Raw genomic sequence first — 143,670 nt, 5'->3', positions numbered from 1 at the left:
ATGTCCACCCTCAGAAGGAGACAGACTTGCAGGCAGTGTAAATGATTGCTGCTCCACCCAAGGCAGTCCCCCAGAAATGAGAGCAGCTGCGGACCCTCCTCTCACCTCTCCCTCTTTCCTTTTTCTCCCGATCTCTTCACTTCTTTGTCTCCCTCCTCCCCACTTTTTCTGTCTTTGTTTTTTTTACCCTGTTCCCTCATGATCTCCCTCTGCCTGTGTCTCAGTCCCTCTCCCCAGCTCGCTCTCTCTGGAGACAGGTCTAGTGGCCTGGTTGCCATCTGCTGCCTGGGTTGTTTTTTGTGTGAGTGCGTGCGCGTATGCGCGCGCGCGGGTGCACGTGGGGCTTTTTTTATGAGGTTGAGATCAGATGGCATCTAATCGATCGTCATGGTCTCCATGGTTACCTGGGTGACAGAGTAGTTGGGAGAGACACATACTCCAGCCTGGGGCTGTCAGACCATTCCTGAGAGAAATAATAAAAAAAAAAAAAAAAAAAAAAAAGAAAGGGAAAAAAAAAAAAGAAAAAAGAAAAAAAGAAAGAATAAAAATCAAAGCTCTTCCATCACATTTTACGCATTTACATCTTCCTCAGATCCAGGAAAATGTAGCCTGCACTTCTGTTTTACATCATCACCCTTTGACTTGGCTCGAGGAGGAACAAAGCAGACTTGTTTTTCTTTCTGCGTGGCACAGGCACAAAAGTGAACCACATCTTTGGGAGAAGCTTCCCTTTCCCCTTCTGCTTCTCTGAAAGGTTTGATTTTTTTACCCTTTTTTAACCCCCCCCCCAGTCACTGTTGTAACCATAATGATTATTTTTATTCTTCTAAATTAGTTAGTCTCTTGAATTGACTAAAGGCAATTTCCCAGGTATTCTGGGAAAAGAATTACAGTTTCTTAGTATATGAGCAGTATCTATTTCTCCCTGGCCTCAGCCCCTAACACTAGACCATCTTCAGCACTTGTAAAAGATCAATCAATCTGTATATTATTTTTTGTTTGGAAGCAAGTGGAGTGTGATCCTAAGGATGAATTATGGAATTAGGTGAGTTTCTTGTCTTTAAAAGCAGACTGAGTTGGGCATGGCAACGTCCTGGACCATGGCAATTAGTGTGTCAGGAGCATGGGAACAAAAACTACACAGTGCAGAATATGAACCTGCATGAATCAGGGGAGGAGAAGGATACTGCAGCCTTTCAAACAATCCCATTGTGGCAGACAGCCCTCAGTAATCCAAGAATTTCACAAAGTTTGCCTATAGTGCACCACCCAGGTACACCCTGTCTGGTTCTCTGATAGCCATATTCTGCCTAGTCCAACAGAAATTGTGCTTGATTTGACCTCAGCATGGCCCCCAAAAGGCAATCACATTACATCTTCTGTTGTCTGGCTGCAGCCAAGGCGTTAGTGCTCATCAAAGCTCACCCATTGCAGTGCTGGGGCAGCTGCTGCCTGGCCATGTTCCTGCTCATGGTAGCACACAGGGCTTTGGAAATGGCAAATGTAAACACAGCCAAAGGGAGATAATAGCAGCAATGAGCATGGCGGTGATGGGCTGAGAGGCTGGTGACCCATCAGCGTTCTCCAGAGATCCAGAAGTGCTGACTTAATGCTGCTAACTATGAAATGCATCTGACCAGAGCACCTCTGGACAAACAAAGATTTGAGAACTGGATATGCCTTTACTTTTCTCTCTCCCAGTTCTGAATTAAACTGACTTTTAGTTGGAGCCTGTGGTCTTGCTTTGCTTTTTTGCCTTCCTGGTAGAAGCAGAAGGTGCCCAAGTTGGGTCACTCAGTTCAGGCTGCAGATAGGCACTGAGGATGGTATTAAGTTGTCTAAGGGATGTCATTGCAGGTGACATGCTATCCAGTGTGCATGCACCACCCCTAAAAGGCACAGGTCTTAAACTGTGCTTATGTGTGATTTGCCAAACTCCTTTGTTTAAAAAAAAAATCCATGATCACACCTATTGAATTCTGATTCTGCTCCCTCCCAACAGCATAACATCCCTGCTTATAACCAGCAGGGTGGGAAATCCTCTGCTCTTCAATATTCCCTAATGTTAAATAACATGGGCCTCCTAGATTTTCATACTGTACAAACACAAACTAATTAAAGTCGTACAAATACATCCTAGGCAGAGAATGAGAATCTGCTCACTTGAGGGAAGACCGCTGGCTTCCACATCCCAGGGAAAGCTCCCTCACAGTTTACATTGTTCTTTTTGCAAGGGATAATTTATGGTAAAGCCAGTTTCCACTGAAACAGCAGACGTGCACAGAGAGGGGAAAAAAATGTAAACACAACAGCATCTTTGTGAATGCAGCAAGGTGCTGGTGCCTGCCTCTGCATGCTCCATAATATATTAATACACACGGGCTGGCCAATCCCACTGGAGCATTCAATCATGCCACATTATAATAGAATTTAATGGAGTTGACAGCTAAGACCTAGTTGCTGGAGACATGTGAAAGACCTTTGCAATGAGGATAACAATTAATAAAGGAAAGCGCCATAGATTTTTGGAGAACCTCATAAAAAAGTATCGACATTGATCACGGCATGCAAGGATATTAGACACGTAAATCGAGCTATTGCCTTTATTTATTTATTTGCACATCTTTAATATTATAGGCGCAGGTTTCCCCAAGGCCAAAACGCAATTTCTCTCTCCATTTCTCAGCAGGAGCTTTTCATCTCCCTATTCACCAGGTTTTGAATTGCACATTTAATAAGCGATAAAGAATTCCTGTCTCTTTTCCTTGGGCTTTCAGCCTACAGTTTTTCCCTCCCTTCTGTCTTGTGATGGAAACAACAATCCCCTTTACCTGGCAGTAGGTTGCTTGGGGATGTGGGGGCGGTGTAAAAGGGGACCTGGAGCCCAAAGGGAGTGTCTGGACTTCAGTGCCTGCTGATGTGCTTTGTATGCCAGGTTGCACTGGGTATGGTAAAGAGTGCATGGGATCAACATAAAAAGAGGGAGAAAGAGTCTACAACACTGTCTGTAAATCAACATTTCCCCATGTGCCTCACCAGAAATTTTTGGTAGGAGGAATAGCTTATGTCTTCACTGCCCTCATCCCTGTTTGGGAAGAGACATTCTTCACCCTTCATGGGATATTGTGGTAATTTTAAAGAATCAGTCCTGTGGGTAAACTGCACCTAGCTCAATCCTCTCACTGATGGAGGTGGCAAAAATTTCATCAGCCTGCAGCTGGGAGCATTGCTGGGGTCCCACAGGCTCAAATCTCTCTGGATTTCCTTGGCTGTGCTCAGTTAACACACTCATGAATCAGGGCTGGCTCCTCACCTCAGAGAAGTCCTGAACAGCATTTCCAAGAGTATTTAGGTGTGAATTGGTACCTGGTGGGATATTTAGAAACACACAGGCTCCCCCCTGCCCAGAGGGGCTGCCCAAGCCCCTGATGCTCACAGTCCCTGCATCTGTAAATGCCCATGTAGCACTGGAGAGCTGCCCTCACAGAATGACAGGCTTCAGCTCCTCCTGGCTTCAACTTTACACCCACTCATCTCACTGGGCTTCCTCTTAACCTCCCCTGATGAACACCAAGGACAGGATCAGCCCCAAATGAACCCAAGCTTCTGCTAATGTAAAGGTAAAGCTTTCTTAAGTTAGACTTAGTGGGATCCTTGTGGGATCCTTCCAACTCACGATTGCTTCATATGATTCTATGAGTCCAGCTGTGCAACCTCAGCTGCCCGGCAGCTTGGGGCATCAACCTCACATCAAAGCCCTTTGGAGCAATCAGGAAAAAAACTGAGGGGTCAAATCCATCCCTGGTTTAGGACTGTGGAGGCTGATGGTATTACAAAGGGAAGACTTTAGCATCATCTTAAGAAATTTAAAACAACTGAACAGGTACTTGAATAGGTATGGTGCAATTGTAAAAAAGGGACTAAATAATTAGATACTTCCATTTTACAAACAGCTGCAGTAGGTTAATTTCTTGTCAGGTAAATCAACCTTGTTTCTCTTTCACAGATGCACTTCCTCAGGACAGGTGATGTCTTGCTTGGAACAAAAGAGGCCATTTGTCCATATCACAGCAGAAGCGACTGCACTGTGTCATCTCATGCTCTCCTCCAGCAAATTGAGTTTGTCAGTGCTCAGCCACGCAGCTGAGTGGAGTGCTGCATGATGCCTCACCTCTCCTGGGAGAGCGAAGTTGGCATAAGCCATATCGTAATGGGATCCAGAAACAAAGAAGCGTGAATGAAGTGCTAATTGCATTCATAAAGACATTAACAAAGGAATTAAAATGGCAGAAGCTTCCTTTCCCCCTCAAGGTTCATATAAACAACCAAAATTATATTAATAATCACTGAGGTTTACACTACTTTGAAGGGATTATACCCAGATAGGGCATCAGGGCTTGGAAAGACCATTTCAGGAGTCTTTTTTGTGGGATTCTGTATCAGAGATGAGACACTCCACTGCTTCTGTTTATCCAAATTTGTTCTTTTCTTTCTGTCTTTTCTCTTGTCCTTATGCTCCCTTTAAAGAATAGGAAGACTGCTTATTTTCCTCTGAAACTTTTAATATGCTGTAAAAATAATGACATCATACTAAAAACTGTAAATTTTCCTTAAAACTCCCCAAAATAAAATGACCCCAGAATTTTGGCCAATGGCACAATGGAAGCTTCTTGTATAAACAGCCTGAAACATCCTACCTAGGTTTTTAATCTCATTCAGTTCTGCTTACTTTTCCATGGAAAAAGGAAAGAAAAAAGTCATGCTTTCTGCTTTTTTCTCAGTGACTTTCTACGTGATTTAATCCTTCCATTGCCAAACTCTAGCACTCTGTTCTTATTTGCATTACTACTACTGAGAAAAAACATTTCCTGTTAGAATTCTCTCCAATCAATGGGGTCTTTTTCCCCCCATGAGAATAGTACTATTAGCCTTAAACATGGAAAGAGCTCATTTCACAGATCCTAAATTCTGAGGCTACTTTAAATCGCTTGTATCAGCAAAATGATAGCTCTTGCTTTTTCAACTACTTAGCTGTATGTATCACACCTCTCCAACTCCTGCACTCACCTCCTTTCCACCTGCTGATGTGGGTGTTGTGCTAGTGACAGCTACAGCTAAAGTCAGAAAAACAGTTTGTTCTGTTCACTAATCTTCAGTCACTCATAACTTTCTAAAATGTTTGCTCTGGAGGCTGCAGTCTGCCCATTTCTCATGACCACTCAAAGGTGCATTTCTCTAGGAAAGATGACTCCAAGCCATTCAGCAGTTCTGTAGAAGGAAACACTTCTATCACCTCAGTACTGAGGCTGAAGTGCCTGAAGAGGCACCATGCATGGAGAAGAGGACCCTGAACCAACACAGGGAGGTTGCCAGCCCTGTGTCTCTATGTTTGTTCCATCCCCAGCTGAGACTCAGGACGTGTGAGTGCCAGGATTGGTATTACCAGTTCTGGAGGGCAGAAGGCAGGGAGAATTAGGGAGCACGTCAAGGGAGATGGGATGGGATATGCCACAAACACCTGAAGGAACGAAGCTCAGACCTGCATGCATGTGGGAGGTGTGTGGGAGCATGGGGATGGGGTCCAGGATGGGGTTATGCACCTGGCTAATACCCCAGCCCCTTTAAAGGATCTGAACCATTCAGGGAAGCGTCCTTGTTTCATGAGCATTCCTCTTTCCATGGTGTGCACAGTTCTTTCCATGAAAGCCAGATTTGGGGTTGTTAGGACAATGAGAACTATTGGAGCTCAAGCAGAAACAATGGTGGGGTAGTTGGTATTAAATCCTAATTCTGAGGTGGATTTAAACCCTCCCACACTAACATGACATCTCCCACTCCTCACTTCCCCCTCTTTGCTTCCCTTCTTTACTCCCTCAGAAATAGATTCACAGCCCATCCTTTCCCCTTTGCCCCTGTCCTGTCCCCCACAAGGTCCTGCCTTTTGGAACCTCCATTTGTGGGGCTCTCCTGGCACCTACTGCACTGCATCAAGAGCTCCTGAGGTCATGTGCTAAAAGCATCATGGAAGGAGTGATAAAAAGAGCTGGTGCTAGGATGAAGAATAAACAATGCTCCCACATTAAATGCAAAAACTGAAATTAAAGCAATTTTCCATGTTTCAGACAGCTACAGAAAAACTGGCTACCAGTTAGCAGCAGCAGGAATTTTCAGGAGATGCTGGGAGTCAGGATGGGGCTCAGCTATTCTCATCTCAGTATCCCCAGCTCAGGAAGGAAATATACCCCTGGCTTTGATTTCAGTGCAAGTGAATGGAGTGCAAGGGCAGCCTCAGCCCCAGTCTTGTTTCTGAATAAATGAAATTTGTATCTTCCACATTTTCAGCTGGGAGGGAGAAGGCTATCTCAGGAGTGATGGCAGGTGCTGCTGAGCTATTTCCATTTTCCAGCTCTGCAACCTCAGGAACCTCTTTAATCCAAACCACCCGCCAAGCTCCATTCACTGGCCCTGAAGATCAGCCAGTGGATTTGGATTCATTTTTAGGACTCTCTTTAATTTTTTTTTAAGTATCTTGCTGGCGGATTTTTGGTCTCACCTGTAACTCAAGAAGAGATTTGCAAATCTCATTCTCACATTTTCAGCCACTTAAAGGGGCACATCACACCAAGAATTTAGGTTCTGCTTTCAATATAGGAAACACAGGGGTAAAGGTATATGAAAAGAAAACCAGGAGGTACAGAAATACTTTGACAGATTTGTTAGAGATGAAAACATTCTTTATTTGATTTCTGCATTCCCTGGGGCAGTGAGGGGAACCCATATGCAATTGCATTGAACTAAAGTATGAAAATCAGAGAGCGAATTTGACAAGAAGCTCCACCAAACCCACCCAGAAGCTCAGTGAAGTGCAAAATGTAAAGCTAACAGAGGAAAGAGTGGTGTAGCTCAGGGGCAGGATTTCAGTTACCGTGTTCTAAGTCATTGGTAACAGGAGCAGAGATAGGAAAATACACAGAAAGTACAACCCAGTGTGATCTTACCTGGGGGTTATGCTCCACAGGGTTGACAGCTATTGAGAGATGTCAAAGGTAGACAGCAATCTTTTAGTCACTCATGCAATTTTTTTAGAAAATAATGCAATTTTTTAGTGAATTCTCAGAAGGAAATATGCACACATGGACATGTGTGTGCTGCTACTGTCCAAGTGCCTTTTGGTGTCTCGCTTACTGAAATGCTTTCAATTAGGGTTTGGAAGCAGTTGACTCAGTCAGCCTATGTGACACTTGCCAAAGACAAAATTAGTTTAAGTCATTGATGTTTTCCTTCCAAAAAACCAAAGCATCACTCTCCCCTTCTCTCTTTCCCTTTTATTGCGGGAGACTATTTCTCACGTAGGTATTTAGCTGATTTTTAATGTCATGGAAACTTCATCTGCAAATTCGTTAGAAACTCTTTAGTAAAGCAGCCTAGTAAAACAGATGATTAATATTGGTAAGCTCCTCATTTGCATATTAATTAGTCTCTGTACTCAACTAATTAAAACAGGCCTGCCTGTTTGTAGACTTTCTGAATTCCAGATTGTTGCTATTGCTCCCATGTAAGTGCATTTAGTGCAGCTAAGGCAGGACATTGATACTACAAACAAGGCACCCCAAGCAGCAGCAGCAATATTTAAGGCAGTTAAGTCTATAAGGGAAGTACTTGCAGTGTTTTCTTAAAAAAAAACCAAAACAAAACCCAAGACTGATGCTTGAAATGGCAGGATATCATGACTAAGCAGTGCTTCTACTTCCTTGTTATGCTCTTGCAGAGCAGGACAATTCCAGAAACCAGACAAATCCAAGGCCAGAGGGAGAACAGCACTGCAGGGCACAAAGAAGTACAGGCTGAGCTGCCCTTAAGCCTTGCAATACTCACTTTTCTCCAGAGACGCAGCCTAAAATTAAGCTCAGGCTGATGACTCAAGACATGGAAATTTGAGGTTAATTCTGACCTGCGTTGCTCTGGCAGAATTCTATACAGTCCTCCAAGGCCAGGGATGGAACTGGGGCTTGGAGTCCTTGCATGTCAGCTGGATTTGCCCTTGCAAGCCTAGTTCATGGCCCCACATGCTCTGCAGAGATGCTGCAGGGGCCAGGCACTGGCTGAACTTTTATAGGTAAAGAGCTGCATTTTCCCCATCCCACATTTCACTGCTGGCTGTGTGGGTGGAACAGTAAATAAATTCCCCTGTCGATTCCTTGCCTTCAAGCTTTAACACACAAAATGCAGCCCTCCCATCAGCCACAAAGTCCTCCTGCAACCTAGAGCCAGACAGTGCTGCCCTCTCCAACAGGATCCTGCCTCCTCCTCCCTTTGCCTGCCTTGAGTACACACCATTTCCTCCTCTGCCATCCGGGCCAACAGGCAGCCCCCTCGTGTTTCCCAGCCAACACACCTGCTGGTGCCATGACACTCCTCTGTCTTCCTACTACCCCTTCTAACTCCTCCTGCTGTTCTTGCTTCTGGACTTTGGCTCTTCATCTTCTTCACCTTCTCGTGCACCTGCTTTTTGTTCCTTCCAGCTGTTAGCATTCCCCTCTTTGCTATCACCACAGTTGTGCTGGACTCCTGTAGAACTTCAGAGACTGAGGATAAAACACGCGGGGCTGAGAGGCACTTTATGATGTGTATTTACTGCCATAAAATATTTTGCATGGCAGTGACAAGTAGGTTTTCTCAAACTGTCTGTGCACTGAGACTTTTCCTCACCCTAGCTGCCAATAGCAGTTTGACAGGTTTTATTATACTCCATTATTCACAACAAGCCAGGTCGCTGTGCCATATGCTGTCCAGTCCTGCTAAAGCTAACCATGTGCCCATGTTGGCTGCAGACCAAGGCTGGTTAAAACCTGCTCCTTTTTTGCATGCTATTTGTTTTGAAAGAATTGGAGACAGGCTTCATGTCAGATGTTCCAGTGTGTCTTATCACAAACTTTGCTCACTCTCAGCAGCCTAAACATCAAAACAATTGGAAAGTCAGGGATCCTGGTATGGTTTGGACCTGGGGTTCTTCTAGACACATGCACTGTTCTGGAGCTGATGGAGTATAAGACAAGAAAAGAGCCTTAAATGTCTCTGGGGGCACTTCCAGTGTGTTCAGCTTGGACTGTAGCTTTAGATATGGCTTCATGCACTGCTTAGTAGGACCCACAGCAAAGAAAAGTGCAATGTTTTTAAGAGTAAACCTGTGCTTCACCAACACAAGCTGTTTTAGAGGCATTGCAGCAACAGCAGCCATTGTGTCTGCATGTGGCTGGACAGACTTCCTAGTGCATTCTTCAAAGCCCAGGCTGCTCCACGCCTGCACTCACAGCTCCATGGCCCACACAACTTGCTGTTTCTTGCTTTTTAGCTGCTTTTGTTGGTCTGTTTTGTTTGAATGTTTGCTGCCTTGCCAAACCTGCAGTTACCAACACACAGACCCATCTAGAAGAACATTTATTGCTGCCTTTCAAATCTGCCAGACTTTGGATCCCTCTCCTACTCATTGTTTGCACTGTTCCTGTTTTCAGATGGATGTTTTCCTTCCTCTTGCTGCATCCATTTAGCTGATTCTTCTTGCTGTTCCCACAGCTTTTTCTTCCTAACTCCCCATCAAGTAAGCTGATGGCAGAGGCTACTTACAAGTGCACCCATTTCTGGACATGGCTCTTGTCTCTCTGGGTGTGCTGTCTGCTGGTTCTCTTGCATTGCCTTTGATAGTGTTTCTTGTTTTGGGAATTGAGAAAAAAAACTGAAAGGTTTTGCAAAGTGGTGCATTCCTTTCACCCTGCTCCATGTCCATCACCAGCCTATGATTTCTCTGATCACAATTACCAGAGCCCTTGTGGTATGTGGCACTGTGAGGATCAAACAGAGGTCTCTTCTGCCCAACACTGTTCATGCAGTGTCACTGTGATGGTACATGTGAATCATGGTGGCAGCCTCAGGCTGGAAACTGTGCCTCCCATTGCCCCCAGTGAAGGCAGACTTAGGTCTGTACTGATGACATGAAGTATGTTTGATTTAATTATATACCCAGATTTGCACGTGAAACATAGAGTGAGGCCTGATTCTTGCATCTTCTCATAAGGTCCTTGATTTCCATCACATCCTTAACATATCTCAGTTTCTAAGAGCCCAGCCATTTGCAGAAATTATAATTTTAATGCTGTATATGTACATGAATTAACAGACTGCATACTTCATTTTTGTCATAGAGCCAGGAGTCTTCTTGCCACTGTCTTTTTCTCTTCATGTTGTCAGAAAACATCTGTAGATGTTCTTCATTGTTTTCTGGCTTTGTAGTCAAGGCCAGCCTAAACTCTCAGCTTCATTAGTCTCACAGATGGCACAAAGGGGTTACTATCTAACTTTATCTTAGTGTTGAAGGGTTTGCACCTTCTTGAAGTATTTTGGTACAGAGCTGGATAAGACCTACAATAACCTCTTCATCCTCACGTATGACAAGGACGTTCTGGCATTCCCCCATGATCCCATACAATAAACTGAGTACCAGCATCTCACAAAGCCTTTGTTAGGCTGTCTGCCACAGACCCAAGGTAAGCTCAGGGCACAGATGCCCAGATCTAGACTGAGCTGTACCTCTGCCTTATCCTGCCTTACTGGCTGGTTTTCCAGACCTGTGTTGTAACCAGCTTTGCCCTAGCTCTGACCCCATCTCCTGCAGCTTCTGATTGAGCTCTCTGACCTCTTCATCTTGTCTAGGACAGTCAGTGGACTCTCATTGCTCTGTCCTGCTCCAGAACTGTGAGACCATGTGGGTGAAGGTGCTGTTCAGCCTATGCTGAGGTCACCCTCAGCTTCCTGCCTGTCCTCCTTAGCAGAGCAGCCCTTATCATGCTGCTCATGGACAGGTATTGTGTTGGTGCTGTCAGGCACATCCTGTTTGGTCAACTCCATAGCAATAAAAAGCAGCCAGCTTTCCAGGAGAATGGAAGGAGCCAGCTTATCAGGAGAAATGGCCAAACGTTGTTGTGGTAGATCTAGAGAGACAATTAAGTCATTATGCCTATAACCTTCAGGGAGATGTTGGCACCCAGGTAACCTTGCTTTGGTACACTGCGCACATCAATACTGAAATTCTGCATGCTATTGCGGGTCTGCTTGACTCTTCTAAAGCATGTTGCTTTCTTTGAATCTTTCCTGAGATCACGATATTTAGCTGTTTCCAGTACACAATAGTTTGCTGTTTCTTGTACAGAATAATGCATTTTCTACTATGAATTGCATTTACCTTCCACTGGCCAATGCATAATCAGCACACGGATGTATTTCTCCAAGCTCATTTTCCTGCTTATCATTTTTCTTAGTATTGCATGGCAGCTGGGTCAGCAGTCCAGCAGAAATCACGTTGGTCATTGATCTTAGAGCAGAGTTACTACAATGGTAGATGAACGGCAGCCTTCAGAGATGTGCCTTTGCATATGTGAATCTCCGTGGCTCTGCTGTCACACTACAGAAATCCTTTGCACTGGAAGTCTGTGTCATGTACCTTACCATCCATTATACAGCTGTGCTTTCCTTCTGCAGAAGAGATCCCAATGGGAAGTGAAATGGTGCTGTCTCTCCAGCTTCTTCCACACCTGCTCATGACCTGTATGTCATCCACCTTATCTCTTGAATTGTTTCTGTGGGATGTGTCCTGGATTATGATTCATTATTTGGCTTTCCTGCTTAATGAAAACTGTTAGCTCTGGAAAATACACATGTTCTTCTACATCAGCCATGGTTTCGATGCTGCTCTTTGTTCCGTTCAGCAGCCCATGCTACGCTTTCTCTAAATTGTCTCTGACTTTGTGTCTTTGGGCAAGCTGGAGTTCTCTCAGTTCACAGGTAGGATCACTTGCAGGATCTTTAGTGAGGCTCACTGAGAGTTTTGTTGTTGATGTTTCTTCCTCTGCCTATGTTTATTCTGGGTGGTATGTTTGTATAAGCACCCATACATCGTAACTTCCCTAAAAGCAGCTCTCTCAGTTCTTATTGCACTGGGGCTACTGTACTCACCAAATATATTGCAGGCTTCCCTATATGATGGGGGTATGAGTGTGTTACTCTTGTTTACAACAAGAGTATCTCACTCACTACTTAATCTTTTACTACAGTGAGATGTGAAAGGGATAGCTTTGACTTCTGTGTCCATGTACTCCATAACCAATGATGATAAAAAAATCAAAGCAGGAACACTTCCTTGCAGGCTAGGGCACATAATTTTGAGACTTGAAGCAGACTACCCCTGCACCATTTCTGCAAGCTGCTTTCTTTCCATATAGTCTCATTCTTGCTGTAGATCTCACAGGACTGCAGGCAGTCATCCTCTTCTATATTGCCACATGCTCACTGGGTAAGAACCAGAAAGGTTCCAGCTATAAAAGAGAAGAAGTCTCCTTAGGGATGAAGACGTCTTTTTACAAATAACATTAAAATACATGCGCAAACTGACTTAGCAGTTCCTCCAATATTTCCTTCCCACTTTGACACAGACTGCTACATCAGAAAAGATGTCTTTTGCTGGATCCTCAAAATCACTCCAAATGCTGCCCAAGGAACTGTGAGCCCTCAGCCCCAAACAACAGATGGATAGGTTTCAAAGGCTGGAGTCTCCACTTTGTCTAGCAGCTATTTTATTAGTGCCAAACAGATGTGTGTGCAAATGCCTCCTGCTGGAAGCAATGCCTTTGATCCCTGATATCTAAACTACTCACTGGTGGAAGGAGTCAACAACCCAGGTTTAATAATGAGTTATTGTTACCCATTTCTTTCTTATTCCCTGGATACTCTCCAAGATGAACCAATGGCTTTGGTAGATCCCTTGATAGACAGAAATAAGATATTGGCAGCTTCTACAAAATATCCCAGGCTACAGAAACTAAAATCTTCAACCTCTGCCCTTCCACCCTCAATGAAGAATGATGTAACACACTATTGTAAAAGGATCTGAAGATGATCTTGCTTATTAACAGATCACAGAAATGTGCCCTAAACCCTATTGATTTCTGGCCTTTATCTGACTATAAATGCTGCCCCTCTTGCCCAGCCCTGGGAAACACCTCGAGGAGTGGCATGATTGACCTTCCCGGCTTATCCACCTGACATGGTGCACTTGCACGAGCTTACAGAGGATTCTCTGCACATGACACCATTTCTAGGCCAGAAAGAAAAGTCTGTTTTGTATTGTGTGACTCCAGAGTGGCAATTCAGACTTGGGAACTCCTACCTCTGTCTCGCTTTGACAAGCAATATTACAGGGTGAGCGATCCAAAGAGCTTGCTGAGTCTCACATACAGGTCAGTGCCTTTGTTTAAACATTCAACACACTTCTTCCAACTGCCTGGCAAAAGGAATGTGTTTGGAGGTGTAAATGATTTTGACAATTCAAGTGTTGTGTGTTAATACACTGATCAAAACGCTGAGAATTTTCGGGTCAGGGCACATCTGTTCATCTCTGCGATCTTGTTAAGAGGTAAACCCTTCTAGCCTGGGAGACACCGAGGAAGCATTGCAGGGTTTTTCTGTCTGGCGGGATTCCTTTCCAGTATTAACTAGTGCTGGATCTTCACCACAGAAAGATTCCTGTCAGGGCCTTAAGCACTAAACAGAGACCTCAGCAGATGAGTGTTAAACCAAATAGGACCGAAAAGGCCAGAAGCGCCTCCATGCCGTTTCCCAGCCTCAGCACTGATGAATGACGAAAGTCGACAGCCATTCATCAACATGGCTAAATGAATGCAAGGAGTTTAGACAATGCTAAAAGAAGGAGCAGAGTCATGGGGCCAATCTGTAGAGCTATTCTTGCTCATGTGAGCTCTGGGTCAGTTCCCTGCCTATGCTGCCGATTCATTAGATAAATCTGGGCATTTCTGAGGCTAACAGGAGTTTTCCTGTTGTCTGACTGGAGTTTGGCTTTAAAGTGTCATTGCCTTCCCTGCTTAGGAAATACGGATACTTCTGCTCACTAAGGAAGCTCCCTTTCGGCTTGCACCGTCTAGGATGTAACAAAAAGCTAAACCTCCCTGCCTGGGTGCAATGCAGCTTGTCTATCAAGAAATATCCCTGAGAATAAACACTTCTGTTGAGTTGCTGCACTTCATTCCTAACAAAGCAGAACAATTTGCATTACAACTCAGTTGTTTTAGAAGACAATGGGTGAAATCTGGAGCTTGACACCTGGCTTTCACTCAGTCTCTCTTCTGTGGGACTATCGCCAGCTAAAGAAAGGACGGGAGACAGTGTAAGATGCAGCAGCACCAACAGTGCATTTTTACAGTTCTGTTTGTCCAAAGCCTTCAGAGTGAGTATATTTATAAACTAAGGTAAAGCTCAAAAATCAGTTGAAATCTCTGCATTGACCTTAAGTAGCTTTTGGATCAGTGACAAAATAAGGAAATATGCGGGTTCTGGAAAATCCTAGCATGTAGGCAAGAAGAATACTCTGGTTCCTTTTGAAGGGTAAGAGGAGGAATGGAGGCACAGAGGTGAAATGGCTTGTCTGCTGCTGCTTGGATAATCTGAGACTAGATAAATGCATAGATCTTTTAAGTACTGAGCTTGGCATGAGGGTGTTTAGTTGATGTGAAAAGGGATAAACTTCAAAATGAAAATTCAAATTGCTTCAAGAAACTTTTCAATCTAAAAAAATCCCGAAGTCTCATGTGGATTTGATATAGCATGAATTAAGGAAAAACTTCTTTTAATTGAAACTAAAAAGCTCTCTTGACTATTCTCTCTTCCATTTCTACCTTTCCCCTCCTTTGCTGTCTTTGTAGCTGTTACATTTTATTTACAGATAACTGGAAATGGAACATAAATAATCCTAACTGGAACTCTAAAGAAATCAGTAATTTATGAGTGTATTTAAAATAATCTTGCTTAGAGGCATTAATGATGGATGGATGGATGGATGGATGGATGGATGGATGGATGGATGGATGGACGGAATGGGCGGCAAAAGCTACGTTCTGACTTGTGGGATGAAAATATCTTAGATTATCTAGATCTGACCCCAGATTTTCCTGGTCTAGAGAAAAAGTAAATCCCCAGACCTAAAATCAAGGAACAGACTTGCTCAAGTGTTTTGTAGAAGATTGACCTGCTCTGATCACAGCACTCAATTGATTCAATTGACAAGTCTTTATTGACTTTAAAATAACTGAAAATATGGATCCTTGTTTCAGTTATGGAGTGTGGTTCCTTCTTTTGGTATTAGAAATATAACTTAACTGATCATATATAATGTAACTGGTAATGTAATTTAAGTGGGCATGATGGGCCAGAAAATGACAGAGGAGAACACAGAACTCTGGTCAGATGACTAAAGTTACAGCACATTTTGAGGAAGGGGGTGTTGCATTTTACCTCAAGTGTTGCCTTCCCTTTCCTGGGAGGTGTTTCATCCATGCTGGCTGATTGTTAGTTTTCCTGTCCTCCCCATGGGCAGATCTGTGGTTCTCACCTCTTGACTATTTGCTTGTATGTTTAGCAGTGCATCTCTGCCAAAAAAAGCTTCTGAATTTCCATTTTCGCTTTTTCTCTTTCAGTCTACATAGACATAGATGTAACTTTTCTCACTTAGCTTCTTTCTGTTGATTTCTTTATTAGCAAGTATTAAACTATAGAGAAGTTTGTATTGAAGTCCATATGGCACATATGATAAAGTTGTTTCAAGTGGCACTGTGGACTAATCACTTTCCAACTGTTCTCCACTCACGAAGAGCAAAATCAGCTCTGCCTGTATTCTTAGCAAATCTCTCCTTGCTTTTATTGGCAATGCTTCTGTTTTGGCAGCAACCTGTCAAGTTTAGAGCTGGCAGCCACAGTTTTTTCGCATTCTCAGATGGAACGTAGGCAACATGTTTTCTATGAAAACACCCTTCCTTCTCTTCATTAGTGCTTCCAACATTATTGTTCTCAGTACAGAAAGCAAACATTGGTAGCTTTCTCTCAACACTGTAACTTGAATGGAACAGGGCTGAACTGACGTTAAGTTTTTGACTGAGAAAAACATGTTCAGTGAAGAAACAACAGTCAAAGTCCTGCTTAGCAAGGCCAGAATGGCTGAGTCTGGTATGCAAGTGCATATCAAGTCTAAGAGTCGTAAGCTGGCTTTGAATGAACTGCCAGGTCCACACTGTGCCATGCAGAGAAACTCGATTCAGAGTACTGGAAATGTTATGGTGTGTTAGCTTCACCGCACCATGTTCCATTCATGTCCCATGCATCTCTTTCAGCTCCACAAACTGATCCTTAGAAACATATTTCACAGGAGGCAAAGCAAGTCAAGTCTAAGAAGTTGGGTTTCTTTTTCCACTTGGTATAAAAAATGTGGCATACATCTGAAGCATCAACAGGATCAGGTTACTCTTTGACTGAGAAGTGAGCTTGTCCCTACAATCTTTGTTTAAAACCCATCTGGCTCCCTGTGCATCTCACAAATTATTTAAAATCAAAATCCCAACAGGGACTTTATTTTATCCTCCTAGATATCTGTTGTCCTAATGTGTCTATCCTGTGAGTTTTCTACCTTTGGTCCCCTCCTTGCAGGAAGGTTGCCAGCCCAGTCTTTGCAAAAAGACCTGGGATGGTAGCAGTCCACTTCACAACTGGCAAAAGATCTGAAAAAAGATCTCATAACATCTTCCAGCACTGTTGCTGACTCTCTGTGTATCTCACAGAGCTTACAAAAATCAGCTTTGCTTATGGCCTCCATCTCCCTAAGACTCTTAAAACTGACTTTTGAATTCTTGCTCCACCCTAGCCCCTAGGACATTTGGTATTTTAGGGTGGAATTCAGTTCCCCATACTCACACGTGGTTTGAAAAATAAACTGGGAGGCAGTGAGGAAGTTTATCTCTGCTGTGAAGCTCGGAGCCCTTTCTCTTGCCCACCCTGGGGTTAGGATGGATATCCCAGCCTCACTGAAGAGTAACGCAGCTGTTCACACTTGTGCTTCCTTTATCCCTCCAACTGGAGCCTTTGCCCCCTCGACACAAAGCACTTCAGTGACTGCAATCATTAAAGGCGTTGGAAATAGGGTTTGGGACTTATGCAAACTCCTGCCTCAGGTGTCATGACCAACGAACCGATCAAAAATGCCAGATCCTCTTAGAATGCCATCCCTGAATTCATACCCCACGGCAGATCTGTCACACAGTAGCCAAACATGTTAATACAGCTGAAGCCTTTAGCTACACTTGTACCCTCAAAACTCAGTGGAGTTGCTGTCATTCTCCAACTGTTCAGTGGCCTAGATGAAATTAGTTAGAAGTCTAAATGCAGCAGCTAATAAAGACACTGTATTTCCATCTCAGAAAAAGCACCACCTCCCTTTGCTACCAGATGTCCTCCTTGGCAGTTTGAGTCAATGAGGAGCTAAGTGATGGAGAATGAACTCAGTCTCCAAGAGGAGGCCTCAGGCCCTGAATGCCAGCAGTGGAAACTGAAGAAGGGAAGTTCTCTATTGCTGCTCCCTACTGGAGCTTGGAGTTGATGTCAGTTCCTACTGATGGCTGTTTGTCACCAGAATCTAATATAGTTGCTTGTGTGAACTGTCCCGTGCTCAGGAAACTTCTTTCCTTGGCTCCACACAGGTCTCCTGGAGATCAGTCTGAGGGTGGATCAGCAGAGCAATCCCATCAAGAATTGCAGGCTCTGAGGCCAACTGATAAGTACAGCTTGTGGCTAACCAGATTTTGGGGAGAAGAAATGCATGCTTGTTACTACCAGAAAGAATTAGACTGGGAGACCAAACTCAGCTGGATGGATTATTCTCACAGTCCAGAGCTCCCACAGAAGGAGGAAATCAAGCAGGAACATTGTCTGCAACCTCTTCTAGAAGTCTGTAGATACGAAAGCTTGCATAGCTTGAATTCATCACCACTTTTGACAGCAAAAGTGCTCTCCTTCACTTTTACTCATATAAAGTGCTTTTACTTCATTTATACCAACAGCCCTAAATCAGATTGCTCCAAATGGTCAGCTCTGGACTGAAAGAAGTACTTTGGGAGCTCGTTACAGAAAATCACACATCTGAGAACCTTTTATGCACTTCTCCCCTGCACTTCCAGCTGAGGAGCTTTCCCAGGTAATCCTTTCTCTGTGCACTGTCCCAAAACAATAGCAGATGTAACAAAGTAGACAATCTCAGAGAGCTGGGGCTGTTCAGCCTGGAGAGGAAAACACCTTGGGGAGACCTTAGAGCACTTCTAGTACCTGATGAAGGGGGCCTAAAAGAGAGCTGGAGAGGGACTTTTCACAAGGGCATGTAGTGAAAAGCCAAGGGAGAATAGCTTTAGACTGAAAGAAAGGAGATTTAGATTGGATATTAGGAAGAAATTCTTTACTCTCAGGATGGTGAGGCACAGGAACAGCTTGCCCAGAGAAGCCGTGGATGCCGCATCCCTGGAAGTTTTCAAGGCCAGGTTGGGTGAAGCTCTGAGCACCCTGGTGTAGTGGAAGACCATGGTGAGGGGGTTTGGAACTAGGTAGTCTCTAAGGTCCTTTTCAACCCAAACCATTCTATAATTCTGGGAAAGTTTACAGAACTCTAAGTGGCATGGAAGATGCAAAATCTCCTCCAATTTCACCAAATGAAGAACATGGCATTGGCAGGTGGCGGGTGTCAGGATAGCAACAGGAAGTCCTCTTTCAAAGAATATGCAGTGACATGGTGGAAATCCTTGCTACAAGACACACTGAACAAAAGAGTGGGCAGGACATCCAAAGGGGACTGGACAATGGAAGAGAACCTATCCAGACCTACTAGGCCTGAAGGCATCAGCTGTGGTTGAACCAGACACACATTGCAAGAAGACTGGGAAAGGGGCCTGGGAAATGTTGTGGTAAACTTTCCACCTTTCCTATAGTCTTCCCTTGGGATCTGCAACTTGTCAGTGGTAGAGACAGGACTGATTGTTGTTGAGACACTCTACAGCTACTTCTATATGAGGTGCATACTAATGACACTGGCAAGGGTCAATGGGATTCATTGGATCTTTGAAGGAGCTCATTTCCAAGTCAGACAGCCCGCCCCTGGCCAGCATAGGTGGAGTGGGCTTTTCCCTCTGGCCATAAGACACAGGAACTGAAGTGGCCTTTGACTCTGGATTGAGGAAGACATCCAAACCCACCCCTACAGAGCTGTGTAACAACTTTTACTGAAATCCACCCAGAACAGCAACATGATGTTTTGGAGAGGCATTCACATTTCCAGCAGAGCTACACACTACAGAAACTGTCCTGGAATTAATGCAGCAAAGTCACCATGTTTGTTCAGGAAATCACCCACAATTTTACACAATAGAAATACCAGCGGAAATAAGATCTCCCTTTCCTTTATCATACAAATCCAGAAAGACCAGAACTGTGGTTGCCTCTTTCTGAATGTATTTTGAATTCCTCTAGAACATGTTGATTCAGAAGATATTGTATTTTTAATGTGGAGAAATCCTTCTTTATTTGGAGGACAAGAATGATTCTCAGATTTTAGCATCATCCAGATTTTCTAAAAAGTCTTTGAGTTTGCTGCATAACACTTGGATTCTACCATTTCAGTTTTCTAAAAGGATTTCTCCCATTCAGCCTACACTAACTCAAGATAAAATTGCTTCTGTGCAGTAGCCCAGAGACTTAAAAATGTATAAAACTGCCAAATGCATTTACCTTCAGGAATTCAGCTATGTGATTTAGAGTTGGGAAGGGCCTCATTCTGCCCTTCTCCTAGGTTTTGCCAACATAAACAAATTTTGCAGCTACTCTGTACCTGTTACGACAATTTAAAACACCCCAGCAGTCTGAAAAACATGACCATCATGGCCAAGAGACAATATACTGGTAAGACTGGTACTTATCATTGTCACGTTGTGGAAGTCAACCCTTTGCAGAGCAGCTGCTGCTCTCACCTCTGGTAGAAAAATGTTCTTTGGCTTTTGTTGTATATCACAGCTCCATGCTGGAATAGCGTGATGTAGTGATGGGCACAGTGACTAATAGTCATAGCAATTAAGAACTAGATCTTTACAAGTCTGAATGGCAAATTTGCATATCTTTTGCCAGAAACATCCGACGAGACCGCTTTCATATTCTGTCAAAGATTAATCCAGGGTACAGCATCCAAGCCCAGATTTCAGCCGTGCCTTATTTAAATAGCACATTTAAGCAGCAAGATGTGCAAGTTGCTGTCATGCCCTATGCTTCAGGAGACACGCCAAGAGGGCTGATGCTCGAGTGCCGCCCTGCATAAGCGGCTTGCAGGGCACTAATTAGCGGCGCTGCAGAGCCCCGCGCAGCGCTCCGCGGCCCCTCCGCGGCTCCGCCCGGCGCGGCAGCGCTCGGCCGCCCCCTGCGGGCCCCCGCCGGCGCCGCAGCCGCTCTTTGTTCGCGGCGCGCAGGGAACCTCCGCCAGCTGGTCATTTATTGATGGGTTTTGTCCCGAACTTAAAAGAGATTTAGGCATCTTCCTCGGCTCCTGCCTTCTGTTGGGTGGAAGGGTTCCGCCCTCCCGTTTGTTCCACCCGCGTCGGGCCAGAGATGGGGGCTGGGAGGGAGTCTCTGACCACAGAGGGGCTCGCTTTTTGCCTCCTTCCCACCCTGCTCTTTTACCCTAAGAGCCAGTTGCTGAGGGTGCCGAGCAGAAACATGAGAAACGTGGCACCAGGGTAGGTTTAGATTGGATATTAGGAAAAATTTCTTTGCTGGAAGGGTGGTCAGGCATTGCAACTGACTGTGCAGGGACCTGGAAATGTTCAAAACCATCCAGAAGTGGCACTTGGGGACATGGTCTTGTGGTGAAGATGGCGGTGCTGCGCTAATGGTTGGAATCAATGATCTCAGAGGTCTTTTCCAACCTTAATATGATGCTATGAAACTGTGCCCTGTGTGTCTTTTTTTAACCCATAAATGAACTGCGATGTCAGAATACAAGGATGACTTGAAACCTCCTTTTTCCTTGGGTAGCAAGGGAAGCACCTGGGATCATCTTCTTCCACTGCCTAGATGCATAAATTTCAAAAGAGTTCTTTGCTGCAAAACCCAGATTGTGTTACTGTCCCTTCCTGGTATTATTGAGTGAGGGTCTTCTCTTGCCGACATCTTTTTTAGATGCTCTACAACATCACTTTCAGAACTACAGTTCTTTGGAGAAACAAATTCCACAAGACCTTTGTGATTTTGGAACTCTCCCAAGGTGCAAATCTGTTTGCTGGAGAAACGCCCTATCACTACCTATAAAAAACCTCTTTGTGGAATTCTGTTTATTCACATAATGGGTATCCCCCACCTCCCATGTTTAGAGCTAAATATACAGAATCCCATCATCCATGCATGCTTCCCCTGTTTTGTGCAGAAGCCTAAGGTACATCTACATGGTTCCTTAGATCATACTTTGGATAGCCCTGAGCTAGTTCCAGCCAAAGCCTGGCAGTCCATATAACACAGTCTGTGCCTGCCCATCAGGTTCAACAAGCAGGTCCTCATCAGACTTTCCATGGTGCTGTTACAGTGCTCCTAGGTCTCCAAACTTCTGATAATTTTGACTATGAGCTTCTACCTTATACTCAGCAACACTTGCCTGGTGTCTGGCTGTCTTTATACCTTCCTTTTTGAGGAGTGCTCCTAAATTATCACACTTCTTTTGTAAGAGCAGGACAGGAACAAAATTTTTTCAGTTTGGAGTTGCTGTTGAAAGTAAATTACTCCTGTGATAACCTGCAGCAGAGACGATTAAGAAATTTAATGGGGGGGTAAAACATACTGAGCAGAATACCAGTACTGCACTACATGGCACACCTGGGATAGAAATAGCTGCTGAAATCCATGAGGTTATCCTTACTTTTTGCATTTTGAGGGAATTGTGAAAAAGCTATCACTTGCCGAATGCCCTCTCTGCCTCCAAATCCGGAGTGCTGTTGCCTCTGCCAGACAAACCACCTGTAAGTGCTTCTGCTTGGTTCTCTGGGATCTTCATCAATCTCCAGAGCGAGGCATGGTCCAAACAAGTCTTTTGCATGCTGGTGATATGGCAGAGAATGAATGGTGTAAATGTCAAGATTATAAGCAGTACTGCAGCCAAATGATGACTGCTTGGAAATAAAAGAACCTACAGAGAACACATGGGTTCTCCCAAAGACAGTGTGGCTCAAGTGTTCAAGAGAGGCATTTAGAGGTACAAGCATTCACCTTTATGTTCAGCATTGCCATCTCTGTCCCAGTCAGTGCTGGAAGGCCACAGAGGCCAATCCTGCTTCTTAAGACTACCCTGTTATTTTTTTTTTTTTTAATGTCTAAGATTTTACTATTTTTAAGCACAGAGGTGGGCTTCATAAAAGCCTTTGCTCAACCTGAAACCCCTCTCAAACCTGAAACCCCCTTTTGTGATGAAAGCAGAGCTCCTACCCCAGGACGGACACTGGGCAATGTCTAAGTGATGGGAAACTGAGCAGGATTGAGAGTTACAGCAGCTTTGGGCCAAGAAGGTGTTGGTCACAGATGTGCACTTTGGGGCATGACCAGGGGAGACATCCTAAGAGCAACTATCCCCTGCCAGAGATACATGATATGTGAGCAAGCTCAGATTTCTCAGGAACCTGAACTGCATCTGTTTTGCAACAGACAACTGTCCATCTAGGAAGGGACAGGGAATCAGCTTTTAACATCATTCGCAGTTCAGACAGAAATTCAGTATCCCCAAGCCTCATCTAAAATTGAAAAGTGCCTCCAAAGGAATTGTTTGTTGCTTTGTTTGCAAAAAGTGCAAACAACACATCAGAGAAGCAAAAATGCCTTGGTGGATTGTTTGGCTGCACACTTAGTCAGGGTATATTGTAATGAGCCATATGCTAGCTTTGCATAGTATTATGGGGTAAGCCAGCTGCAACGAGCAGCTGATTAGTCTGGTTGGAAAAAATCTTCATTTTCTGTAACAAGGGGCCAGCAAAGGCAAGCATTCTGGCAGATACTGTCAACCCTCTGACTGCTCCTGTCATCGTGCTGTGGACCAGATGAAGTTAAGAGATCAAGAGAACCTCTGCTTTATTTTCATCCTAAAGGAGGGATACCTTCTTAGCTCTGGACTTGTTTAATAGTAACAGGTTTTATGAACCACAACCCTTTAATATTCTTGTGGAAGAGATTTCCACTCTTCCCACAGCTGCAGTCAGAGCTCAGTCTTTTGCCCTTTCAGTGTTCACCATCAGCACAGCTGATGTGGTGGAAACCTCCTGTGAGGTGCGGGGGGGAGGCCATGAGGAGATGGGAACCCGATGAAGAGCAAGATTGCAAAAATGGCAACAGGACTGCAAATGTCCTTTCTGGCCAAAATGCTGTCTCTTGCTATGGCAAAAGCTAATGCTTACACAGGAGTATCACAAGAGAAGGTAAATATTTCCTTCAGATATCTGCTTTGAACAGTTTGTCTCCTGAGGACTTTTCAGAGTCAGAGATGTTTCCTTTTCTAGATAAACCTCAGAGGAATTCTGTACTGTTTAGTACTTGTTGATCCTTCACTTGAACCCACTTATCTTCTGTCATCTACAGCAGCCTGGCTACAGAGTTTTGTATCTAACTCAGACTATCCACTCATGGATGACCTGAAACTTCCTCCATCAGGAACAGAACTTCTTTAGATCTCATCTGTGCCAAATGCTGAATGAACAATTTGTGTGGACACCTTTGAATGGGTAAGCAATCCCCAGCCAGAAGGTAGGAACATCAGAAGTTCTTTTAAGGTCTTTTTTAAAACTACTACTGCTTGTGTTTCCAAAGAAAAATTACTGGCCATTATCAGAATCTACTACAAATGAATATAGCAAATCTGGAAACATATCAGTGAACTAGAATGAGTTTTTAGCTCTAAAACGCTGATTTTACTTTTTTTTTTACTATTATTTTAAATTTTTGTTTGTTTGTTTCCCAGAGAGGAGAATAGCTTAGGGTTATCCCTTTGCATTTACATATATCTACTACTTTGAATGCTCTGGGTCATCATTACATACAGACAGAAAAGGGCAGAACATATCTGGAACAATTATTTCAGAAATGCTGAAAAAGAAGCCATGCAGCTGTCTCAGTTTTGGGTTGCCCAGATGAATTTGATGTGTAAGCCTCTAATGGAACAAACCCATGAAGCAGTAGTAACAGAGAGAGGGTTGGGAGCAATGTGGAAAAACCTAGAGGGCACCACATTTATGGCTGAGTAAGAAGCCTGATTTGCTCTCATTAAAAGAAAAATTCCCCACAGACAGGATTATTAAGAGTATTCTTATTTGACATGGTTATTAATGAGGAGGAGGAGGGAGCAAATTGTACATTAATGAACTTCACAGACAATAATTCTCTGGGAAGATCTGAGGGCTCCAGCAAGGGCAGATCATTGGCTAAGTGGAGTGCAGTACTATTGTTGACTGAAACCTCTAAATATTGCATCCAATCCTCTCCAAAACCACTGGCCTTATGGGACACTGGCCTTTCATTGCCAGTGAGTTTTTTTTAACTTGTCCCCATTGGCTCTTGTCCTGTTGGAAGGCAGCACTGAGAAGAGCCTGGGCTCCTCCTCTTCATTCCTTTCCATCAGTTATTTACACACATTGTGAAGTTCTTCCTTGAGCCTTCTTAGGTTTAGGCTAGACAGTCCCAGCTCTTGGCCTTTCTTCTCATGACAGATGCTCCAGTCCCTTAATCCCCCTTCATGGCTCTCTGCTGGACTCAGTTTGGGAAGCAGCAGCACAAGAGGAGACAGCTCCCTGACAGCTGTTTTCCCCAGGCACAGGGCATTGTTGCACGGTGTTGATACCGCTAAGGCCAATGCTGTAACTTCACTATGGGACTGGAAGCTGAATCAGAGGTGTTATCTGAGCAGAGGCGTGACAGGAGCAGAGCAGAGGCATCTGCTGGAAGGCAGCACCCCATGGAGGGGAATACAGGAAGCTGGCAGTTCTTAATTGCTGCCCCTATAGCAGGCAGAGCCTGGAGCTTGGGTGGCTGTAAGCAAGCAGGGAGCATAGGGAGGAAAACCCCCAGGCAGGAGTGCTGGAGGTCCCAAGGGAGACAGAGATGAGAAGTGCCTGGGGAATGCAGGGTGCACTCAGCAATTTGGGGGGCAGTACAATCCTGACAGGGAGACATGTACCACCTCCTTCCCTAGGGTCTGTTCACCTTGGCTCGAGCCAGGGAGGAGCTGGGTGTTGATGGTAAAGCTCCCTGTTACTGGACAAGCTGGAATAAAGCTGTGGTTGCCACAAAGTGTGGCTGAGCTGGCGAGGGTGGGAAGGATGCAAGGGAGAAGAGTGCAGAGCTCCCAAACACAAGAACATGTCCTCCACATTTTAGCTGAGCAATAAAATGAGACAAGTGCAGTTGGGTGAACAGCAGAAAGGTCCTGACATTTCAGAAATCCTTTGCTGTTTTGCCTTTAATCAATCTGTACTAAGCCTCAAATATGAAAAGAAGTGCTTAGGGCAAAGGTGAATTTCATTTTAAGAGTAAATTGCTTTGATGACTGTCGATTTGCCAAGATTTTTTCAGCACAGAAATGGTATTATTTCCCAGGCTCCTGGCATGGTCCTAAAGGTCACAGCTCATGACAACTCTCTTCCTTTCTATTGTTCATACAATAAAAGCTACAAGCATAAAGATGTTGCTGCTGCTTCTCTGTACCGCTACGTTAAAAAAGTCTCAACAATGTAAGTTTTTTCATGTTCCTGGAGCTTTATTGTAAAGGTGTAATGAAAATGGACCATGAAAAGATCATTACCATTTTGCAAGATGCCTATTTCACTTGTATTTATCTCCCTTCCCTCTTCTATGCAGTAGAGTTCATGCTCCTTCCCAAACCAGTCCCATTACTTCTAAGTGAGAACTTCTACCCCATGTGGGCTCTCAAAATTTTTTTCCATAAAATACACTACAACTATAGTTTTGTGGAAACTGGTGTAATGGAGAGAGGCACGTCCTCACCAGGCATTAAATCAAAAAGAGTAAGATTTGTGTGGGTGCCGAACTGACCTCTAGTGGCACCTACACAATAGCCTTATGTCAGAATGTCAGATTCGGCTTTTTTTTTTTTTTTTTTTTCCCAACTATCGGCAGGTAGGCTATGAAGCATCATTACAGAATATTTTGGGGTCCGCTGTGAACTGACAGAACTTAACCCTGTGGGTACAGCTTCCCACGGTGCAAACCCGCTGAGCGCACACTGTGACTCCGCTGTGCCTTGCTGGATGAACCTGGACGGCGGGAGCGCAGCTGCTGCGTGGACAGTGCCATGACCGGGGAACACCTCGCCAGCAGGGACCCAGGGCAGCCTTCTCGCCCAGCCCGCAGGGCTACCCTGGTCTAACCAAGGGTGCAGACGCAACACCTCTGTGCCCTTTCCCCTTGCCAAGAGCTGTGCCCAGGTGTGACCGCAGGAGACACATCCCCCCAGTGCCGAGCTCCCTGTGAGGGCCGGCCCGAGGCCCCTCACGGCGCTGCCCCCTCACGCCCCATCCCAAACCGCTGAATCCCGGCCCGCGCGCCTGCGCTGAGGCCGCGCGCGTTTCCGCTTCCCCGCCGGGCGCCCGGGAAGGAGGGAGGCGGCGGCATCCCGGCTGCTCTCCCCGGAGCCTGCGCATGAGCGCCGCATCGCGCCTCCCGCCCTTCCCTCCTTTCCCTCCTCCTCCTCCCTCTCCTCTGCTCCAGCTCCGCGAGGGCCCGGCCGCCGCTCCGCGCCCCGCCCCGCCCCGGGAATGCGCTGCTCGGCGGCCGCTCGAAGGAGCTGCGCGGCGGGCGAGGAGCGGGATGGAGGTGGAGGAGGCGTTCCCGCTGGTGGGGCAGATGGGCCCTTACCAGGTGTACCTGTGCGTCCTGCTGGCCGTGCTCCTCCAGGTGAGAGGCCGCCCTTCCCGCCCGCTCCTGTCCCGAGGGGGAAGCAGTGCCGGGAGGGGGATGCTCTGGCTGCGGTGGACAGCTGTTCCCAGAGTGTTGGCTGGATGTCCCTGCGGGGAGTGCTGCCCGGTGCGAAGGCTGGTGTGGGAGGGCTTCTGCTGAGGGCTGCTGTGGCACTAACACGTCCTCCCCTCTGGGTCTGTCCTGCAGCAGCGTGCTGCGCTCCTGGGACGCAGGTGACCTCTGCCCAAAGGCAGCGCTCAGTTGTGCGGAGTGAATTTGGGGAAGGCAGCTGATGCTCTCTGCGCCGCATTTCCTGGGCGGTTACGCCTTGTGCCACTCTGGAGCACTTTAGGAGCTGGTCAGGGGAAGGGCTGGCTGAGGTTGAACTGAGGTTTCCGTGACCTAGACTGGAAGACGTGGAGTTCTCTAAGAGGCTCTGCTGGGAATCCTGCGCAACCTGGAGTTAATGGGCTAGGCTGGGAATTTCTAGGTTGCATGTGGCTTGATTGTCACTGATAAAGTGACAGGTGGCCACTGATACCTCTGTGTGCAGAAGCTCTTGTGTAACCAGCTGACAGGTTGTGATTGCTTATGGTGTTTTGATTTGCCTCGACTTAACTCTTAGAGTACAGGGGCAGTGTCACTCCATTAGGTACTGGATGAGGCCCTGCATTTTGGGTGGTCAGGTTTGTGAGATACAAAGCTGGAACTCTCTTAAGTTTTGTGATAAAAGTGGAGTCCAAAATAACAGTAGAGTGCTAGAAGAGAACACTCTTCTAGTGCTCTAGAAGAGACAGGCTCTCTGGAGAGAGAGTTTCAGAGCCTGCATGCACAAGTGATGTGCTCTGCCACCATGTTTGTCACCTTTCAATTTCATTTCATCTCGTGCATTTTCCTGTGAGGACAGGAAAGGAAGACAAGAATATCATGTGAACTGTCACAGTCAAGCATAGGACTGAAGTATGGTTTGAATCTGACAGAAGTCTGGTTTACCCCATGTTAGCATCAAAAACTTCGTTGTCATGAATTCAGCTAGGCTGGCAGGTGCTGGGTTACTTCCTCTGTTGCAATTTAATAGTTACAGGAAGAAAGAGGGGAACGTAAATGTCCTCCCTCCTCTGCTGACCGGTTTTGTACTAATCAAGAACTTCAGTCATGAGCTGTGAGACTGAAGAGGTCTTTTCATGGCACCCCCTACTTCCCCTAGACTGACCAAAATACTAAGAAGCTTTATGAGATGACCGAAGAAGACTAAGATGCCCAGTCCTGTTGGATGGGAGCTCTATACTTGGTTGAAAAGTTTTGGTGATAAACAGCAAAAGCTTTGTAGGTTTCTATTTCATTGTACTGTATTCTTTTTTTTTTCTTCTTTCTTTCATTTATACTGATTTAGCTGATTAATTCATTAAAATTAGACATTGCTTATTCTGCTGGCCAGCAGGCTAGAAAATGTATATGTTCACTGAAGATTAAGCATTAAGGAAGCAATAGTTACTTCTTTTTCCAGTGCTGATCATGTTCTGGAATGAACTGCAAATCATGACAAGTGCTCTGTGTTTCCAGAATTTTTAGTATGGGTCATCTGTTCGGTAATGTTTGTGTTATTTTGTTTTGGTTTTAGTGGATTAACTTGCATTTCTCACAGGAAAAGTAAATAGAAGAATCTTTGCAAATTCTGGAACTAATTCAGAATAAATAAAGGAGGATAGCAGGTTTGCAGGTCTGCTTTTTTTCTCCTCATGTTATATTTTATTCTTGAACTATACCAATGAGTATCATCCTCTGATTCGTAGGCTTTCTTTACTTCAGATCATGCAGGCACAGGAGTCTGTAAGGAGTTTAGATGTGAAGCATGGTGTCTTTCAGTTCATGAGTAGATTTGGACTTATTCATCTGGTTCCTGTTTGGGTGGTTGATTGCTCTTTGTGTTCCTTTATTGGTGCCAAGTTACATAATGTAACTTGGGAAGTCACTGGGAAGTACGGGAGCAAGACTGAAGGCAGGTTCCACGACTGGTGCTAATCTTTTGTCTGGTTTATCATCAGCCTTTGGAAGATGGACCCAAAGGTAAGTAATGTATCTTGTGTGTGTGATGTAGAATGTTGATCTAGCTAATCATGGACTCCTGTAGTGGATTAGATGCAGCATATGGCAGCAGAATGAGAATTCCTGGTAGTCTATATCACTGGCTGTGCCATGATTATTCCATTTTGTTGCTAGTTTCCCTGTCCCTTTCCATGTGCTCCCTCAGCTGGCCTACATTTTTTTTGTTGGCCTGTTGGTATAAAAAATATTTCTACATTCTTAAAGGTAAGAACACCCAATGTGTGAAAATATTTGTCCGCTGTGTCAAGTCCCTTCATCTTTGTAGCCAATATCCAGAGCTTAGACTGCTTTCCCTTCCCAGTGAGATTCCCAGCAGGTGCACTTGCTTTTCTTGTAGGCTTTTATGCTTTTTCATCTCTGCATGTTATTAATCTCTTCGAGTTTCATACTGTATAAGTATTTTCCTTCATTTTAGTGGGTTTTTTGATATAAATTTCTACAGTAAGCTACTACCACCAAGTAGCCTTAGTGATATACCAGTGTATCTGGTCTCTGAATTCTAATTACAGACATAGTTTAGTTCACAGAACTTCTTTGAGTCAGGCTCTACCAAACACTTTTGTCTACAGGGGTGAGACTTACACATGAGTGAATTTCAGGTGAGCTTGAGTGAACTGGTACTTGTTATGTGGAATGAGCTTACTGACATTCTGGCAAAAATCTCCAGGTTGCTTCTAATTAGAAAAATATTTTTCTATGTTATCAGTGTAAAACTAGATTAAGTGTGAGTCTTGTGTGCTCCTTCTTTCATCTTCCCTGATTTCTATTATCCTCTGCTACCTGCTGCTGTTACTCATTAACCTGCTGAGCTGTTATTATATCAAGGTATGTCTGGCTTATTCACTACCAAGTTAATAGGAATTTGGAAGATTTTTTGGCGTATTCTGTAGCAATAGTTGCTGACTTTATAATGGACTGACAACAGCTGACAACAGAGAAATGTTTTTCCAAATGACATGGAATTACAGAAACACCAGGCTTACCTGAAGAATGTGAAGACTGACTAATGATGTGAAATTAAGGCTGGATTAGTCTTGCATTGGTAGTATGTCTTTAAGAAAGTGAGGAAGAAACAAAGGGATCTGATAACTCTTAAAATACTTAGGACTTTATTTTGAGCTTAAAGTAAATACTTGATACCTGTTGATTACTGGAAAGGTTGTCGCAATGTTTTGAAGAAATTATACTGAAGTATTATTAAAGAACAGTCTTTTGGTGTTTAGTGTGTGTAGCAATGTGAGACAAAATCCCACACCACGATCAGATGCTTGAGAGCTCAGAAACATACTTGAAAATAAAAAGTTTCTTTGTCTCTTGTGGTTCAACATATCTGCTTGAACGAGTCTGGCCTGTGCCAGTGAATCGGAGCGACAGGATTGCCCAAGCCCAAACAGAATGGAGATGTGCTCTTACTGTGTCTCTACTAAAGGGCTTTAAAAAACATGTTAAAATTCAGAAGGGAGTTCTTGTTTGCACAGCTGGAAAAGTCTTTGCCTTGAGTAATGTGCTTTGCACAGTAATATGGATAATTACCAAGGGTGGTTGTTCCCATCCATCTTGGGAACTCCTTACTAACTGAGGGGAGGATGTAAAAAGAGTTAAGATAGTTACATCAAGTTGCTTGAATGATACCTGTGCCTTAAACTGTTTGTGATGCAGTGCAGCTGTAATGAGTGGTGTTGCTAACGTCCCTTTACTGTTGACAACAATATCATGTATGACTTATGTCATTACAATATCCCAGTGCAGAAAGATGGTCTTTAATCATCCCATCTGCACAAATGTTTTGAGGGAAAGCGCATTCTGGGGCATGTGGCTTAAGTACATTCCAAATCTCTAGAAATAATTCAGAAGAAATAGTGTCTGTCTTCAGACAGGATGCAGATGTGATCCCCTATGTAGCCTTGCTTAACTGTTTCTTGACATTTCTTATTTATGCCCTGTACATACTCTGCCTCTTTTAATGGCATGAGACATCACTCTGTAGTTGCAATGACAGTAATGAAATACTTGGTCAGTGAATCTTCTTTTAATACTTACATTTGCTTGAATCTTTTAAACTTTTCTTTGAACCAGCCAGAATTGATAGTACACTGAAGAGCTTATTCCCAGTCCTTGATGATGTATGCTATTTGGACTTTATCTGAATAGGAAGAGCAAAACAAATTGGAAATGTAATGAAAAATTTAAAATTAAGAAAGGAGAGGGGTATTTCACAAATTGCATTACAGCTCTCTATAGCATGCTGCAGTTGTTCCAGGGGCATCATGACAGGTACAGTGTTTCCCCAAAGTTCCTTGCACTGTAACTTAGACACAGTTCAAGTACAAGTGTCTGTAAGGTAAGTGAGCAAGGTGGCAGATATAAAAAGGATTTTCAGAATTTCCGTGTAATCTTTTTTGAGTTTGATTTCCTCAATGTTTGTTTTGTTTTCTGTATGTGGGAGAAGTCTGAGTTTTAAGTCTGTCTGATTCTCAATTAAGCAGTTGCAGAATGTGTGTCAGACATGTGCAGCCACTTCCGTGGAGGAGAGATTTCAAATGTGGCATGAATACAAACATAAGATGTAGGGACCCAAATGTTTTTTGAAGAAAGCTTTGTATTCTCACATCTCTTTGTGCATTGTATCCTACTCAAAACGTGCTTATGCTGAAGGATGGTGTTGCTTTCCATGTAAATGTGATGAAGGCTTTTAGAGTACTTGCATCACTGAATATAAATCCTTGTTCTGGTATAGCATACTCCTGTTTTGGAGGACAAGTAAATGAGGTGGGTGTGAGTATGTAAGCTATTGATGCATAAAGATGTGCTGCTACTCATTTAGCTAAGAATATTTCCATCTGAAAGTTGATGAACTGCTAAGTGAAGACAGATCCTACCATTTACTTCAATTGGGTGGGGCCAATCTTTCAAGAAGAAAAGGTAGTTCTTGGTTCACACGTGACATTTGATTTCAGTGGTGCTAACCAACAATCCTTGGTCTCTGTCCTTCTTTCAGATCCATAACTAATTTCCTTAAGAGAGACGATCACCTGCCTTTAATGTTATTATATTTATAACCTTAAAAATATGAATGCAGCTGATGCAGACATTGTAGTATTTTCTGCAGAAAACATGAAATAATAATTCTGGGCTGTGACATGCCTTATTAGCAGTGGGGTCCTTAACTCTCAGATAGAGTGCAGAAGTCTGGATGCTAACAGTTGCCTCCTTACTGATTAATTTTAAAAAGCTAACTTGCTTCTGTTTGTTTTTTTAAAAAAGAATCCCTAGTGGAGGGAAGTTAGGAATATGTCATCAGCTACCTACGCCTTCATCTTCCCTTAAAGTTATGTTGTGTCTTAATCAAACTAGTGCATCATTCACACACATTTATCTGCTTTACATTTATCTGCAAGAGTATGGTCAGAGCAAGCTTGAGGAGAGAAGAAATGTGAGCTGTAACTTCAAGACCTTCCCTTCTTTAGCTGTATCTGAACTGCAAAGCACATGCAATTGAGCTCATATGTAGGTGTTATTAAGTGCCAGTTGCTGGATGTTCTTGCTCTTGTAATGATTACAACATTCACTCTGACACTAAACCAGACATTCTGTGCATGTCTATCTGTATAAACACCTCTGCTGAGCTTCTGCAGTTTAACATACAAGGCTGACTTCAGCTTCTGTGCAGTTCAGTCCAAGAAGATGCCTGTTCAGTGTGCTGTTGTGAAGACTTAACAGAACTACTGCTGATGGGCGTAGCAAGAAGCATGAGTTTTGGGAGAGGCACAGAGCAGACATTCTGAAGGCTTACCTACAGAGGGAATGTAGTAGAGTATTTTGCCTGTTTAAAAAAAAAAAAAAACACAACAAAAAAGCAACCCTAACAGCAAACCAGAATCCAGCTTTCTTTTTTTAAAAAGGAAGAAAGGTGGCTGCATGGTGTGTAGAGTGAAGTTGTCAGAAGGAACTTGCTCTGGGGCTCTTTACTGGAGCCATGGCTGAATGCCTTGATTTTTGCAAAGTCTTTTTAACAATGGGGATGGAAGGTGCCTGCAGGCACAGTGTCAATAGTGATTGTCATCTTTGTATGGGCTGTGGGTACATATGGGGAGATGTTTTCAAATTATTAATAGTGAAGTTGTTATTATGTAGAATATTTGGTGCTATGGGATCATATTTGGACTTGCTGAAGCAATCCCATCTTCTGCTGTTTGCCTTTCAGTGTGGCAAACTACAATCCATCTAGCCAGTCTGTCCTCTAAGCACCCTTGGAAGAGCAGCCTGGGAGTTAACAGGCATAATTCTACTGGGTAGCAAACACTATGAGTTAAAAATATTTGTATTATGACACATTATCTCCTCTTCCTTCTTTTCTGCCCCTGTGTACACACAGTCTCTAACTTGATATGTTTTGTAGGCAATAAATTACCTGTGTTTTTCCACTAGCAATATCAAGGCACTCCTCACTGACACGTCTCCATTTTAGTGGCTCTAAATTCCTTTCCTCTTGGGTGAGAGAATTAGTAGGTGTGTAATTGAACTCAGAATAGTTGTTTGCCACTTGCATGAGATAGTTGCTCTTTATTTTTGATAAAGTTTTGTGTTCTCAAGTGTCTTTCTTATTTTAACTGGAGTAGTTAATATAACTACTTCTTTAAGACAGTGCTTCTTGTGTATTGTTTACATTAAGCAAAACCTGTTTGCTTTTTTCAAGTATTAGCCGAGTGGGACTGCAGTCCCTCTGGAGCAATAACATCTGTTTTCTAGGTCTTGTCTGTTTACAGTATGATCTCTGACTAAGTTTGCAGTTTAACCTGGTTAAACGTAGTGTTTACCTGGTCATTTTCCCAATCATGGTGGGCTCAGGGTGAAAGGGTGTTAAGAATTTGCCTTGGAAGGCTCGATGAAGGTTTTGAGATCCTCATATAAGGAAAGATGGAGCGAGTTGTGTGTATAGCTTACAAAACTTTGTGGTGTGATGTTTAGTTACTGGTGTCTTAAAAATGTATAAAGACCAGGGCCCTTTAATATCTTTCCATTTATAAACCCTTGACAGACTTCTTCCTGAAGAGGTTATGCCTTTTTACAGTAAATTTAAGAGTGCTGAAGCAGTTTTGTAATTCCTAATTATTTTTCTGAGCACTTTTAAGAAGTAATTCAGGGAATTCTGAGGCCTGTAGGCTGTAAGCTGAAAATCAATGGTTTGGCAAGTTCCACAATGAAACTGGAAAAACATATTTTTTCAGTTCTGGAGCATCATACTACTATTTCATGCTCTGAAATAGTAGTAAACAGAAGACATTTTTCAGTTTAAAAAAGCCCATAAAACACAAGTAGATCTAATTGCTTGCCCTCAGACAGGTCCTTAAAATGAATAAATAAATGAAAGTAGCTTATACAAATGTCAGCATTGTCTTTTAGTCTGGATACTTAAAGAAAAACTTTGGAAGTAATCACTAAGTTAGCAAGTTAAATGCTTTAGCCAAGAGTATGCTTTTGTTATAGTCCTAGCAGAACTGCCTCTCTGAGACCAGGATGCTCATCCAATATTCCTTGGCAGTGTCCCAAATTGTCATGCAAAGATGAGGACTTTGATCTCTTAAAATACTGCCTGTGACTCAGATAAATATATAGCCAACACAGAGAGAGAGGGGCAAACATGAAATGCAGACAAAACAATAATCGTGCTTGTGGAAGCAGCACTAAACCCTGCCTGATACTTGTCAGCCCACAGTTCCTGCTTTTTTTTTGCCAGCAGTTCCTGACTTTTTTTCATGTTACCCTATAATACCATTGGGATGGTCCACTCCTGGGCTTTGCATTGTATTCGTAAACTGGAATAGGAACTTACAGCATTTCTTTGCTTTATTCTTTTCTAAGTCCTTTTCCTTATAAGAAGAGTGGAGTGGCACTTTTGATGTGATATTGGTGAAACTATGTAGCTGGTACTTGACTGAGGAGTTGTGGCACTTGATTGCACATTAATGCAGTTTGCCTTCCTTGAATATTCCTATTGAAGCAGAGGTAGTATTGATAGTTCTTGTTGTAATTTTGGTTCATGTGTATTGCCTTGGTTCTTTAACTTACCAGTCCGTGAGCTTTCTTTTTGCCTTGTGTTTCTAAAGGCAGAAAAATAACTTCATTATTCATGTTCAGAGATGTGTCAACCTGTGATGTGAGTGAGGGTGCTGTGTTCCCGTGGCCCTGTCAGACAAAGGTGTGTACACAGGATATGTTGCAGAAAGCTTGTACAGTGAAGGTATTTGCTCTTCAGACACCAGTGTTTGCCTGTGGAAAGTAAAGCAGCTCTTGTCTGTGTATGGCAGCAGTCACCTGGCTCATGGGCACCCAGGCTGAGCAGGAGCAGCAAACCCCTGCTGCTGCCACTGCCCACCAAAATAACACTGAGAACGAAACAGAGCTGAGGGGTGTGTTTGGATATTTGGAACAGGAGGGGGAAGCTAGAGGGACATTTTCCACAAACCAGTAGGAGGTGAGGCTCTAAGAGTTATGGTCTGCTGTGCAGTGTTTGTCTCCATTGTGGATGTTAAAGAATTTCTAGGGTGAAGTCATTTAAGGTTTTGGACAGACTTTGGACTTCTTGCTGTGGATTCTGGAGGCCAGCAGTTTCAGGCTTAAAAACTCTAAACTGTGTAGGTTTTCTCCATTTGTCTGCAAAAACCCTAAGTTCTTTCAAAATATGTGTCCACTCTGTCATTGGTAAGTCACAGGTTATAACAACCAACAATGGTTACATTCTGCATGGGAAATACTTCCTGTCAAAGTGGGTCTGGCCTTGGTAAGGACTTGAGATGTCATGTTCTTCTGCACATGGTGATTCTTCGCTTTAACTACCACAGCTTTTCCTGTCTTACAGTGTTCTCCCTCTTACCATGCCACCAGGAAGGGAAGGAGACTTTCATGGAGCAATGTGTTGTCAGCAGCAAAGAATAATTTTGCGGCAAGAAGACGTTGTAGGGCTTTTCTACATAGGAGTTATTGAGGAGAAAAAATAATGTGGATTTAAAGCCAAATCACCCTTTGGAGATGATTTGGAGCAGATGAGATCATCAGATTTTCAAAAATTAGGTTGCCCTCCAGCTTTTCAGCTGCTTGCCATGGGTTTAGAAGAAATTACTCTAATCCTGAACTAGAACAATCTCTTTATCAAAAGCTTCTGCCAGAGCAAGGTCGTTCATTGTTCTTCCTTAATTTCTGTCCTTCCTCAGGGTGCAGTTTTAATGTTTCTGTATTGGAAAGGTTGGAAGTTACTGTCTTGCTCATTATTTTGTTCAGCAATGAATGCTTCCACTGATACTTGTCTAGAATGACCAGGCTAGTTGAGAATTGCTGATGAGCTGACTAAAAAACTGACTAAAGACTAGAAAGCTCCTCTTCCTAGAATCGAAGTCTCACTTTTGTTTTTTCATTTGTGCTTCATAATGGGTAAATTATGAGGTCTGAAAGAGTTTCTTAAATTATTTTTGTGCTCATTTCACTATACACAAATGAAACTTTAAATTCATTCTCCCCCTTCCTTGCTAGTCTTATTCGATGTTCTGCATCTTTCTTGGATGTAATTTATAATGAAAGCAAACATCTGGTAAGCTGGTCACTTCTATTAATATTAAGTTAATTTCAAAATCTGTTAGTGAAATAGCTTTAACTGGCTAACTAAAATCCCTTCTACTTAGCAGGGAACATGAAAGTTTACAGGTTATTAGGGCATTGCCTTTTAATAAATTCCTTTACACCACAGTCTTCTAATTTAGGCAGACTATAAAATTTTAACCTAAATAGAATATTGACAAATAGGAGAAACTTCAACTAATGGAACTCTAAGCATCTCATCATTAATGATTGGGAGCTGGTGCCTTTCCCCCTGTACTTGGTATTCATCCTGATTAATACAGATCAGTGCAGGGAATTTGGTAGGGAACTGTTAATATCCATATAGAGCCAATTAAAACATTTTATGAACAGGAACTATACACTTAAATGACATATATTTGACTTGATTTGGGTTATAGAACAAATGAAAATCAAGGGCTTTGTTTGCCACAATGCATATAATGTAGTCATTTATATTTTACACAATTGTTATATAACATTTCTATTTGATTTGTTACTGTTTTGTGTTGTTCACCAGTCCGCACAAGTATGTTACTAATACTAAATGCGAGCATTTAGAGTACTTAAGGGAGAAATCTTCAGATTCATTAACACAACTCTTACTTAAATGAAAGCTTTATTTTGTAATTAAGTCTAGAGTTTCCTTCGTCAATTTTTTAAAATCACTTCTAGAAAATGCTTCTGACCTTAAGAATTGTCAATGAGTTTTGGGGGGTGTTTTGTGGGCTTTGTTTTGTTTCCACTATGACATTAATAAGGTTTACTGTACCTCTTATCCAGAATACAAGGCAGGTGCCCAATAGGAAAGAGAGTTTTGTGTCAGCAGTGATTCAGTGAACTTGAGTATAGAACAATACTATTTGATAATATCAAAACACATCTCTGTCTTCATGTGGTTTGCTGAGTGCACAAATCAATTGAAAGTGTTTCTATCTTTGTGATATCCTTAGTTGCTGCACCCACTATGATGTCAAAGGCTGATTGTTGGTGGTTTTATATTGAAAAAGCCCTGTAGTGTTTCTGCATGTGCCTGCAATCACTTATTTTTCTATTCAGTTTTCTGTAGCTGGTTTCACCTCATGCAAAAATGAAAAATGCTGTGTTTTCCTTCTTGAAACCAAATGCCTTGAGGATTTAGCTTCTTGACCTACTTCAAAAATATGCTTATTATTTCAGGACAAAAGCAAGGATGTTATCACTTAGCCCTGGCACATAATTGTCTGAGTGAGTCAGTGTAGGGGGATGCACCACACATCATGACCTGTAATTCTCATTTCTCAGTAATTTCAAGCTGTTCTTGAGAGTACTGTATCCACACATCCCTAGCAACATGTTCACTCAGCTTTTTAAAACCTCTTTTCCCAAGTGATCTTAGTCATTGCCTTCTTTCCCAGATGAGTTCTTTTGCTTTTCATTGTTGTCGATCTAGAAGTTGTTCTTAAATAATAACAGTTAACTGGTTTTTTTTTCCAAATTTCTTCTGAAAATGGAAAATTGAAAGAGAATTATTTAAAAAAATATTTATCTACCTCCTGCCACTAAAGTAGCAGTTTATCAAGTAGAATACAAAGAGGAGCTAATGGTAAAAATTGCTTTCAGAAACTAACTCGGGGCTCTGTTTTAGTTTAGTAATAATTCTCATTTAGATTTGGGTGTAACTCCAGCTGCTCAGCTGCTCAGAGCAATATTATCTGATGTTGCTTGCATCAGGATTCCGAGGTCCTCAGGCTGCTTTTTTTGTACCCATGGTTCTCCCAGTTTAGTGAATTATTTGTGAAGCAACCTTCTGAGAGAACGCTCTTCCTGTGGGTATGTTCTCCCCAGGAACGTGGGGAGGAGATGCTGGGAGCAGAGCAAGGACTGTTCAGGAGGCACCTAAGCAGGGTTTGAAGGATGGAGAGGCATGAATGAGGGTTTTTTGGAGGAAGGGGTTTGTTTATTTGTTTTATCAGGAACCACTGTGCCGAGTATAGTTCCTCAATGAGGGCTTGAGATGAAGCAGTTTTATTTGGAGAGTGTGGGGCTGTTACTAACAATGCCTTTTGTCTCCCTGAAGACTTTATGATCCCATCTTCTCTTGGAAATTTGTGCCATTTCTATGTTCAAACAGGTCTCAAACCATGGGGTTTTGAGCTGTAGTTATAATGTGACCTATGAATATTCTTCTCAGCAAGCAGTAGCAGCCCAGCTCTGGATCAGACTTGAAATGTGTGGGTTTCCAGCAGTTCTCTTTATTCTTTCCTAACAAAAGTGACTTGATCACTATTTAGACCTTGTATATATCTGTTATTATTTAGGTATATTAAAAAAGCATGTGTGTTGTTCCTGTCTCTTCTAAAAGTAAAACAGGTCCACAGAAGTCAGAAAGCCAGCAAGGAATTCATTTTGTCAGAACTGGGAAGGATTAGATATTAAAACATGAGGAGGAGATCTAGCCCAAATACCAAATTAGAGGAGTGAACAACACAGGTGGAAGGAGAGGATAGAAGAGTAATATATTGCATTAAAGAATAGGGGTTTTCTCCTCCTTGGCACATCTAATAGCTGTAGGAATGTGCCCCCTGTTGACAGAGTGAGAAAACTATCCTTTGTCTCCTAAAAAAGGAAAAAAGCCCGGAAGTTTGTGTCCTCAGTTGGGTAAAAAGACACCCCATAGGTCCTTGGGGACTTCACCTCAAACTCAAGGACAGCCAATTGGACAGAAGCCAGAAAGTCCCACCTAAGCAATTTACTAGAAAAAGAAAAGAACAAAGGAACTAATCGCTTTTGTGAGGTGTTTTACCAGGAGCAAGAACCTCTTGCCCTGGCTTGGTTTTTCTTTGTAAAGAGCTAAAGAGCTTTGTTATTTTGCCTTTTATTAAAACTTTTCTGTTTCCAGCACCTCCACAGAAGCCATCCTGCTGATTTTATGCCACCTGAGGTGGCTGAGCTATCTTGGTGTGATATAAATCTCCAAGAGCTTATGAGACCTGGCTTGAGGAGACGCTACATCAAATAGCTTTTCCTTCATCCATGATCTGAACCTGCTGTGAGTGGGAGTTTGGGGCTGTCTGACTGAGGAAAAAGGTGTCAGGAGGGAAACTTCTCTCAAATATCCCACACATAAAAAGTGCAAGAACCACTTTGTTAGAGCTGTGGTTCTTCAGTGTGTGCTGTTTGGTAGATAAGGGCTATACATGACATCTCATAGTGGTAGAAGACAAATACAAAAGTAGGAATGTTTTTAATACTGATTCGATCTGGCTGTGAAAAATGCATATTTTATTATTGGCTTTTCACAAATATTAAAATGAATATTATATGTGTCGTGTTAGAAAGTAATGCTGTATTCTCTTAAGTAGTGTGTTAAATATAATTTTAGGTTATAACAAAATGTTAAAATAGAAACTGTGCTATGTAGGATACTTTTTTTCTAAAGAAAGGACTCGCACTGAGATAGCAGTCACAGGACACCTAAATCTTTCAGAGAAAAAGAATTTATTGCTCCATTGTCAGGAGAAATGAACATCTTCCTGCCTCACTCAGTCAGGATGACGCCGTTAGGATTATGAGGAAGAAGTTGCTGATGACCAGACAGAATCCTGTGTTTGAATGGAATTTATGCATCATGTATGAGGTGTATGAATATGCAACAGGCTATTGTTTTTAAGGATTAATCCTCTGTTAGCAGGTGCCCTTTTTCGGGCTTGTGCTGTTCAGAAAAAGGTACCCGGACGTCCGTAACTCTTTGTTGCTATTGTCTCATATTGTCCTAAATCAAATTACCCAAATTATTATTACTCTAATTGTATTACTATTTTTATAACCACTTTATTACTATTAAAATTTTAAAATTTTAAACCAAGTGATTGGCATTTTTCACACAGCTGTGGAGGAGACATTACTTGGATTCAAGCTGAGCATCTCTGATGTTTTTTGTCTTTCATGCCAGCTCTATGTGGCCACTGAAGCCATCCTCATCGCATTGGTGGGTGCAACTCCTCCCTACCAGTGGGATCTCCAAGGGCTCTCAGCTAATGAGAGCCATGGCAACCACTCAGTGAGCGAGCAGGGAGCTTTTGGGGAATGGCTTCTGACTGCCAATAGCAGCGAGGTGCGTAAGCACGTACACTTCGACAGCAGCTTCACATCCATAGTCTCTGAGGTGAGTCTGAGATGTGTTTTGCAGCCTTGTGTGTGAATAGTAAATCTTACTGAGATGGTTTTGGGGGTCTCTTTGTACTGCTTTTTTCTTGCATACTAATGCATGTTTTGATTAGCAAATTAAATATGCTAGCTCCAGTTAGAGCCCAGGTAATGTGCTCATGTCTTTACTGGCAACAAAAACTAGCTTTATATTGCTGTGCAGATCTTGATCAGTGTTCTGCTCCAAAACCTCCCACCTTTTCTGTTTGGAGGTTACATATTGCATCCTGCAGCCTGGTTCCACATTTGAGCTGGAATCATGACATTCATTTTACTAATTTGCTCAAAATCCTTTATGGACTCTGAGCTGCTTTCTGGCCATCCCCTTTCTGAGTCCAGTGCATGTAGTGCATCCATCATGCAGTTAGAAAGCACTGGAGGAACTGAAGAGAAAGTGGCTCCTGCAGGTTTTGCAGCTCGACATGCAAGAACATGGGCAGTGGGGAGTCAGGTGGACAAAGCAGCTCCATCACATTATATTCCAAGACAAGCTTTGGCTTTGTTGGCACAACCTCTGTTTTTTAGGTGATTTCTTTAGGTGATTCCCTACAGGAATGATTCCAGACTCTGCATTGCTGTGTGCAACACCTGCCCTTCCTGGGTCTGTCAGTATCTGTTAATGTCAAATTTCTCTTTACAAGAGCCCTGAGTGCATTGGTTACAAGGCCTGAATGTAGAGCTGAACTGTGGAGTCAAGTGTAGTACCACTTGATTGTTTGTGGCTATTATCCTGAGGTATTAATGCTATCCAGATTACTCCTGTAAAGCAGTTTATTGGTTAGGAGCATATTAATAAAAATGGCCAGCTTTGGAATAGTACCAAGTCTTTGTGTACAAAAGGCATTGCTACTTATTCTCTCAGTAAAGAGGATATGAGTACTTATGATACCATTTAAATTAAAATTTTAATGGATGGTGGATTTCTTAAGCATTATTTAAAACTCAGTAAGGTTTTTAAATTTTCTCTGGGGTTTTTCTTTTTTGTTTTTTTTTTTTTTTTAACTTGCCAAAGAATCCTTTGCTCTCTTAAACTTGACAAGTCAGACATGCTTGTAGAGGCTAGCATATGACATAGATTTTATACTGATCTTTTATACATTTTGGTTGCATAAATAAGAAATGCAGGTAAAGAACAAAGCCTGCTTGAGCAAGAAAAAACCCTAAAAATCTCCCCCACCAAAAAAAACCCCAAAAAACCCCAACCTCAAGGCAACTTGTGTAGAGTCTGCTTTCTAATTCTTTAGCATATGTTTCAGTAGAGGCCCATTTGAATAAAATCTTCATACCCCTTCTGTTTCCCCTATTAAAGTACAATTTTTATGAATTTGTTAGCTGAATATTTGGTGTATTTGGAGGTTATGTGCTAAGTGCAAGCATTTTGAGAGAGAACATACATAGCTGGAGAATATTTCACCACTAATTCATTATTAATCTAATTTCATGATTGATTGTAAAGAAGTTTTTTCCTACATTGAAAGAGGGCATGTCAATGCTTAACCTTGTGGCACCGTTGATAGCATGACCATTACAAATTTACACTGAAAAAGATTCTGATGTAAAAAGCTTGATTTCTGAATAAGCATATATGTAGCATGTTTTTATGTAGAAAAGCCTTGAGCTCTCTAAAGGGCTTAGACATCGAGATAAATCTTGAGAAGAAATTTTGCTTTACAACCAAATTATCCCTTAATCCCTGAATGATTCAGAAAGCGTCTCATGTCAACAATTTTCATGTTGGCAGCTTTTTAAATTTTTATACCAAAAGTTAGGGCATGATTCTTGTAGCTGTTATAAAACAAACTGACCATGTTATTCCAGGATAAAATTAATCTCATATGCAATTGTTTTACATATGCATTTTTCTGGCAATTGTTTTTGAAGTCTGCAGAAACTTCAGAAGCTGATTTATGGTCATATGGTTGGTTTCAGTTGAATTTTGTCAGTCTTGGCACTTTATGGATGCATTTCCTACTATTATCAGTAACTACCTTCCTGTTAAAGTAACAATTCAAAATGAAGCAGATACAGAAAGTAAGCAAGTTATTTTCTTGGAGCTTATGAATGATGTTTTGTTATCATCCTAATCTTTGTGAGGTTTAATTGCATGGCTCTGTTCTCATGATGAGGTAGTTTATAACTGAGCTTTGAAATAATATAAGCTTTGCTAGAGAGGATATTTAATGAGATTTTGGTAGAGGAAGAGGAGATTATGAGGAGAAGATTAGAGAGTTATTGCAGGGATAATGACATAATCACCAGCTTACCAGCACAGGAAGAAGAGTTGGTTGTCACTAAAAGGAAACATTATCTCAAGGTGCAAGAGGAATAGTAAAAGAAAAGAACAGAAGATGTGGAGTGTTTAGAATACAAAAGAAAATAACTTTTGAACATTGAGAGCATGATATATTTTCAATCTGCACTTCTGTGGGCCAAAGAATTTTGTCAGGTTCAACTTGAGACATTAAGTCTGTAAGAATCAAACATTTCAAGATGTATTTGTATTGGAATTGAAGAGAACTGGACGTGATGAAGTACACTGTAAAAAAGATGAGTGTGTGCAGAAAACCTGACTAGCCTGTCTAATGCTACCAAAGTATTGCTCAGGGACAAGACAGTTCATAAAGAGGAGCATGTGCAGGAGTACATAAACCACTTCTATTTTTTCCACAATGTGTGTTCTACACACTGCAGTGACACATGTCAATAGGTAGAGCTGAATCGGTTTAAGTAAACAGTTTTGTGTAAAAGAAGGCAAAAGAAGGAAAGCGGGAGAAAGCTGCAGAAGTTAGAGTATTGTGAGGAATCTGTTCTTGATTTCAGAACCAAAGACTGCATTTGATTTGGGAGAACTGCAATTGTTAGTATCCTGCAAGGAGTTTGGGAGACAGCAGTGGGGACTGGTGATTTACTGAATATGGTGCTTAGGAGATTTATGAAGAGTTTGATCTTCTTTAAAATTTGTAACATCCCCTCCAGCTATTAGCTGTTGGTGAACTGTTCGGATTCTGATTAATTTGCCTTTTTCCTGGTTTGTTGTTTCTGGTTTTTCTTCCCCCTCCATCCAGTGGTTTTTAATTGGCAATGCATCGTACAAAGTCAGTGCTGCCAGTTCTTTCTACTTCAGTGGTGTGTTTGTTGGAGCCATCTCCTTTGGGCAGCTGTCCGATCGCTTCGGGAGGAAGAAAGTCTATCTCACAGGTAACCCCTCGACAGAATGAATGGCACGAAGGTGTCGTGTCCCTGAAGATCAGTGGCAACAGCCCAGTTTCTGCTGAGAGCTTGATATGCAGCTGTAAATCATGTGCTGTGATTTTGTTTGTTTTGGCATTCCAATATACTTGTGCCATAGAAGTTGAGACGACAAATCAATATTTCACTGTTCAGTCACCATTTGGATTTCTGTGAGGTGTTCTGGGTTTGTGAGTCACACTGTAAAAGGCTTTCACTTGTGCAACATTGTGCTCATGGGATCTCTGCAAGTTGCAATTAGTTATGTTTAGTAGTTTTGTAACAGCATTCTTACCTGTATAACCTGTTAGGAATTTGTTGCATGTTTTATCCCCTGACTGCATGATTTAATTTTTATGTATTTGTGATCCTCATACTGTTTTGAAGCTCATAAACTTTCTAACTGTCCCTGGATGAAACAACATTTGAAACTGCATGTTTTGTGTATGTATAAATTTGTGTGTCAATGCATGAGCATGTAGAGTTTAAAGAAATGTTTTATGCTTTTTGTTTTTCTTTGAAGAAACAGCACTCGTTCAAAGCACAAAAAGGTGGGTCAGCTCTGCATGCAAACCCACCATGTATTGTCCCTTGGCAATATTTCTTCTCTGGTTTCTAGACACTGCTCTCTAAAAATGAGGAGGGATATTTGGTCATATATTTAACCTATGGCTTCTGTATCAGGGACAAATATAAAGCCATCTTTAACAGGAGTCAGACAATGGTTCTGACTGTATAAAAAAAAGCCTGCTATGAACTGAATTTAAAGATTCAAACTGAAAACTATGTAGCAGAAAACCACTCCTTCTGTGTCCCCTCCTTTTTGATACTGACTCTAGGTATTTAAATTTCTTTCCAAACCTGCGGTGGTAGTGTTTACTATGATGCCTTAGGACAGATGCCACTGGGCATCAAGTAAAGATACCAGTAACTGCTTCTGTTTCTTTAGGTACCCTTCTAAAATTAAACCTTTTGCTTTGTTTTCCAGGTTTTGCACTTGACATCTTGTTTGCCATCGCAAACGGATTCTCGCCCTCATATGAATTCTTTGCCGTTTCCCGATTCTTGGTAGGGATGATGAATGGTGGGATGTCCCTCGTAGCCTTTGTTCTACTGAATGAGTGTGTGGGTACAGCCTACTGGGCATTAGCAGGTAAACTGCCTTTATTGTCAGAATTCATAGATTTCAATCTCACACACCACTTGAGGCACACAAAGCAGTTGCAAATTTAGCTCCGCTTGAGCATATCTCTGATCACAGCCTTTGAACTCTGCTTGTTTAATATGAACCTTGGACAAGTAGGGCAGATGACTTGGGGCCATTCAGATCTCTGCATCACTCAAGTTGACAAAGATCCAGCTGAAACCTCTCCCATGAATGTTACTAGCTAAATACTCATCCAAGGTTTGTCACAACTGAGCTCTACTAATCACAATGTTGGACTCTGTTAAACACAGCCAAGTGTTCATACACTAAATATAAATTCTTTCCTTCCTGGCAGTTCTTAAAAAGAAATCAGAAGTGTTTTTATATCATAGGAGGATGAGAAAACTATTGCTTATATGTTATTAAAAAAAGTACCATGTAGTAATTGCCCTTAGAATTTAGAAGATACAGACCCCCTTAACTGTCTTGATTGCTGGTGTTGGACCTGTCCTTCAGAAATGTGTGTAACCTCTACTGCTACCGGTGCCTTGTGAAGGCTGACCTAGCAGAGAGGCTAGATGGAGTTAAAGAATAAAGTAGGTATTTATTAAAAGGCCTCAATGGATGCACCTTGGGCCCGTAAAAGAACCCAGCCAGGGCTACACTCAAGATGAACCAAAATGGTCACAAAAACGTGTGACCAGTCACAGGGTCTCTCACTTTTATAAGTTCTGATCCATTTGCATATTGGAGTTAATTGTCCAACTATAGCTTTAGGTTATAAGTCCCATCTTTCTTGTTTTTCTCTCTTCAGTCCACTGTTGTTTATGCTCTTGGGCCTGAAATTTGGATCAGTGGTCCTTGGTCCCAAGCTAGAAAAGGAATTGTTTTGTCTAGCTATTCTGTGAAGAGAGCTTACCATCCCTTAATATGAAGTTCAGAACTACACACTAAAGCAGTAGAGAATCTGAAAAATATGAAAGCTAAAACCTAAGGCACCACTAGAGCTCCAGGGCCTGACTTACAAAGCCCAAGAAGTGCTATATGCTGAGCCTGTTTTAAAATAGGATGTCTTATAAATCATGGAAGCTATAAATGAATACTACATATTCCTAAAACTACCAGTTTTTCAATGTTTTCTAGTATTTACTTTTACACATAGAAAGGTGCATACTTATGCTGCATACATACTTATATTTGGAATTAGAAGGCTTCATTTTTCACAGGGCTTTGTTGGGTGTGGAGGATGTAGAAGGGGCTTTTATTGATCTTTGCAATTAGATGTAATACTTCTGCTCTGCATGAATGAAGGACAGGGTGTTCTTTGTTCAAAGAGTTGTTGTTCTGCCTGATTTGCTGAGTGAATTTTTGCTAGTAAAGAGTTAGTTCTTGTCTGATCCCATTTGTTGAGATTTACTAGTGTTTTTTACAGAAGTGCTGATGTTTTTTGTTTTTAATTGTGTGTTAGGTTCTATTGGTGGCTTGTTCTTTGCTGTTGGAATTGCCCAATATGCTTTATTAGGGTATTTCATTCGTTCCTGGAGGACTCTGGCTGTTGTGGTTAATCTGGAAGGAGCAGTCGTCTTTCTCTTCTCTCTGTAAGTTGTCCAAACCAAGTTTCATAAAGAAAGATGTCAAAAAAAAAATTAAACTGAGTACCCAAACTATTAAGTTCAAGTTGCCTTTCTAGGATGGCATGAAATGATGTAAATAAGGTATTTCTCTCAACTTGTACACATCCCCTCCTCCCCATATGGTATGTGGTTTCTTCAAATAGTAGTGCTGCAATATCTGAGCCTGTAAGTCTGCACTGTACTGTGTGTGCAGTATTCCTGTAGATGGGAACAGTCTCTAGGGTGGAAGAGAAACACATCCTGTTCTTTAGCTGGTGTGCTGTAGATGACCTAAACTGGTGTGCTACGAGGCACTTTGAATACATGATAAAAGATACAGGAATGATCTCGTATTTATGTGATAACATGATGCTTCTCCTGTGTTTACACAGAGGGAACAGCATCAAAATTGCTTGCCTGTCCAGTCTTAAAAGTGACGTGCAAAAGAAAAAATGAGCATCTCCCTTTAATTTTTCAAATGGGATCTTTTTGGTGATAGTAGGAGCTTTGTGAATTTCAGCACTGAAAGCTCTGTGATGCAGTGTGGTCTTCTTTTCTTACTTGCTTTCTGACATCTAAATCTCAGTAACTAAAAGAGGGAAATTACTTTAGCTGCTGTTTAAACTAGAGGTCTTTTCCTTTCCAATGTCTATTTCACTCCAGTAACTCTTTGAATAAAACTTTTGCTCCTCAAAAAATCCACAAACCCTTTCAAAGAACTCAGGGAAGGGTCCTTGAGGCTGTTCATGAGGTGAAAGGCAGAGATGACACTTCAGATATTTAAAACCTTGTGGTGATAGGCACCCTTGGGAAAAAAAAAAATAACTTTCAGATTGGTATGTACAACTTTTTGAAGTGAGTTATGCTCATGACTTCAGAGCTGTGCTCAGAAACCTGTCTTTCCTGTAAGAAAAGGATTTTTTTAAATTCCAAATTTCACACTGCCTCCCTGCCACGTTGCTTAAAAATTACTCAATGTAGAAAATACTATCAGATTTTTATCCTGGGGAAGAAAGTATGTTCCTTTCTAAGCTCTTTTTTTTTTTTTTGTGAAAACACAGAATCACATTCTTTTAAACTTAGAGGAAAAATAAAATTTTTGGTCTGAGACAAAAATCTTAAAAAGCTTCCGGCCAAAGGCTGAAGTTTAAATTAGGTCTGGAAGCCTGAATATAATAAAAGATGTGTGTAGTAGATATTGTTGGAGTTACAGACCTGTCAGGTGAAGAGTGCACACAAGGAGCATGACCTTTGCACAATTTCTGCCTTCTTATCTATAGGAGAGAATTTGGTAAAAAGCTGAAAACTGGGAAGTGGAAGTTGGTCTTGTGGAAAATGAGAAATGGAACTAGTGGCTCTTAAAAAATATCCTGTGTTACTTGTAGTAATGTGTGCCTCCTTTATTATGTATTCTCCACAGACAGGATCCTAATCATACTTGCCTGTATATGTGTGTATATATATATATATATATATATGTATAAAATCATACTTGTAATGTCGTTCTATGTGTGTATATATGTATGCGCTCAGTGTAATTTTTTGGTATCTAAATTATGTACGCCTTACGTTTCCTTTCAGCATGTTTTGTTTCTGTTTCAGTACATGAATTTTATACCTGAAGGGTTGTTCGAAAACTCTTTATTATACTGAAGTGCATTTCAGTCTTATTCCTTTAGACAAGTCCAGCCTCATGGAGAAGAAAACCCCTAAAGGTGTCTGTGTGTGTGTGTGTGTTTCAGATTCATTCCCGAGTCCCCCCGCTGGCTCTATTCCCAGGGCCGTCTGAACGAGGCGGAAGATGCCCTCTACCTCATTGCAAAGAGGAACCGCAAGCAGAAATGCACTTTTTCATTAAAACTCCCAGCAGAGAGGAGCTCCAGAGAGGCTGGCAGTTTTCTGGACCTGTTCCGATACAGGATTCTCCTGGGACGCACCTTGATCATGATGTTCACCTGGTACTGGAAATGCTTTGTAGGCCCAGCTGTGCTGCTGCGACCTCTTTAAGTCTTTGAGAATGTGGTGCTGAGAATTGCCTCATCCTACAGATTGTTAGGGACACTGTACCTAAAAAGAATCCTTTATATTATTTAAGTATCTATTAGAGTATTTCCTTAGTACATTGCTAGCACAAAGCAGTTTTTACAGTCCAGTTCTGAGGTGTTTTATCTCTGCATTTCTATCTTGTGTTTTGAGTCTCAAAATAGTTGAGAACTGCCCCTTCTGTTCTGACCCACAAGGCTGCTGAGATTAGTCACAGTATCCTCCTCTTAGGCCCACAGCTGTCAGTATCTCTTCTCATGGATTATTTCTTGTTTTGTGTGTAAGGAGCCCATTAACAGGTGGGGGCCTACCTTGTCTAATGAGTAGACATTGTAGGCAACAGATCTTAAGAGAAAGTGCTTGCTGTTGCTGCAGTGAGGAGCAGGAGCCCATGATGCTCCCTCCAGTTACTAGTAGAAATTTAACTCCAAAAGTGCCTGTTTTTTTTCAGATATCTTGGTAGCTCTGAGGTCTTTTGCTGCTTCTTTAAAAAAACCTTATGTGTGACATTGTATGCAGGTTCTTGGGCATGACTGCTCATATAGTTCCTTTTATAATGCATATATTTGGGAAAGATATATCAATTAAGAATAAATCAAATGACTTTGTCAGCATACAGCACTGAGTGTTTTCATGTTGCTTTTCAAAGTACTTACTGCTGAATAAATAGTTGATTATTCTGTTCCTTAAATGAGAATTGCTGATTTGCTGCTGAATGAATTAGTGACCAGTTTCTTTCCTCTCTGTAAAGACAACTCCCTTTTATAGGGGTTAACATCACAATAGGGTTACAAAAGAAAAGTTAAACAGAGTTGGAGAATGAATGAATAAAATGGGACCAGGGTGTAGAAATTAAAAGAAGGTTGAAGTGTTGTTTGAACTGCTTGAGAAATTTGGTTTACACACAATTGGAAAAAGTGTGGATGAAAGTGTAACCTGATAAAAACAAAAGGGACAAGGACATTTTTGAAGTCAAATAATAGAGTCATGATTGTATTTTAACTTTATACTGGTTTATGCATGTTGTTTGTAAGTATAGACTTAAGTTTTACTCAGTTGTAAGTCAGGAATTGGGTCTTTGCTGGGACAAAATGGTTTATTTCCCTAGTAGGTGTCATACACTCACAGAGGAACATTTTAGACCTATCTGCTGAAACACTAGATATAGTTTATAGTGTATTGTGTCAGACCAGTGCTTTGATTTGGCAGGCAAAGTGTCAGCTCTGATTTCACTTTTTTTTTTCTCCTGTCTTTTGCAGGTTTGTGTGCAGCTTGGTTTACTACGGTCTTACCCTTAATGTGGGTGACTTAGGTGGAAATATTTATGCCAATTTAGCCCTGTCAGGCTTGATAGAAATCCCAGCGTACCCAATCTGTATTTACTTGATTAACCAAAAATGGTAAGTATGGAATTTATTAACTCATTCAGGATTTCCTTATAACTTTTCTCAAAGATAGGTTTTTTGTGTATCACACCTCCTAGCTTGTATCTGTTGTGTGGGGCTTCCCACTTCGATGTGAAAGTGCCATTATGTCTACTTCAAATAGCAGTTTATAGCTTGTTTTCAGTCGCTCGCCTCACGGTGAGCCATCCTTCTGGCTTGGGTGGGGTTGATGTAGCTCGGAGGAAGCTGCGCTGCCTGCAGGCTAACACTAGATAGCGTCCTTCCCACCGCTGCCCCGTCATCCCATCCTCACTACTGGGACAGAGCTATCCCTACTCCACTCAGCCCGGGCTGTCCTGTGGTTTCCTGCAATAGCAGTACCTCTCTGAGCTACTGTGAGAGCAGAGCAGATATTCTGCCTTTTCCTGAACCACGATACATTGAGAGCCATTGTCCAATGTCTCTCTGTTTTTGTAGAATTTCCTCCCAGTCTCTGCTCTGTGTCTCCTGAGGAGGTTTACAAATGTCACACACAGCGGGAAGCAACCCCAAATCCTAGAAATTGTCAGTCGCTGTATAAAGTTGGCGCTCGTTTTGTTAAGTGTGCAGCAGAAGCTTGTTTAAAAACGGTGTGAGAGGAGGTGTTGGTGGAAGATGGAATTCAGAATTCCCAACTGCAAAGAAAGAGTCAGTGTGAATTCAGAGGATTCATTACTCTGTAACCCACAAACCTAATGCAGAATACAAACCTTTGTTACCTTTGTGTATCAGGTTTGGTCGGAAGCGAACGTTGAGTGCATTTCTGTTCCTGGGAGGATTGGCCTGTCTTATTGTCATGTTTCTGCCTAAGAAGAGAGGTAAGTAGTTTTTTGTTTCTGGAGTATGTGATAAGATCTGGTAAAAGCAGCATCCTACAGCATAACAATTTGATGGCTGCTGGAAGATTAGGCTCATACCATATGTGAGTCTCAATTTTTGAAGCTGGAGAAGCTCATTTTTCTAATGAGCCAACTCATTAGAAGAAGAACAATAAGCATTAACCTCCCTAAGACCTTAGAGAAAACTTGTTAGTAAGGTTTGGATTTGAATTTTTGCCTTTGGATTCTGCCCTTTACTTCTGTTCACATTGGTTACTTCTTTCCAGTGTTTCTGACACAATCCCAATGAATTATATTCTTGTGGTATCTCCTATAGCTAGATGACAGGTTAGTGTAAGTAGTACCCATAAAACTTGGATATAACTCTCCAAGTGGAAGATCAGTATTAGAAGATGTGAAGAACTGAGTGCTGGAGCAAGTTCCCATCTTTCCCACACTGCTCTGTAATATTCAAAAGTAGTGTGGTTGCGGTAATAGTAATGTGGCTACACAATTTACAGCTCAGGAGAGCGTTCTGATAAACTTCTGAATTGGGGAGTCTTTAAAAAATGTGAAATTAAACATCTTTTGTGTGAAGATGCACTAATGTTAATTTTCAGATTATGTAGCAATTTTTCTTTTTAAAACCAGATAGATAAATTCACCTTGCTTGTAAGATCTGTGGATGTATATTACCTTTCATAAAGTAAGAGAATGTTTCAAATGCTTGAAGAGTGATTCAAGAAATTAAACATCTATGACAGAGTACAGAATTTGCCCTAGATGGCAGTAGGTCTAATAGGTAAAGCTTTTTTAAAGGGATGCAACTCAAGTTTTCAGAATTATTCCAGGTCCTTGAGCATGGACACTTGGAAATATTCTGGTTTGGCTGGTACCAGTAACCAAGTATTTTTTTCATGTCATTCCAAGCATAAGATGTGAAAAGAGAGGACAGAACCATGAGACCCCCCCCAGGAAATCATCTGTGTACTGAACTGCCCAAGTCAGGCAAAGGTGAAGTGCTTGGGGAAGTGAAAGGGCTCACTGGCCAGAAGCAAGCACCTGTCTTCACTGGGCATGAGCTCTGATTTGCCTATTAAAAGCAGATAAGCACTGGCTGTTCTGATAAACTAAGCTGGATAGGAAATTTAAGTGTGATTCTTCACAGCATCTTCCTTTCAAAGTAATAATGTTAGAAGAATATTGTCATACTATAGAAATGACAATGAATAGGACTCTTGTTTAAAAAAAAATTACTCACTTTTGGAAGAGATATCTGTTATACTCCTCTTGAACTTTCTGATAGAACTCATTTAGTATTTAATTAGTGGTAGACTGAAAATACTTAGTTGTAGCTTCAGCTTTTAGATTCTTCACTAGATTCCTTTTCACACCATACTATTGTGTGATTGAAATGCTTTGAGGTGTATTGGAGTGCTCAAAAACCTTACAAGGGTCACATTTTCTCTCTCAGATACTGGAGTGTTTGCAGTGGTGAACAGTCGCTCTCTGTCTTTGCTGGGAAAACTGACAATCAGTGCTGCTTTTAATATTGTCTACATCTACACATCAGAACTTTATCCCACTGTCATAAGGTAACACAAGTTAATTTTAAGTCTTCATTTTTCTGGTTCTCTTACATGATCATCTTTTATTTCTCTTTTTTTTTTCTATTAACAATACTTTTTAATTTGATTTTTTCAGTTACATATAAGGGTTAGATGTAGTTTTACATCTGAAATTTCTTCCCTTATCATCTTCTCACTCCTTCTTCCATCAAGTTTGCAGTGTTCTGTTCAGACTGACTGTATTTTTATGTAACAGTAAAATAGACCCTTAGCTGCTTGGCCTGCTTACAACTCCTTCTACTAATGAGGATAACTATAGCACTGCAGATATTTCTTTTAATGAGTGCTTTATAAAACCAGACAACTCTATCATCATACACACTTAACCAGGAACACTGAAGATGGCTGGTCAGTAAACTTTGTTGAAGTAACTTGATGCTTCACGGGCTGTGTCTGAGCAGCAGTAGGGTCAGAAGCACCCCCTGCTTCTGCTGACAGGGAAGACAGGAGCTTCTGCCATAGAGGTGCATGTGGTGGTCAGCCACCAGTGAAACCATACTGTGGTGTTTTTCATGAGTGGGTAAATCTGATGATAAGTAGGATTTGAATAAATTAATTCAGCCAGAGTTTCAGACATGGGCAAGATGTATGAACTGAAATCACACTTGTTTTGCCTATGTGTGTATGTAAAAATTCTGAATCTAAAGGGGAGTTTTGCTTCATTTTAATCACAAAAGTCACGTTTCATTCCGGTCTTGGGATGCTTTCAGTTACATTTGACTTTTCTTTGCCAGTTAATGTGCTCAGGGTCATGACTGATGAGTCTTTTTCCTTGCTCAGTAACACTTTTCAAAAGATTAATTCTTTTTGGTTTTTTTCATAGGAATGTTGGAATGGGTGCCTGCTCCATGTTTTCCCGTGTTGGTGGAATCATTGCACCTTTTGTCCCTTCATTGGTTTGTCTGAAGTTCTCTTACATATATTCTTGTTTTGTGGTTCTGGTGCACCAGAGATGGGAATGTGGGGGATAAATTTCATTTATAAATTAAGATACATAAATTGCCTATCTTAAAATATCATGGTAGGCCAAAAGCATTGCAGAATCTTCTGTGTGATTAGACAGAACCTCAGCATTATTTAATTTAGAAGATATTTTAGCTCTGTAGGAATTTTGGGACCTATCTAGTGGACCTTAAAATATAATTATTTCAAATCACCAAGATGGTGATACCAAATTTTAAACCCTGCACAAGCAATAACAAAACACCCATGTGGTTAAAAGAACTACTGCATCCAAATTAAGCATATGGGCTCAATAACTCATATTTTTGAGAAAAAGTTTGTTTTAATGTCAGTACACTTCATTAAATATCCATGGGTTATAATATCAGCAAAGCAGTTTGCCTTTCAGTAAATGAAGGTGATGTGGAGATCTGATGCACTGGCAAGGCAAAGAAAGATTTTAAAGAACAAAACATGGGAATGATACCGTTACTTTCCTGTGCTTAGTGTGTTATGTGTATGCAGGAAAAAGTGTGCCAGTTTTTCCCAGCTGTTTGCTGAGGCCCTGTGAACTATGTGACAGATTCTCAGGTAATATTCCTCTCTGCCATTTGCCATTTTACATGTAAGGCAGAAGGTTAAAAGGGCAGGTGAGCACAGAGAGTCTTTTAGTCTGCAGAACGAAGCACTGGGCAGGTGAGAGCGTGAGCACCTCTGGGGAGCAACAGGCAAAGCCAAGAGTGCTGCCCGTCTACCAGGTGGATTTAATAGGCAGCTTTTATGTAGCAGTTGGGGCATTCATTATGTTGTGTCTGCCAGACATTTGATACTGTATGAAACACAAATCTTGGATCATAATGTGTGAAGGGGTTCCATGAAAATGAAAGTAGCTCTGGTTGCATAACAAATGAACCCTGATTTGAGAAAACAATTAGTAATTTTTGTGTTTCACCATTTCTTCCAGTATTTGTAAGAATTTTCAGTGTCTTTTGCCTGGAGATCTCATAATAGTAAAAATAGGAGAAGTTAACTGTTGAGATAAGAGATGAAATGTTGGTCTTTTATTTGATCACAGCCTGTTATTTGCATCAATTTAGAATTGCTCTCTACGATGTGAGTTTTTGAAACAAACAGCTAAACTCTTTCCCTGTTTTAAAATGAGCCTTCTTTACTGTGAAAACAGGGACAGGCATCAGAAGAGAAGTATAAACATTGCTTGGGCTGTTACAGGTGATGCCAGGAATGCCAAAGCTCAGTTGAAGCTAAAACTAGCCAGGAGCATAAATAGGGGTTCTGTCAGCTAAAGAAAAATATGCCTGTGGATGAATGGGAGGGGCATCCCGTTGGTGGGTGACATGGAATAAGCTGAAGTACTTGTGCTTCAGTCTTGAGAGACAAAGCTTCTCTCCAATACTCTGCCTGTCAGCACAGCTGAGGAAGCAGAAGGCCAGCAAACAGTAGGAGGAGTAGTAGGTTCAAGAACACTTACAGCTGAAAGCTTTCCATTCCATGGGGTAAGATTCCATAAGAATGGTTGTGATAGTGGAGCAAGTGTTTTCATCATCTGTGGTAAACCAGTATTATAGTGAAGGATCACTGGTAGCTGTGGGAGGAAAAAGGCTCATCCTGTGTGTGTCTTCAATATCAGAAAGTGGAACCCAGGTGTGACAGGCTGAGCACCTCTAACTCAGTCTGTGGGAGGACTGAGACAGGACCTCCCAGAATCTGTTTATAAGCATGTGAAGGCAAGGAAGGTAATTGGGATCAGTGAACATGGATTTATTAAGAACAATTCCTTCTCAGCCAGCTTGATTTGATAGTCAGCCATTTATTTCATCATGGAAGGCAATATGGATGAGGAAAGGGAGGAGAGCAGGGAAAGCTTTTGTAAGGCTATCCCACATTGTTATCATATGTTTATCACAAATTTTGGCTTGGGGGGTTATATAAGTAATTTAGAAAATAATGTTTTTGAGAGGCATAATGCAGCCTGGAACAATCTACTGCGGGCGGGGGGGGGGGGGGGGTTGCTATTTGATTATGTGAAGCAGTGATTGACCTTATCTAATTGAGGCTGTAATTGTGCTTAGAGTAGGTGGTTGGCCTAGATGACCTCAAGAGATCTCCAAGCAGCACGTCTGTGTTTCTGGGGTATCTATTCCCTTCTATAGAGCAATGTTACATTTGTTACAAAGTACATACATTAGAGGCAAGAATTGAGTTCAAATTCAGCAGGTGTTTCTTTTATTGAAGTTCATTACAAAATCTGTGGGGTTCTAATAGTATTGACAAGATACAGTTGGCAATACTGGTAAAAAACCCAAACAAACAAACAAAAAAACCCACGACAGAAGGATTGATGACTTTTGTGCTAAATAGAAACACAAACACTGCCAGGGGAAATGGTTGTAAAGGCTAGGTCCTTTAATATGCAACTACAAGGAATCAATCTCAACCTAACTCTGTTATTTTTTCCAGAAATCTGTACAGTGGTCTCTGCCTTACATTGTGTTTGGAGCAACTGGTCTGTTGTCTGGGCTCTTAAGCTTGTTGTTGCCAGAGACCTTAAACAGCCCTTTGCTAGAAACTATTTCAGACCTGCAGGTGTGCTCCTATTGGAGGCTGGGTGATGAAGCCATGTCACTGCAAGCCCTAGATGGCTCACAGGTATACTAATTCTTTTCCTAGCACTTTTCTGTTGTGTTTATTTCAGCTGTCAGCTTGAATCTGCCACTCTAAATAGATTAGGGTAGTGATTCTTGGCCTGTGGAGATTAGGCCCCAAGGAGAAGATAGTGTAGCAGTCCTACCATCACATCTGAAATGTTTTCTGGAAATGCAGGCTGAAATATAGCTGGATTAATTCATCCCTTCAAGGCCACAAGCTTACAACATTTCCCTTTGGGATAAAGTGATGTCTGTGCATCTCTAATCTCAAAGACTGATTGCTACAGTGTGTTTCAGCCAAAGCTGGACACTGAAGCTTGAGAAGCCTTAGATGTTAACAAAACCAGAAGTCTGCTTGTGAAGGGCTGCTTTCAAAGGCAGCACACTACTTCTGACCTGCCCCAGCTATTCTGCAGTGCCAGTTAGCACGTCTGTACTAGACAGGCTCTGAATGGGTTAAAGCCAGACTAACCTCTGAGATCTCTCCCACTATTGACTTTGGGAAATGAGATTCATTGAAAACACTGGAACTACAAAACTTCCAGGTATAAGCATAAATAAATGTGGCAGCAGGATGTTTTTCAATGAGGTTTCCTTGAATTGTGATTTTCACATCACTTTATTTCATTAAACTCCTGGACACCTCTCTGGGTGTCTTCCTGGATACCTCTCTGTATCTTCTACTCACGTGGAGGTTTTTTGACATGGTTAATTCTCTGTGAATGACGTGGGATTAGAGAGAAGGGGCTAGAGAGCTGGGAGTGGATGTTTCAATCTGGGTAAAGTTTTAAAGTTTAAATCCTGGTCCTAAAACTTGAAGTATGGAGGTACTTACTTAAATCCTGGTCCTATAACTTGAAGTATGGAGGGAGAAATAGAATAAGTGGTCAGAAGACTTTAAGGGAAACTCGTAACAAACAATGTTAGTTGCCCCATTAGGCTGAGATGAGACAGGATCATTTTACCACCTTTACTTCCATTTGAATAGTTGTTGGTCAAGCACTCTGACATTCATAGGTACTCATTTTCACATTTTACTAATTTTATTTTCACAGAAGTCACATACTTCTAGAATAGGGACATTTGCTTCCTATCAGAAGCTTCAATGCGTTGCCTTGTTCACCAGGTTTATCTGTAATAGTTCTTGATAGGACAGCACAGTTTAGTGACAAAAGCACCCTTGAAGAAAGGCTGAAAAAGGCAGCCCTGTAACCATTAATTTTATAGTTTAGGTACTTTACATGCTTATTTTATAAACATTTTCAACCATACTGTATAATGTGTTATGGCACCACGTTCTTGCTGACTACACAAATCCATCATATACGTTGACATCAGCTGTTATTTTGGTAATTACATGATTATTACATCTCAATTGTGCAGATGGTTTACCAACGAAAGCAATTTTTGTAAGCAGTGCAGGTGTTCCAGCTTACAGGTGGGAAGTCCCATTTTTCATTTCTTCTTTAACCAACTGCAGTCCTTAGTTGGTTACCCTTTGAGGTGACAAGTATTGTCTGTTAGTATTCCCACAAATTGGTTAGCTTATGTCAGTCAGTCCTCTCAAGTTTAAATCTTCTTTGCTTGTCCTTCTGTAGGCGTCTTAAAAATCCCAACCTGAACAGGACCCACGAAAAGGGGGCGTTGTTCTGAATGGTTTTCAGGAACATTTTGCCCAGGATGGATTAAAATTACTGAATCTGAATGAAAATGTCATTGGTTCGGGCCTTAACTAATCCTGTAACTTCAGTGAAGTTATATCTGGAATGCATTAGGCATTTATTTTAAAGCTCACAAAGAAAGTGCTGATAAAATGGGAAGCTGTTAAACATTAACCCTATTTGACAAGGCCATGAGAGGTCTTATGAAGCTGTTGTGAGAAAGATTTAGAATTTATTTGGCATACCCTGAATTCCCCCTGTGGAATCCATTGTCCTTTTGTACCATTTTCAAGATAACATGTGTTCTGATTGCCCAGAACGGAGGTTTTGTTCTTGTTAACATACATGAATGTGATATTCAAGTTGGACAGCATCCAGTAATAGCCTCACTTTCCTCAAATAGTTTTAGAAGTCTAGAAAAAAAAAAGCCTAACACGATTCCCTTTACATCCTCTGACAGGTCGTAGTGCTCAAACTGTTTGAAATTCCTTTGCAGTTAACGCACACTGCTATAGCAAAGCTCCTCTGAAGAGAGATCTAAAGCTACAGATTTTGCTTGCATGGTACTGTCAGTCAGGAGCACTATTTCCATTTCTCTATTTTTCACCCTCTCTCTCACCCTTCTTAGCATATGACAGGCAGGCAGAGATCTTAGGATGGATGCAAGCATATTGGGGAAAAAATCCTAAATAATCAAATGAGACAGAGCTTATACTAGCAGGAGAACCTTTTTAACTGGAATCGTTTGTGTCAGTTCCATGGAAAAATGCTATACTGGCCAAATAAAAATCAATTAGCTATAATAGCTGTCTTTATTTTGGGTATGTGGTATGAATTATGTTGTGAAAAGGACTCTGACTGGAGTAGGTATGCCTATAATAGGAATTTTACCTTCTGAACATACAGCATGGTAATGATTTTCCCTTTTCCATAACACTTTCATTTAGTATTGCAGGGGAATCTTTTTAATGCAACTTGCACAGTAAAATGTCCATGCTAGCCAAGGAAAAGTATGAATTGGGGATGGAGAAGCTTTACCTAAATAAGTAATATGTAATATGTGTTCTGAGCTGTGTTACTATGTTGCCAGTAGCTCTCCACAGAGTAGGCCCTTTAGACTAAATTTAAGAAAGCTTAGTAGATTACCCCTTCAGAACCACTCTAGCCAGTTTCTCCTGCATATATTCTCTAGTGTACTGGTGGAGCAGAGAAAGTTCATCCACTACAACCCCATGTCTTTTAAAGATACTTTGAAGAACCAAGGATTTGAATCTGAATTCACATAATGTCTTTTATAAAGTTTTAATACAGTGGTTCGACCTGTGTTTTCTTACTTTTTCTATACTAGCATTCCACAGAAGTGGAATGCTAGTATAGAAAAAGCTCTTTATGTTGAGACTGATCTAGTGGCTTTAGTCTAGCTAACAACTTCCTTTTTGCTTCTAGTCTGGAGACAAAGACAGCTCTACAGGGAGTGGAAGTGAAGATGAGGAATTCTATGATGCTGATGAAGAGACTCACATGATCAAGTAATGAAAAGAAGAAACACTGGCCTATTTTATGCCTCTTCTTGCCCAGTCAGTCCAGCTGTATGACAAGTACTTGTACTGTATGACAAATATTGCTTGCCAGGCAATGTCATTGGGCAAGTGCCTGTGTTTTTCCTTGCTTGGAGAGGGATTTGAGTACTGTTCAGACTGATGACATCACTGATGCTCTCCATACGAGGCAGCCATTCCAATTCTCATGGTTCAGAATACAGTGCACGGACTGCATTTGAAGCCAGGTGAGACAGCAGGAGTGAGATGATGTATTTCAGAAGCCCAGGGTATACCCTAGGCTTAGACAGATTTGGACAGATCATCAGTACATATGTTTAGTATTTTATTTTCAAGGTGGTGGATTTTATTTCAGTGCAAATTGGTAAACTTGGAAACAACCACTGTATTTTCCATAAGATGGAAGTGAAAGTGGGTCAGAGAATGTGCTGTGTGCTACTCCAATGGGAACAAATTGCTGAAATTGTATGTTAAAATGGCTTTTGCATTTTCAGTAGAGAAGAGGCAGCTGTGAACAAAAGGTTTCTGTGTGCACACCTGTGCAGAGTTACAGGTGCAGGTGCTTAGTCATGAGCTGGGCTTTAACTGAGTGATAATGGAGGGTTGGGAGGAAGGACTACGCAAAAGAGCAGCCACAAAGCCTGCCAACATAAGGAAAGTTACTGACTTTTTTCCTTCTTTTCATACACAAAGCTTTTTCTTGGTCTTGTGCATATGTTTGCCACATGTTCCCCACGTCTCAGCATGGCTGTTTATAGCTTTGCCTACTTTTACCTTGTCCTCGCTTTGCCACAACTATTGAAGCTCAGCAACTTCTCTGTGGAGTGAAATAATTCTGTGATGGATATCATTTCCTGGGTGCAACAAAGGTGAGGCATTTATCACATACCATGTGTGTGGTGTGATAGAATGTATAGCTCACTTCTGTGGACTTGTCTGGGTCTTTATTTCTGGAACAGGTTTAACTCTGAAATGGTAAGAGGAACTGTGGAGTGCTTTTATATTTTGGGTGCTGTTATCAGGAAGCTGCTAGTGTTTATTTTAAAATCTCGTGTGTAGCTAAGGTTTTAATGTAAAAAGACAGCAAATCTCTTTGGACCTTTTTGGTTACTTGATGTTTTCTAACCAATGCTTGCTCAAGCACTTGGTTACTTGACCTTGTTAAGGAAACAACTTCACTTTCCTGTTTCACTGAACTTTCTGTAAGTGCTTCATTAGAGAGATATGGAATCCCAAAGTGTGAAACATGTGGAATATTCCAACTACAAAAATGGGGCCTTACAGAGATTCAGTTTTCTTTATGACGTTGTCATCTTCATCCTCTAACCTGTGGCTTTCTCTTTGTTAAGGTTGGTTTCCATAAAATGTTAGTCTTCCTACTTTGAGTTCCTAGCAAAGTGGCACACAATGGCAGTAAATATATTTTCAGGCTCACGAGTCATTTTTGCACATCTTAGAATTAAAAAAGGTGGGTCTAAAAATATCAGAAAGCTGTCTGCTGAATATTTCCTGGTTAAAGAGGGAAGTTCCTTTACTCTGCAAGGAAGTGAAAGTAACCAGCATCTGAAGTTTGCAGCTAGCTGCTTGAACTTTGCTCATTGGGAACTGGAATGCTGAGCAAAGTGCAACTGCCCTGGTTGGTGCAGAGAGCAGCCCAGAGTCTGCAGTTTGACACATGCAGCATTCCAGTTGGGTGTGAACTTCATCCAGGTGTTGACTGTGAGCAAAATTGGGAAGTTCAGTCCCTATGAACAGTCTGTTAGTATTGTTGTGATTTTTGCCTGTATTATTCTTCACTGGAAAAATTCTCGCTCATGGTCTTCACTTTTTTTTCCCCCCCAGACTGTAGTTGTTGTAGATGTGGCACTTTTTAACCCAGGTGGGTAGTCTTTCTGCCTTATTTGGCCCTTTTGTATATAAGGAAATTTCACCAAATAAGGTACTTAGAAATAGTTGGAAAAGTTGGAGCTATTCAAATAGTTTTAAATTTTTTACTCACACTTTAATTTCTGGACAGCTGGGAAAATGACTTTTTATTGCTGATGGCAAACAGCAGTAAGCCTGGCAGTAATAACACGTTGCCAAGGTGTTTTTAGAAGTTTGTTTTTAGGTGTTTGTTGCCTCTGTCCCTCTCTGGATGTTGGGTGGAATAAGTCAGGAGGTGCCATTATCTGCTCCTGGCAACCCTGTGTAATGCCACAAGACCCTCAACAGAATTTTCATTAACAGTAAGATGCTGTAATGGTTCAGGTGGAGAAGATTACTCTTTGCAGGACCTGAGCTAGATTTTGTGAGTCTTCAACTAAAAATTAAATGTACCTCTCCACTCATGCACTTTTATATTATTGGTATACATATGTAAAATTGCAAAAACAAGAGTGAAGACAAAATTAGCAATTTTTTTTTGCATAGGAATTGCTGCTCTTTTTTAACTTTAAAATCTGTCCCTTGTTTTCACCTTTGGAATTTTAAAGGGAATATTTAAAAAGGAATTATAAATCTTCCATTGTTACTTTCCCATATCAGTTAATTCAGAAAGTTTAGACGAAAGAATCCCTGCAGGAGGAGCTCAGCAATGTATCATCAAACTTTGTATTCCAGCTTTGTGTTCTGAAGTTCAAATCCATTAGGTGCATTAAGTTTCTTTTCTGAGGCTGTTCATTTTTAGTATGAGCTGGCCTTCTGGTACAGAAACCTATAGGATCACTTTTCTTCTTACCCATGATATGTAATGCTTTACAATATTGAGATAGTTGTATCTCAGTGTCTGGGTAGTGAGTTTGCTATAAGGAGCTACTGGAAAGTAGAACACTGGGTACGTCAGTTTACTACATGTTGTAGTGCTAGGAGTCTGAGACCAAGGTTCTTGCTATAGTTTAGTGCAGTATGATAATCTTCTGCCATGTTTTTTGCTAGAGTAACCAGTACTGTTAGCCATTTTCATGTTGTGCAGGCACTAAGATACCACTTTTCCCAAGGTGGAATTTCTTCTCTGGATTCCTTTGGCTGTGATTTTTTTTTTCCTTTTCTTTTTTTTTTTTTTTCAGGTAGCTCACTTAGTTGGGATAATGCTAGAGAGGAGAGGTTTTCCCATGGTGCTGATTAGTCAGGTCTCAGCAGAATCCCAAACACACCTCACCTTCCTGGGGAGCTCACAAGTGATGAGTGAATAGATCTAAGAGTGAAGGAGAGTGACAGATCATGTGAGGCAGCATGGAGGAGAATGAGCTGGAAGAAGTGAAAAAAAAATGGAGGATTCAACTGAAACACTTTAGGCAAGGGTAAGTGAAAACACAAAATAGCTGTGGGGTAGAAATACCCTTTAATACAATACAATTTTAAATTTTTCCTGAAAACAAAGATAGTGTTCTCTAATTAGGAATTGGGAAAGTTCAGAGACCCCTGACATACCAGAAACTTGGAAGCTGTGTGTTCAAGGAGAGCCAGAGGTGACGCTGTTCAGGTCAGGATGCTGAGCAAGGAGCCCCTCCAGAGACACCCGACTAACATGGCGCAGGTTGCAGCTTGTTTCCACCACAGTTACAGTCAAGGCTTTGAGGATGGGAGCCATGTGTTCATTAGCTCAAAGTGTGCAATCCATGCCAGCTTTTCCAAACTGTGTGGATGTTCTGAGGTTAGTAGGGTATGATTTACAGAGCCATGGGGAATGCAGTTGAGCCATACATTTTACAGCGTATTTCACCTAAGCATGTAAAAACAGTTTGCAAGAGAATGTTTTTCTTGTACTCAGGAAAAGGGGAAAGTGAGGAAATCTTCCTGGAGTGTGTTAAAGGGAATATTAGAACTAAAATTCTTGTTCTTGAGTCTTCTGAATGCAGATAATAATCACTGAATGCAGACTGGGTGAGCAGTATTTTGGTTTAGCTGAAGGTTGTGTGCTATTTATCCCTTTTCCCACCCCATGAGCACTTCTCTGGTCCAGCTCTTTGACACAGCTGAATCTGTGACTGCAGACTGTGAGCCTTGCAGTAAAGATGTCAGAAAAGCCCAAGAGCAGTGCTGTCATTTGATGGTGGAAGTTAGTCTGGCCTGACACAATGCTTGTATCAGAAATGTCTATATTCAGCTGTTTACCAAACAGGAGACTTAGGGTATAGCTGTATTTTGAGTCTCATTTTTTGTATCTCACTGCAAGATACGTGGTAGAAAGACATCTACATAAGAAAACCTCTATGTCAGATCTAAATGTGGAATTGGAGGGTGAACAAATTTATACATAATTTTTCCATGCTGTTTATTTTAAGGTATGTTAATTTTGTCTAGTCTGTTGTAGCCTTCAGATTTTCCAGGTGCTACTGTTATTTAAGGCTAGTAGAGCTGGGTAAAACTTTTACCCTGGTAGTCTGAATTTACTGAACTTTCTCATCCCAGTTTTGGTACTATTCTCTGTTTCTGTCATTCTGAATAATGCTCCTGTATTGCCTAATAGGGAACAGATTTTTTTGTTCTAATTTGAAGTGCCTGTTTTGTGAAAGTAGTCTTTAATTTCCTCCGTCAATTTTATATGGGACTATGTGTAAAGTAGCATCATAGAATTGGATTATATGTGTGCCAAAGACAGTTTTTGCTAGAGAGCAATAGTCCAAAACTAGTTCTAGCTGCCTTTATTTAGACTTCATCCATGCAGAACTGGTCTGCAGAACTGGTATTTACAAGCATCCCTGAAACTATAGGGACAGAGAGTTACCTTTGTTTGTTTGTCTTTCATTGCTTAGTTCACTTAAGTAGCTTTTGTTTCTGAGAAACCAAAGAAATTAAATGAAGGATTAAAGTGTTCTTTTTGTAGAACATTCAGAGTTTATACCATGTAGCCATTACAGAGAAATCTGCAGAACCTCTTTTGATTCTGAGTTGCAAGTGTCAAAGTTTACTCTCTAAGACTGATAAAACCTGGTTAAAAACTGCACACTGGAATTTGTTAGTTCATTCATCTATCTTACAAATTAGCATTGCTAGTAAATAGTTTGCCTGGAGCTTCATGGGATCTAGCAGGTTTTTATAAAATGCACACTCTGTTGAGGCATTGCTAAATAATAATGTATGGATATTAAATCCCTACTACAACTAATATTCACTGCAAGTCAGCCTTGTCATGGCTGCATGTTTGACAGCAAAAAAGCAGGTGGATAAAACTTTCTGCAGCAAGGGCTGATTAGGCCCAGAAGAAAGATTATCTCTTTCAAGCCATTCTCTGCTATGTGTACAGAATAAAGGGGGACCATGGGGTGTATACAGTAAGATTGTAGGATGGAATGTGTTTAAATACTTACCTGCCCTCATTCACTGAAGGTTTCTAGAGGAAATCTGTCTTTATCATGCATGCTTCTGCTTCCCACCAACACATCTGAGGTGCTCATTTTGTACCTACTTTGTCAGAAGCCAGGCAAAGTTCTGGTGGTAAGAAAACCTTTGCCAGTATTGAAAGTTGTGTTTACTGAAAAATCTCCTGGGAGAGGTATCTGGTACATCTGTTTCCAAACAAAATGCTTTTAAATTATGGAAGCCTGATTGGGAAATGTGCATTTCTGATGTTAGTCTGTAGGAAAAATCAGTTTTGCAGATACTGATGAAAACTGTTACAGAGCAGAAACTGCTAGGGAATTTGTGGTGAGAATTGTGTATGTTTTGATTTCAAATATGCCTTTAAAATACTGGTTTCTAGTATTTGATCCCTTTTGCTCCTCAAAATCCAACCCAAATTTTATTTTATTCTTGTTAAAATTTGAGGAATGTGGAAATGGGAAGTATGTTTTTCATATGGATACTTTTATTGCACTACCTTTGCTTCCTGAATCTAATAGTATTTTGATTTTTTAGGCTACCACTTTTATGTTGAGCTTTTTGTTGTCACTTATGTATTTAATTGATTTTGGGGAAACAACAAAATTTTTCCTTTTTTTTATTTGTGTGGAAATCCATGACTGAGTCCTCAAGTCATCCTTCCCTTTTAAAGGTTTTGTCAAAGGCTTTTTAAATTTAGTTAAAAGACTTAAAACCTCGGAGGAGCTTCATAATTACACAGTTAGAATATGGCTTTTCTGTATGTGTTGTTTGCCTTTAAAGGGACAGAAAGCCCTTAATTTTATACTAATGTCAGCTGAAGGCATGACTTTTCAGGAACAGTAAGTTTTGAGTTGGGGGGCTTTAATCAATTTGATTTATTGCCAATTAGAGGTTTTTTTGCTACTGCTTTGGTATTGGAATTAAAAATAATGGAAACACTTAAGCAAAATACTGCTGCTTTTCTCCAGACACTGGTCTTCCTTCTATCTACCCATGTCATCCTCCAGTTCCTTGGCTGCTTGTCATGCTCAGTCCCTTTAGCAAGGCAACAGGCAGCGCAGGAGACTGGGATCAGTCTGTTGTGCTTCTGTTTATTCACCGCTCTGTGTTTCTTGTTCTGCTGCTCTCTTGTGGGTTCCAACACCAGCCACAGTCCATTTAGAGTTGTAGCTCCTTTTGAGTCTACTCTCAGCCTCTGCTCAGGCTGATTTTCCTTTGGTGTTTCTCCTGCTCAGCTGTCTCTCTGTTTGTCTTGTGCTGTTGTAGCACTGTAATCTCTTTTTCTTGGCATTTACAGCCCTGTTTTAAACATGCTTTTATCCAAGTGCCAGCAGCTCTTCTGGCAGTGTAGGAGTGCAGTGGGTCAGTGCTCACTGGGCCTGAGTGGCAGTGGCCACTACCTGAAACACAGGAGGATCCATCTGAACATAGGGAAGCACCTTTTTAATGTCAGGGAGATGGAGCGCTGGCACAGGTTGCCTGGAGAGGTTGTGGAGTCTCCATGTGTGCAGATACTCAGGAATCACTGGGACATGGTCCTAGGCAGTCTGCTTTAGTACTTGGCTCTGCTTGAGCAGGGAGGTTGGGCTAGGTGACCTCCAGAGGAGGTGCCTGCCTTCCTCTGAGGATGGAGGGCACCGCCAGAGGTGCCACCTCCAGAGGTGCCGTCCATCCTCAGCCATTCTGTAATTCCTGTGCTGGCTGCTGCTGAGCTGTCTGGGACTAGCACAGGCAGTCCCTGGCATCTTCCCTCACAGGATACCCTGCCCAGGCCCTGACAGCCGTGCTCATACACCACTCCACAGGGTTTTCTTGCACATCAAGTCCTTGGCCTAGGCTGACAGGTGGCTGGTACTGTCTTGCCTTTCTGTGTTGCTGTTGTCTTGGGTCAAGTAACTCCTAAGGACATGAACAGACATTTATAGCCAAGCTCTGTCTGTGTGCATTTACATCCTTGCTGATTTCAGAAGACAGAACTTAGACCTCTTCTTGACCAGAGGGGTAGATTACTTTTTTTGCTGCTCCATCTTTCATCATCATGAAAACAAATCTTTGTGTATTCTCTGTATGCTGTATACTTTTGCATTGTTTTCTCATTCCTGTTTAATTTGAACTAACAATCAAAAGTCCTTGCCAGTTGAGAGCTGAGTAACAGGAAATTGGTAATGGGGGCAGGGGGAGCAGATTCAGTTAAAAAATGAAGTTGTATATAGTTGATGTGTGTACTGTTAAATATTTCATTTGGATTAATGGAATACTGAGTGTTACGAGCATTCCCATGTTAAAATGAGGACTGATACATTTCAGAAGTACTTTCTCTTCTCTAACTGTATTAATGTGCTGTTGTTAACTCAGAGCTGTACTGCTGGAAAGTCTGTTTGTAGAATACTTCATCTGAGAAGTCACAACTGAAGACAGCATAAGCTTTTCCACAGTAGACCTTTTATGGTGATATATTCATATGTTCTGTGAACAGCTGTTGGATCCATCTTTTTAAGATGTTCTTTGCCATAGTGAGGGGCCATAACAAATGTTGAAATATTCAGAATAATTGCACTTATCTATTCTGTTTTCTTAATGTATTTCCTATGCATACTGCCTTACCTGTATGTATTGTACTTCACTGGAGGTACGAAAAGTCAATACCAGGTTCTTAATTTACAATGTGTTAATGAGTTTTTAATATAATTCTGTAATACTAAATATTTTCCAGTGATCTTTGTCTACTAAGAGAGGGTGATGATGGGTAAGCCCAGGTGAATTTAGTCAAAAAGTTAATGTTGGTTGTCTTTAGTTTCTCTTTTAATTTCTGAATTATTTCAATAATTAAAAATACATATTTTCTTTTAAGAATTTTGTAGAGGCTAACCTATGTTAGTAAACCAACTTTTAGGTGATTTGTAACAGCTCTGATACTGCCTCTGACTCATACAGTTCATCCAATGTCTTTGTAACTTATTTTGTGCCTTTTCTTTCCCTGACACAAAATGTCTCAATAAAAACAAGTTCTTTTGCAACACACAAACCTATTTTATTGTACTGATTTTTTTACTTGCCTGGCCCTTTTGTTTTGTTTTATGGAGGGACATGAAGCTCTCAGAATAGAATAGATATTTCTAATGGACTCTGCAGAAGAAAATTGACAAGGTGGAAAGCAGGTCATTTTGGAAAGGCAGTGCTACAAAGCGCCTGGGAAACTGGCACTGTCAGTACTAATCAATATATTCCACCATATCTATCACAAATCATTTCTAACAAAAACTGGCACCAGTGGAATGTGAGAATCAATTTACTACTGGCTTCGGTTGTGCTGATTGATGTTGAAAGACTGGAAATACTTTGGGGGGTTTAGCATAGCCAAATGTCTGTGGTGGTGTTACTAACATGTACTGGGGGGGGTTCCCATGAGCTCTAGTTGTCTCTTAAACACCCCTCGTAAAGTGGACGCAGATGCACAAGGCCATGGTCCCTGTCTCAGTGCTCCTGCCAAAACATCTCGTCTGGGAATGGCAAAATTTGAACATTTGTCTTCATTACCTGGCAATGAGGTGATAAATAGCTTGACTGCATTTCCTGTCCCCTGTCCAGTAGCAAAGAAAATATTGTCAGAACGTGGAAAAAGTGACTGTCGGGGAATAGGGATCAGTGCTCTGTTCTAAACTGCCATTTGATTGTTTTCTCTGCCAGCCTTTGCTTTGTTAAAGAGCATGGAGTCCCTGGTAGCAGAAACTGAATAGCTCTGTGCTCCTGTGAATGCTGTTCTTCCCTCCTGCCCCAAACTGTCCCTCTCCCACCAGATGACTGGTAGCATTATTCACCCCATTTTCCATTTGAAGCACATCTGCTTGTTTCCTTCCCTCCATGAAAACCCAAGGAGCAGAGATGGCTTGCTCCTTTCTGCACTAGCCTGGCCAAGCAACTTGCTCTGGTTTTATTCCACTATTGTTTCTCCTCCCCCACTCCTGTTTTCAGTGCCCTTAATCTGCATTTAACTAGTTCTAGCCCTGAATATCAGTCCCGTGGCCTGTCACTGCCTGGAGCAGATACAGCACAAACGATTGACTCTCTCCCTTTGGCAGTTTGGCTTTGACTGCACAAACAGCCAATAAAGGGGAAAGGGCTGGGCAGCTGATGGGAATTAGCTTGTTGCTGTATAGTTTTATTGGTCTGAGATAAAGGAGGAAGTGTTTGCTTGAGAATTAAATTGCTTGCTTGCTTGCTTTCTCCTGCTACCTGCTATTCAGATGACAAATTTTCAAAGTTATAGTCTAGAAGAATAGCATATGTATTAGCCAGACATAGCTTGGACTGGAGGCTGTTAGCTCATCTTCCAGTGACTGAAGCTGGAGTGTGTAGCTATGGAGGTCATTATCTGATCTGTCTAGAAATTCTCTGAAAATACTTGACTGAAGCCTCTGTAGAGATTCTGACAAGGCTTGTTCTCACTAGTTGCTGATTATCTTGGTCTGCTTTGTGGTACATACATCATACTTCCAATAAAAGGCAAATTATTTCTCACTTCTGCCAGTGCTCTCATTGTACAGTAATTGTTCCCACATGGCAATTGTTACCCTCTGGGCCCATGCATTGCAGAGTCCCCGTGACTCCTCCTCTGCTTTCTTCCCACACAAAGCATGTAGTTGTCTGGGCCTTCCCCTGTGCTTTTCTTGAGACACTTCTACAGGAATATTGGCAAACTCTTCCTTTAATCCTGACTGCTTCTTCAGCTTCTCCTTTCTGTCCTCTCCCCAGTGCCACATTAGCCCCAGGACACAACGCAATGTCCAAGTTGACATATCCTAAGGATCACCTGGGAAGGTTGGTATCTTTGACCTTGTGTATAGGGTGGCAACTGAGGAGTTTGATCAGACAGCTTTTATAGGAGATTGGCAATACTGCTAACCAAGATCATACAAAAACACATCTGCTTTTCATGTGGTTGTCAGCTGTCTTCAGACAGAATGTGATTGTCAGCTGTCTTCACTCTGCTGGGGGCTTTTTGTGGGTTTGTTTGTTTTGGGTGGGAGAGGATGGGAGGGGTTTGCTTCATTGTTGTTGGGGTTTTTTTTGTTGTTTTATTTGTTTGGTTTAGCTTTTTATTTAATCTCACTCTCCTCCTACACAAGTATTTCTTCCAGCACTCTAAAATAGCTCCCGGGGACCAGGCTTTTTTGGGCCTGGAGACCCTCCTCAGTTTCCTTGCTCAAGCTGACCTGTTTGTTCTGCAGTAATTGTATTTTGATCAAGAGAAGGCGGTAGATCTTATGGGTGTGGAGCTGTTGTTGGTCTGTGATATATGAGACCTAGTTTCTAGCTCTGGCTCCAGTGAACTCTTGGACCTTTTTTATTAGTCAGTGACTGAATGAAGCACATAAACAGGGATGCCAGTCTGAGTCTTCTCTCTCCCAAGTGAGTTTGTGTTGGAGTGACTGTTCTCACTTAGCACTGGTAATTTACTCAATTTACTTCAAACTGCTGTGGACTCAAGCAATAAGTTCTGAATCAGGTCAATTTGGACACAACAGCAAAGTGTAAAAATAATGCAAGTGAACATTGTGCTCTGAGAGCAGTCATGAAAAAAATCACCAGCTCCTGGAAATGCAGTGATCCAGTCTCATTCAGCCCCTCTTGTTGAAAGAGCATCATTGCAAGCATGCTTCTTGGTTTGGCTCTTTTAAATCTTGGACTTGGTCTCTCTGTCCCAAGTTACTGTGCCCCTAAATTTAAAATCCTTTTTTTGACACCTGAAAATAACCAGCAACCCTATGCTGACATCAAAAGTGAGGCAGCTTTTTCTCACCTGAAAAGACTTCCAGTGCTAAAAGTTTTCCCAGTTGCACTGTGCTCTGCCAAACATGTTTTTTTCCAGATGCTGTTTTTCTAACCATGTGTTTAAATCAGTGGTATCAAGTATTTCCTTTTTGGCGTGCAGGCTATTTATGTAGGCATATAAATAAAAGTGCTGGAAGTTTCTCATTTTTGTGGATGTTGGCTGCAGGTAGGTTTTCAAGATGGTGGAACATCCTGATTGAAACAGTAGAACAGTAGTTGTAGTTTAGTGATGGACAAAACACAGAGGAAAAATATCCTTAGAAATGGTCTAGTGGAATATTTTATGTTTAGATTATGATGCACTGAAATTAAACTATTTCAGTGAACTTTCAGAGGACAGTACATGGATTCAGAACTCAAAATGCCAGTTTGCCTGTCCCACATCTCAGTAAACTCTCCTGGAAGCCTCAGAGCTGATGCACCCAGGACTCCCAGCTTGCTGTCTGTCCTGCCATCTTCTGAGCTGACCATTTTAAACTTGGAAATTTCCAGACCCTGGGCACATCACCATACTTTGTCCCAGTGATGTTGGCAATACTAGAAGCACTGCTGTGTGATTTATATTTGTTGCCCAGTGGCTTGATGCTTAACAGCAGCTGCAAAATGGACTGGATTCTGATGAATTTCCTAGTTGAGGCTGGTTGGTGGTGAGTAGCAGCATTATAATCTCAGCATTTTTCAGAATTCCCCACACCCTCAGCTGGTGATCCTGGAGTGATCACTTTCTTTGGAAATAGTAGACTGCAACCTGAAAACATTCAGGTTGTAAACAATTTGGGGTTTAAAATCTCTTCCCAGATGAAGAGAACTCATTTCTAGCAAAAGCTGTCTGCCTTTTTCTGACGTGTCTGGTATGACCACGAATGGAAAAAAGGTACCAGGTTTTATAAATGACTGGACCTGATCCAATCCTGTACTTAGTTTGGAAAGGATATAAACCTTATCTTGCCATGATATGAAGAGCAGACCCAAGGCTAATGTGAGAATGTGTGGCAGTGAGAACAAGCAGCATAAGCATTTGGAGCATTTTTGAGCCTGCCAAGTATTGATTGGTAATGGGAGGGAATGAGAGGAGAAGCATTTCAATTTGGCACCCATATGTGATTCTGGTGCTGTCACAGTGAATTAGCAGGACTTTCTTTTCCCTCTAGTCCATCCCAGGCTTTTGTCATTGAAGTATCCCCTTTGCTCATATCAACTTGTTAAAAGACAAAGTGGAAAAAAACCCAAATAAATTCCCAGAACTTTTGCCCCCAAAAAGCCTGATTATGTTATGCTGCTATCCTCTGAATGGAGGCTGAACAGTTCTAACGACTGTCACAGCATAAATGGTATAGGGGATTCAAGCTACAATTACTCATTTTGCACAGTCACTTAATCCACTAATGGGGAGAAATGGGACAACAGTTTAAGAAGGCAAGAGAACTGTCAGAGATTATTAAATCTGTTGGGATCATTTGGTCTAGTAGTCTGTCTTGACCCAAGTACATGCTTCAGCTAATGCCACAGACTTAATGCCTCCGGTAATTAGAGCAAGAAGAGATGGGTCATCATTAGCAACTAGAAATTCAGGGCTGTATTTCATCTGGAAGGCAGCATCTTCAACAGGGCTTACTTGTTGCCACTGCAGATCATCTGTGAGTCACAAGTGGTACATTGGTCTGACTCATTTGTGTGATTTAGCAGAGGCTTTTTAATACATGCTCACTGTTCCGTATGAATAGTTTTTCTAAATAGTTGCCCAACAGAAAAAGGCACAACATTGGACAACCCTGTGCAGTTAATACTGTTGCTCTTATTTACAAGATGTTGGTGATTTCTTTATTGTTGTGCAGTTCACAGTTCATATTACTTTTGATTGTAGGTTTGAAATGTCTTTGTCATATCTGTGAAACTGAAGAGTGAAGAAAGGAAAGCCAAGCAAGCATGGAAAGCATCAGTAATTGGCATCTTCAGAACGTACAAGAGCCAATCTAATACCATTCAAGGCATATATTCACAGAATACTTTCACAAGGGTTTCACAGATCCAAAATCATATTCAGTCCTGCACATTGCCAACAGCATGAATGAAAAATTATATACCACAGATTCAGTGTTTTTGCAGATACTAGGAAATTTCTAAGTCCTCTTAAAAGAGTACTGCTAAGTAAATGAAGATGCAGGTAGAAAGGAAATTAGCCACCATCTGAACTCCACTACAAGGTACTATGGAATGGGAACTGAAAGAATACAAATGGGGTGATAGCTGAGTCATTCCATGTAATCTTACACAGATCAGCAGGCAGGGAACTGTGACTTGAGAAAACCAAAGTACTGAAGTGCGGCTTGAAAATATTTGAGAGAAGCTGTATAAATCAATGGATGGTCATCAAGCAGAATTTGGGTATCTGTGGTTGGCTAATTAGATATGTGATGCTGAAAACCTCAGAGACACCACCAAAGAGGGAAGGAAGGTCGCAGTGCTTCAGCAAGATCTGTCTAGAGAAACTGTCTCTCAAAAATATGCCCAGACCCTAGCGGGGGCTTAAGACACTTCTAACAATCACTAGAAAAGAAAGGGATTTGGAGGTGTCAAAAAGATAGCCATTCTCAGTGTGGATGGGAATCTCCTTAGAAACAAGTATACTTGGGAGTTTAATTTGCCAAATTAATCAAGTTCAAAAGCTCTCAACAGTGTTCATGTCCATGATATCTGATGGATTGTGAGCTAACTAGAACTGAAGAGACCTTTTGTGGTTTTGTCTTCACATGGTTGCCTGGCTTCAGCAGAGTGCTTTTTATCTCCATGAAACTGTTGTGAGCTTTTCACAAAAGAATGGGTCATCTGGTCCAACCTCCCTGCTCAAGCAGGGTCATCCCAGAGCACATGGCATAAGGTTGCATACAGACAGTTCTGGAATATTTCCAGTGAGGGAGAATCCACAATCTCTCTGGGCAACCTGCTCCAGTGCTCAATCAGCCCCACATTCAAGAAGTTCTTTCTCATATTCTGGTGGAACTTCCTGTGCATCAGTTTCTACCCATTGTCTCTTGTGCTGATGCTTGAAACCACAGAGAAGAGCCTGGCTTCATCTTCTTGATGCTCTCCTTTTTTCCTTCTGTGCTCCTTAAAGACTGAGGAATAAGAAATAGCCATTCTTCACTCCCTCTTGCTGGTGTGCCTGGGGAATTAAGTTGTTGTAGGCTCAAAGGAAGTATTTTCTCAGGAGACTGTCTTTATCAGCCTTTGGGGCTTGGATCCATCTCAGATTTTCTCCATCTTAGTCTTACTTTATACAAGCACTGTCATGGTAGAAGGTCCTGAGAAGGACACATCTGATGGAGGTTTCTCTGCAGTACCACTACATCAGCTCAGTAGACCTCACTGAAGAAGCTTGGATTCTTCCTACTTTGTATCTACATCCTCTTTTATCTATGCAGATGTTCTGATTTCTGCTCTGTCCTTACTCTTTACCCTTTCCTTCTGATGCAGGCTTTGCCCACAGTAACATTCCCTCTTCACACATGGCCATCTGCCTCTACTTTTCTGCTGTATTCTGTGCTATCTGGTCCTCATGTGACAAACACAAGTTCTTGTGAGGTCAAGACTGGCTGCTGCCTCCCATACCACTCTAATCTGTATTTTGCTGGTGGTGTAAAGGCCTTTATCAGTTGTAGTATTTACTGTCAGCCAAATAGTAGCATAATATGTGCTACTTATAGGATGGAAATAATAGATGCATTATAATAATGATGATTATGAACATAAAGTATGTTATTATATAAAATGACCAAAACCACTTCATCTCTCTGCCAGCACCATGTCTCTGGACAGCTGTCATGAAGAGAGACCTTACAGGTGCAAGAAAGAAAGACCCTTGAATCTCTCCTTCCTTCACAATACTCATCTGAGGTTCTGAGTATTAATGTGTGGTGGTGTCAAGAGTGTTTAGGAAGTTGTCTGCTGCTCTATGTGCAGCTGACTATCTGAGGGGGCACAAGGGACTTAATGATTTAAGGGCATGCTTAATTGAATCTGACCATTTAAAAGGCTAATTCTCCTCTCTTGTACAATCTACTTGGATATAATCCCATCCAACCTGCTCCTGCAAGTTCTGTTCCAGCCTGTTATTTTCACTTACCTTCTTTTAGACCCTACCTTTTATCTGGTTTCCCTAGCAGAGCTCACATAAACTGCTTGCCCCTCAGAGGAAAGATAGCCAATAAGTGTTGAAGTGAGCAAGAATGTGGTATGAGTCACTAAACATTGGGGAGCCAAGAAAATCTTTTTCAGTGCCCAACTCTAGTGGAAGCTGGTTTGGGAGGTAAATGCCTACATGTCTTTGTGAAGGAGTCCTCGAGTCCCTCAGCAAAAAGACAGTGGCAGCTGTCTGGCATAGAAGGGTTTCCTTTGTAGGTGCTGGAGAAACAGATGTCCTGCAGATATTTGTGCTCCAATTAATTACTTAAATTAATGTACTTCATATTTGACTTAATGAAGGACATAATGAAGGATAACTAGCCACAACAGTGCCTCTCCTGAGGTAGCACCCAGTTCCCACCCAGGTGCTGCCTTTTGCCAGCTGCTGCAGAGGCAGTAAATTGATCAAGGGATGTCAAAGTTCATTTTCCAGGGGGAAATAGTGATCTTACCCAAAAGTGGAGTGTGCCTTCCTTAATGAGGAATGCTTAGCAGCATGGACTCTCGTCTCTATACTCTGTCACTCTCTTCCATGGGCTGATGTACCCTTCTTTCTAAAAGCCAGCAAGCTTCACGGGATCAATGAGGCCTGATCAATTGTTTTTGCCTCTGAATCATCCATATGGGGTTGTTAGCTGAGCTGCTGGCAGAAAACAAGAGGCAGCTTTCTGTCTGTTTACTATAAAGAAAACGAAGCAAGCCACAGGAGGGGACAGGCTGCACAATATTTACTGTCAACACAGGCAGAGAGAGAGAGGAGATATAAGGAGAGGGGAGGAGAGGGGAGCAGGGGTTGCAGGCTGCAACCCCAGTGAATGATCTGAGTGTAAAAATACCCATGCATTTTCAGATGGAAAGAGAGTGGATTAGTCAACAAGGAATAACTGAGAGCATTTAAGAAAGGGTGTAGTGAAGGTCTAGTGAGGCAGGGATGTACTAGTGGCAGGCAGAGTAATAATGCTGTGCATGAATGTACTGAAGCTGCACTGCAATCTGAAAAGCTCTTCCAGATCTGCCCTGAGACAGAGCAGTTGCTGGGGTATTTTTGTGTATGCCTGCATGCAAGATCCACCATTTAAAAGTAATAGGATGAATAATAACAATTGAACTTAGAGAATATTTGGAGATAGTTTTCTGAATGAGCTGGATGTCACCATTGTAGCTCAGACCAGAAAAAGAAAATTATTAAAAATAGGCATGCTTCCTTGCTTCTCTCTTTTACTCATCCACAGCACAGAGATATTAGGTGACTTGAGCTTCACAGGGCAAGAAGGCTCTGAGCAGCTCTCTCTGAGTGTTCCTCTACTTCCAGAGGCAGGTGAACAAATGAAGAGTGAATTCACACTTTAAAGAGCAGCGAAGACCATCTTGCCATGAAACCATTCACAGATGAAGATGTAGAAATCTACATCCAGAGCAAGGTAAGACTTTATCTGACCAGATTTTCTGTCTCCCACACTAGGTGTTGATTCTGAAGGGTGCCAAATTTGACAGTTAGTTGCTCGCCTGCTGTCTTCATTTCTGAGACAAGACTGGGTGAAGTTTCATGAGAACTGTATTTCTAATGAGATTTCTAGGTTTCTGTTGCAGAAGTCTTATCTGCTGGTAGCCTAATTTTTCAAGGTGCTTGTCCTCTTCTTCTAGGTATCCTGAATTTTTGTTCCTGATCTGGAATTCCAGATGTGAGACTAGCTGTAATTGCCAGCATTTAAATCTAAGGACATGTCCTTGTCTCTCTCCCTGTCTGATGGTCTTGACTTGACTGAAACAAGACCAACACCAGGCGTTGCCTCTAAGAAAGATTCATGTAGGAACTGCAGAGACAGACCAATATTGTTAGAATTCAGTCATCAGTCTGTCACCTCAGCTTAGGATACTTCTCTATATACCATGATTAAAATAACATGTCTCATTAGCACATGCAGACTGGAATCTCATTTTCTATTTTATAAGATATTCCAGCACTCAATTTTTCCCCCATTATGAAACGAAATAAAAGAGAATAAAATCTTCCGTGAAACAATACTGTTTAATAAGAGCTCTAAGTGAGCCATAACATTTTTTAAAGCTGACATGTTTCATGGCAGTACTTAGCTAGATCCTGTTTTATAGTCTGCTTTCCCCAACAAAATGCAAGATACCAAAATGACAAATAATTTCACAATCAGAAAGTGTAAGGCTTTATTTTCTGTAAAGGGTCACATATTCTGGTACAATGAAGGGGCTGGTAAGAAAGGTTTGTTTTCTCTATGGAAATGTTTTGGTGGCAAGTATGAAAGTTCTCCCAGAAATATACCTTCTTCAGGCAGAGGGTGTTGTGCACAGGAAAATCATTCCATGAGAATCTGTTCAGTGAGCTATAACAGTGAATGCTTCTCTGAAGATTTAAAAAGAAGAGCTACAAAGGAGGGAACAGAGGGAAGCCATGCACAGGAAAATGCTCATATGACAGCCATAAGTACAAGGAACAGAAGCAGACTGTAGTTAAGTGAGGCTCATAGTTGCCAATATTTTAGGTTATACTGGAAGTCTGTTTTCTAGCAGCCCTCCAGCTCTGATGGATTCTTAGTTTCTGCCTGCTCCTGAGTCTCTTGTCCAACTTCAGGCAGTTCAGCTTGTCAAATGCTGCCTGTTTTTGGAAACAGGTCAACCACCTGGTGCAATGAATCTCTATAATACCAGAGATTTCATCCTTAAGCCACTCATCAAAGGAACAATTCGAATGTGTATGGAGTGGATGTGGCTGGGTAAATAGGAGAAAACCCAAATGTTCTTAACAGTTCCTAATAAATCCCAATCCTGCTTCCTTCCCCCTTAATAAAACCTTAATTGACCTTGTTATTCAGGTTTTGTGCATTTTAGCACAATTCCCTGAGTTAAGACCTGGTAAGGAGAATACCAGTAGGTCACAGAAGTGACTGTCCAGCAAAGCCCTAACAATGTGTTTTCTCTCAGTGTGTCTGTGCTGGTACCTGAAGTATCTGAGATAAATGCCTTGGCTCTTCAGACTCACGTTCTGTTTTCTGATTTTCTGCCCTCCCTTCTGTAGGAAGGTTATATTTTCCAACAGGATGATTAGGGAGCTAATTATGGTTAGCTAATTATAGTGAGCAGCCTCTGTCAGTCACATGCCCATTGTTCTTTTATCCCTGCTCCAGTGATGGGGAGTACACATTGAAAGTGGAGTTTAGTGGTACTCCCTCAACTGTTTTTTTGATTGTATACTCTTATAAAGAATTCATGACAACTTCTGTAGCCTAGCCAGTAGGTGATGAAGGCAGAATTAAATGAGGCCAGGCTGGGTTGAATGGATGGATTGTCCCTGGATACTGGAGGTGGCAAAAAATGTTTCCAGCAGGTGCCCCTTAGAGAGAACAGAGCATGAGCAATGCATACAGAGGGCACTCTGGGTCTCTTTTTTAGCTAACCCACTGTATACTTTTTATACTCTTCAGTTTAAAAAAAGTCTATTTTTTGTCTAAAAGCTCTTAGAAATAGACAGCTTTCTCTGGCACTCACCATTCACTTGCTGGAAAAACCATTAGGTATCTTGTCAAGCTTATTGGACTGTTCTAAGGAGTTGTTCTGGATGAACAAAAATAAGGTGGAGAAAATAGATACAGTATAGATACAGATGGAGAAGTGCCATAAATGAAAGCTGAGATGAGGAGGTGAAAATGAATATGGGCTAAAATCTTTCAGGTTTTTTTTTTTTTTTTAAGTACATGTAAGTAGCTAAAACTGCTCTTAGAGAAAAGGATGAATTGGAATGAGGAGGAGTGAGGGGGAGGGTGAATTACTAGGGAAATTAAAGGATATTATATAAAGGACAACATGGTGTTAAGATAGCAAAGAAGCAGGATGTCAAGGGTGGATGAGAGCCCAGTCAAGGGAATATGGTGCTGTTGTCTGATGTATTTCCCGCTTCCAAAAGCTATTCAGCTTAGTAAAAATACTGTTAATTTGTTGTCTGGGGGAGGAAGGTATTCAAACTCTGCTCATCTTCAAGTTCAGTATTAGTCAATTGCTGTTCATGGTTAATGGATGTGAGGCAAGCACTAGTCTGCTTTAGTCCATTAAATGGTCCCTTTTTGTGATGAAGTGAATTTCTTTGTCCTCTTCCAGGCCCTGGGGACACATTTCAACACACTTGAGTGTTTTGGGCTGATAGTTCAACGTTTGACATAAAAGTGTCCAAAAGGACTTTTAAAGAAGTACTTGTCAGTGATATTTTTAGAAGAGAAAAGAGAGTTGTTCAGGTGCTGAAGAAAGTGCTGAGTGAACAGGACACAGGAATTTTGGAAAGCCATAGGTTCGGTTTGGGTTGGAGGGCACCTTTAAAGATCATACAGTGCAATTTCCCTGCTGTGGACTGTGACGCCTTCCACTGGACCAGGGCTCAAAGCCCTGTCCAGCCTGGCCTTGAACACTTCCAGGGATGGGGCATCCACAGCTTCTCTGGGCAGCCTATGCCAGGGCCTCACCACTCTCACAGTACAGAATTTTTAACTTATGCTTTTGCTTCCTTTTGGTCTTTGATAATAACAAATAACTGTAGTAATTATGTTTGACTGGCAATTATGCTTTATCATTCACTTCAGTCAGGTGATGAACCCCGTTTCTGATTTTTCTTTTCTTGCCTGCAAACAATAAGGTTTGGTAGAATATGGTGAGGAAAAAGAAGAATCAAGAAGAAAGCAAAGCTGCAACCAAATGAGATGAAGCAGAGGATCCAAAAAAGAGCAGTAAACAGTCTTGATATTTCACTCTGCATAAGTAATTCTTGTTGCATAAGTAATTACAAATATGTTCATGAACTTCATTAACAGTAGCTGAATTCCCTCACTTTGGTACATGTGTAAGGATATTTGGGAAATATTAAATGCCCTTTACTAACATGGTTCCTTCATGTTCCTCCTGTTGAATCTCCTTGTTCAGATTGTGACAGTCCCCTTATGCTCCCTTCGATTTTAGTCATAAGTGAAGGTTCAGGTTTATCTTATATTTTTCAGAGTTGCCCACCCCTCACCTCAGTTCTCCCAAGACTCAGACATTTCACTGAAATAATTTTCAATAATTCATTATGCTGCTACTTCTTGAAGAATTGCCCTTTAAGCCACACAAACACCTAGTTCCCAATGGGACCAGCTTTGGAAAGATGCTTTCACACTATCTAGGAGTAGAGTCTCATCTGTACTTCAGCCATAAAGACAGTGTGGATACTTTCAGTGCATAAGGTAGGCATCTAAATGATGCCACATACGTCTGCCACCTGACTAATGGACAGATCTGTAACTCTTGATGTCCTGTCAGCTCTTGGAATGGAACATTTCCTCACTTTGAGAATGGTTACCATATGCAGGGGAGTAACTGGTATTCTGCATCAAATGGATAAAGGATTGAGACTGTAGCTGTAGTTGATAACAAATTTATCTGTGTAATGAACTCCTTTCCTTCCATCCAATGGTGTTGGCATGGAAATATCAATTAATGCTCAATAGTCTTGAATATTGACCCTTTGGAGTTCACAGCTCTGTCTCACGGTAAATTGGTTCCAATACACAGGGAAACAATTTTTATTCTCAGTGCAGCACAAGCACAAATTTCAGGATGCTTTAAGCTGATTTGTCTGCTTCCCACTGGAGACAAAGACTGCAATTACCTGCAACATGAAGTGTCTTTCCTGGAACTGACAGGTGGAAAGGCGGCATTACCTGGTTTCCAAAGCAGTGGAGGAGGTGCAGAAAATCATCCAGCAGCTGACTGCAGAAATCAGCTACAAGGCCGTGCGATTCCAGGCTATCTCCAACTCTGGCATTCACAATGAGAACATTAAGGTATGAACAAGAGCTCTAATGCACTCTCTGGCAGCCTGTAGGCAACCAGAAAGTGATTTCTCCATTATGTAAGTGTTTGTATGGGCAGGTACCTCACCCAAAACACCACAGACGATGTGCTGACACTTCACTGTGGAGTTCTAGTGACTGGCTCATTGGCACTCACTCATGGACATCTCACAGCCAGAGGAGCATTGAAGAGAGATGGCTGAATCAAGCAGAGCCTCTTAGAGCTGCTGTGTTTACAAACAGCATCTATTGCCAGAGCTGTCAATCCACAAACAGAAGCCAAATCTCTTTGGGAGACAGAAAGAAAAAGTTACGCAGCAGTAACCTAAGAAAAAATGTTCATGCCTTCATGAGCTATGACCTATATTTTTCACAGGTGGAAAAGCTGTCAACTCACTAAAACAAAGGAAAGAAAAATTAGAAGTCCTTCTTCTGCTATGAACATTAGAAAGCTTCTTCTGAAAAATATATTTTTCCTTGTCATGAATTGGAATTTCTTTTTATTGGGAAGACAAAAAAGGTTATTAGTGGGAGAAGTGAAATGTCTCCCTGTTTTAGACCTTCAGACATGAAAATAATAATGCCCAATCCCAGCTTTAACAGAAGGCTGCTTATTTCTTGTGACTCCATTACACAAAAGTAACTAGAAAAGACACAAGAAACAATTACAACAATGGCAACTTCAGATGAAAACAATTTTTTTCATCTGAACTAATTGAAATACTAATGTCAACCATTATACTGAACCACAGCCATTTACAGATCAAAACACAACAAATACATAGAAGCATGAGGCAACTTTTGCAGCTCTCTGGGACTGAAAGGGAAGAAGTCTTTATATGAAGCTGCTGGAATGGTGTGGAGGTGGAGGCAAAATATAATGCCCTGGGACAAAGACACTGAGATTCATAGCTTTCCTGGGATTTTGTGTATCCCGGAGCGTGTGGTCTTGTCAGTAAATATGGCCACAGTGACGTAAAACAGTGCCACATCCTGGTCCATGAGTTCCTGAGTGCCAGACTCTGCCAGCCACCTCTTGTGCTGGAACAAACCTGCTTGGCTAATGAAGTCTGACAGGACCAGGGTCAGGGTAAAATTGTTGTTCTGGAAAGCAAAGCAGAACAAAACCACCAAGGCAATCTATTATGAGCAGTAACTTGGTATTATAGTATGCAGATCTGAACAAATTCTGCTTGAAAGAAATCCTCAAAATATGTTTCCTTAAAAGTGGCAGATCTGTTGTTCATGCTTAACTGAACCCAGTGTTACAAATCTGTGGAGGTAACACTCAGAGGACCTGACAAACTGTCCTGTATGTATGGGGCAGCAAAGAACGAGTTGATGAGAAATTATTTTGGTTTAGGCTGTCTCCCTCCAAAAACTGGAAACTTTAATACCATTGCTGACATACTTCAACATAGAGGAGACTTGTGTCCAGGGAAAGTCAATGTATTCATATATTCATTATTCCATGTTTAATTTTGCAACATCTTTTTTTCTGTTGGCTAAATCTAAAGGATTTTTCAGAACTTTCAGCTTCTGGCTAAAAGGAATCAATTTAACATGGTGAGACATCCAGATTTGTTGAGAAGCCTCAAGCTCCCTTCTAAATATGAAGGGCTGAGTGGAGAATAGTTAAGAAAAGTGTTCAGGTATTCAGTGTTTTCCTGTGACCCATGTAACAAAAAGTCATGCTTTAATGAAAAACCTGAATTAAAATTCAGAAGAACAAAATAGATTATTTAATTTTTTAAAGTTCTAAGTGTTTGTTTTTGTTGTGGCCCACTGTTTTTGGAGCTGTCAACTGTGTGAGGCTGATGCAAAAGCTGTGGAGGTTTCAGTAAAGTTATAATGAAGAGGTCCAGACTGATCACTGGTACTGCACTGCCCAGTGGCATTGCCAAGTGTTTAATCAAGGTGGGGGCAGTGGGGGGATTTTCCTTTAACAAACTCCAAGCATCCAGGGAAGCTTGCAGCTTTGCTCTGTGAATGAATGACCTAGCACATGCTTTCTCTCTGTTCTGTGTACTTGTCTTCCTTTCTGCTTCTCTCAGGATCAGCCAGCTTTACTGGCCAAGTGGTCAGCTATGCTTCGGAGGAAGCGCCCATTCCACCCATCCATCCAGGTACAAAGCCTTCCTGGTGCCTGACAATCCCTGTGCTTGCTTCCTCCGCACACACCCTCTTCTCCAGACAGCTGCACCCACCACACTGATCCTTCCATGACTGTTTTGTCCTCTGCACAAGAGCTTGCTTTTTTTTTTTCCCCCCTCAAAGCATAATTATATTCTTTCTAACCTACTGTTTCTGTCTCCCTGGAACAGCCTGGCCAGGGTCACAAGAATGAGGTTGTATTTAATTTGCCCAGCATATTCCAGACAGGATTTTAATACAGCAGAACTGGCCACACGTTACACACCCCAGAATGGAAGACTCTTGCTCGAGCCTGTGACTTTCTGGGGCCCATGGCCTGCACATGGTATGTGAGACCATTGTGTGACAGAGCATAGGTGTGGGACTGGGATTGGTTTAGGCCAAGAAGACACCAACTGCCCAGCTTTACAGTACTAATCCCAGCCTTGTGCATTCTGTTTTTTTCTGGTAAGCCCCAGGTGGAGGACCCTTGTGACTTGCATTTGTAGGCACTCACATAACATGTGCAGCTCTTCCCTTTGCAACCTGTTGGGTGCCAGTGCATACAAGACAGCATTTTGGTTGGGGGGAATGGTTGTTTACCTACAAATGTGGCTGAGGCAGTCAGAGGAGCAGTAACTGCATGACAACCATTGTATTTTTTCCTTATGGAGCCTACTGCTCTGTTTCTGAGCTGCCCACAGGATTTCTCAGCCCCACCAGACCTGATGTGTGCAGATTAGCTTGATCTTCAGTGTCATCCTTTCAGCATCCTCCTGCCTTTATGGTTTATATTTGACAAAAGAGCAGCACCCTGGTGTTTTCCTTGCTGTTTCTGTGCTTCTGGCTGGCCATCTTTTATTTTCCAAATCTCTTGCCAAGGAGCAGAGAAGACCAGCTGCTCCCTGTGAGAGAGAGGCAGGAGGTAAGCATAGCAAGGCAGCCCCTGCCCTATGGTCCCTGAGTGAGACAGACACAAGGAGGGCAGCTGGGCCAGCCAAGAGTCTGGATCATCAGGAAAGTCTGCTGGTAAGTCAGGTCTGAGGTCAAGCCACTCCCCGACTCACTGGAGCCCAGGACTAACCTGAAATAGGGGTCCCAGACCCATGGGCAGAAGGTGTGGATAGAAGTCTCAGAAAGGCTGCTTAGGGATATTAAAACTTGTTAGTGCCCTCAGGGCCCTAGCACCTCTGTGGTAAACTTTAAATCAGCTGAGCTGAGCTGAGGAAGGCTACCAGAGTGTTTTGGATTGTTACAGGAGAGTGACAAGCGTGTTTCATTTACCGTGGGTGTAACCACCTCACAGCAGTGGCTGTCACTTCACATCCTGCTCATGCAGCAGCTTCACTTTACTTATGCCAGTGTAAGTTAGGCTTGGTAGCAAGTGGACCTGAAAAGCTCCTAAGCCAACATGGTAAAAATCGAAGGAATTTGAACTCACCTTCTGGAATCACAACTGCTAGATGCTTCCAAAGTATCACTGGACATGTCTGGCTATGCCCTGGGCCAGACAGATGATGTTTTGTTGTATTTGAGGCACCTCATTCTTTCCTTGAAAATACTGTCTCAGAACTGGATTTTATTGGAAAATGGTTTTTCCCCAAGTGAGGCAAATGAACTGGCTTGCAAACAAGCCTGTTTAAGGCTTCCTTGTCCATTGGCTGCTGCCTCCATCCTTACACTGTTTCTGTCATGCTCATCAGGAGATGCAGTTCCATTATTACAGCAGGCCAGGACCTGGACTTGTTTGTGGGAGTTTCTCTGAGCCTCTGTAGGCTCAGGCATGTCACTTGCCTTATGTCTCTGTCCCTTTAAGTGTCAGTCAAACAGAGTGAAACACTTGTAAAATTAATGGGCCATAGCCTTATTTTGCTAATGTCTGTAGTGCATTTTGAAAGAGATCAGAAAGGTACACTTTTTGCCATAGTTATTACTAGCATTGGACTCTGGGCTTGTCTCAAGTAACAATTCTGAGATAATAACTAGCACTATTTGGGTTTCCCTTGGTTGGATCTCAAAACATATTCTCTCATGCCTTCCTGCTCCTTGGAAGCTGCTGGTTATTACATCTCAGGCAATTGCAGACTAGAAATAGCAAGAGAAGGGGGAAAACATGGCAGGTGTGGTGGCAAATCAGCCAGTGAGCTCTTATCTTCTAAGAGCTTCACATCAAATGCCTCCTAAGACAATTTCCTTTTAGTCTGCATGCCTCCAAGGTAACCTTAGACCGGTCCTGGCTGTGTTCAGTTAGTCCCATCATACCATGGTTTGTCCTTCTTTTCCAAGCTCCCAGTTTAACCCAGTACTTCCTCAACCCTGTTTTCCTTACTTTAGCTCATGGATCTGCCCTTGTCTCCTCTCTCAATCTCTCTGAACTCTCCCAGGTGTTAGCACCCAGCCAGTTCCTCATCACAGTTCCTCTGCGTGGCCTGACGGGTTACAGGGAATGCCAGGTACGGCACTGGCGCTATTACACCGTGCATGGAGCCAAGCTCCTCTCCTCCGTGCGGGACCCTGAGGAACTGCATCAGTGGCTGGAGGTGGAGCAGTTCTCAAAAAGCCTTCAGCAATGGCATGAAGAGGATGTGAACATCGAAGGTGATCTGGTTCCAGCCAAAGTCCTTATCGTCTTCCGGGAGCTGGTGGAGAAGTCGATTGTCTCCTGTAACCTCTCCAGTGAGTTTGGTGGGGACAGATGTGAGGGAATCCATCACACACACAGTGTTTGGCTTGCATGCTCAGAAGCTGAGAAAACTCCCAAACCACGAAAACTTCAAGCAATTGCATTGACAGACACAGGCCTGCATTGAAGATAGAATTCAGTAGTTCTTGGGCTCTTTGTACCAAGATGTTACTCCTTTCTTAGGAATTTGGGTAGAGTCTCCAGCCACATCACCCTCTTGAACTAAGAGGCAGCCCAGATTTTTAGAACATTTAGGAGTTTGGGAAAAAAAAATCTTTCTCTACTACATCACCTGCAATATATTTAAATTATTAAGGAAGGCAGTATAGCAAAATTGGATACTGGAAAGATGTGTACATCTGAGAAGAACATGTTTGAAGATATTTCTAGGGCAGATAATGCTCTGGGGAAACCTTAGCTGCCCACAGGTTTCCAGCATGGGATGGTGAGAACTAAGTAGAAGGACTTCTACTGAAGTATGTTGGATAAGTGCTCTTCTTCCCAGTGTCCAAGCTACTCCTGTGGTGCCTTTTCCCATAGCATGTTTCCAGAATGACTTTATTCATCAGTAGCTTAATGAGTCTTCTGTATTTCAGAGGAATAGAAGCTATTTCCACTCATCTGATCACACTCTGAATTGTAGTCACAGAAAAAAAAAAGTTAAAGTCAAGCTCTGCTAGACTTATTTGTTATCATAGGAAATACTTGTTATCATAGGATTGGAAAGGTGGATAGGAATGAAATTTCACCGTTGAGGCTGTAAATACCAGCTGGAACAGGCTTGCTTCTGAGGCTTTACTTATGTGAAAGCTTTTGTGTTGGGCAGCAGTCACATTTACAGTTGCATCAAGTTCTTGAGTGAAAGTTGAGTGTTGCAGGAAAGGTACTTGCAAGGACCCCAGAGAGTGGAGTTTAGGTTGATTATTCTGATGCCTTTTTTGTAAGGTCCACTGGGAGGAGATGAGCTAAGATGAAGTCAGGAGAAGCAATTACCTTTTTTTTTTTTTCTGTGAAGAATGGACTTCACTCATCCCACAGTATGGCTAAAGTTACAGAAAAACTTCACTGATTTCTTCACTTCCCTGTTTTTCCATTATTTCAGCATTAGCAAAATCAGTTTTTGAGGTGTCTCACTTTTCATTAGTGGAAAAATAGGTATAAGCATTGCAATGCTTTCGGAAAAGCCATGAACATATTTTACATGCTGACACAGTGGTTGCTCTAACACTTTTCAGCTGCTAGAGATCCTTGTTGGGAGCTTGGGAACAGAACAGTTCCTGTTTTGATGCCAGGCTTGGCTCAGCAGGGAAATAGCACATAGATTTTCTGAGGTTTATGAAGTTCTGTTTGGGATGGACTCTACTCTTTGCAAAGTAATTCACCCCATGAATTGCTCCTTAGCCCATGCCACTCAAAATGAGGTGGGATAACACTCTGCTCTTTAAACTGCTTATGTTCATCTGCTCAGGCTTTCACTTCATTGGGTTAGAGGATGAACACAGAATTAGCTCAGATCGCAGAGCTGAAGGGACAATGATCCTCCCTCAGTGACTGGAACAGAAACTTCTTCCATGAACTCAACTGGACCAACAGGAAACATCCTACAAAGTCCATTAGTTGCAGCTTGCTTTCCTTTCTGTACTCTTAGGTTGTGTTGTTCCTGGAGATGAGCCACTCTTCTTTCACACTGAGGAAACTTCTTTCCTCCAAATCACCTTGGAACTAGCTCTTCTTAAAACTCAGCACTCAAGTGATGTATAAGTTAGTCTTTTCTGGGTGACTGCTCTGCACAACAGACCATAAATTCTGGTATTGTCTTCTGTGCAAGTGCATCTCCAGAAACAAACTTTACAGATACCCCACAAAACATTCTGAATGACTGGCAGTGCTAAGTGTGATCTGGCAAGGGTCTGATCTCAGGTTCTCTGAAGGAAGAACATCTTTAGATAGGAAGTGTTCATCTGGTCCTCTCCAATCTGCAGTAATCTCCTTGTAGTGTACCATTAGAAATGTTAGGTTGCATCACTTGTCTAGCTTTATTTTTAAGAACCTGATCCTAGGGTTTAAGAGGACCCACAAAGGGGAAAAAAAAAAGCATTATAATTGAGTGTAAAGTTAAGAACTTTGGTCTTTCATCTTCCTGTTCTCATTCCCCAGGATAGACTTACATCGATTTAGGTTTTTCTTATATTCTTCATGTGTTATTGAAGAGAAAGTGTTAAGACAGACCAATAGAACTGCAAGGTCCTAGACAGCTTCTTGCTTGGCTTGTGGAAAAGGACCTTTTTATCTATATTTTTTTCTCTTGTTGTCCTTTCACAGGTAAAGTGACAGTGCTGGAAAGCTTCAGCTCAGTGGTCCGTGTGGCTGTGGAGACGTCAGAATCCCAGGTTGAGGTGGAGCTGGTCCCTGCTGTGGAGATTCCAACGTGCTGGCCCGAGAAAGCCCGGTGGCCTCGTTGCCTTAAGCGCTGGCCTTCTCAGGAAAAAGTGCAATGCATCAAGGTAAACAGTGTAAAAAACACCCTTAACTCTGGGATGGAACTTACCTCTCAGGTGTCTGACAGTGTTTTACCAAAGGAAGAACTGCATGGTGATGGCAGTAGGGTTAGAAGATGTATTCTCTAAAGAGAGAAGCAATGTTTCAAAATATTCTGTCAGAATTTATTTCGATTTTGTTTTCCCCCCCTTACAGTGGTAAATTCTGTAGAAAAATCTGAGTTAACTTTTTATTGCATGAGGCTCTAGCAAACAGTTCTGCCTGCATCACACAGCTCTGACATGCATCATTCTTGCTCTGCCTCATGTAAGACTTCAGCAAATGGCTGGTGTCTTGCAGTTTTCCTTCCAGCTCAATCCCATCTTTCCCTACAACACTTATGGCTGGATTTGGGAACTTCAGTTCAGCCCCAGCTGCCAAGTTCCTGCAGGTCCCATTTCACCTTCCAGTTCTGCTCCCCTTTTATGCACAACCTCCTGCTCCACAGCAAAATGCCTGCAGAGCTGCACCTCTGCTTTTGTGGCACTGCTGGTACTGTGCCTGATGGCTCTAGAACAGGATCTCCCTGCAGTAACTGATACCAGCACACAAGGAAACAATACAAAATGCGTGTTTATTCAACTAAGAATTAAGATGGGAGCCCTCCTCATGTTTGCTGCCTCTGCTAACCCTGTTTAGAACAGGCTTTGAAAGATGTCACACATGCTTTTATAACCTCAGTCTGCATTGCTGGGAGAAGTTTGCCTCTGATTTGCTGTCCCACTTCCCCTGTCCTTCCACAGTCGCTGGGTTTCGACCTCCTAGCCCGCTCTAATTATCACTGGCAGCTGTGCTTCTCCCGTGCTGAGCACATCCTCATGGAGGGACTTGATGAAGATGGAGGTTGTCGCAGGAAGTGCTTCAGGGTCATGAGGCAGATGAAGGAAGATGTCTGGTGTGCTGGCAGTAAGCCTGTCATCACAGCTTATCACCTTCAGGTAGGCATCACCCTGATACCTACCTACAGTAATGGGATCTGTTGCAGTGGCTTCTGTCCAGTAATGCCAGAATGTTGTGGTGTAAATCAGTGTAGGGCCTGTGTAACTTCAAAGGTAACTGTCAAAACTGCTGTACCTTTTCATTGCTTTGTGGTGGCAAGGAGTTCTCCTATTTTTCGGATATCTTGTTCACCATTTAGGCTGTGAATGTTGGAACCTGAGCATAGGAAGAGCATGGCTTTGAAGAATGCGTGGGTTGAGATGTGAAGGAAGGCTGGTTCAGGGAGCTTTAGTCTGATTGTAACTATTATTAGTCCTAGTTGGCTTGAAGTGGAGAAGGCAACTAAATATGTGTTCCAAACTTCATAAGAAACTAAAGCCTGTAGGAACATTATGATTGCAGCAACATAAATGGAGTCGAGGCCCCTGCTCTGTTTTGACTTCACACTGTACTGTTGTCTGTAATTCCACACTTATTTCCTGCTTCTTGACTATCCCAGCCATCTATACCCATCTCTCTCTCTGGTGGAAGATAGTGATTTTTTTCTTTGTGGATCTGCACCCAACAAACTCTCTTAGGTAAGCATAATTAATGAATTAGGTGCAAACTACAGTTCTGGTGGTGTTTCACTTGGGGTAGGAAGGGAAAAAAGAGTTAAAGGGGTGGTGGCATCCTCCCTGCACCTATTTCAGGGTTCAAGATGGCTTCAAACAAGATTTGTGAAGGAGAGAGAGAAGACTCTATGGGTGTGAATGTGTGCTATGAGTGTGTCCCCACATCTGACAGCTGCAGACACCAATGGGCCACAGGCAGCACCATTTGTTAGATTATAGATTAAAAATCCTGTTTTCTGGGCCTTCTTCCTCCTGGAGTTGCCAGGGAGAGGCTGTACTTTTCCCATCTTGAAGCCTCAAGCCATTACGTTCCTACAGTAGTTACTAATCTTTTGGTGTCCAAAACCAGATGCAATGCTATGGTATCTCATAAAGAAAAAGCTGGTGACCATCAAATGCTGTTATAGTCAGGGCCCTGTTCTAAGTCAAGATGGAGTAAAAAAATAATTGATGAGGCTGATTATAGCTCAGCTGAATGCAAAACTCCTCAGTGCCTGTAAGAACAATCTGGTGGGAAAACTGTCATATGTAAGACAAAGTGGAAACCCATTTAACCATTGGGAACAATGTTTTTCCCTGGCTGAAGGAGCAGATGTGCAGGAAGTGCTGTTGCATGAACTCTTGATTAAAGTAGGAAACTATTCAGAAGCTCTTCAGTTCTTTAGTGTAACTATAGTTCTGGCTTTTATGGCAAGAGAGGATTGGTTTACCAGACAGAAAGAATTTTTCAAAATTACTCACATGAAAAAGAAAAACAGGAAAAAAAGAAAAGAAAAATGAGAGAAACAGTCAGTGGTTAAACCAGCAGTTGAGCAGAGGCTTAGTGTTAGGTTTCTATGCATCCTCAGGTTCCCCTTGTCAGGGGTATCCAGCAATTAGGATTAAACAAGATCCTCTAGCACAGAGGAAATCTGTATCCCAGAAGCTCCAAAAGCCAGAGAGGACCACGTAATTGCACTTCTTTTGCTTACCTGCATAGAAACTGAGATCTGGAATTTCAAAAATATCTAGGTACATTCTGGAAGCCAACACTATGCTGTAGGTAGAGAGCTGGCAGTTAGGGACATAAATGCTGGGGATAAATCACTTGCTTGGGCACCTGACTGAAAAAGCACCACTGCTTTCCTTTGCACTCCTTGCAATGGAGTTTCCTCCAGAAACTCCATTGCAACTGCTGCCTGCTGAAGTAGTGTGTCAGAAGGTAACTGCTCTGCAAGTCTTCAAGGAGCAGCTCTCAGAGAGTTATAGCTTGAATTCCTCACTATGTCTTTATTCCCTGGTGACATTCAAGAAAAGGCTTTGTGGTTATTGCAGCTGTGAACAAAAAATTTTTCACATTTGAAAAACTGTTTGAGAAGAATTTTGTCAGCAGTACAACTATAGGTGAAATTCTACCTCTGTAGAAACAGTCAAGTTGAAGGCTGTGGTTCTGCCACTTCTCAAAATGTCTGAGTCCCTTTTTGGGTAGTGGAATTTGCAAAATAAAATTGGGATTCAGAGGATAGTTAAGGGACTTAGCAGAATTATTGAACACAGAATAGGTGATTTTGTACTTTAAAAAGTAATTTCAGGCTGACCAAGGCAGTCAGTATGGCTTTTTTGGTACAGTGAGTCTAAGTTCCTCAAGAAAATTCTTCTCAGTCATGGGAAAGTCTGAGAAAATGCAACATAGGTGGTGTAAAAATAATACTATAAGAGCAATAATCATATGCATTCTGTTATTTTAACTATGTATTTCTCAAATGTTAAATTGCATAAAATAATTTTATAGGAATAGAACATAAGACATGAAATATCACATGTCAGAAAAAAACAGGCAGCATTTGACCAGAAAGCAAGCCTTGTACCTGCAATGGCTTCTTGGAATCTCATTCTGTTTAGGATGCAGATTTTCATGTATCTTCAGCACAAATACAGCTGAAGCTAACAAATAATTATGTTGATCTCATTATGCTCTGTCCCTCCTTGCATCTACTGGCTTCTACCCTTGCATAATAGGCCATTTTCTACAGCTTAAAATGCCTGGCATTTCTACAGAGCCTCCTGCTGGAAGATGGCAAATAGGCCAAGATTATTTTAGTGAGATCATTTTCCTTGGGCTCCTGGCTCAGTTAGTGGAGAGTGGCTCCTCTGGAGAGAGATCCTAACCAGGCACCTCCAAGCTGCTCCTCCTGGTCAGTTTGGATCCCTCCATTGCAGAAACGTTAACACAGGGAGGTAGCAGCGTGAGTCTCTGTGATTTCCAAGGCTGCCAGCCACTTACCAGCACTAAAAGTGCCTTAGTAAGCTGTGTGAGCCCTCGACAGAACCTCTAACACATCTTCTCTCCCATCTGCTTCTTGCAGACAGTGCTATTCTGGACGTGTGAAAAATACCCACGCACCAAGGATTGGCGCTGCTTCCCTGAAGCCTTTCTGAGGCTGGTACAGAAGCTGCACAAGTGTGTAAGCCAGCACTTCCTCAAGCATTACTTTCTCAAGAACACCAATCTGCTCAAATATGCCAACACCAGTGACCTGGACCTGGTGGCCAGCAAGCTGGCAGTCTTCTTGGAGAACCCTGTTTTGTGCCTGGACTAAGGCAAGCAAAGGTCATGCCCCAACCCTGAGTGGATCCCCAGCTCCTCTCCCCACCTGTGGTTGCTCCCTGTGTCCCCCCAGTCGATGTTGCAGCTGGCTCTGTGAGATAGTTGGCACATGCAGCGCTAAAGAGAAGTGTCGAGCTGGCAGCGGTGGGCGGTGAAAACTGATGGGAGGTATCACTTGATGCCCAGCTGATCTAATTTGCTTTCAACAGTGACAGCCTGCCTGGAAGCTACAGCCAGTGAAACCCAACTTTGTGTGTCAGTCAGAGCAGGCAACTGCCTTGTTCTGTGTCTCCAGTCTTGTGGCACCTAGGCTGAAAGGCAGCGCAAAGGAGTCTCGCTCTGCTGCCTCTGTAACCTAGCCCATGTATTGTTGCTGCTTTCACCTTTCTCACAAGGACAACGGGTTTAATTGCCTGCCTAACTCACAGGCCAGCTCTGCAGAGGGGCAGAGGAACATTTCTGAGGTGTTCTGGAAGCTGGAAGCTTTCTCAGAGGAAATTCAATTCAGGGAGATCCTGCTCCAGTAGGAATCCAGTAGGAATTTAAACATGCTGCTAGTGTTGAAGAGCTCAATGGAAGCAAGAAGAGGAACAGTGGGTTTTGCCTCTTCATTTTTCTCTCTTCCACTAATATTTTTCTTCCAATTGCTTCAAATATGTCTTTTTCATGTTTGCCTTTGCCAGCTGTGTTAGTGCCATACAACCAGGGGGCTTTGGCAGGGCAGATTTCACTCCCATCCCTGGCTCTACCCAGCAGGCTGGACAAGGAGCAGGTCTTTCCCTACTTCTTAACACCCATGTATTTTTGGGTGCCGTGCAGAAGGAGAGTATTTTTCAAAGGTTCTTAGCTCCAAGACTCCCAGTTCTTTCAATTTTTTGGATGTTTCAAAACAAAATGGATTTTAGTATTTCAAAAGAACAGAGCTTTAGAATTAATATAAAGAATGCTGGGTTTAATATTATTAAATTGCTGAAACTAAACAAAGATAGAGGGGATTTTGGGCTTGGTTTGGTGGGGTTTTTTTGTCACATCTGTGCAGGAAAGTAAACAAGTCCTTTGCCAAGGGGGCTGGCAGAGGTGGGATTTGCATCCCGCGCTCCAGGGAGCTGCATGAGGCGCACCCGCGGCGCGGCATCTCCCCATTGTGGCAGACTCTGGTACAGCCACGGGTCTCCAGCACAGCCTCTGCCTCTGGAGCAGGCTGTCTTCTACAGTGTTCTGAGCAGAGCAGATACGGGTCAGGAAGGATCCCAGCTGTGTATTCCTGGTCTGGTCGTGGTCCTGTGTCTCCTGCATCAGATCTCACCATGTATAGACCTGATCCCACCGTGTAAACCGGCACCCGCGTTGCTCCGACCCTCGAATACCCTCCAAGCCGCCTTTCCACATGGGAAACTGCATTGTATGGAACTGTTTCCAACAGTTAACTTCTCTTGCTAAACCTTTGTTCTCCAGGCTCCCTAAATGGGACACAAGTGTCAGTTTCATGATGACACCTCCTGTTCAAGTGTGGCTTTCCTGTTTCCTGTGAACTGAGCTGTTCCAGTAACACGCAAGGAGATGCCAATCTGCCAGGCAGAGTCAGACAGCTGTGGCAATGAAGTAATGTCTCCTGTTTCATCTTGATTTTGTCTTGTAGTTGAAGGGCTGGCTTCTGAAGTTAGAGGAGGGCAAAAACAATTCAGACTGTTTGACGACAGTGCAAAACATTCAGAGCTGTTAATCCCAAATTTAATATTTTACTGCTCTGATGTATGGTTCTTGTGGGATTTAGTTGTGGCTGTTGAAGAATTTATCTCCCTTTATAGCTGTGTGAAGAAAATGTTTCAGTGGTGATACCTTAACTTGGATGCAGCTGTGTATCAGAGTCCTCAGCTGCTGGGGTTCACAGCCTGCTGTGAAGCAAAACCACGGGCATGCACCGTGTGCTGCACAGCCACGACATGGAATGTTCCACTGCTCTGCCAGAGTGGCAGCCTCTTACAGGCAGCAATGACTCAGCAAAGCCAGGAAATAACCACAGAACGATGGACCCCTGCTCTGAGCCAAGTCTGATCAGTTTTTGCTGTTTTCTTGTTTACACAAGAAAATGCATCAGGCTAGCATATGCTGGGGCAGAAAGTATCCTGAAACATGGAAGGTACATTACTACTGACCACAAAGACACAGGAACAGTCCTGCAGCTTTTTCTCCAGAACAGCAAGATGTGATACAGGTGGCCACTGGCAAAGGAAAAAGGCTTTGAGGAAAGCACAAATGTGTTCATGGAAGCAGCTGAATACAAGAATTAATTCCTTTCAGAGACATTCTTGAGATACTGTCTTACATCATCTCATGCAGGTCTGCTTGGGTGTGTGGGGTTTTGTTGTGAGGCAGTTTTTTGTGCTTGTGGGAGAGTTGTGCAGGAGGTCTCTTATTAAAAAAACCAAACTTGCCAAATATATTTATCACATTTCTTACCACAGTAAACTTTCTCCAAATAGCTTTTCACTTTATACACCAAGCCTGACTGCAAAATCATGGCCTTATCCCAAGATTTTCCTCCAAAAAGAGATACCACATTGTGTTTTGGCTACAGAATAAGTTTTATGTTTTTCATATTTATAATTTCTCTTTTTAAAAAGTGAACATCTGGACAAATACAGACTTTCTTGAAATAAGTTTAATCAAAAGTTCTTTGTTCAGAATGTCTGGAAGGAATGTGATGACCATTTTCTCTCCCTTTCTCTTTCATTGCTTTCATGAGTATTTGCTGCATTTTCAGCCCTCAGTCAGCATTGCTCCATCTGTCCGAAATTTCAATTGAATGTGTTGCTCTGACATATAAAACTGTACAAAACTCGTGATGTTTTGTCTTTTTACACAGCCTGCCTTCTAGTCACTAGAGGGCAATGTCTCTCTGAAGCACAAACACCGATCCAGGATCTTGCTCTTAAAATCAGCATCTTGTTATTATCATCGAGCTGAGACAAATGAGCTCGATTGATTTAATGCTGAATTCTGTTGCCAAAAAGGAGAGAAGAGACCATGGGGGAGCTTTCTAATAAATAGCAAGACTTGAGTAAAAAGTCTCTAAATTCTGGAAGCTCTAAGAGCCAGAATATGGATTTATTGTTTCTGATAGGCTTGCAGTAATTCCCAACAGCCTTCAGTTGGGAAAGCACCAACAAGCAAAGTGCATGCAGGGTTCTGGGAAGGAGGAACTTGCAGGAATAGCCACTGCCCTGCTCCATTAGGGTCCTGCCCTCTCTCCATTGGACTAGGCCATGACTCCCATGTGTGCCTACCCCTTAGGCTCCTCTGCCTCCCTCTTGTTTTCTCCCTCCTCCAGGAAAAAAAAAAAAATTCTCAGAACAAGTTTTCTGATGCCACCCCTTTGGCTCTGGTGGGAATAGTTATTTTTCAGTGCACATCAAAGCTCTTTTAGTTCGTGGGACCCAGGTGTACACAGAGGCCATTACAGACCATCTACTCACCCTCACTTACACTCCATCTTCAGTTTGAAATGGTGCCCAGCAATGAAGTTAGATCACCTTGCAAACTATGTTCCCAGGGGGAGTAGCCTGGCCTCTCTGAGCAAAGCTGGAACATGGACAATGATAGGCAGGATAATTTTGCCTTCACTCTAAATATTTTTCTGCTTACCAATGCTAGGATTTCTGGTTTTGAAGAGAAACATATTTTTTATTATTATATCCCACCCCCAACACTCATCTGAGGGCCTTGCAATGTCATGTGAGATAGTGACACAGCAGCCAGTGCTCAAATCATGGTAGGAGATCCCACTCACCCTTTCAGGCCAACCTGTGCCATTACTGTAGAAGGCTGTGGTGCCCTTGACCTCCTTGCCATCTGACTTCTCTGGCTGGAGTAATATACACAATTTCAAAGGAAATTAAACAGCTCCAGGTAGCAAATGTGTTTTAGTCTGTTCTGACCCAAACCATTGCAGCACAGAGAAATGGACGATGCTTTCATTAATTGTACCTTGTGTTAGTTGTACCTTGTCAGTTCTGCTTCAAGCAACATCTTTGAACTGAAAGAAAGGACAGGATCAGCACCTGGCTTTGAAAGCATCTCCTGGATGGGTGATGAAGAATGCACAGATGCCACCAGAAACCAAGCTTATGGAGAGTACAGAATATATTTTTCATAGGAAAGATTTTCTAATTTACCATTAGCATCTTCACAAATACAAATTACAAGGAAATGCATTAAGGAAAGAATTAATCAAATTGAAAGGCTTTGTAGTAATTAGAAAAAAGAATGGCATCTTCCTAGGCTCCCCTGGGTAGTGGTAATTACCAGCTGCACAACTGTGGCTTATGCTACTTAAAGATTTCTGGACTAAAAATCTTACTATCTTTTTGTTTCCATTCTTAGAAAAGCCACTCTTGGAATCAGGCAGCAACACAAGCCAGCAGCTCCGAGAAGCGTGAACTGAGCCTGCTTCAGCCTGAGAGGGCACCACTTTATGGGCAGGGTGGTCCAGAGCCTGATCCCAAGCCATCTGTGGTGCATCTGGCCCACCAAATTTTTCCTGTTGCCTTGGAGGAGATGGGCACCGTTTGTTATCCAGCAACTTGAAAAGCCAACCTCTTGTGCCACAGCTGCAGGCAGCCTTACACCCATCTGCTTCTACAGCACATCACAGCAGCAGAGGGCAGGCCATAGCCCTTCTGGTGACAGCATTGTCACCAACACAGCTGGGGGACCTGAAGGGCAAGGCTGCATGCACTGCAGCTCCAGGAGGCTAGCTAATGCATTCCAGGGAAAAAGTCTGGTTAATTCAGGAGAGCTGAAAGAAAGTCCAGTTTCAAGCTAGTAGTGAACAAAAACAAAAATGCAGTTCAGAGGAGACTTTAAAAATCCACAGTAAAAATTACTAAGGAAATGAACGTCAATTTTGAATTCCTAGGATCCCATTTTAAAAGGATGAGGACTAGGAGGAATGTCATCAGCCACCAAATCCATCTGCTGCTCTTTCTGGTCCTTTCCCCCAGATTAACCAAGAGCAAAGGTAGGTAGATACTTTCAAAGGTTGGTAGATACTTTGCCCCTGGCTCCCGAGGCAGGCAGATTATTTCAGACCCACACAGATCATTAGGAGCTTTCTTTGAACTTTCAGCCTAGATGTGCTCACAGCCAGTGCAGTCTGGTTTGTACCAGTACAGATCAAGCTGCTACTCACCCTCCATGGGGTTTGCTGTCTCTGCAACCATCACAAGGGTAATCATAAGCTCCCTTGCCTTCAGTTGAGCATGAGTAGATGTGCCAGACTCTGTAGTAGATGTGCCAGACTCTACACTCGGTAGATGTGCCAGACTCTACACTCAGCATAGAGCAAGACTGGAACAGAGGTATTATAATAATATGATAATACCTCTGTTCCAGTCTTGCTCTACACTGAGTGTTATTCCAGTCTTGCTCTACACTGAGTGTAATCCATCTCTGCACAGATAACCAGGCTGGTTTGCAACCTTCTAGATGGAGTTTCATCAGTATCTCCTGCAATGGCATGTCACATTGATAGTACTAATCCATGCAGTATAACCCCTGTGCTGAGGAGGAAAGAAAACACAGAGGTCAAGTTAAACAACTTACAATTGCAACTTCAAAGGAAGAGTGACTATCATCAATGATTTCCTTGGCAAACCAGGTTAGGCTGGTTGAAAGGCTTGCTGTGGTCTGGTTGTCTTGGAAGTGAGCCGTGTTCCCAAGGCCATGGGCCAACATCTTCATCATCTCCATAAGACCTGAGCTCAGGCCAGAATCAATGAGTTTGCTCCAAGCTGTTCCTCTCTGCCTTCCCCAGGCAACAACCAGCTCTGGCCTGTAGTTCTCCCACACTTCTTCCCCTTGAGTTAGTGGTAAACACCATTCCTCTTTGTAGCACATACCCAACTTTTATCACTAAGCTGAAGAGTTTGGCTGTTTTCTAGCTGTGTCATTAAAATGCCATAGACTGGAGAGGTAACAAATCAGTGACCAGAGCTAATAGCAGCAAAAAGGATTAAATGAACAATGGATCTTGAGCGTAATTTATGAATGCCATTAGCCACTGAAAGGGAATTATGTTTTGGCTGCAGTTCTGAGGGGGAAGGGTGGGGTCTTATCTAGGCAGGAAGAAAAAAAATGTCTGATTGCATTTGGATTAACAAACAACTATATTGATTTACCATGTGATACATCTTGGGGGTTTATGTTTGGATCAGATGTAATAACATCTGACTAAAGACAAACTGTATTTTCTCTGCCTTGTATTCAGACCCCCAGGGCCAGACAACACTGTGGTCACATCTCACAGCTGTCAGTCATGGAGCATCTGCCACCCTGCCTGATAGAGCACAGCTCTCCATCAAAACTCTTGCAGAAGGGCAGGTCTTCTCCTCTTACAGAAGAGACACATTAGTTTCATGTCCATCCTGGGGATGGGACTGAGCAAGCAATGCCTTTGTCTGTGGTGTCTCTTCTGCCTTTGGTTTGGTAACTGACACAGTATCTCATTAAACCGCTTAGCCTGGCAGCTGGGGCCATTTGTTAGAGTGTGATATGAAGGTTCATAATCAGATTAAACCTCAGGATCATATTGTGGAGACAGAGATTAGACTGGAGAATGAAGAGGAAGTTTAATTTTGTATGACAGTGCAGAGTTGCCTCTGCTTGAGGTGGTAAGGAGGATTAAAAGTGATTGTGGGGGCTCCAGCTGAGGGTATTTGTTTTGTCTGTGTCCCTGCTCAGTTTTGAGCAGAAGGGTTTCAGCACCCACTTTGAAATAGGGAGTAGCTCTGCAGCCACCAGCCCCTCACTGCTTCCCTCTATTCCCAAATGAGGGCCTGAAGAGGGGGCTTGCATGGGAAAGGAAAGCTCAGCAGGTGTAAATGATGCCAGAAGCCAAAGCTGCACATGCACTGAAGTGTGGTACTTCTGGGAGGGGCTTGCCCTGGGCAATGGCCACTTAGTTATCATCATCTCTGTGATGGAGGCCCAGGTCCTTGACTTGAACAGCTGTTCCCTGGGTCCTTCCTGTTCCAGTGCATTTAGCACAGCATCCAATGAGTCCTTCAGCAATCTGGGGACAGGAGGCACCCTCAGCAGGAGCCCCACAGTGAGAATATACATCTAGGAGGTCTTCTTGTGATCACCTCTGAGCTGGTTTGGCTAGTATTAGAAGTAGCATAGAGAAAAGTTGGCATGTTGAGAAAGGCAGCATACAGATGGATTTCTGGCATCTGTGCCACCAGAGAGAAATGACCACAGGTCAGAGCAGCTCGGTCTCTGTTGTGAGCCCCTTAAATAGACAAGTCTCAGGAAAGACTCCAGCTACCACCAGCTTTAGAATCAAACTCAGACTCTGCAGCTCTCTCCATGGACATTATATACTCACATGATCACATGTACACCCCATCATGAACAGTGAAAACAGTGGGAACATATAAATACACTCATTTTCAAAAATGGTGGCTAGGCCTAGTCCTATCCCAAATGAAGTAAACAGATGTTTAAAAAGAGGAGATAAAAATGAGTGTATAAATTTTTTACAACTGTACCTAAGACCATTGTAAGTTCTGTTCCTGCACTCCCTCTGTTACTTGTTCTGAGATATACTTAATGAATAATATATTCTCTCACTGGCTTGATCTTTTGCTCTGATATTGTACCCTCTATCTTCTCTTTTGTCTGCCCTCTAGTCCCTGGAGACTTAAGTACTTTAGGGCAGGAGCCTGGCATACAAAGATCTTCGGTTTCTTTGAGCTTTCTGAAAGTTAACACAATGCAAACCCTTAGTGAAACCTCAGAGTAACAAAGGAGACGCTGATCTCAACAGCTGGAAAGACAACAGAGCATTTCCAGCCACCCAAGAGAACTCCTGGAGTGATAAGGAAGCACTTGGGGAGGAGCAGATGGATGAGTGCTCCTTGCAGTGCCACAGCCATGCAGATCACTAATAACATGCCCTGGTTTAGGATGATGAAGTGGCAGCATTCAGGGAATGGTAGTGCCAGATGCTCCGTGTATGGCTTCGGGCAACTCACACCCGATATTAACAACCAAAAAAAGACTGCAGCAGACTGTCTTCCCCTCCTGGTGCCTGACAGAGGCTGCAGAAGGGCACTCACACAGAGGGAAAGCACACACCCAGCTGTGACACTCCTCAGCCCTGCAGCAGGGTGGAGTGACTCTCTCTGCTTCCTCCAGGCCATAGTCCTGGGCTGTTCCCGGGACTTCTGCACAGCATGGTGACTTTGGACAAGTGCCTGGACCCATGAGGAGCCAGGGAAGCTGCTCAGGAGGCAGAGCCTTTTGATGACACTTGGAGGATTTCTGCTCAGCCTACAGCCACGGTGGGAGTGGGGCAGGGGCAGAAATCCAACCCTGGCTGGCCAAGCCCACCTTGGGTGTAGTGGCAGCTTGAGACAGTGTTGTACAGGATGGCAGCAGCTGTGTGCTCCCAGAAGCTGCTCCCCTTCTGGCTCCACACAATCCCAAAAGCATCCCTGATGATGACAGAGGCTGCTTCCAGCAATGGCACCTCGAGTCTTGATGAAGATTTTAATAAGTGGTGATGATCACATGCAATATGCATACAACAGATATTCTATAATGTGTGCACCAATCTAGCCAGACCTGGGCTGTATTTTCCTTTATCACTCTCTAGAGGTGCATGGGCACCATCAGTTTGGGGCAGAGCCCAAGCTCTGTGCCACCAGCTGGAACTGAAGGCAGCTGCCTCTGTAAGTGCAGTGCAAAATAAGCTGCCCAGAGGAGCAGACTGGTCAAATGTTGTCCTCCTGTCACCCTGGTGACTCTGTCAGCCAAGGTAGCCTGTGCTCAGGCACTGTCCTTGTGCTCAAGGCTCCTAAATGCAGCAATCCTGCTCGAGCCCCATGCAGGAAGGCCCTGGTCCTTATTGTGCCTCTTGGAGCTGCTATAAGATAAGAACTGATTTGGAAGTGTTTTCAGTTAGGTTCCTCCAGGCACTGAGAGAGGGGAATCTGAAGCAGGATGGTGAGACATCAGAGCTGACAAAGTCAAACCGCATGGTACACATGGATTTGGGACCTACAGCAAGGGAACACCTGAAAACATGTGTACCAGCCCTCTGGCAAAATGAAATACCTCAAGAGCTGTTAAAGAAACCTCAAAACATAATCAAAGACCTAAGATGATCACTGTTCTTCCTGCTGCATGTGAAACAGCCACATGGCAAACTGGACTGATGAAGGCTGGGATGTGACAGAGGTCAGGATGTGGGGATGGCTGGGATTTGGAGGTGGCAGCAGCCTCATCATGCAGCCTGGGCAAAGCCCCTTAATGTGATCCCAGCACAGAGGCTGTAGCAACTGGTTGCTTCATTTGCTAGGATTTAACAAGAGGAAAGTTTTTCTATTCAAAGTGAAGGACCATTTCCCTATTTGTGTTCCAGTACTTAGCATTCCCCTTTTGCTTAGGAAACCACAGCAAATGCTACTTTTGGTGTTCTAAAATTTAATCTCTTTGAACCTTCAACCTACAGTCAAAACAAGAAAATAGAAAACGACATTTCAACAAATAGTCACTGTTTACATCCAAAATATATATAATTTATTAAAAACATGCTAGCATCCAAACCCAGTGCTTGTTTCCTGAGCTCTGTGTAGCACCTGGTTAGTAAATAGGAGGACACTGGGGGCTTGGGGTGTTTTTCTAAACAGGGAACATATTAGAAAACAAATAGAAGTCTTGGCAATACTCAGTAGTTGTTGAAACACAGCCTAAGGCAGTCTAGGAGAGCCCTAATACTCATTTCTGTTTTATCCAGGGCACTTCAAGCATAGCTGCTTGGGAGGCTGGTCAGGAATCCACAAACTTGCTGTGCTAAACCTTGGCTGAAATTTCACACAAAACTCGTGGGTGTGAGCAGGGGCATCCCTTAGTTTGCACAGAGACTGATCTGATCTGTGACCAATAATAAAGGGAAACTGTAATATGTGCCCAAGTCTAGGTTAGCAGGGAGAAGCACCAATGTCAGCCCAGCAAGCTTCTTGTAATGCTGACAGCAGAGCTGTGTGGGAACAATACAATGGTTCCTACCTATCTACACTGGACAACAGCTCAATCTAAACCTCATTTTATTAGAGGCTGCAGATCAAGCTTAGCTTTTATTGACTTTTTTTCCAGTGGTCTGCTCTTACAAGCTGGAAAAGCCTGGTCAAATGAAGTGCAAGTGCTGGGGTCTCATTTGATACCTTATGTAAGACATACACATGGTAGTGCTTTGAAAGATGACCATTAAAATCAACAGGACTCCCTCTTTTTCTTCCTTCAATTTATCCCTACAACATCCTCAAAAGTATCTTCAGACCCTCTCCCTGGCCTAGGCAGGAGAAGAACCCATATCAGCCCATCCTGAAAACCTGGAAGAACTGGGTAAAACCTGAGCTGGACTTAGCAGGATTTTTGAGGTGAGGGATCTGAGGTTTTTCCTTTCAAGTACGACATTTGGCACAGGTAGAACTGTGCACCATTTTGGGAAGAGGGAGGGAGGTGTGATTGTGATGTTGCATATTCCAGGCTTCTCCTTACTTGTTTTGGTGCATGGGCAAAAGGATGGCCTGTGACTTGTCTAAGGTGATGCAGCAGAGGGTGGTACACAGATCTGGACCCAGCTCTCCCAGCCTTCTGGCCTATACTGAGCTGGGAAAGTCATCTGTGGCTGCCTGGCTGCTCTGTAGGTGAAAAAGCTGCTGCTGCTGCTAGTGAGGGTGTGTTGTTTTTCCCTTTGTTGATATTTAATATCATTAATGGTATGGTTTCTTTTCTGTTTGTTTGCTTGTTTAAATCCCTCTTGGCGATTATAGAGCCATTTCTTGCCAAATTGCAGTGCTCCATCTGCACATTTTTTGTGCCTCGAATGTAAATATTATTTACAATTGTAAATGCAGGATTTGTCATGAGGAGAGCATTTTTTATGCCACTGCCTTGGCCTCTGTTTCAAAAATGGTCCCTGCAACAGGGCAGGACTGACTGGCAAGGCTGTATTCCTCAGAGTGCCCAGAAATAGCAGTATTTGCAGTAATTCTGTTCCTCTGACTTGGGCAGGAAGCTGTATGAGTATCTGGACTACTGTCCGTGTCTGCCCAGAAACACGGGGTGGGCTGTGAGTGGATGCTATTGCACAATCCTGCTGCAGGGAGGCAACACTTCTCCACCCTCCTTTCTGCTGCCTGATCCAGCCAGCTCAGGTAGGAGCCCTGCCATGAGTTGTCTGTGCCTCAGCTTCACAAAAACTCCAGCTGTATTTGGGAACAGTTTCTGCACTGCAGCTGCACCTCCAGGTGCAGAGGGCATTTATTTTTCCCCCAACAGGGTCAGGGCATCACCCTGCCCCCGCTGCTGGCAGCTGGGTGCTCTGGTGCCCATCAGGGTGAAGGTGGGAGCTCAGCTTCTAGCTTTGTTCACAGCCTTCCAGGGAGAGCCCTTCTTGCTCTCCTTCCTGTCAGGACCCAGGACATCCCGCTGGCTGTCCTGAGCAGCCAAGACCCCTGCCAGGGGGCTCAGAGACCCTGGCACAGAGCCCAAGACACCTGTGACTTTGATTATGACCCATGGAAAAAGTTACCAACTTTAGATGAAGATCTGCAAGCCATGACAAATTAAACAGAATGATAGTGAATTTATCACAAGGTGGAAAAGTAGATTTTGAGGTTTTTAGAATGGGGGTTCAGGGGGAAAGATGGAGGAATCTGGGTATGTCCAGCCCTTCTCCTTCTTCTTCTTGGCCTCCATCTTCTGCTGTGACGTTGGCACTTTTAGATTGGTTTAGAGTAGAAGCTCACTGTCTAACATAGGTGATAGGTATTGGAAAGTAATTGTAAACATTGTATACGTAGTTTTTAGTATAAAGACATAACACTGCCCTGGGGGCAGGCAGAATGCCTCTGACTGTCCTCTTGAGCAGACCTCAGCTGGACAGGAGAAAGAATTTTATAGATAAGGAGCAATAAAAATCTTGAGACTGAGAAATGAAGAGCCCTGACTCCTTCTTCAAGCACCAGGCTGGGAAAAGAGACTTTCCAACTTTTCTCGGGGTCACTCTGACCAGTGAGAGATCCCGAGACTTCCCTTCTCCTGAGCTTGTAGATTTGGGGTGTGTGAGCTGGCAAGGGCGCAGCTCATGCCCTACATCCAGTGCATGCCAGCTGCTCCCTTCTCGAGTGTCACAGTGCCATCCTCCTGCTTCTTCCCCTGGAGAGCTGCGAGCACAGGGGAGAAGGGCTGGGAGGCTGCAGGTTGCCTTGGTTGTGTTCTCCCTTGTGCTCCGTGCCTCTTTGGTGTGTTAGGGAAGAAGGTGCTGCCGAGGGTCCTGCTCTGTTTACTCATTTTACTCGTGTGTTCCTGAACCTGCTGCAAGCAGCCCCCTGTGCCACAGCCCTTGTGCGAGCTTTTCCTCTGGCGCTGCTGCAGGAAGACTGGGACCGAGGGGAGCCAGGATAACGGGAGGCACTAGAGTGGCCGTAATACTAAAATCGTCTTTGTGACGGCGCTGGGGAGGGCTACGAACTGTGGCAGTGAGGATGGTCTGAGGGACGCAGAGGGAGTCCGAGGGACGCCTTTCCCCACCTGGCATTCCGCTCGCGGGAGGGAGCTCGGCGGCCGCTGGAGTGCAGTGCAGCCCCGCAGCCGGCACCCGCCCGGCCCCCATCGCTCCCGCCTCGGGTCCCCGCTCTGAAGCCACCGAGGTGGCCGAGGGCTGCTTGACAACAGCAGTCCGGGCACACATAAGCCTCATTCCTTCCCCCCAAATCCTGATGTGGGGAGCGTGGTTCTCTGTGAAGCACGCCCCAGGAGCAAGCGCCACTGGTGGGCAGTGGCAGAAGGAGCTGGGACAGGTAGAGCTCATCCTCCAAGCCGATATAAGCAGGGGGCTCCTGGATTTGGGACAGTCCAGCACCAGAGCCATCCCTGGCAAGGCAGTAGGTACTTGCCCTTCCTAGGCAGAAGCCAGGGGTGATCATGTCTGACCCCTGGGCAGAGTTTGTTCTCACAGTCAGGTAGTGCAGAGCATTGCTTCAGACATGGGCACCTCCTTATAAATTTTCCTAAAAAGTTTCTCATGCAATTTAATTTCATCTGAAGGTGCACAGGTTTGGGGGTTTTGTTTTCACCTGCTCTGATCCAAGCCTAAATTTTTCTCTGCATTATCTATGCCAGCATGACTGAGTAGGCCTTCCCTAGGCAGCAAATGTGCCCATTGCTCCATGCCTGCCCCGTGTCCCTCCCTGGCCTTAGCCTGGGCCAAGAACATTATGTACCTGCTGGTGAGTGGCGCTTGTCTGTGACTCTGCTGCACTGTTATGTTCCTCAAGCCAACACCAGAAGTTGTCCATTTTCATTTCTTTTTTTTTTTTTTTTAATGAATGTACTACATTTATTGAGTAATGGAAACTTTCCATTCCAAATGACTCAAGTTACACTGGGAACTGAAATATTTAAATATTTCTCATCAGCCCTTTACACAGCTACACAGCTCCCTCACGTTCCTTCTGTCTGGAAGGGCTTTTAAAGCCACAGATGAGCTGAGACCACTCACTGCCCCCTGCTGCACCAGACCACGGTGCAGACTCCAGGCTGCTGAGCGCAGCAGTCCCCCTTGCTGGCATCGAGGTGCCCTCAGGCAGCACAGGGTCCAGATGTAGCCAGGCACTTGGGATGCAGTGGCTGGTCCTAAAGCCAGACTTTCAGCCTGTGAAGACTGCATGTGCCTCCTTTACTGTGCTGGCAATCAGATCCACTGGGTCCAAATTCCTTCCCACCTGCTGAGATACCAGCTCAGGAAGGCAGTGGGTGCCGTGCTAGCCTGAGGGAAAGTCCAGGCACGTGGGTAGCTGGTGTGGGGGGATGGGGGTGTCCTTTAATTGCTTAGCATGATGCTTCTACCCTCCTGCTCTGATTTGGGGCACCTCATGGCTCCCCTGGTCACACACAGCAGCCCAGGAAAGTCAGATGATGCTGTGTGGAAACTGTAGGCAGTACCTTGGATCTGCTCTGAACTTCATGCATCTCAAAAAGCTTGTCTCTAGATTAAGTTATTTCAGAGTAGAGGAAAAGCACTCACACTCCATACCACACATGGTGTTATTTAGGCAGAGTAGTTATCATGCAAATACTATTTGCATCCCAATTAATTGCTGGGCAAGGGCATGCCCAGTGTCAGCAAGTCAGCCCTACCCCAGGTTATGTCGTTTTTCAAGACAACGCTTCCTGGGACAGGCAGCCAGGGCACAAAGAGCATTGTCCTGTAGGTGTGACACCTTGCTGGCACCCAGCACAGCTTGGCTCAGCCCTGGGAACAGCACCTGTGCCCTGTCAGCACTCCTCCTCCCGGCCACCATCCCCAAACCTGCAGGAGCCCCTCGGTGCGGCTGGAAAGGGCTGGCCCTAGCAGGGACAGCTCTCCTCCTGCACACCCTCGCAGCGCAGCAGCCAGCCCTGCCCAATGTGCAAGGGGATGGGGGTGGGAAATAGGATGCCAAGGGGGCCTGGACCCTCCATGTGCCTCCCAGACAAGAGTCACACTAAAAATCACGCTCCCCTGCTTTGGAGATGACCTCTTGTGAGCTTGACAGTGTGCCCCTGGTCAGAAGACATGTGTCTTCTGTCCCATGAGGGAGATTTTCAGTACCCAAAGGGCACCTACAGGAAAGAGGACGAGAACTATTTGCAAGGGCACGTAGTGATAGGACAAGGGGGAAGGGCTTTGAACTGAAACAGGGTAGGTCAAGATTAGATATTAGAAGAAATTCTTTACTCTGATGGTGGTGGGGCGCTGGAACAGGTTGCCCAGAAAAATTGTGGATGCTCCATCCCTGGAAATGTTGAAAGCTGGACAGGGTTTTGAGTAAACTAGTGGAAGGTGTGGAAGGTGTCCCTGGCCATGGCAGGGACAAGATGACCTCCAGGGTGCCTTCCAGCCTGAACCACTCTATGATTCTATGTGTCCCCATGTCATAGACAGGTGCTTTTGGCTGCAGCCCTGAGGACTACAGAGGATAAGCATGGCCCATTGCAGCCAGAGGGCTGAGGATGGTCCTGCAGCTGAGCCAGATGCGGGGAGCCCAGAGTGTTTGGCCTTGTCCTGGTGTGGCCAGATGACTCACGTCACCCTGGTTTTCTGAAGAAAACAGGCAGCACTGGGCAGCCAGGGTGAGGCTGAATCACTGTGGGCAGAGCAGCTGCATGCAAAGGGCAGCAGGCATCTCGGGTCCATTGGCAGCAGGAGCGCTGCTGCAGTCAAATCCCTCTGGCTGTGGGCTGGCTGGGAGCAGGAGCAGCGGCTGGAGCTGTGCCGCAGCAGGAACGGCATCAGAGCAGCGTGCTGCCTGTTGCAGCGCGGCTGGAGACTTGGCTCTGCCCGAGAGGTTAAAACAATCCCGCCCTGGCCTTCGGGGGAATTGGATTTCCACTGTGAGAAACGCCGGCTTGGGCAGGAGGTTTGGGCAGGAGATTTCTGACCGAAGCGCTGCTTTGCCGCAGTTCCACAGGCGATGGAGACAGCGAGGTGTGGGGATTCATCTCCTAGCCCCCCTTCTGAGCCCAGGCTCTGTGCGTGCCACTTGCTGACTTCCCCTTACTCTGCACCCAGACCTCCTTCTGCATCCTGCTGGGGTTTTATTTGCACTGCATACAGTGCAGTGTTTAAATCTGAGTCGTTTCCCTCTTGATGGTAATAGTTTAAAAAGACAAAACACCCCTAAATTCTTCAATTTCAGCTGTTTGGTACATCAAACCGGTATCAATTATTGTAAATAATTTCTAGGGTTTTCCTAATAAATATTACCTCTCAAAGCCTGAAAGAGAGGATGAGAGACCTTGCTCTTCTTCTTAAATGTAATAGAAACCTTGATTTTTCTGTGCGGGTGGCTGCACTGGGCAGCACTGAAGAACACCCACAGTTACTAGTTATTCCAGTAAAGCTCCATATTTTCATTTAAAAATAATAAAGTAACTTTCCAGGCCTGGGCTGTGTGTGGGGGAAAGTGTGAAAAATGAGCCTACAAGCCTCACATTTTTCATACTAAGCAGCAAATAAACCCCCTACAGATTAATTTTAAAATAAAATCTCAGCTTTTTTTTAATCCACCTTCATGACACTTCAAATCTTCACATATGGGGGGTTTTTTATTAGTTATTTTTCTCCTTCCCACCTCCACCCCGCCCTGAAAGCTGGAGAGCTGGCAATAAAAAGGCAGCCATTAATCCACCCATCAAGTGGTTCTGAAAATGTGACCTGTGGCCATGTAGCTGAGATGGATGGTGGTGCCTGGCTGGCTGTGTACATAGCCAGGGAGGAGCCTTCTATATTTAAAAGGCTCATATGGTGGTCAGAGCAGAAAACAACACAAGTGAGTCTGTTAAGTAGGAATAGAAAGCCTCAGTCCCTGCAGCTCTGGCACACATCACACTTTCCTCTAGCCCTTGACTTCCTCTCCACCCTGGTTATTCCACCTTTCTTGTTTGTCTTATATTTGATTATGAGGTCTTGGAGCAAGGGCTTCTTTGTCTCAGTAGAGCAGAGTAGTCAGCTGTAATGGCCTTTTCTACTCCTCAAGTCACCTAAAGAATTACTCAGTGCTTGATTCCTGACTCACATGGATGGAGAGCTAAGAACAGTGTCCTGAAAGCTCTGGTAAGTTCTTCTGTCCCTAAGGACATCTTCCCAGGGGATCTCATCCACTAATTTTTTTAACAAATAGAAGTTCACTCTGCTCCCCATGAGACCCATCTTCTTCAAGATCATGGACTCACCCAGGGCCTGGCAGCTACAGTCAGGACAGCCTCCACTAAACTTCTCTGATGAGCTCATCAGCACGTGTGAGCACCAGGTCCAGCAACACTTCTCTGGCAGGTTTGTCCAATGTCTGGACCAGTAGGTTGTCCTCTAGGCAATCCAGGAGTCTCCTGGATTGCTCTCAGCCAGCTGTACTGCTTTCCCAGCAGATGTCTGGATGGTTGAAAGCCTCGGTCTGGATGAAAATGTGATGGTGGTGCAGCTGATGCAAGAAGTGTTATCAACCAGTCAGGTACCTGGAGCAGACCCCACCCACAAGCTGTCCTTTGGTGGTCCCATCCTCGATTTTCATCCACAAGTTTTCAGCCTGTCTGTGGGTGTTTCTCAGAGGCAATTCTCCACAATCTGTTCATTCCTTAACCTAGAGCACAAGAACCCTCCCTCCTTCCCAGCCTGTCTCTTCTGGAAAACTTGTAACCCTCAATTGCAGTGTTCCAGTTGTGCTACTCATCCCACCATGTTTCTGGGGTAGCAATTAGGTAATAGTTTTCTAATTGCACCATGGTTTCCAGCTCCTCTTGCTTGTTTCCCATGCTGTGTGCATTGGTGTAGAGACGCTTCAGCTGGGCTATCACTCTCCTTACCTTTTGGGAAGAACCCTGTCCTTTGGAATCACTGACAGGTATTTCCCTGCTGCTTCCTAAAGTATTGGTGTTTCATGGTTCCTCTCTGACACTCTGATAAACAAATTTTGTAATTTGTGACTCCATGTGAGACTTTTTAAAAGAGTCATATTGAAATTTGGGACAGCAAGCATTGCTATGTTGTGTTCAGCCTGCTATTGAAAGCAGGGAGGGCTCAAGGTCTTGGGAACCCAGTTTCCACAAATCCAGCCTAATTTTGGCAAATTTGAGATGCTTGGAAACAACAGCAAGCTCTTATATGACCTTAATCATGTGTAAGTGTGCACTGGTGAGACAGGGAAAGGCTGTTTTGAGCTCATCCAGAAAAAGCAAAAGCTGGATTGTGAATTTTCTCAGAGGACGGGGTGGGAGGGAGTACCTCTCCATCACAGGCTCACTGTAACACTCCAAAATGCTGCAAGGACTACTAAACCCAGTCATTCCCTGGGCAATAATGGTTTGTACCACACTCACTCTAGCTGCTTGGGTTTGCTCCACAGCTGAGAAACATTTTGTGGCAATCAGGTGGTTTCCCATTAGAGGTCCATTACATTTAATATCATCCATCCATAAAGCTTTCTGCTTCACCTGCAGCCTTAAGAGATCTCCTTAATAATTCAGTGCCTTTAGATACACACAGTAACAATTTGGCTCCTTTCAGTGGGGATTTTACCTCCCAAGCAGCAAGCAGAGGTCTCTCAGTGTGGTAATGCTGCCCTTTTCCCTCCGGGATTGGCTTCCCTCAGCAGATACTGGTGGCAGAAATGCAGCTTTCCCTTGGTGCTGGAGAGCTGCCATGCCCATCTGCCTTCCTGGAAAAGCCAATTTTAGAAAAGCTGTAGCCCTTCAAAATTGCTGTCCTGCTGTGATTGTTGGTGGAATCCAATGTGGGACATCCCAGGGCTTCCCAACAACAGCTGATGTGGGGCTTGCTAAGGCTGGTGATGCTGAGCTGATTTATCAGCTGTTGTTCCCTCTGTCCTCAGCTGCTCCTGGCTGTGCCAGGGCCTGCAGTGAAAGAGCCTGTTGTTCCCCACAAGGGGTACAATCTTGCCAGGTATAACATGTCCTCATTAAGGGAGGGCTGCTTATCTCCTAACCTGCTGTGGCGATTGCGGTGTTCCCTTTGTTACATCTCCATCACAAAGCAGCCAGGGACAGAGCCTGGACACCGCCCCTGCTTCCCTGCAGCTGGCCAAGGCCTGGGAGACTTGCACACCCCCCCACCAGCCTTCTGCCCTGAAACATGGTCATCTGAGGAAATCTAATTAGATAGCAAGGAACAAGCGGAAGGCACGGGGAGTTAAATGGGTAGTTGAAGGAAAGAAAAGTAATGAGATTTATTTGGGTTTTTTTAGCTTTCTCCCCTGGGCAGTGAAGATGTCCCCTCCTGCTGCTGTACCCGAGAGCACTGGCAGCTGCAGGCATTCCTCACTAGACCTTTATCTGTGGCTGCACTGATTTTTTTTTTAATTTCTCTTATATTAACTATTATCCACATGCCCTGCCCCAGCAGAAGGAAGCCAAGAGGATGAGAGGGAGTAGAGTTGTCTCTGCCCAAGGGCTCAAAGCTCTTCTTTGCAAGGTAACTTGGAGTCAGACCACCTGGCCCAGAAAACATCACACCCCTGTGTCAGGGACATCCACCAATGAAATGATCCCCATTTTCATTTCAGTTGCAGTTTTGGAGGGGAGTCTCTTTGTCAAGAGCATTCCTGGGAGCTCGCTTCTGCAGGGGGCGTTTGCTCTTGGTGTGGTGGCCAGGCCTCGCTGAGCTGGGTGGTGGGGACAGAGCCTGGGCTTTCTGGCCAGGTGATGTGGCTCTGGTGGCTGTGACATCATGGAGGATGTCTCACATTGGGAGAAGTCACCAGGAGCTTCAGTAGGCAGCCCCAGCTTCACCACAGCTGCACTCATGTAGGACTTAGGTGGTGGTGAGTGCTTGTGCAGGGAGAAAGCTGGGCTGGATGGAGGATAGGGCAGATGCCAAGGGGTTCTGAAACAGAGAGAGCTGAGCCCCTCAGGACAGGGCACTGCCACCCTTGGGTCTGGGGGCAGAGAGGCTTGGGGCTCCCAGAGATGGCAGGTGCCTAGAGAGGCTTTGGGAATGTTCTGGGTGGCCCCAGCTCCCTTGTCTCTCCCATGCAGACCTGATGAGCCCCCTTTCCTCCCTCCTCCTCCAGGCCATGGCTGCAGCAAATTCTCTCCTCCTAGCTTTGATGGCCAGAGAGATCATCCAGCCTGGCCAGAAGAAGTATCAGCACATCAGCAGAGCCACGGCCAAACAGATGCTGGAGCGTGAGGTGTATCTGCACCAGGAGTTGATTCATTTGCTGCAGGAGATCGAGAATAGCATAATTGCAGAGGAAGGCCGGTTCTTTTCTGGGTGGCTGTTTTGGATTGCTGCAGTCGCCCTGGTCCTTCTTGCTGTCATCTGCTGGCTGGCCAGGCGAAAAAGGAAGCGTGAGGCGTCTCCTCAAAACATTAGAGTCTTCTGTCCTGATCTCCCAGAAGAGATTGCTGAGATTGAAATTGGATTAAGTGTTTATGACCGCAATGGAATAAGACGCAACAACTTGACCTTGGAAGCGCCCAGATCTTAAGATTGTCCCAGTTGTCTGGATGGCATCCCTTTCTTCCATCGTGTCAACTGCTTCACTAAGGTTTCTTTAGCTCCATATAGGACTAAAGGAGTCATATTAAAATTTGGGAAAGCAAGCACTGCTGTGTTGGTTTTGGCCCAGTATTCAAAGCAGGATTTGTGCTGGTAACTTCTGCTGCAGTAGTTTTCCATTGAGGCTGGGTATTTTCCAGAAAGTGAGACAGAAATGTTGACAGCTTCCAGGACCCCCCCTAGTCATCAGCTGGTACAGCTGACTCATCTTTTGCCTGCCTCTGTGCCTCTTCCTGTCTCCCCACCCCTGCATCTACCTCCCTGCACATGTGTACGCTGCCGGCATTGACGGTGCTCCAGGGTGCCTCTGACCACTTGTGTGGCATGTGCCATGCAAGAAGCAAGAGCCAACTTGCTCCATCCCTCCTCCCAGCTTTGTCTCCAGAAACCTTGCCAGTCCTTCCTCTTCCAGGGTTTTTCACCTGACCTCTCTGCTTCTTGTAATTTGGCCCATCAGGGTCCTCTGCACTCTTCAAAGCTCACAGCAGCCACAGTTCTCCTGTCTTTTGCAAACTCTTTTGGAAAGTCTCAACATGCCCTTGCTGCAGCATCCTCCCTGTGCACCACCACACCTGTGGGCACAGCACAGAAGCTCCTCATGCAGGTGGCAGTTCATCTGGTGTGTGATGTGGTTGCCAGTGTGTAGGGAACAAATTTTTAATCAAGGCTCTGAGCAGGTATTTCCAAGCTATGTCATGCAGGGCCAGCTGCCCTTTCTCTGAGGGAGGGATTCATTGTTACTCTTTAACAGCCTTAATTGCACAACCTGCATTTTTCTGAAATCGGAGGATTTTTGCCTTGAGTCTGCCTTTTCCAAATGTCTTGCAGCCCTCCCCTTTTGCCTGATCTCTGATGTGCATCTGTGTCCCCCCACCCTTGACCCCCATTAGCCCAAGAGGCAGCTGCCTTGGTTCATACTTGTCCTTTCTTGTCTTGGAGGATGAAGGAGAGCTTCTCTTCACCTCCAGCTTGGCGGCTTGCAGGCACTAGGTCATTATCATAGTGAGCAGGCTTATCTGAGGATCTTTTCCATGAGAGCGATGCAAAGGCAACAAGAAGCTGGGTAGTCCCCCAGGCCTTTTCCAATAGCCCTTTCGCTCCCCTTCACTTCCCCCATCCCTCCTCCTCTTCCCTGTCCTTTGTCTTGGCTCTGAGCCGGTGCAGCTCCAGCCAACTTGGGCGCACGGGGTTTGGATGCACGTGCCTGTCCTGTTTACCGGGATAAAAAGGGCCAGTGCAGGGAGATGCAAGCAGAGACACAGGCAGGCGCTGGAAGGCGGACCCAGGGCGAGGCACACGAGCGTAACTGAGCAGAGAAACACAGATGGACGTGGATGTGCAGGCAGCCCCGGGCAACCTGAGCCTTTGCTGAGAGCAAGACACACAGACAAGGCTGCACATGCAGGCAGGCACATGGGGACAGGACACTGGCACACCGAGGAGGAGACAGATGAGCAGACAAGCAGAGAAATGCCAGGCAGGTAATGAGGGACCAGGACAGGAGGAGCTGCAGAGGGCTGTGGTGAGGGGAAGCAGCAGGAGCTGCTGTGCAGGGCATGTGCCCTGGTGTGTGCCACAGCCCCTCTTCCCAGGAGAAGGGGTGCGCAGCTGGATGAGTCTGGCCCTCTCTCTCCTCTCTCCCCTCTGGCTGGATCCAGACTGTAGACATCAGCTGCTTTCAGTGCTGGGACCCCACCCAGAGCAGTTGCCCTCATTTATAGACAGTTTCCTGCCCTTGGCTGCCTCACAGACTTGTAGGGAAAAATACAGTGAAGGAAGTTTCTTGAATGTTGAATGCTGACTGCACAAGGCCAAACCCAACAGCCCAGAAATGTGGGCTCATTAATGCCACCATGCATAATGAGCAGAGAAAGTAAAATCCTTTCTCAGTCAGGAAATTTTGAGACTGTCTCCTGGCTGGAATACTTGCTTGGCAGCTCCAGCCTCTTGCTATAGACTTGCCATGAATAATCCTTTTCCTCTTGGCTCCTTGATCTCCCTGACCTGTCTCCCCTCCCTCCACCAAGGAGAACAATAAAGTCCCAGTCTTCTACAAGATGGTTTATGGAGCCCTCGTAGCAGGGGCTCCAAACCATGTGAGAGGAGCAAGGGGGGCTGGCAGAGGTGCCCTGCCCAGAGCCTGCCTCACACACCTCCTCCTCCTCCTCTTGCTGCACTGGCACTGCAGATGGGAAACCAAATCCCCATCACTCACTCTGAGCCACCAGAGTCTGCTGCAGGTCACTTCCTGGAGACAATGCCTTTATTCCTTGGACCACTGCACGGGAGCCAAATCAGTGAATGGAAATCTCCTCCCTGTGAGCTGCAGTGACATCCTGCTATTGTTGGCATCCCTTGGCAGGTTTGTTCAGCTGCTTTGTACCAGTTGACATCTCCGGGCTTTCATCAGTGCGTCAGCATCACCCTAAGGCACACGGGCTTCCTGACCTAGTGCCCAAGGAAAACCCTCTTCTTCTGTTTACGGTCAGGATGCGAAAGTAAAGGAAGCTGAAATACTACTCAGGAATCCACTCCAGGCTTTAATCACCACTGTCACTGCTAGAAGACGTGGGGAATGTTGAAAAATAATCACCACGCTGTGTAATAGGATGCAGATGTTCAGGTTGTGATCTGTGCAGACACTGTGACCTCCTGGCTACTGGAAGACAAGCCCTAATCAAAACTCTGGAACTGAAAAAAATTTTTCCTGCAAGCTTCCAAGAAATCTGGAAGACCTTTGTGTGTGTGATCAGTAGATGTACAATGGCTCTGAACACAACTTCGGTTAGGCGAGGACAGGTCTCTCTGTTGACAGCACAAGAGAGCAGAATAGGGCAGACAGGGTTAACTGTGTCTAGAGCTGGTTTGGAAGACCCTTGCCAGCCAAGAAAATTAAAATGATGAGTGTCTTGTAAGCTGTAGGGTATTAAGGTACATACACACGTGTATGCATACAATATGCATGCACTCACATCTCCCTGGGGAGCACCTGTGGGCTGATTAAGTCCTTTCCTTTCTGTTCCTGGCTGGCCATGTTTGGCCCATGCTGCTCTTTCCCATACAGGAGCTGGCTGTCTGGGAGTTGCCAGGGCAGTTTTGGGAAGAGCAGAGGAAGTAAACTGCCTTCTCTTATGGAGCATCACCGTCCCACCATGCCCCTGGGAGGCAAAATTGTACAGACCTCCTTCAGCTGTCATGATGAATTTTCCTGGAGCTACAAGAGTGCTGGCATGGGAGAAGAGGTCCCACTGCAGCCAGTTGTGCCATCCATCCCAATCTCCTTCTCCTCTCTCCTTGATCCCTTGGCACACCCAGAGGCATCTATGCTGGGGACTACTGAGCCTCTGTGGGCATCAATGCTCTCAGAAGAGGAAGAGGATGCAGAGAGATGAGGGGATCAGAAGTGCATCTTCCCATGGTACCCAGGTTCCCAGAAATGAGCTCTGCACTGGCCAAAAATATCAGCCAAGCAGCACAGACGCTCTCCCTTCCACACACACCTCATTGGTGCAGACAGTTACGGCAAATCCCAAAATAGCAGAGTTAGATAAATACAGAGAAAAGGGTTTACAAATTTCTGAGATGGTGACAAACAGCAGTGCTCGCTAAGGAGGAGAGCTCTTTTTAACTCAAAGGCTTTTTTTCTTTCTGAAGATCCTTTCCCCACACAGAATAAAAGATAAAGTACTTTTCAAGCAAAGTGCCCTATAACTTGAAGACTGACTGATATGAAGTGGTGCTGGGGGCTTCACTGAAGCAGAGAGGAAGTTTTTGGCACATTCTCTGCCTGCAAGACAGAGAATAGCCTGAGCCTCAGGTTTACTTTTTCACAGCTCCAATGCTCTCTGCCTGCTTAAAGCCTGAGACAGTAGCTGTTTAGGAAGCATGTAGGAAAATAAGTATGTAACTGGATCTGGGCACCAAGGTGCCTGCTTTTTCCCCCAGCTCTGCTGAATGCTTCCTGTATTGCCTAGCATCGATGTACTTGCATGGATACAGATCATGGTACCAATTTCACTGAAGTTGGCGAAGCACGTTCACCTGCCATTTAAAGGCAGCAGCTCATGGAAAACCTTCCCACACTGCAAATGACCTACTTTAAAATCAGAATTTTTGATCATATCTGCTCCTCATGCCATACCTGTTGAGGATGAGGAGAACCTACGGCCATATGTTGCCTGCTGGGATGCACCATCCTCTGCCAGCGCTCCCAGAAGGCACAGGGGTGCTGCTGAGATTGGGGTGAGGGGTGAAATGGACTGGACACCATCCTCATTTTACTGTCAAATAGGCACTGGGAGAGGATGGTGCCTATATGAACACCCCAGCAGAGGAACCAACACTTCTTCCTGAGCTCCTGCACTTCCCGTGGCAGAGGCACTGGGACAGCAGCTGCTGCAATGTGTAGAGGGCAGCCCAGGGAATGCTGGCCCGGCTGAGCTGCAGCTGGGCTTTCAAACCAGACTGGGAGCACTGGGAGTAACGGAGACCCTGCCGGTGCCCCTTTCTGAAAGGAGCATTGTTATTCCACGGAAATGACCTTTGGAGTCCAAATGTCTTTATTTAAAATGAAACAAAACCAACCCTAACTGCTCTTTAGGCAAAAACAAATTAGCTGTTATTGCTGCACAGCTTTAAATACCCTGTGGTGATCTTCCACACTTCTCTGTGCCTGCCTGGTCAGTGAATACACGGTGCTGCCTTAACTCCCAGCTCCTGCTGCTCCCACGCAGGTGAGAATGGCAGGAAAACCGGCAGGTCTCCTCCCGCGCGTCGTATTTAATTTCACCTCGGTGAAAAGATCTTAAAATGACCAGAAAAAGAGGAAAGCAGTTGGGTTGGCTTAAAACTGTTGATCAGGAAGCAAAAACCACTGCAAGTCTGAAGTATATTATTTTATATTTTAAAAAACCACTGTTGGTTCACCAGGGCTCTCCTCTTTCTTCTGTCCCTGCCAGGAATTGATGGCTTTTTTCAAGCATCTCCCTTTGCTGTGACTTCAGCAGAAGTTTGCAGGAGCTCTGCTTCATCTGCCTCTTGGCTGGGTGGTGAAAATAAGCTGTAAAAAGCAAATTTGGAAATCAGTTCCTCTGGCTGCATGACTAGTTTGTTTTCTTTCAAAAGCATCAAACTCCTTTCTTGGACCTTTATGTCCAGAGGGAGCAAAGCGCAAAGAGTTTCCCAGCCAAGTTTGTGGTAGCAAAAATGGTGTGTGCTCATATTCCTCCTCCACCTCCCTCCTCTTTTACAGCCCCAGCCAAACATGGCTTGTGCTAAAAGTTTGTGACCCTTGCATGGCATTTTCTGAGCCTTTTCAAGCCAAACCCAGAGACTGTTTCCAAACAAACTTAAATTTTCCATTGGGAGCTAGATAATCGCAGTGCAGAGGAGGACACTAAAACCAGAACTTGTGCTCTGGAGTTGCATATTTCCATAGCATCCTTCATCCAGGAAAATTCCAAAAACCTGCTGAAGGGTGCTAGCTGTGAGGGGTGAACAGTCAAGCAACCTGTTTGCCTGGAGGACATTGGTATTTGATCAGCTGGTTTAGGAGGCAGAAGTGGGCTGCCCAGGGCAGCCAGGGGAGGAGGGCTCACCCAGGGAAGGGGGCCTGGTATGACCATGCCACTGCAGTGCAAGCACAAAGCAACCCAGACATCTTGTGCCAGCACTGGGGAGCAAAGCCCCTGTGCCTTGGAGCCCCAGGTACTGCCAGTGTCTGCCCTTGGGGTCTCTGCCCCCTCGGGCTGCCAGTCGAAGGGGAGCTGTGTGCAGGGGCACAGAGCAGGCAGGGGCTTTCTGCCCCAGCCCCTGCACGACCCTGAGTCCATGGCAGAGCCTTCCCAGGCTGGGCAGACACGCTGTCTCCTCTCTCTAATTGCAGCCTGTGCCTGTCCCAGAGTGGGAGCTGGCTCCTTCCCCTCCATCGCATTGTCTCTTCCCACAGCCCAGCTCCCACGGGGCTCACGGCTTTTCCTCTCCGGCTCACAGCCCAGCTCTCTCTCACTGGCTCTCCCTTGCCCCTCACATCTCAGCGTCATCTGCTCTCCCTTCCCCCTCCTATTCATTCAGATTTTCCTTTTTTTAGCCACCACCTTACTGTGCTCCCTTGTATCATCTTTTGCACAGAAGTCCAAAAAGCAGCGGGGCTGCACTGTGGAGACTCAAAGGTGGGCTGCCTGCTCCAGAGGCTTCCATCCATCCCCTTCACCTTGCCTGTGCTGCAGAGGTCCAGGCTGTGCCTGCATCCTGGTGGGGATGAGAGAGCCCAGAGCCCAGCTGGACAATGGCAGCACTGTGCTGGAGAAAGCAGCTCTGTCTGGCAGCCACCGCGGTCCTCATCCACTGAGCACAGGGCAGGGGAAGGGTGTCCCTCTGCACCCCTGCATGCCCCTCACTGGGCAAAGTCAGGGAGGAGATGGAGGGATTGATGCCTGAGAGCAGCATCACGCCACTCCCCCACACACTGTGAAGGCTGATGCAGGACTAGGGTGGCTCTGCTTCCACCAGGCACTGGCTGGGTCACACAGAGCTTGGGCCTTTGCTCTGCTGCAGACTCCCAGGGGAACCTTGGGCGGGTCCCTTGGGCCATGCTGGTGCTTTGTGATCCCTGCAAGGCATGGAGGCTGCCTTGCCAGCTGCACAGCTGGGTCCCTGCACCTCCACACTGGAGGTGTGGGCTGAGAGCCCAGGTATGGAGCCACACTGCTGTGCCCCCAGCCCCAGACCAGCACTGCACACAGGGTCAGGGGATGCACCAGCTCAGGGGTCTCTGAGGCAGCCCCACACCATGTGGGTTCGGAAAACCCACAGACTCTCCCTGTGTCCCTTGCCCAGGTGGCACTGGAGGGGACAGTAGCACAGCTCTGCTTATGGGGGCCATCAGACAGACCTTCTTCAGATCCTGGATGCTCTTCTAATGTCACTGCTGGGCTGCTGTAAAAAGTGACTTTCTCATTCCAGTCCATTAGCAACGCCTCTCAAAGCAATGAGTTACCAAAAAGGAGTGATTGCAGCATCAGAATAATATTGCTGCCACTGGCAAAGCTGCAGTGGCACACAACACCCCTGAAGAGGGCAGGAAGAGGGAGCTCCAGCTGCAAGCCAGAGAGGAAAGCTTCCAGTCACAATGTGGTGGCTGTAGGGGCTGGCTGCTTTGCTCTGGGGCCTTCCTGAAGCCCTGAGAGGGACAGGAGTGGGGAGAAATGCCCACATGAAGGCATTGCTGTATGCCTCACCTAGAGAAAGAAAAGGCAACTTACCAGCACACTGCCTGCCAGCACAGTGGGGAAGAATTCACAGCTTACTTCCTTCTGAGCTGCCTCTGAAGTGTAGTTTGTGCTGAGACAGATGCAACCTTGAACAGAGACTTTCTCATCAGAGCTATAAACCCTCTTTGAACCCTGGCTTGGAAAACACGTATTTCTGTTTCTTCCTCTAAGGTTGTCACCATTAAAAGAACCAGAAAGGGCTCTGCAAGCCCATGGCAAGAGTGAATGGCCTGTTTGGGTTTCCCTCCATGCCACAATTCCTTCCATGCACATCTGTGCACATACGTGCCATGGGCAACATCCCTGTTAGAAAGCTTCCCTGCAGACTTCTTTTAGCTCGTAGAGAAAGAGCACATTTCCTTTGCTCCAGTTCATGCACTGAATTGAAACTGGGCCTTCCTGCTTGTGCCCTGCAGGGATTAGAAGATCAGGCTGGCAGTTAGGGACCAGGAGGGAGTTGGGGGTCCTGGGTGTTCCATCCTATCCATGGGGGCTGTAGTGGACTCCTCCCCTTGCATCCACAGGTATGTGAGGAAGCTCCCTGATGCAGGGTGAGCACACCTCATACTGGGACATCCCTGGGCCACTCCTTCCTTCAGCCTCATCAAAACGGGTCCAAATCCTGCTGGGTTCCCAGCAGCACAGCCAGGAAAGACCCGAGCAAGTGTCAGGCTGCAAACCAGTCACTTTGTGGTGGGGACACCTGAAAAGCCTGGTTCCCTAGCTCCTCTGTCTGGGACAAAAGCCCTCAAACAATAGTCTGGCTCCCCAGCAGCCAGTGACCCAAAGGATGCCGTGCGCTGAGGCCACCAAGCCCACAAGGATTAATGACAGCCAGAGGAAACCGCTCTCCTCCGGACGCCTTGCCGTGGGATTTGGCAGCACAATAGCCAGAAGGAGCATGCAGGCTCCTCCACTTTTTCTCAGGGCCTAGGTAAATAATCCCCTTCCATGGGAGCTGTATGGATTCCCATAAAGCTGAATAATAGAGGCAGTTCCCAGGCTTATGGTTAACAATAATTTTTTCCAGGCCACATAATTATTATTATTTTGAGAGTCGGGAACCTGGGAGAGAACGCACAGACAGTATTTCCCCAATCAGCTCACAGTGAGCAATTTGATTTCACTTAGAAAGACACAGCTGTGGAACAGTACCCCTTGACCCTCAGGAAAGGAGCACAGTGCCCTCATGCTTGTGGACCCACCTCCCCTGCACTAGGCAGGACTCAGAGCTGAGAGCACATGGCAGAAACCACATCTCCACAGCTCATGAATTTGTCTCCGGGTCTTGGATGCCACAAAAATGCTTTGGAAATTGCTGCAGGGCAGAGCAAAGAAGAGAGAGAGGGGAAGGAATGTGCTTAATCAGGCAGGGGAAAGCAAGGCAGCTTCTTGCAGGGGTTAGGAAGGAGCAGGGTGCAAGACCTTCTGCAGCCAAAATCCAAATATCTTGCATGGCTCATGCAGGAGAATGCAGCAAGAAACTGGTGGACATTTGTTCACAGCTGAACTGGCAGTGTTGGGAGCCAGGTCTCTCTGGCTGAGGGTAGGAGGGCGGCTCCATGGAGCTGGCAACTCGGGGGCTTTCAGCAGGGAGAAAAGGAGAGGAGTACCAGCAAGTCCAACACCGGCAGGTGGTGCAGAGCACTGGTGAAATCCTAGTTCCTGGTTAATTCCACATTAATTTGCATGGCTGGAGAAAAAACATGCTGTGGGCAAAATCCTGCCTTTACAGGTTGGAGCAGCTGCCCTGGCAGCAGGGGTGGGATCAGCCTCAGACTTCACCTGAGGAGACAGGACAGCTCAAGCCTGTACAGCCCCACCACAGAGCGCAGCACATGCCAGTGCAGGGAAACAGGATCCATGCCCTGCTGCTCACACGTGCCAGAGCCAGCCTGCCTCAGCCAAACCCTGCCCTTGGGAGCAGCAGGGCTCGGCTGGCAGAGGAGCTAGGCATGGCATGGCATGGCATGGCATGGCATGGCATGGCATGGCATGGCACGCTTACCAGGGCAACAGGTGGCAGGCTGCACCCTGTGGGGTGCCCAGCACCTCCCCAGCTCTGCCTCAGGAACCTCCTGTGTTTGCATGCTCCAGGGTAGCACTGGGAGAGGGAAGACAGGAACTCAGTGAACATGTGGCTGACTTGACAGCTTTGAACACAAAAAGGTGATACTTTCAGCAGGGAGAAAAGGAGAGGAGTTCACAACATGTTCACAAGGGTGAACAGCCTCTGCACAGGCCTCCTGTCTATTGGATTTTCAGATTCAGACTGCTGCTTTTTCCAGCAGTGTCTTCACCTTGTCCAGGTCTGTCCACCCTTCATGGCAGAGATGGGCTGGGAGAACAACAGCAAGGAGGGAGACAGTCACTGGAGTGGGGGTTGGAACCAGATGATCTTTAAGGTCCCCTCCAATCCAAACCATTCTATGATTCTATGACATGTATATCTCCTCTCTCCCAGTCTCCTTGTGGGACATGGTGTTCACCTCAGCAACTGGAGCCTCCCACTTGTATCTCCTTTCACGTGCCCCTGCCAGGAGGGTTTTACCTCCTGCATATTGCATAACTGCTTTCCAGTGCCAGCACCAATTTTGTCTGCTCAGGTTACAGGAGGTTTGCAAGAGCCATTTGAAATACAGGAGCAGCAATTAAAGGGCCCGGGCCGCAGCTCCAGAGGGTCTACTTGGCCAGCTAAATGTGGAGAGTGGTATGTGCTGGGCTTGCAGAGGAATTCATGTTCTTGGAGAGTGAAAGCAAGACCAGGAAAGGTTACTTTTAGCAGGTTTGAGGTGTAGGCAACCAAGGCAGTGCCTTGCCTGAGGCTACACTCAGAGGCAGGGAGTACACACAGCCTTCTCCCTGGCATTCAGAAGAATGTCCTAACTTTGGGAGCCTGCTTTTGGCTGCTACCTGGTTTCAAGGCATTTCATGGTACCTATGGTTCTCAGAGACATGCTATGGAATGAAGAAATGTTGGCTTTTTTGTTTCCAAGTCTGAGTAAAGGGTCATCCAGCTTCAAAATTTTTCTTGCAAGCAAGCACATGATTGCTCTGAGGCTTTGGGAGCTGCGATTCCCTCAGCCACTGCAGTTCTGCCACTGAATGAAGACCCAAGTCCAGGGCTCTACCTTGTGCTCATTGCCAGTCAAAGGCATAAAAAGAAATACCTTTTCCCTGTATTCAGTTCTAGGAGAGATCAGTTGTCATGGGTGCTGTGGGTGAGATTGTGGTTTAAAAGGGAATCTTCTCTACGTAGATCTTCTCCAGGGACTTTCCTGGCATTGTGCCCTCTGTAAACCTTTCTCTGCAGCCCGTGACGCTGTCATGGAAATGGGCAACTGAAGTTGCCAGGCTGTTGGTGTGGAGCACGGATAACCCCTGTCCTCTGGCTCCGCTGCTGCCCGGGGATGGATGGATGGAGGCAGGTGGTGCAGGAGACAGGCCAGCAGGGAGGGGTGAAGCAGATTTCCTGAGGGACACATGGTGTGCCTGAGCCCAACACGGCATGCTTTGCCTTGGGGAGGTAGGGTGCAGGCCAGAGGGTGGCAGAACAACCCTTCCCCATGCCAGGTCCTTGGCAGGACAGGACCTGCCTGGACCACTCACTCCTTGGACCTTCCGCCGAGCCAGCCAGGAGAGGGGCTGTGTTGGACTGGGTGGCAAGGGCCGGGTTTCTCTAGAGGAGGGAGATGCCAATGAGATTCATCTTCTGCCAGAGGTGGTTTGGAGGTGGTGCTGCAGGAGGCCAGCACCCTCTATACAGTTTGAGCCTTGAGGTCAATACTTCACCAGGACACTCAGCCCCTCTGAGCAGCCAGAGGCTGCTCCCAGCAGCTCAGATGACAATGATATTCTTGTCACCTTCAATTGCTGTCCTATTTGAGCCATTGCATCTGTTGACAATATGCTGTGGGGAGAGCTGAGGTGCTTTCAAAAATGTCTCTTCAGGGCCAGACTGTGAGTGATATAATTCCTTGGTAACCTGTCAAAGCACCAGCACAAGCATCAGCTCAGCACCCTGAGAGGCAGTGGTGGGATGCTGGAGAGAAAATGAGACAGGGAGGAAAAGACAGAGAAGGAGGTGAGTGTAAGGATGGAGGCTATAATCCAGACCTTGCTTTTGTCTTTTCAAAAATGCTCCCCTGCTGTAGCACTCACAGAGAGAGAACCCATTTATATTTTGTTTCTGTTCTGTTTCTTTCTTCAGGCTTGATAGAAAAAAATTAAAAAAAAAAAAAAAAAACCCCACCAAAAAAAAAAACAAGCCAGCAGATGCAATGGAAAAATGAAGTGAGAACAGCAATCCTCCCAGGTCACCCTCTTTTTCCTTTCCACTGTGCTTGCCAAGCACAACCCATTTCAGTCTCTGCTGACAATGCTCCATGCTGCAGTATGGTGTGTTCCATCCCTCCGGGGCATGAACTGAAAGAGAAACTCCTGGCAGCCCCCAGGAAGTGCAGCAGTGAGGAACTCATATAACTTCCACAAGGCTCCTACCCTGCCACAAAAGCTGCGCAGTGTCACTGTCCTGAGATGTGTGTGTCAGGGCACTTTGTGAGGGTTGCAAGCAGCCTAGGAAGACACCATGTCCGTGTCTGAGCAAGGGCCCGGCTCCTTCCCCGAGAGTGTGAGGAATGGCAGCGCAGCCTGTGATGAGGCTGCTGACAAGGCCCAGGGGGTTATAGACCAGTCTGTCACTCTTAATCAAAAATACTGGTTTTTCCCCTCTGCCTGTGCACAGCCCCCTTTACACTGAACTGCTTGTTTTCAGGTCTGTCCCAAAGAAGGGCTCCGAAATACAAAATGCTCCGTGGGAGCGTAATCCAAGGCAGAGCCCCAGGCAATACCATTTTCAAATGCCTGATCCCTTGCACTTGGCTTTGAAGAGCCTAACTCTGAATTCTCTTCAGCAAAGTGCCCTTTGACCTGTGGCCTGCAAGACCCTCTGTTCTGAAGGGTAATTAAGGAGAGCAAGCCTTTTGCTGGCCACTTTAAATTCACTGTATGGGGCCTGCCTCTTCAAAGGGAGAAAATCATGGGAAGATCTATAATCAGAGAAGTTGAAAGCTACCAGTCCAAGAAACTGGAGGCACTTACAGGAGAGATTGCTGTGCTGGCTGTGGTTTATCTTTTTGTTCCCACAGGACAAGTTTTGCCTCCATTTAGAAAGCACTGCAGGACCTGGTTCCTCTCACAGTCCTCCCTTAAGCACTGACTACGGAATAAATAGAGGATGTTTTCCTTCCCTGAATATCTATTTCCTTCCTAAATAAACCATGGGTGAGTGTGTTTGGTTTTTTTTGAGTTTTTGTTTTGTTGTTGTTGTTGTTGGGTTTTTTAATGGAAGAAACACAAACCAACAGGGAACTTACAAAGCTTTTAATAGCTGTATTTGGTTCCTCAGTACCATAAGGAATGGGGAAATCACTGAACAAAGAATAAGACTTTGGGATCAGCTAACTCATCCTCCTCTCCAAGGCAGGATTAACTAAACCTAGCTCATGCCAGATGCTTTTTGACAGGTATTTAACAGCCCTACAACCCTCCAGCCTACTCAGGAAGTGATTCATGTGTTAATGGTATTGATGATGGTCTTCTTAGAGTGTTTAAGGCACCTGAGTTTGGTTTTTCACCCGTGGGAAAAGAGAACAGGTTCTTTTTTCCCCCCTTGCCTTTTGCAGTGACCTTTCACCTGACTGAAGCCTGTTGCAGTGGCTCCTCACAGTCTCCTCCAGGTAGGATGGAAACACAGCCCGTGCTTTCACCTCCCACCAGTCAGAGTGGGGGAGGCAGCTGAGCAAACCTTTGTGCAATTCTTTCACTGTCTGTGATGGTGGTGATACAGAGGGAGTGGATAAAACCAGAACTGGTCAAATGCCATCCATACTCACAGAGCTCAGCTGAGAGCAGTTCACATGCATCAGCACTGAGGTGCCTTCTTCAAAACATCCAAAGGCCTGAAGCTGTGATTCTGCAAAACTGCCCTCATCATCATGAGTCACTGGACAAAGGAGCTGCTGGATTTGGACTCTGCTACCTGCTTTGAACCCTCTGCTGATATGAACCCTGAGATCTCCTCTGCTCTGACTCTTAACCTCTTACACCACTGAGCTTCCAGGAAGGCTTGGACTGAGACCCAAACACCCATTCTGTGTGGGCACGTTCAGAGACAGGTTTTTGCAAGCCAGTCTTTGCTTCACTCATGGACAATTTTCATTTGAATGGTTTTCCTCCAGCCCCATCTGTTGTTGTGGCCTCACATATACAGTTCATGACTTGCTCTTGCCTCCTACTCCTTGGACTGCCAAAGTCCCGTCCCTGTTGCAATTACCACAGCCCTGAAGCAGCCAGGTACAGTATTCCCCTCGTGGAACTGGAAAATCAATCCTTTTCATCCACAGAAAACTAGAACTGCATTTAACTATTTTCTGAGTTAGCACCACTCTTGAAGCTAGTGATATGTCAGAATTTGGTTCATGACTTCTACAAGGCTGTGATATGGTAAACTTAGGCTGATTCTTTCTGTGTAGATGAGGCCAAACTCTGTTTATGACAGGACATTGTTCTGTATCTAATGTATTGCACAGGCACACTTCCTATCTTTAGTGTTATTGTCTCACCCTCTTACACCCAGGTCACCCCAACAATATTGCAGTGGGGTGCAATATTGCCTTGCTGCATTCAGCAAGACAAAATCATGTTTACAGGTAATATTTCAACAGCTCTCCTTAGAGCTGAAGCCTGGGGCATTTTTTAGGTGTGGGGAGGTTCTGCCTGTGGAAGGCTCTAGAAAGCCAGTATGAGGCCCCTGCACTGGGGCTTTTGCTGGGATGCAGTTGTCATTGCACAGGAGAACTTTGTCATTCACCCCAGTGAATGGGCTCATAGAAGTTTTTGAGAGCAGGTAAGCAGTTTTCACAACCACAGCAAGTGTGTGTTGTAGACCAGGGTGCACTTCATGTTGGTGGCTGGGTGCCATCTCCCAATGAGTTTTTGGTTGTTCACTGATGTGGGGGCCACACTCAGTCCTCATAAACCAGCACAGCAGTGCCTCTGGCAGCCCAGCATTACTGTGCTCAGCACTGAACAGCTTCACCTCCATCCCCAGAGCAGCTCTGCCACTGACCTTGGAGACGTGGTCAATTCAACTTCACAGGTGCCCACTCAGGCTACATGCAAGGGAAACATCCTCAAAATCATAAATGCTCATATATCCTTTTTGTTGAGGGCACAACTCAGAATTCCTGCCCTGAGATGGGAGTTGTCCAGTAGTGATCTGTGCAAAGGGTCCGTGGAAACACCTGTGATGGGTTTGCTTTCTACATGGGGTGCAAAAAATATGAGTCTTTTTGTGACTCTTATGAGTCACACCTCTATTGCAGAAATGCAGATGCTGTTACAGACTCTCCTGATGTACACTGACCAAACACTGCCTGTCTTGTTAGGTTCCCAGCTCCAAATGATGAATTTTGAAGCTCCTGGCAGAATTTATTCTGAATTGATGTTCTAAAAGAGCAGAAACTGCTCGTGCATCCCCTTATTCCAGAAAAGGCTGAGAAACTCTTGGATGGTGACCTAGCCTTTAAGGTGCTGCTTTTGTTCAAAGGGTTTCTTACACTGAAAGTTTGGTGCTTGCTTAGCTGCTTTGAGCAGCATGAAAATGTTGAATTATGTGGATGTCAGAAAACCATGATGAGGACTGTCCGGTTGGGAAATTTTAGGGATGTGACTTCTGTGACTGTGTGAATTATTTGGTGTAGCAAAACAGATGATAGTTGGTGGTCAGATATGACCACCCATGACATGTCACTCCTTAGCTAATACTGTGCAAAGATTGCTCGTTGTTGGCAGTACCCTGTTTTGATGTCTCTGGCCTGCATCAACTGTAGCTTCCTCAAGACTGCAATCAATTCCCAAGATTGCACAAAGGTTATGGACTGCCTCCAAACTTCCAGTTTGAGACCACTGCTGTGTGCAGGAGTATAGTATTAGCTACACTATATAATTACATCTGATCGCATTCACATGAGGGACTTCAGGACCTTTGCCACATCTGCTACCAGTTAGGGCTGTGCAAAAGCAGATCTTTGGCTTTCTGAGCTGTGTCAGCAAGCCCCTGCTGTGCTGTACATGGAGAAGCTGAAATAAACTGCAGCTGGTAGCTGCTGTAAAGCCCCTCATGTTTTGCTGTACAATGTAGCAGTGAGCTACATTGAGAAGGAGTTTCTTAATACAGACTTTGAGAGAGAGTGGCCAGCCAAGAGAATTTTGAAGCTGGCAGGCAGTAATCAGTCTGCATAAAGAAAGGACAAGGGTTTGGGGGTCTGAAGGGCAGTAAGGCCCAAAGCAACTGCATCCCAGAAATCCAAGCAGTGGTCAGATCCATGCAGTGATGATGGCAAAGCCTAACAACTCTTTGTACCCTGTCTGGTCCTCTCTGCCTATGGACACCTTGCTAGCTTCACTGCCTGCTGGGGGAAGCAGGCTCCCAGCAAAGAGAATGGAGATAGTCCTCTTCCACCCTGCCCAGTGCCACATGACTTAGCCTGACCAGCCCCATCAGGATCCCAATAGCTCTGGAGACGGACCAGACAGAAACCCTAAAATTCTACCGAAGTGGAAACGTCGCACATCTCTTTTTTTAATTTCTGCAGCAAACAAGCAGAATCCAGTCTTTACCATTTGCTGATGCGAGAGGGATGATGAGGACAGGGCAAAGCTGGGAGGCTGAGCAGCCCAGGTGTAATGGAGATGTGTGTTATGCTAACACAGAGCCCTGCACACACGGTGCCATTTGTTGAGCTGCTGTTTGGCCGGGCTCCTAGCAGCTCAGCCGGTCACACAACAACCTCTCCTCTCATTAATGCCAGATTGGGTTCCTGCCTCCGGTCCCCTGCTGCTTTTAATTATGTGGCCACCAGCCAAAGACTGCTGGGGAAAACCCTACTCCTCAGTTTGGGTGTCAGCTGATCCTAACTAAAACATATGGCTCATGGAGGGGGGAGAGGGCATAAAGGAAAATAACAGATAGGGAAACAATTCATGGGAGAAAGAGGATGAAGGTCAGAGGTTAAAGGTGCAAGAATAGGGAGCCAGGAGGGGACATGGAGCAGAACACCACCATTTCTGCCCACCTCTCCCTACGAGCATACAAAGTGCAGGGAGAAAATAGCCTGTGGTCTAAAAAAGCTGTGGTCTCTTCTCTTCATCTTGCTTCTCCTGGGGCTGCAGGTGGTCAGTCTCACCAGGGCAAAGAGGAGGCTGCCAAGGTCTTGTGGCATAGTGAGCCTGGAGGCGGAGAAGGTGCTAGCACAAAGGCAGTGAGAAAAACACACAGCCCTCGGGGAAGATGGGAGGGGCACTGGGGCATGCCAGGTGCACGTGTGCCAGGTTCTGTCTCATGCTGCAGAAGGGATTTGTGTCCAGGAACCCCACAAACCATGCTGTGACCGTGCCTGTGCCTGCCGCTTCTGCAGGATGTGGAGTTGGCCCATGGAATGATCAGTCCCTCTGGTGTCCTTCAACATCTTCTGAGGGTGTTGGAAAAAGGAAACTAGTGGGGACTAAGCACTTGTAGTTCAGAAAAGTGCCAATTTTGGTGACACCTGCCAGGACTGTTCTCTGGAGAACTTGGATCTCTCTGCCACTTGCACAGAAGATGTGGAAGATATACAATGGAGACTGATCAAGGGCATTTCCCCTCTGTCCCTTGGTGGTTGCAGGAGACCTGGCTGCTCTGAGCTGGAAAGAAATCAGTAGCAGAGACAGTCCTGGACACCCTGGTGTCCTGGGATAGCACAGAGCATAGGCAAAGGGACACATGTGGCTGGTGCTCTGAGCTGCACTGATGTGGGCAAGGGAGGCTGCTGTGGAGGTCTCCACATGCCCCAGGTCTGCTGTTCAGCACATGCTGGGAGCAGCACCTCCCAGCCCCCTCTCCTCACTGCACAGAGAGGCAGTGGTCCCTGGCAATTCAGAAATCTCAGCCTGGCAAGGCCAGCCAGAGGCACTTGCAGTACTGGGATAAAGCACCAGTACTGGGTGATATTTTCAGGGGCAATGACAGCTGTGTTCCCAGGCATTCAGACACAAGGTCAGTCTGACCCTGATACTCCTTCCTATTGCCCAGCCCCAGGCAGTTCTCCACACAGGCTCTCTGAATTGTTTACCGACCTCCAAAGAATCTAAAAAATCCCTAACAAGCCCCTAAAAACCTCTGCTGTCTGCACAGAGGGCCTTGCGAAGGAGGCAGGCCACCTGAATGACAGGGCAGTGGTGGACTGACCATGACCAGCTGCTCACTCAGCCACTGTCGGTTCCCCTCACCTCAATAGGTCAGGGGGAGAAAAACTCCCTTTGTGGTCAAGATCATTACAGTTTAAAAAGAAAAGCAAAAGCTGCACATGGAAGCAAAGCAAAACGAGAAATTCATTCACCACTTCCCTTTGGGAGGCAGATGCACTACACAGACTGCTGTGAAAAAAGTTAACTTCCTAACTCCATTCCTGACAGACCCAGCACAGACAGTAGACATGTCTTGTGTATTTTGTGTACACACTTGCAAGCGCTCACCTTTTTATTTTTATTTTTCACACTCCTGCCATCTCACTTGGACCCGGGTCTGTCTCCCAAGTGATACCCAGTTCTTAAATGCCATCATGTCAGCTCCATCATCTATACAACGAATGAACCATCCTCAGATATCCTCAACAGCCTCGGGAGTGCTCCCACCCACAAATGCCCATTTCCCCTGTGCAGGTTACCACAAACACCTGCAAATGGGCCATACACAGTTCTGTGCTCATGCACACCCATTTGTTCCTACCACAAATACAGCTTCGACATGAGGCTGGACCTCTGTGCTGGCAAGCTACTTAGCAACATGAACTCTTAACATAAATTAGGCTGACTGCACTGGTGAGCAGCTCTTACAATAAAAATCACGTTACCTTCCCTTCTGGCTTCCCATGCAGACAATGTGGCAGCCTGGGAGTCATGTTAGGTCAAGAGATGTAGAAGTCTGAACTAGCTGCAGCTGCCTCAAACAGCTCTGGAAGGAACTTTTCCTCTTTGTTCATTTTGATCCTGTTTTAATAGGCAAGAGTGACTGGTTTAAAGCAGCACACAGAGTCCCTGGGAAACCCACGGCTAGAGCAGACACTTGGCTTTGTCCGGTGCCTGGGCACCTCATGCAGAATGGGGACTTTGTATTTGCTTTTAGAAGATAACCAATTCATATAGGAGGTTCATGAATATTCAGCTTATGCTTAGGGTTGGGGAGAACAATCCTTAAAACAAAGAGGCAAATTCTTTTACCCTTCATTTGGGGGAATGTGTTTTTCAGCCCAAGGGCTGCAAGTAGCCTGTGATCCTTTCTGTGCAGGATCCATTAATGACCGGTGTTTTTCCAAGCCTGAGCATGCATCGCTGCTGAAAAATAGATGCAGTCAGTGAGGGCTTGGGGTTAATGTTTCTGGATGAAGGAGAATTTGGAGGTGAGTCCAAGAGCACTAGGAGCCAGGCTGAAGTCAGTCAATCTTGCTGTTGTAGGCTCTGTGGCTTTGTCCCCTTTCTGTGGCTGTACCTGCCCTGGGAATCTCTAGCAGAGCAGTCTCCCAGCAGTGGGAAGACATGTGGACATGTCTTTTGTTGCATAGCTACTGCAGTTATTCGTCTGTGCAATGTAAAACAACCAGTGAAGATTCTGTCTTCCCCAAAGAGGTCTGTCAGTGGCATGCTATTCCCAAAGCTGCATTTAGCCTCCCCCCTCATTTTCCTTACAAGATTTTAGGGCTTAGAGACACTGTCTAGGTGTGGTAACAAACTACCAATAAACAACGATTGCAGCTTGTTTGTCATCTGCAATGACCCCGCATGTGCTGTGAACTCAGATGTTCCACCCCAGGCAACATGCAGCTGATGAGCAGCAGTTGGCCATACCACAGTGACCTGGGTGCATTTCTAGGCTCTTGTATTCATACTTCACACAAAACACTTGTTGGTGTTGTTTACAGGAATTTCCAAGTGAAATAGGCTTTCCTTGAAAAAGTGAAATAACCTTTCCTATTAAAAGTACTCCTTTGCAGTATAACTGTACCCATACTTGGGTTGTTGCTGCTCTGACTGAGTGCTGTCTTCCCTCCTCTTCCCAACCCCCTTCCAAAATGATTACACTGGTAACACTTTTAAATACAGCCTTGTTTTCCTTGTCTTCATCCTCATGGGAACTGTCCTGTAATTGTTCCGTGTTGTCCAACCAAAGCAGCAGAACAAGTTGGGTGACCCCTGTGTGACTGATCACCACCCTCCCATGGGGAAGACAAACAGGGCTAGAGCTGGGCAAAGTGGGCACTGTTTGCACCAAATGAAGGGGATGTTACTTCAGTGGATCTCTGGTCTGGTCTCAGAACTGTTCCAGCAGTGCCAGGTGAAGCAGGTTGCTAACTGAGTGCATCAGTGCTACCAGGCACCTGCCTGGAGCTGTGTGTGCAGGGAAAGAGCCTCTGTGTGACCTCTCATCTTTTCTCACTGGCCAGGAAATGTGTGCAACACCAGCTCCAATTGACAGGCCCTCCTCCATGCTTCCACCTGCTGCCTTTCTTTTGCAAGCATGTCTGTGTGCTCCTTTCTCCCCTTCCAGCTTTTACCTCAGGACCTCCATTTTTTCCTTCTGTTCAGCTCCAAATTTTCCATCCCACCCCCTGCTGCAACCCTCCATTCCCCCTGCCTCCCTCCAGCCTTGTCCTTCCCTCTATCACCATTTCTCTTCTGTTTTCCCAGGTGAGAGGCTGCTCAAGCTGTCCACCTGCTGACCAGGGGGGAGCACCAGGGATTAAGGAGAGACAGGGCTGTGGGCAGCAGGTCCTGGAGCAGCAGAGCTCCTTTAGTCCCCAGCAGTGATGGAGAGGGCTGTCAACATTATTGTTGTGTTGGCATGGCAAAGGTGGGAGGAAGGAGGCAGAGGATGGGGTGGGGGGGGGAAGGGATTTGAAACTTCAACTGCCCCTTTGTGTTTTCACCTCCTCCAGTTTATCTGGTGCCCTCTGGAATTTATGATCCTCCCCCCTGCAAGGAGCTGTTGTATTTCAAGTCACAGAGTGCCTTCCAGCCGGGTGATAGACCAGCTAGCCTGCTCTTTAACAACCTCAAAGAGTGTAAGGAGCAAAGCCAAACTTTCTCCCAGCAACACTTTTAGGAAGACTGATTATCTCTCTTTTACAAGCGGGAAAACAGTGTCAATCCATTCCAAATCCCCGTGGCGGAGCTGAGCAATGGATACAGCCCATGATTTATATGCTATTCCAAGGCTGCTAACAATCTCTTTTCCTTTCTCCCTCTCCATGCTCAGCTGGACATTTGCCCAACTTAGGGAGAATAAGGAGACTGACCCTTGTCATTTGAAGAGGCAGAGAACAGGTAAAGCAGAGGAGAATAAAAACAAATACAGAAATCAGACAAAACTCCCATCTCAGCAGCAGGAGTTGCCATCTAGGTCCTGCTTTCCAGGCACCCCAGATGAGGGACTTTAGGAGTCTCAGCCTTATCTGTTTCTTGCCTCATTGCTTTGGTGTGTTGTGAAGGGGGCAGGAGGCACATTTTGAGAGGATGCAGCCCATGTGATGGGCAATTGGAGAACCACAGCTCCCAGAGCAGCTCTGCCAGTGATGGGTTATACAAACAGAGCAGCCCCTCAGTGAAGCCCCAATGCTAGCAAGCATGAGGGGCAGTCCCTCACTCCATCACCCTGTGTCAGGTCACTGTTCAGGGTCCACCCTTCCCTCTCCTCCAGCAAATCTACTGTGGGATGGGCCCCAGGTCAGCCCTGGCAGCAGACTCCTTCTGAGCACCTGTGGCTTTTTCTGATTAAGGGGCACAGAGCTAAGAGGCACTGGAAATTCGAGATAAGCTCCAACACTGGGAGCACTTCTGACAGCCCCGTGGCACAGCTGGAGGAACACAGGAGCACAGAGATGTGGATTTCACAAGCCCTGTGCAAGGCTTGAGGCACACCCACCTGTGGAGGATGGAGTTGAGCCCTGAGCACTGGGGATGTGGCAGGCAGGCCAGAAGCCCTCTGAGGAAGGTGCTGATGCAGACACCTGCACACTGAGTGAAGCACGAAGTGCCCCACGCCTGGAGCAGGTGCTCAGTTGCAAGGTACCACATATTCCTGGTGGCTCCATGCCCTTTGCCAGCTCAGCCAGGGGTGGAAGGACACAGAGCTCAGACAAGCAGGATGCCTTGCAGATATTACTTTCTCCAAACATCACCAGCCCAGTCTGCTTTGCCTGCATACCTGGGGTGGCTTTTATCACTGTGGTACAAAATGCAGCTGCACCAGTGCTGCTGTGTGCAGCCTGAGAGCCCTTTGCTTCCACAGTCACTCCAGACACCCTGCAAGCCTTCCTTTCTGTATGCAGCCTGAGGGCCCATCAATTCACCCCTCCTCTCTGCCCTGTGCCTTCAGGCAGGGGTAGGAAGCTACAAGACTGTTAACTCCCTCCTCCCTGTCCCAAGAGATAAAGGCACAGATGCATTGAGCCAGGCAAAGCCTCCTGGCAGCTGAGATCCACACTGGCTGCCTGACAGGAGTGGCCTCCTCTGTGCATTACCTAGCACTCCAGATGTGTGAGTCTTCCTCCTGGTTGCTAAACTTCAGAGGTCAAGCTGCTACCTGTGAGATTCAGCTCTTGCTGTCACTTTCTTACACATGATTCTCAGTTACTATGACAGGGACACATAATATGGAAACTTATTTCATTTGCATTTATTTTTGTATTTATAATTATAAAATGTGAAAGGCCCATTCTTCCATAATCTCTGGCACAGCAGCACTGACATCCTCTCAGTGGGATTTGCAACAGGATAGGCTGGTGGACTGCGTGTTTATTGGATCAATTGCAGCTTGCCTTCTCCATGCTCTGCCACGGCTTCTCCGGTTACCACAGGTAGATGTGCTGAAACCCAGAGCAGTAATGCACACCATGCCTTCTGCTGTCCTTGCTGGTGGGACAGGGAGAAGGAATGCCACCTGGAAAGGCTCCTCCACCTCTGCTGTCATAGAAAAGTCACGCAGGCCTTGGTGCTGAGACCTGCAACTCAATCTGTGGACATGACCTTTTGGTAAAGCAAGCTGAGTGTCCCAAGTTTCTAATTCTTGTGCATTATTAATGTCTTGCTCAGGAATTAATGTGGGTCAGGCTCTGCTTATGGGCCCATGTGTGCATTTCAAGTGTAAGTTTATCCAGAGTTCAGACATGGATAAAGGCAGGATTTTGGCTCAGTCTTTTTTAGAAAAAGACTCTATGAAGTAATGACCCAGTGACAAGTATCCTCTTTGATTTGGTTTCTATTGTCTCACCATGGAAATTGTTCACTTAGGGCCACAGCAAGTCTTATGTAGTGGCCAGGATTCAGATTTATGTTTGCACTATATCAGGATAAAGCCTTGGAGAGGTGAGCAAAAATTTTAAGAGAAATGAGCAAGCTGGGCAGAGGGCTCAGAAAATATGACCTCCGAGGAAGGTGTGGTAGACTCTGTCATGTTTTTCCTCTAGGCACAGCTGTAAAAGTTGTGATGCATTATTCTCCATATCCATGGATGCAAGGCAGGCCTGACTTGATTTACAATAAAGGTGATTTATGGTAGGCATAGGGGCAATATTTTCAAGTTTTTAAGGATTGCTAGTCTTCAAGTAAGTACCTACAGACAGTGCTGCTGGGCTACCACCCATCTCTCTTTGAAACCTGTCTCCACAGTCGGGGGAGGGTGAGGTATCCTGGATCCTGCCTCAGAGCAAAGGGAGGCTTAGATCACCATGAGCTAATCGGTGAGGCAATTGGGCATGGCCCATGGCCTTTTTGGAAGAAGGCTTTTAGGAATGCATTCAATCAGCATCCCCTTCATTCAGCTGGGTGGGGCTGGGAGACAACAGCCAGAGTTCTCAGGGCTAAACTGCAGGAGAAAATGTGGAGGGCACCTTTCATAGGAGTGAGCCCATGGTGCAGTGGGGAACTGCAGTTTTCCACTTAGGATATAGCTGGAGTTTCCTAGGCTCTGTGATGAATCCTCATCAATTAGTACATGGTGTTTGAGACTTCAGTATGGCTAGAAGCAGGGCAATGCCTGTGAAGTTTACAGCTTGATCTCCTTCACAGCTCAGGCCCAAACCCTACCCTTTGAATCAAACTTTTCTTTCTCTTTCAGATTTTGGGTAGAAATCTAGTCTTGCAATCCAGCTGGTGTAAAGGTCTAGTAATAATGAGTAACACTGCAGCTACACAGTGCTAAGCACAAAATTAGGTGCAGTACTTGGATTACCTTTTTTTATTACACTGCAGTGTTCCTTCAAGGCACTCTCTTTTATAGAGGCAAACCCAGTCCATACTCATTAACTCAAATGGACTGACAGCAAGGAGCTTGGCTTTCCTGTCCCAACCACATCAGACAAACAAAAAATAATCCTGCATCAACAGAGACACAAGCACTGCGTGCCAACAGGAACCAGAGGTGTAACCCTCATCCACTTCCATGACTGTTTTCCATCCCAGCCTTCCCTGACCATTGCATTTCCTAATGGCATTGCATCTGCAAGAGACATTTTGCAATCTACTGCCCTGTTTCTGAGCAGAGAAATGAGGCTCCACATGGCATAACAGGAAAGTGGAAATTTAAAGAGTTAACAGCATAAGATTGAATACCAGTCATGGCCAGGTCCCTCTGCAGTCCCGAGGACCTTCAGGTGAAGAAAGGGAGCTGCCATCTTTTCACTGTATTTCACCTTGCCACGCCTGCCTCATGGCACCCTGCCTGGTGGCACCCTCCCCATATCTGATCACACACCCTTCCTTGTCCTGTGATCTTTTTTTTCTTCCTTGCCATATTATAGGGTGATTTCAGGATTGCTGGATGTCCACAGAGCACAAAGGCACCTGTGTTTTGCTGTCAAGGACTCTGGAAATGCTGCTAGAATCTAGCTGACTCTCCCACTGCTGCCTGTGTGGGCAATATTAACAAAAAGTTATTTCCAAAACTGAAGTGAAGAGATAACTCCCTGATTGGAAGAGCAATAAAAAAAAAATCTCAGTCCTCTTTTACCCTCACAATTTTTTCTTTTCTCCCCCCCCACCCCTCACTTCTCAGGGGGTTAATGCCTTTTTATCACCATGTCTGTTCTCTGTCTCCTGGGAGAGGTAATAACCCCAGCATGACAAATCTGTCTTTCTTAGGGTGGAAGCTCTTCCAAAAGCCTTAGCACACTGGTGAAATCCTATACCTCAGAGAACCACCCACCTCACTCATGCTAAAATCATTGCTTGAAAGATCACATAAAACAATCTGTTACGCAACTCTCAGAACACCAAATAACCCCCTTATTTATAGTGTATACACTTGCAACAATAAACCTCTCTTTTGAACTGCATTGGTCAATATAGATTTAAAAGGCTTTTCCTATTTCAGCCAACATCTCAATTTGTTGTTTAAGCATTCAGTGCTTTGGCTTGAGAGGAGCTGGTTGAGCGACTTCCTTTAGGAGTAGGTGATTAGGTTTGCAAGAACTTCTCTAGTGTGGTTCTCTGGGAGGTGGTACTGCTCCAATTTTTTTAATGCCAGCTTCTTCCTCGTTACATTCAGCCTACATCAGGAAGCCTACATTTTGAGTTTGTAAGTATACCTGGAAAATGTTGCCCCAAAAGTTAAAGAAGAGGATAAAGGCTATTTCTTCAAGCTGCTAAACAAGATTTTTAAAGTATCTGTAACACTTGAAAGGCCCTTTCTGCAATAGGTCCAGCCATAAAGGCAGCAGCAGAGCACTTACAAGCAATCCCCTCCATGCCCACTGCAGCTCCTTTGGTCAGTCAGCAGAAATAATGTTTTTCTGCAGTGCCCAGGGCACTACATCAGCCACCAGAAGCCACAGATTTCTCTAAGCTCCTCCCTGATGGCCAGGAGAGCCAGACAAGCTCAAGCTGGGGGATAGATGCTGGGCAGGCTGCAGTGCCTGAGCCATCCCAGTGCTGCCAGGCAGCAGCAGCCAAGGGCCATCAAGAGCTCCTCCAAGGGAGGAGCCACCACAGCTGCTCAGCTCGGGGTGCACTCAGCCACGAGGGAGGGGAACCCTCTGCCCCATTGCCCAGTCCTGCTGGCCAGTGTGGAGGTTTTGGCTTCTCCATCACTCCATTACTTCATGGAATCACACGATATGCTGAGTGGGAAGGGACCCAACAAGGATCATGGAGTCCTGGCCCTGCTCAGGACCATCCCCAAGAGTCACACCAAATGCCCAAGAGCATTGTCCAAACACTTCTTGAACTCCCTTCAGGTTTGGTGCTGTGACTGCTTCCCTGGGGAGCCTATTCCAGTGCTCAGTCACCTTCAGGGTGAAGAACCTTTTCCAAATATCCAACCTAAACCTTCCCTGACTCAGTTTCAGGCCGTTCCCTCTGGTCCTGTCACTCCCACCACAGAGAAGAGATCAGTGTTCCTTTATTGCAGCGACCAAAACCACACACAATATTCCAGGTCAGACCCCTGTTATTTCAGCTAGAGAAGAGCCAACCCCCTCTAGATCTTCCCCAGTCTTTTCCATCTCTTTATTGCTGTTGACTTCCTCAGGGCAAGGAAATACTTTCTTTTATGCGTTGGTTACAACACTCAGCGAATGATTTGCATATTTTTATGGCCCTTGCCTGGAGATGCAGGAAAAGAGGCTTGCATGGGTGTGACATGCATTAGCTCTTAAGAACATACCTCGGGGAGGTTGTCTGGTGAGTTAGGCAATACCCTTGGAGATGCTTGTGTGCACATTGTAAGGAAATAAGCTTCAAAGAATGAAGGCAAGGCTGGCAGTGTTTGTTACTGTTGTCTTCCTACTCATTGGGGCATAAATAAGAGACAGGAAGCTCCCTCTGTTGTGTAGGAACTGGAAGCTTTCTCATCTGTCCATTGGGATAGATTACTGGAGATTGCTCAGGCTGTTTTCTTCACCACCTCTTTGCAACATATATATTTTTCTATGTATTTACTTCAGTGATGTCTTAGTCTTAAAATTTCCAGGTGCAGGTATTCTGGAAGAGCTATCCAAGCAAACCTTCCTTGTGGGAGTATTGCTTTTGCTGTCACAAGAGTTCTCTTGGTTTAGCTGATTTCGATAAGTGAAACAAAAATGATTACATATTGGCAAAAAGACTTTTAAGGGGATCCAACTGCATTGCACTAAGGTTCCTGTCATTATGGAACTTTCAACTTCTCTGCCAAGGGGAAAAAAAATGAAGTAAAAAAAGAGTTGTTCCTTAACAATATTGTTATTCTGGCACAAAAAAGCTTGTCACAGACGTGCCTTAAAATTAATTCTCCCAGATATTCACTGAACTCATGATTATCCTCTCTCACTAAACATTTCCAATTTAAGTGGAGACCAGGCTTGAAACAAGATAATGCATCCAGCAGTCCATCTGAACATTCATATATATATATGAGAGTAAGATCTGAACTCTGACACAGCCCTCAAACCAAAATAAATTCCTCAGGCTTTTTAGAAGTGAGAAAATTCAGCTTTGAAAATGTTGGGTTTGGTTGGGGTTTTGGGTTGTTTGCATTTTTTTGGGGTTTTTTTTTTTCCCCCCTTTTATCTGCAAGAGAGGAATCTGCTGGATTTGAGCACTAGATCAGAAGATCTTGAGGCTTAAGGGTGGATCTCAATTATCCAGCCCAGGTCTATCACTAACCATAATGGGCTTTTTGCATCGTTTCTTGAGGACATGCCCATGCAGACAATAGCTATGTGCTGGCAAGCCAAGGCCTAAATGTATCTAAAGACCACAATAATCATTAAAGAAACCACACCGGGGGACGGGAGCTGGGCTGCTGTACTGCGTGTACTTGGCAGATACCTGTGCACCGTGCAGAGCAGCGTCGGGGGCAGCAAAGCACGTCCTCCTGGGACATGCTCTGCCTCAGAGCTGCTCCCCCGCTCCGCCGTCTCCACTGTAATTGCCTCTTGGAGCGCTAGATGTTAACGCTGTGGCCCCAGGGAATGCTGCTTTTTCAGCAGCCTGTGGGAAAGAACAAAGCGGACAACAAGAGAGCGCCTGGAGCAAAGGACAGGGAGAGACATCTCGCTCCTCATCAGGGGAAAACCCAAGCTCCAAGTCAGCAGATTTACCGCAATTTCAGGTGCTCTTAACATAACAGTTAAGGTCCTGGTACACATATGTGTATCGTGAAAGGAAATCTGCACTTGCCCAAAAGCAGCCAGTGCCAGAAGGACATCGAAAAGAAGCATCAGCGTTCTGGTGAAGAGCTGATGATATCCCGCTAAACAGAGGCTGGGCTTTCAGGTTTGCCTGGAACCGTGTGATCCTAATCAAAACATGGGTAGATCTTCCCGTGAACTTTCCAAAGAGCTGAGCCAAGGCAGGTTTTTGTGCAATTCACTGCCCCTAACTTTAGTTTATTGAAAAGTTTAAGTCTTTGAACAGGACCCAAGTTAGTGGGGAAACATGGGGTCTTCCAGAGTGACACCTCACTCTGGGATCAGTGGTGGATGATCAACATCAGCAGCATGAGTTGCTCTTGGAGAGGTGCTCTCGAGTGAGTTTGGAAATAGCACACATTCAACTCTGGCCCCTTTGTGCTGTGTTTCTCTCTCCCTCCTGTGCTATGTAGACAATGACATGATGGGGCTTTTAGTATGGGACTCCACCTGGAGAGTCAGTTTGCCAGCTGGGTAAATCCACGAGTGGCTAATGCAGTGCATCAGAGCAGCTAGGAGAGCACAAGAGAGCTCTCAGAAGGGTGGACCATGTGCACTTCTTCTAACCCATGGCAAATGGGCAGCATCCTGCCCTCAGCCTTGGGCAGCCACAGGAACAGATGCTTTATAACCCACATGCTCTTCCCTGGCAATAATTTGTTCCCATGTGCGTGGTATGTGCCTCTATCAGCTGCCAGTTGGTACTTCTGCTAATTTGATCAAACACAGGACCAATTTCTCCTAATCTGGGTGTAATCCCTCAGACAGAGCTATCACTCCTCTGGTCTATGTGCAACTCTTATCTAGGGCAGCCAGAAGAGTGTGACAGCTGCATGATAGTCTGCTGGGCACAATGGGTGGCCCCACAAGAAGGGACTTGCCACCGTGTTCCCCTCAGATGCACAGAGGGACAGCTGAGGTGCCTTGATGGTGCAGGGGAGTGCCTGGAGCAGCCTGAAAGTTATAACTCACCAGCCTATCAGGATATGTCACTTGGAGTAGCCTTGTAGCCATCTCAGCACAGGCTGTAAATCCCCTTGGCCTGCAAAGAGCCCCAAGGCTAGAGGGGGTGGAGGAAGCAATGGAGCAGCATCCTCCCCAGAGCTTGCCCTTGGCACTGGCTCTGCCCTGCCAACACAGACTATGTGACCTGCATGCCCAGAGGAGATAATGCAGGGCCTTCTCTGGCTTTAGCCTGAGCCATCACTGCTCTGCAGGAGCTTTTGGAAAGGCAACGAGCTCTGCTCTGCACTGCCCTGCACTCTGGCCATGGCTGTGCTCACCCTGGCCACGAAGGGGTGCTGGGTTGGCAGTGTCCAGCCCTGCTCCTGGGAGTGTGTCATACACCAGTGCCCACGGCCCATTCAAACCCTCTCTTTGCAACACATGCTGAAGCTGATTCAAGTGTGAGAGCCTCTGTGTCCTCTGGTCTTTATGCAGAGTAAGCAGCAATATTGACAACACTTGCTAGGACTTTGCTCTAATTTTTACAGATCTAGTGAACTTCATCCACAGCACAGGTGAAACTGCAGGTTTGTGCACGTTCTTTCTCAATTACTTCTAGTTGAGGCTACTTTTTAAGGTTTCTTGTTTGGATTCTGAACATGTAGGCACAAAATTTTTAAAATGACGCCGTTGTAAAAGCCAGTGACCTTGTCAACTATGCCTGTCATCTGAGTTCTCCCTCTCACTCAGCAATTCTCTTCTAATTAATTTTCTTACTTTTTTCCATGGGGTAATATTACATTGTGTTGATAAGCAGCTCTTTTCTTTTGCCCCTGAACAGTGATGAGTGCAAACAGGGAGATTTAAAAAACCTTGAGGAGAAAGATTTTCTGCAAACAGGACTTATTACATAATTAAATTGTTACAGAATTAAAATTCTAAAGAAGACTTGAAGCAAAAAAATCTATAGCTGGTCAGTGTTTTGCTTGCTCATGCCTATTTGAGTTGCTCTGATCAGTAAGTACTGGGAATATAACACATCCTTGGGCTACAGCCCATCTTGACAGAACAATTTTGCTGCTGAATATGCACTTCTTAATAAGGGTAACTGCTCATGTCAAGACTATAATGATACCAATGCACTCATGCCATGGACTGCAACCTACTGTTCTGGCAGTTCTCTTGTTTTATTTTCCCACCACAAGAGCTGGAATTAAATGTATTTGTTGGTGAAGTTTATTTTTGCTGGCTTTCCATCTCATGCTGTGGAAGATTTTATGGAGCTATCTTGTCCATTTCAAAGCCTTTTTAAAATCATCCTTTTCCCCAAGTTACATTGTCCTGAAGTAGCCCTGTATATTTAAACATCAATCATGCAAATGGGTTTCGAGTTTCCCAGGGTACAAAACTCCCTCTGCAAGCACAGTGTAGGAGAACTACTGTGAGCCTGCACCCTCTAACCACCAACCTGGCTGGCTCTGGCTGGTGTAGGTGACATTCTTGCTCTTTCCTAGATTCCTGTGCATCTCAGCTAAGATGACAACCAATTTATCTGCACATAAATTCCAGGAGTAAGCAGTACTTCTGAGTGTCAGGGATTAGGACTATACTCAGAATGTCCCAAACCCAATGTGGGGTGAGAATTGTGTGTTTCACTGCCCCTTCCCCAACTCTATCACTTCTGCAGGACCCCAAGGGGATCCTACTTGAGGCCCTGCCTCTGTTCCTCAGGAAGACAAGAGCATTTCCTCAGTAATTCCAGGTGGGCAGGATGCTTTTCCTAACAGTGAAAGACTTGGCCATTATAAGCTATAGGAACTACATCTGATTACCAGCAAACCTGGGGGCTCCTCTCCCCCACACTGTGACAATGCTGCCTTGTGCTGTTTCTGTGTAAGAGCAGATCTCCAAATAAAAGACTCCATGGGGAAAAAAAAATGGGGGGGATGCTTTCTGCATGTTTATTTCAAGTGGGACCGGTTCTCCAACCTGTTTCAGTGTTTGTCCATAGCACTTGAACCCACTTAGCTGCTGGGAGACATGGGAAATGCCAGGGCAGCAAAAGGAAAAGCCAGGGGATTGTGGTAGTGAGACAAAGCTTTTCCCCTGAGAATGTTGATGGATGTTTTGGGGACATCCATGCAGTGTCAGATTCCTGAATGATGAGATTACATTCCCTCTTTCTTATTGAGGCATGTACCTGGGGGATACACCTTTTAGTACTTTGGTTTCTTCTTACCACATGGTGCTTTGTAGACAATTACACTTCAGGCACTACTAAAATATCTGCTCTGCAGTATTTGCCTTATCACAACACTTGACTTTGTTACTTCTGCAGAAATCTTAATGGGGGCTGGATTCTTATAAAAGTGAACCTGCATAACAAGTGACTCCATTTCAGAGCCCAATACTATCAAACCTTTCTCTCTTATCCTGAGGCTGTACAGAAGAATTTCCCTTATTCAGGGAAAAAAAAACCTGCAACAAATCAGTGTTCAACAATCAGTGCTTTCCCAAAGCTCAAGCACTGCCATGACAGTTTGATAACCAGCTGAAAAATGTGTCTGGTGGAAGATTCAGAGTGGGAGCCTGGGCCTTAAAAACAAGGGTCCTAATCCATAACAAATTACTGTGTGCAACACTTGTCCAGAGAGCCCACACAGTGAGGTAAGGTTGCACCATGCTCTCTCTCCTTCCTTGAATAAAAAGTGCCTGCTCTAATGAGAGGCAGGTCCCTGATTCAGCAAAGCACTTAAGTGTTTTGATGAACTGGGGCCAAACTGAACATCTTGTGCAGAACTCGGTTGTCTAGTGAACAATATCAAATATTTTATTCATGGATGCAGACTTAAATGAAAATTAAAGACATGGCTATTTAAGGCCTTAGGTGCCCAAACTCATATTGTTCATTTTTTATTAT

The 143,670-nt window shown here is 44.4% G+C and overlaps 2 protein-coding genes across 2 annotated transcripts; both read left to right on the top strand.

The window, feature by feature from the left end:
* The first annotated feature begins 26,683 nt into the window (after window positions 1–26,683).
* Window positions 26,684–67,819, top strand: SLC22A15 (solute carrier family 22 member 15). The gene is made up of 12 exons (XM_036382689.2): window positions 26,684–26,853; window positions 40,508–40,720; window positions 43,827–43,959; window positions 44,978–45,142; window positions 46,605–46,734; window positions 48,492–48,707; window positions 50,052–50,192; window positions 50,949–51,034; window positions 52,509–52,629; window positions 53,486–53,558; window positions 56,083–56,271; window positions 59,378–67,819. Exons 1-12 carry the CDS (start codon window positions 26,767–26,769, stop codon window positions 59,462–59,464), a joined length of 1,641 nt encoding a protein of 546 aa, XP_036238582.1. The 5' UTR covers window positions 26,684–26,766; the 3' UTR covers window positions 59,465–67,819.
* MAB21L3 (mab-21 like 3) lies at window positions 59,635–94,587 on the top strand. Its single transcript, XM_036382706.1, has 8 exons — window positions 59,635–59,717; window positions 76,121–76,229; window positions 80,505–80,645; window positions 82,709–82,780; window positions 85,172–85,463; window positions 87,793–87,974; window positions 88,752–88,946; window positions 91,907–94,587. The coding sequence occupies exons 2-8, from the start codon at window positions 76,182–76,184 to the stop codon at window positions 92,138–92,140; spliced, it is 1,164 nt and encodes a 387-aa protein (XP_036238599.1). The 5' UTR covers window positions 59,635–59,717; window positions 76,121–76,181; the 3' UTR covers window positions 92,141–94,587.
* Window positions 94,588–143,670: the final 49,083 nt, after the last annotated feature.

The sequence above is a fragment of the Molothrus ater genome, chromosome 2 (assembly GCF_012460135.2).
Source record: "Molothrus ater isolate BHLD 08-10-18 breed brown headed cowbird chromosome 2, BPBGC_Mater_1.1, whole genome shotgun sequence".
Lineage (NCBI taxonomy): Eukaryota > Metazoa > Chordata > Aves > Passeriformes > Icteridae > Molothrus > Molothrus ater.
Note: the sequence above shows the minus strand (reverse complement) of the source record. Positions and strands in the feature narration are given on the sequence as shown.

Bases quoted from the DNA above. Each gene is read 5' to 3' on its own strand.
- SLC22A15 (XM_036382689.2), top strand. From the start codon at position 26,767: ATGGAGGTGGAGGAGGCGTTCCCGCTGGTGGGGCAGATGGGCCCTTAC. The intron at 26,854-40,507 runs GTGAGAGGCCGC...CTTTCATGCCAG, and splicing joins TGCTGGCCGTGCTCCTCCAG to CTCTATGTGGCCACTGAAGC. The intron at 46,735-48,491 runs GTAAGTTGTCCA...TGTGTGTTTCAG, and splicing joins GTCGTCTTTCTCTTCTCTCT to ATTCATTCCCGAGTCCCCCC.
- MAB21L3 (XM_036382706.1), top strand. From the start codon at position 76,182: ATGAAACCATTCACAGATGAAGATGTAGAAATCTACATCCAGAGCAAG. The intron at 76,230-80,504 runs GTAAGACTTTAT...TGGAACTGACAG, and splicing joins AAATCTACATCCAGAGCAAG to GTGGAAAGGCGGCATTACCT. The intron at 87,975-88,751 runs GTAAACAGTGTA...GTCCTTCCACAG, and splicing joins AAAAAGTGCAATGCATCAAG to TCGCTGGGTTTCGACCTCCT.